The sequence below is a fragment of the Ylistrum balloti genome, unplaced genomic scaffold, assembly GCF_031769215.1.
Source record: "Ylistrum balloti isolate Yb309-2 unplaced genomic scaffold, AGI_CSIRO_Ybal_v1 Utg370700, whole genome shotgun sequence".
NCBI classification, from domain to species: domain Eukaryota; kingdom Metazoa; phylum Mollusca; class Bivalvia; order Pectinida; family Pectinidae; genus Ylistrum; species Ylistrum balloti.
In genome coordinates, this window is record NW_026782420.1 from 1,280,924 (window position 1) to 1,393,497 (window position 112,574).

A 112,574-nucleotide genomic window follows, 5' to 3' on the forward strand; every position below is an offset into this window, starting at 1 on the left:
GATGCTGGGCCGTTATTGGGGCTAATGGAGGACACACACTATTGATAGTGTTGCTGAACCCAATGGAGAGAAAAACGCAATGTTAAGGGGGAAGGGTCAAAGGGAGAGAAAAACGCAGTAATACGGGGGAAGGGTCAAAGGGAGAGAAAAACGCAGTGAAAAGGGGGAAGGGTCAAAGGGAGAGAAAAACGCAGTGAAAAGGGGGAAGGGTCAAAGGGAGAGAAAAACGCAGTGTTACGGGGAAGGGTCAAATGCAGAGAAAACGCAGTGAAAAGGGGGAAGGGTCAAAGGGAGAGAAAAACGCAGTGAAAAGGGGGAAGGGTCAAAGGGAGAGAAAAACGCAGTGAAAAGGGGGAAGGGTCAAAGGGAGAGAAAAACGCAGTGTTACGGGGGAAGGGTCAAAAGGAGAGAAAAACGCAGTGAAAAGGGAGAAGAGTCAAAGGGAGAGAAAAACGCAGTGAAAAGGGGGAAGGGTCAAAGGGAGAGAAAAACGCAGTGAAAAGGGGGAAGGGTCAAAGGGAGAAAAAAAAAAACGCAGTGAAAAGGGGGGGAAGGGTCAAAGGGAGAGAAAAACGCAGTGAAAAGGAGGAAGAGTGAAAGGGAGAGAAAAACGCAGTGAAAAGGGGGAAGGGTCAAAGGGAGAGAAAAACGCAGTGAAAAGGGGGAAGGGTCAAAGGGAGAGAAAAACGCAAGGGGGGGGAGAGAAAAACGCAGTGTGAAAAGGGGGAAGGGTCAAAGGGAGAGAAAAACGCAGTGAAAAGGGGGAAGGGTCAAAGGGAGAGAAAAACGCAGTGAAAAGGGGGAAGGGTCAAAGGGAGAGAAAAACGCAGTGTTACGGGGGAAGGGTCAAATGCAGAGAAAACGCAGTGAAAAGGGGGAAGGGTCAAAGGGAGAGAAAAACGCAGTGAAAAGGGGGAAGGGTCAAAGGGAGAGAAAAACGCAGTGAAAGGGGGAAGGGTCAAATGCAGAGAAAACGCAGTGAAAAGGGGGAAGGGTCAAAGGGAGAGAAAAACGCAGTGAAAAGGGGGAAGGGTCAAAGGGAGAGAAAAACGCAGTGAAAAGGAGGAAGGGTGAAAGGGAGAGAAAAACGCAGTGAAAGGGGGAAGGGTCAAAGGGAGAGAAAAACGCAGTGAAAATGGGGAAGGGTCAAAGGGAGAGAAAAACGCAGTGTTACGGGGGAAGGGTCAAAGGGAGAGAAAAACGGAGTGAAAAGGGGGAAGGGTCAAAGGGAGAGAAAAACGCAGTGTTAAGGGGGAAGGGTCAAAGGGAGAGAAAAACGCAGTGAAAAGGGGGAAGGGTCAAAGGGAGAGAAAAACGCAGTGAAAAGGGGGAAGGGTCAAAGGGAGAGAAAAAAGCAGTGAAATGGGCACGGTCAAAGGGAGAGAAAAACGCAGTGAAAAGGGGGAAGGGTCAAAGGGAGAGAAAAACGCAGTGAAAAGGGGGAAGGGTCAAAGGGAGAGAAAAACGCAGTGAAAAGGGGGAAGGGTCAAAGGGAGAGAAAAACGCAGTGTGAAAAAGGGAGAGAAAAACGCAGTGAAAAGGGGGAAGGGTCAAAGGGAGAGAAAAACGCAGTGTTAAGGGGGAAGGGTCAAAGGGAGAGAAAAACGCAGTGAAAAGGGGGAAGGGTCAAAGGGAGAGAAAAACGCAGTGAAAAGGGGGAAGGGTCAAAGGGAGAGAAAAACGCAGTGAAAAGGGGGAAGGGTCAAAGGGAGAGAAAAACGCAGTGAAAAGGGGGAAGGGTCAAAGGGAGAGAAAAACGCAGTGAAAAGGGGGAAGGGTCAAAGGGAGAGAAAAACGCAGTAAACGGGCGAAGGGTCAAAGGAGAAAGCAAAACGCAGTGAAAAGGGGGAAGGGTCAAAGGGAAAGAAAAACGCAGTAAAAGGGGGAAGGGTCAAAGGGAGAGAAAAACGCAGTGAAAAGGGGGAAGGGTCAAAGGGAGAGAAAAACGCAGTGTTAAGGGGGAAGGGTCAAAGGGAGAGAAAAACGCAGTGTTAAGAGGGAAGGGTCAAAGGGAGAGAAAAACGCAGTGAAAAGGGGGAAGGGTCAAAGGGAGAGAAAAACGCAGTGAAAAGGGGGAAGGGTCAAAGAGAGAGAAAAACGCAGTGAAAAGGGGGAAGGGTCAAAGGGAGAGAAAAAGCAGTGAAAAGGGGGAAGGGTCAAAGGGAGAGAAAAACGCAGTGAAAAGGGGGAAGGGTCAAAGGGAGAGAAAAACGCAGTGAAAAGGGGGAAGGGTCAAAGGGAGAGAAAAACGCAGAAAGGGGGAAGGGTCAAAGGGAGAGAAAAACGCAGTGAAAAGGGGGAAGTGTCAAAGGGAGAGAAAAACGCAGTGAAAAGGGGGAAGGGTCAAAGGGAGAGAAAAACGCAGTGAAAAGGGGGAAGGGTCAAAGGGAGAGAAAAACGCAGTGAAAGGGGAAGGGTCAAAGGGAGAGAAAAACGCAGTGTTAAGAGGGAAGGGTCAAAGGGAGAGAAAAACGCAGTGAAAAGGGGGAAGGGTCAAAGGGAGAGAAAAACGCAGGGAGAGAAAAAAGGGGGAAGGGTCAAAGGGAGAGAAAAACGCAGTGAAAAGGGGGAAGGGTCAAAGGGAGAGAAAAACGCAGTGTTAAGGGGGAAGGGTCAAAGGGAGAGAAAAACGCAGTGTTAACGGGGGAGAGTCAAAGGGAGAGAAAAACGCAGTGAAAAGGAGGAAGAGTGAAAGGGAGAGAAAAACGCAGTGTTACGGGGGAAGGGTCAAAGGGAGAGAAAAACGCAGTGAAAAGGGGGAAGGGTCAAAGGGAGAGAAAAACGCAGTGAAAAGGGGGAAGGGTCAAAGGGAGAGAAAAACGCAGTGAAAAGGGGGAAGGGTCAAAGGGAGAGAAAAACGCAGTGAAAAGGGGGAAGGGTCAAAGGGAGAGAAAAACGCAGTGAAAAGGGGGAAGGGTCAAAGGGAGAGAAAAACGCAGTGTTATGGGGGAAGGGTCAAAGGGAGAGAAAAACGCAGTGAAAAGGGGTAGGGTCAAATGGAGAGAAAAACGCAGTGTTACGGGGGAAGGGTCAAATGCAGAGAAAACACAGTGAAAAGGGGGAAGGGTCAAAGGGAGAGAAAAACGCAGTGAAAAGGGGGAAGGGTCAAAGGGAGAGAAAAACGCAGTGTTAAGGGGGAAGGGTCAAAGGGAGAGAAAAACGCAGTGAAAAGGAAGAAGGGTCAAAGGGAGAGAAAAACGCAGTGAAAAGGGGGAAGGGTCAAAGGGAGAGAAAAACGCAGTGAAACGGGGGAAGGGTCAAATGGAGAGAAAAACGCAGTGTTAAAGGAGAAAGGGTGAAAGGGAGAGAAAAACGCAGTGAAAAGGGGGAAGGGTCAAAGGGAGAGAAAAACGCAGTGAAAAGGGGGAAGGGTCAAAGGGAGAGAAAAACGCAGTGAAAAGGGGGAAGGGTCAAAGGGAGAGAAAAACGCAGTGAAAAGGGGGAAGGGTGAAAGGGAGAGAAAAACGCAGTGAAAAGGGGGAAGGGTCAAAAAAAAGAAAGAGTGAAAACGCAGTGAAAAGGGGGAAGGGTCAAAGGGAGAGAAAAACGCAGTGAAAAGGGGGAAGGGTCAAAGGGAGAGAAAAACGCAGTGAAAAGGGGGAAGGGTCAAAGGGAGAGAAAAACGCAGTGAAAAGGGGGAAGGGTCAAAGGGAGAGAAAAACGCAGTGAAAAGGGGGAAGGGTCAAAGGGAGAGAAAAACGCAGTGTTACAGGGGGAAGGGTCCAAGGGAGAGAAAAACGCAGTGAAAAGGGGGAAGGGTCAAAGGGAGAGAAAAACGCAGTGAAAAGGGGGAAGGGTCAAAGGGAGAGAAAAACGCAGTGTTAAGGGGGAAGGGTCAAAGGGAGAGAAAAACGCAGTGAAAAGGGGGAAGGGTCAAAGGGAGAGAAAAACGCAGTGAAAAGGAGGAAGGGTGAAAGGGTAGGAAACCCAGTGATGATGGGGAAGGGTCAAATGCAGAGAAAACGCAGTGAAAAGGGGGAAGGGTGAAAAGGGGGAAGGGTCAAAGGGAGAGAAAAACGCAGTGAAAGGGGAAGGGTCAAAGGGAGAGAAAAACGCAGTGAAAAGGGGGAAGGGTCAAAGGGAGAGAAAAACGCAGTGTTATGGGGGAAGGGTCAAAGGGAGAGAAAAACGCAGTGAAAAGGGGGAAGGGTCAAAGGGAGAAAAAAACGCAGTGTTGAAGAGAAAAACGCAGTGAAAAGGGGGAAGGGTCAAAGGGAGAGAAAAACGCAGTGAAAAGGGGGAAGGGTGAAAGGGAGAGAAAAACGCAGTGAAAAGGGGGAAGGGTCAAAGGGAGAGAAAAACGCAGTAAAAAGGAGGAAGGGTCAAAGGGAGAGAAAAACGCAGTGAAAGGGGGAAGGGTCAAAAGTAGAGAAAAACGCAGTGAAAGGGGGAAGGGTCAAAGGGAGAGAAAAACGCAGTGAAAAGGGGAAGGGTCAAAGGGAGAGAAAAACGCAGTGTTACGGGGGAAGGGTCAAAGGGAGAGAAAAACGCAGTGAAAAGGGGGAAGGGTCAAAGGGAGAGAAAAACGCAGTGAAAAGGGGGAAGGGTCAAAGGGAGAGAAAAACGCAGTGAAAAGGGGGAAGGGTCAAAGGGAGAGAAAAACGCAGTGTTACGGGGGAAGGGTCAAAGGGAGAGAAAAACGCAGTGAAAAGGGGGAAGGGTCAAAGGGAGAGAAAACGCAGTGAAAAGGGGGAAAGGTCAAAGGGAGAGAAAAACGCAGTGTTACGGGGGAAGGGTCAAAGGGAGAGAAAAACGCAGTGAAAAGGGGGAAGGGTCAAAGGGAGAGAAAAACGCAGTGAAAAGGGGAAGGGTCAAAGGGAGAGAAAAACGCAGTGAAAAGGGGGAAGGGTCAAAGGGAGAGAAAAACGCAGTGAAAAGGGGGAAGGGTCAAAGGGAGAGAAAAACGCAGTGAAAAGGGGGAAGGGTCAAAGGGAGAGAAAAACGCAGTGAAAAGAGGGAAGGGTCAAAGGGAGAGAAAAACGCAGTGAAAAGGGGGAAGGGTCAAAGGGAGAGAAAAACGCAAAAACGCAGGGTGAAAAGGGGGAAGGGGAAAAGGGAGAGAAAAACGCAGTGTTAAGGGGGAAGGGTCAAAGGGAGAGAAAAACGCAGTGAAAAGGGGGAAGGGTCAAAGGGAGAGAAAAACGCAGTGAAAAGGGGGAAGGGTCAAAGGGAGAGAAAAACGCAGTGAAAAGGGGGAAGGGTCAAAGGGAGAGAAAAACGCAATGTTACGGGGGAAGGGTCAAAGGGAGAGAAAAACGCAGTGAAAAGGGGGAAGGGTCAAAGGGAGAGAAAAACGCAATGTTACAGGGGAAGGGTCAAAGGGAGAGAAAAACGCAGTGAAAAGGGGGAAGGGTCAAAGGGAGAGAAAAACGCAGTGTTAAGGGGGAAGGGTCAAAGGGAGAGAAAAACGCAGTGAAAAGGGGGAAGGGTCAAAGGGAGAGAAAAACGCAGTGAAAAGGAGGAAGGGTGAAAGGGAGAGAAAAACGCAGTGAAAGGGGGAAGGGTCAAAGGGAGAGAAAAACGCAGTGTTAAGAGGGAAGGGTCAAAGGGAGAGAAAAACGCAGTGAAAAGGGGGAAGGGTCAAAGGGAGAGAAAAACGCAGTGTTACGGGGGAAGGGTCAAAGGGAGAGAAAAACGCAGTGAAAAGGGGGAAGGGTCAAAGGGAGAGAAAAACGCAGTGAAAAGGGGGAAGGGTCAAAGGGAGAGAAAAACGCAGTGTTACGGGGGAAGGGTCAAAGGGAGAGAAAAACGCAGTGAAAAGGGGGAAGGGTCAAAGGGAGAGAAAAACGCAGTGAAAAGGGGGAAGGGTCAAAGAGAGAGAAAAACGCAGTGAAAAGGGGGAAGGGTCAAAGGGAGAGAAAAACGCAGTGTTAAGGGGGAAGGGTCAAAGGGAGAGAAAAACGCAGTGAAAAGGGGGAAGGGTCAAAGGGAGAGAAAAACGCAGTGTCAAAGGGAGAGAAAAAAGTGTTACGGGGGAAGGGTCAAAGGGAGAGAAAAACGCAGTGAAAAGGGGGAAGGGTCAAAGGGAGAGAAAAACGCAGTGAAAAGGGGGAAGGGTCAAAGGGAGAGAAAAACGCAGTGTTAAGGGGGAAGGGTCAAAGGGAGAGAAAAACGCAGTGTTAAGGGGGGAGAGTCAAAGGGAGAGAAAAACGCAGTGAAAAGGAGGAAGGGTCAAAGGGAGAGAAAACGCAGTGAAAAGGGGGAAGGGTCAAAGGGAGAGAAAAACGCAGTGTTAAGGGGGAAGGGTCAAAGGGAGAGAAAAACGCAGTGTTAAGAGGGAAGGGTCAAAGGGAGAGAAAAACGCAGTGAAAACGGGGGAAGGGTCAAAGGGAGAGAAAAACGCAGTGAAAAGGGGGAAGGGTCAAAGGGAGAGAAAAACGCAGTGAAAAGGGGGAAGGGTCAAAGGGAGAGAAAAACGCAGTGTTAAAGGGGAAGGGTCAAAGGGAGAGAAAAACGCAGTGAAAAGGGGGAAGGGTCAAAGGGAGAGAAAAACGCAGTGAAAAGGGGAAGGGTCAAAGGGAGAGAAAAACGCAGTGAAACGGGGGAAGGGTCAAAGGAGAAAAACGCAAAAAGGGGGAAGGGTCAAAGGGAGAGAAAAACGCAGTGAAAAGGGGGAAGGGTCAAAGAGAGAGAAAAACGCAGTGAAAAGGGGGAAGGGTCAAAGGGAGAGAAAAACGCAGTGAAAAGGGGGAAGGGTCAAAGGGAGAGAAAAACGCAGTGAAAAGGGGGAAGGGTCAAATGCAGAGAAAACGCAGTGAAAAGGGGGAAGGGTCAAAGGGAGAGAAAAACGCAGTGAAAGGGGGAAGGGTCAAAGGGAGAGAAAAACGCAGTGAAAAGGGGGAAGGGTCAAAGGGAGAGAAAAACGCAGTGTTAAGGGGGAAGGGTCAAAGGGAGAGAAAAACGCAGTGAAAAGGGGGAAGGGTCAAAGGGAGAGAAAAACGCAGTGTTACGGGGGAAGGGTCAAAGGGAGAGAAAAACGCAGTGTTACGGGGGAAGGGTCAAAGGGAGAGAAAAACGCAGTGTTACGGGGGAAGGGTCAAAGGGAGAGAAAAACGCAGTGTTACGGGGGAAGGGTCAAAGGGAGAGCAAAACGCAGTGTTACGGGGGAAGGGTGAAAGGGAGAGCAAAACGCAGTGTTAAGGGGGAAGGGTCAAAGGGAGAGCAAAACGCAGTGTTAAGGGGGAAGGGTCAAAGGGAGAGAAAAATGCAGTGTTAAGGTGGAAGGGTCAAAGGGAAAATAAAGTGGGAATGGTAGAGAAGCGAACTCGCTTTTATACGGGAAAGGTGAATTGTGATGTTTGAAGAATAATTGAGAAAATTAAATGAAGTCACTTATATTCCTTTAAAATCAGGAAATTTACACACAGAAAATCCTCGTCCTGTCCGAAACACCTTCTTCGAAGGTGATATTAGATTCCTCCACGTTTTCGCAATGACGCGAAAGGCGAAAAACGCTGACATTTCAAACGATAACGTTAAATTACAATAGATTAAAGACTTATCCTTATCGACTGAACAAGACAGTGATCGTCTCCTCATTATGACGACATGGTAGATTGTCAGAATTCACAGGATATACAACTTGTAATGAAGTCTTCTTGTACTTCCTTTTAAAAAAAGGATGCAACGTGTTGGATTGTTAACCTCGTTATATTCATGGGTACTTATCAACAGCCGTGTTAATTGTTCCGTGAACTGATTAGCCTTATCAAAGGAAACCAAGTCAGTAATGAGTTTACTCCAGTCCCCGTGTAATCGGGGAGATGGCACCGTTATCGTGTGTAAGCTGAAACACAGAATTGATTAGTGATGTGATGTTTTTAGTATTAACGTCAAGGAGACACCGACTAATTGCCATTCGAGTGGGTAAAAGTGAGACAAACAGGAAACCATTACAAGATTTCTCAACGTGGGCGTCATATCGAAAATTTTATTAATTAGCCAATTTTTTTACGTCTTTGGAATATCTGTTTGGATCAAAGGATAACACACGTTTAACCTATACGCTTCCTTATTTTTGTTAAGAACAGCCTTCACCGTACTCATCATCAATATATATCTGCTTGTATCTGTACAAACAATACAGACGATTGTCACGTGGTATCAGTCTATCGAAGATGACTTCAGGATTGGAAAATAAATATATATCCAGTTAAAAAAAACAACTTTTTGTCGTCTTTTTTTTTTTTTGGACATGTTTGTTATATGAATAAAGAATACTTGGTCAGTGTCTTAAAGTTGAAAGCTGTATTTTGGCGAAGGTGAAGAAAGACAAAAGTGATGAGCCTCTAACGGGCCATTTTTTTTGTCTTTTATTGATTGATTGGCATTCAGACCATCAAAACTGCAACAGTTTGGAGTTTGATATTTGTTTACAAGACGTTGACGTTACGCTGAATGTTGCCTAATGATGTACGCCAACATATTTGCTCCTAGCTTAAACGGATATGGCAGCGATTTTATTAATTTTCATAGATAAACTTGTTCATTACAACAAATAGAATCGCTTATTTCAACAGTTATTTAAATTGTTAAATATAATGTTTAAGTAAATTCATAAATAAATTCTGTCGTGTTCAAAAGCACGTTTATGTCCAACTTACACAGTGGAAATGTTATAATGTTTAAGTAAATTCAGAAATAAATTCTGTCGTGTTCAAAAGCACGTTTATGTCCAACTTACACAGTGGAAATGTTATAATGTTTAAGTAAATTCAGAAATAAATTCTGTCGTGTTCAAAAGCACGTTTATGTCCAACTTACACAGTGGAAATGTTATAATGTTTAAGTAAATTCAGAAATAAATTCTGTCGTGTTCAAAAGCACGTTTATGTCCAACTAACACAGTGGAAATGTTACAGATATATCTATGAGAAACATTCGCCATCAATACTATGTATTAGGAGAAGAAACGAATTTCTTTGGACATGCTTCATGGCATTGTGAAACTGTTTTTTTCTAGTACACACTCATTAAGGGGTGTCTACATTGTCGTATCATTAATGTCTCTAATCATCCTTTATGTCGTCACAGCCCTTCACAATCAAAGACAATAGACATTTAAAAGGTCATCAGATAATTTCAAAAATTCTTGTAATCAGTTATATTGTATTGTTTGAACAATGATTCAACAATCAAATATCTTGTCCCAGTTTCAGAAATCTTCCTTCACTTCAGGCATTTTCCTTAACTTAAGATTGACCATAGGAAAACATTATAAAAGTCTCATTAAAGTTTTCTCATAACCTACGTAATACTTTTCTATAGTAATTAAAATTCCCTAAGGGTAAGGAGGATTCATTAAAAACTGGGGCCAGGTGAAAGGAGGCCAAAATATAAACAGGAAAAATTCTTCATACAAGAAGGAAAATAAGACCATGTACTCCGGAAAATTAAGCGTCCTAGTCTTTGTCAATCCGAGTGTCTTCAAAGGAGAAACGTGTTTATGTTTGGTTAAATATACGTGTTTACTGATGTTCCCTCACTTTAAGGTTTGTGTTCATCACTAGCCTAGAACCATGACCACATTGACAGGATATTAACATTTTGTTATCGTTATCATTTTCGTTTATTTATTTACATTTTGTTATGATATCATTTGTATGAATATCCATCGTTACATTATTACGAATCAAAATAAACTCCACGATAACTGCTAATGCTAAGCACACTTTGATTAAAATGACACCAAAATGATGTGTGACCACCGCGGTACATTTAAATCACTAATGTCGTCTCAGCTTATTAAGATGGCTGTCTTTTTGCATAGATTTTATCATTTTTTGGCTATGTATAAATGTCCAACACTGATAACGTTATTCATTAAAACCTCTTCTCGTCGACAGAAAAACAAAAATCTGTTTACGTCATCAAAATCAAAACGAGGAAACTAAAATAAGGAGATCACGTGTTTCCTTTTACGGACATATCGGAGAGTTGGTCATGAATTTTGAGTAAGAAAAGACTTGTAATTATCGTGATATCAACGAAATTAAACAAAAACTACGACCTGCACTATTTGTTCGAAACGGTCCCTCATAATGTCTTAGCCAATCAAAACGTTACCATTGATGACGTAGAAGCTTTACTGCTTTCCAGTTATTCGGATTTGGGCTAGCGTCAGAATTCAAGTGTGTATCGGGGATAACATCAAGGAAATTATCCAATAAAAAGTGACATAACCGTTATTCTAGAATGTCGCAGAGTGTATCGATAGAGTTGGAGAAACGTATTACATACGCAGACATTTAATGTCTTGAATTAAGTAATTAAATCTTCAAAATCTTCAAAGTGAAAAATATTTCAGGTCAGTTACGTATAGATTGCTATTCAAGACATCGTGAGCAAGAGATATCTAGGATCAGATTGATGCCGTGTGCAGACAAGCGAAGTCGGCCTAGGTAGGGCTGTGGAGGAATAAGACAGAATCGTGGGCATCAAGGTAGTGTTATATGACTGCAATATAAACTTTGTGATTTGAAGTGAGGTATGTGATATTTGTATAGTGATCATCACTCACAAGACAACATCAGCAATGGTACAGGATAGAACAGGCTAGACGTTTCAGGCTAGGATTTGATCACCTTAGTCGGCGCACCTCTGGAGGTTGTAGTGGACAGCGCCGAAGTAACCAAGGATAGAGATCCACCTGAAGATGGAACCGCCGGACATCAGTAACATCAAGATGCACGAAGGAAATCGAAAAAAATCAAGCCAGGCCCGTGATTGCCATACGTACTGTTAAGGGTCAATTTTTGTGTGCGAAAGGGTCAGAAGTGCAGATGCCATGCAAGGAAGAGAGAACTAGAAACAAAGTGCTTAATATGTCAACAAATATACATGAAAAAACGTAAAGGACTGAAGGGTAATGCTTCCTACCACAAAAAGTAATACTGTTAAGGCGTTTTGGAAACAAAAGAAAAAGGGCAGATTGACCTCCCATTCAAATGACCAGACCCAGAACTCTAACTTTCACTTGTTTCCTTTGGCGAAAAAATGATTCAGTGACATAAATCATACGTTTTATTTATGACATAAATGACATGCTTTATTGAATAGTCCTCGTGTCTCAACACCGAGCCACGTGGTTTTAAGAAGGAGTTCATCATAATCTATTTGTCCAACAGTCTTTTGAACAACATAAATTGGTGATTGTAATACAGTGTCCAACCGGACCAACCCCATATTTCAACAATCTTTGCGCTATCTAAGTTGAGTCCCGACTTGAAATAATTTCAAAATGGACTGTAATATTATGAAATTGGATAGGATGCAAGAATGACTACACATGGTCCTGACTTCTAATTTAACATGTACTATGTAGTACCAGCTCAGGACCAACAGTGGCAGTAAACAGGGTCAATAAGTACGATATATTCTCGTTAAGGAAAGAATTCAGACATTACATTTGGAATCGTTCAAATGAAGTTAAACATTTTCATTTTGTTACGTTGGGAAACGTATGTACATGCATGTAGAACTTCAAACAGTCAAAATTTTGCCTGATTTTTTAGTTATAATGTGATTTAGTGCAACATTTGTACAGCTTTCGTTGGGCAATTTCTGGGAGTTAGTGTTGTAGTTGAGAACGTAACTGTTGCCGATATCTTCACAAACTTAGCTTATAAAAAGACACCTATTATATTAGATATTATTTTTATACTGACTGCGTGTCAGTCGATAATTGAAGGAGGAGACGACTCATATCGTGATAAAGCTCTCATGTGATGAAAAAAAAACTCATATCGTGATAAACGACTCAATTCGTGATAAACGACTAATATCGTGATAAACAACTCATATCGAGATAAACAACTCATATCGTGATAAACGACTCATATCGTGATAAACAACTCATATCGAGATGAACAACTCATATCGTGATAAACGGTTCATATTGTGAGGAACGACTTGCATCGTGATAAATGACTCAAATAGCGATAAACAACTCATATCGTGATAAAGCTCTCATGTGATGATAAAAAAAACTCATATCCTGATAAACGACTCAAATAGTGATAAACAACTCATATCGTGATAAACGACTCAATTCGTGATAAACGACTAATATCGTGATAAACAACTCATATCGTGATAAACGACTCAAATAGTGATAAACAACTCATATCGTGATAAACGACTCAATTCGTGATAAACGACTCATATCGAGATGAACAACTCATATCGTGATAAACGGTTCATATTGTGAGGAACGACTTGCATCGTGATAAATGACTCAAATAGCGATAAACAACTCATATCGTGATAAACGACTAAAATTGTGATAAACAACTCATATCGGGATAAACGACTCAAATCGAGATAAACGACTAATATCGTGATAAACAACTCATATCGTGATAAACAACTCATATCGTGATAAACGACTCAAATAGTGATAAACAACTCATATCGTGATAAACGACTCAAATAGTGATAAACAACTCATATCGTGATAAACGACTCAAATCGTGATAAACAACTCATATCGTGATAAACGACTCAAATCGTGATAAACAACTCATATCGTGATAAACGACTCATATCGAGATGAACAACTCATATCGTGATATACGGTCCATATTGTGAGGAACGACTCATATCGTGATAAACAACTCATATAGTGATAAACGACTCATATAGTGATAAACGACTCATATCGTGATAAACGACTCATATCGTGATAAACGACTCGTATCGTGATAAACGACTCATATCGAGATAAACGACTCGTATCGAGATAAACGACTCGTATCGTAATAAACATTTAAAAAATACTACAACCAAATTTACCAAAATGAAATGAAAACATATTGTTGGTCTCCCTTCCCCAAAGGAAATATCACTTAATCTCCTTAAACATGAAACCCCTAGGATAGGTGATCTATTAAACAAAGGATCCTCCACACTGTGGTCTACTGCAGTCTTAAAAGAGAAAGCAAATAGAACAATAAAAATGGGATCAATATTAAATGGTTTCCTTGTCCTTTGATTAATTGTGACTAAAGGTTTTAGGTATGATGCCGTTTGCGTCATTTGTTTGGCTTTATTGCATCTGACTCTAAATCTGTATTAAAATGTGATATTCGCTTGTGTGTCTTTTGTACAAGCTTATAGGTAATCATTATCAGGCGTGTGGATCACCACAGGGTCTCATTTCACGAGGAATAGGGTGTACTGACATGAAACAAGCAATATTGAATTACAATTTAATCATAACAACACTAATTCCTATGTTTAGGGACTTTTTTAGTCGCTACAAACAGGACAAAATGTTTGACGACAATGTTTATTTAAACTGAAGTGTAAGGAAATCTTCCTCCTTGAATATTGTATCTATTGTGTACCCTACTAATTCATTATGTTTTGTGTTTCCTAGTTCATCCTTTCGAAGATACCGAACGCTTAGTCTAGCTCAACCAGACCCTTGATGTTTGCATACGTGATATGTGTCTTGGTGATCGAGACTACTAGGTCCGTCATGTTGCTAATCGCCAATGGCTCAAAGCTTTACTGGGAATTTCACTTCCGTGTTACAACTTCAGGACTTTTATTTTTTCGCTTGTGTTAAGTATAGCTTAGTATTAGCACCAATGTATTTCAATGCGGATAAACAAACGCGACAAAATATTTGGCGACAATAATCATTTAACCCAAAGTTTAAGGAAATCTTCCTTCCTTGAATATTGTATTTATCGTATTCTTAACTAAATGTTGTTTATTGTTTCCCGTTTTTTTACTAGTATATTCTTTCGGACAATCTAGGCAGATTTGCTGGGTAAGATACGTATCACTTTGTCTCGTTCACTCGCTCAGCCAGACTCGTTTTGTCTCCACTGGTGATGAAGCGTCTAGGTGATGGAGACTATTTGTTTCTACATGTATATCCGTATGTTACTACATGCCATTGGCGAAAAACATCACTGAGAATTTCATTTCCGTGTCATAACTTCATGACTGATAGTATGTGTGAAATGTTTCACTTATTTTTTCTTCGCACCTGTTACATTGTAAGTTGAGGGCTTGCTTCGCAACGCTCGCTATAAATACGTATTACATGTTGACTTGTAATGATAATTATATAAAAAAAAATACTGTTTAAAAGCGACCACAATCTGATCAACAACAGCCTGGTTCATTGCTTCACTCATTTAAGATTTTATCAAGACACACACACACAGACATGTATCCATATGTTATGTTATACAGAATGTTTTTGAACCTGTAGTTTTTACAATATAGCAATGTTGACTGGCCTTGGTAGAACAGAGCGTGTCTCCGATGTTATAATTTCGGAAACATCGCTGACACTACTTTGCTATATATCAGAAAATCGAGTAAGTGTTATATCTTACAATAATTTTGTGTGTGAGATATATCACAATATAACCAATATTACATAAACCATGAACTTAGATATAGAAGTAGGTATATGTAAGCTTGTGCATTAACTACCTTTTTCTACCAAAAGAAAAATAAACACCCTTCCTTACCACCAAAAGTTATCTTATCATTGTACCATATACCAGTACTGAGATGTTTACTTGAATTCCTAAACATTCAAATACTTAACTCTGACAAATATCGTAAGTACATCCAAATATTGCAGTAAAATAGTAAGGAGAAGGGACATGTTTCACGCCAAAACGCGACCTTAATTGACGATGTATTTCTCGTCCACGGAATGAGAATGGTTAAAATCGTATTTTTTCTACTAGTTTTTGTTAACATGCGTAATATCAAAACCGTATAAGTGTTGAATTTATTTGAGTAAGTAACTTAAGACTTTCAGTGTGATTTCCTATCAACATGAAAGCTTGAAAAGGTATTTTGTAGGACAAAATATTTTTTAATCCTTTCAACGGGTTGACTGCTCTCATTGCGTGCTGTGGTAAGTGTATTGTGGGTAATGAAGTTCTAGCCAGACTTCCGTTTAAAGTTGATCGTAAGAACAGTTAGGCTTATTGAATTACCACAAACCATTCCATAACGCGCTCGCTATAATGACAAGTTAGAGATAAAAATAATCACCCCACCTTAGTTAAGTATAGGGAATTTGCCAATCAACGAACAGGAAAAAACCATCTACAAAGAAACCCTTCGCAGGAGAGTTGTCACATTCGGAGAACCCTGCTCCATTACTGAGTATATACAATGTACTGTACCAAACAGTAGGATACACAAAAACACTTAATTGTTCCCTTTTTGATAAAAGACTTCCCCCCAAAACGATTATTCGTAGTCATAGATGTTAGAAGAACATGTAGAGGTTATATATGTTATTTTTATTGATAAGTGTGTGTTGTTTCATCAGTGACAAAATTTAATGTTTTTATAATTCCAAGAATAATTCCCAAGATGATTGAAAAATTTACTAAAATGTCAACGGAATCTTCTTTCTAACTCAAAATTGCAAAAATGGGATAAAATATATGACAAAAACATCTATGTTTTGGTCAATGATCCAAAACCGCCTCATTTGCTTCAAAATTTACGCACTGGGCCGACAAAGTATAAAATGACGAAACAGCTGTATGATGCAGTGTAATTCTTTATCTTCCTGTATTTTATCTGAAGGAGGAAGTGCTAATTAGTCAGTATTAACATACATCCGGTGAAGATCTGAGGTATAACATGAGGTGGATATCTGAGGTATAACATGAGGTGAAGATCTGAGGTATAACATGAGGTGAAGATCTGAGGTATAACATGAGGTGAAGATATGAGGTATAACATGAGGTGGATATCTGAGGTATAACATGAGGTAAAGATCTGAGGTATAACATGAGGTGAAGATCTGAGGTATAACATGAGGTGAAGATATGAGGTAGAACATGAGGTGAAGATCTGAGGTATAACATGAGGTGAAGATATGAGGTAGAACATGAGGTGAAGATCTGAGGTAAAACATGAGGTGAAGATCTGAGGTAAAACATGAGGTGAAGATCTGAGGTATAACATGAGGTGAAGATCTGAGGTATAACATGAGGTGAAGATCTGAGGTATAACATGAGGTGAAGATCTGAGGTATAACATGAGGTGAAGATATGAGGTATAACATGAGGTGAAGATATGAGGTATAACATGAGGTGAAGATCTGAGGTATAACATGAGGTGAAGATATGAGGTATAACATGAGGTGAAGATCTGAGGTATAACATGAGGTGAAGATCTGAGGTATAACATGAGGTGAAGATCTGAGGTATAACATGAGGTGAAGATCTGAGGTATAACATGAGGTGAAGATCTGAGGTATAACATGAGGTGAAGATCTGAGGTATAACATGAGGTGAAGATATGAGGTATAACATGAGGTGAAGATCTGAGGTATAACATGAGGTGAAGATATGAGGTATAACATGAGGTGAAGATCTGAGGTATAACATGAGGTGAAGATCTGAGGTATAACATGAGGTGAAGATCTGAGGTATAACATGAGGTGAAGATCTGAGGTATAACATGAGGTGAAGATATGAGGTATAACATGAGGTGAAGATCTGAGGTATAACATGAGGTGAAGATCTGAGGTATAACATGAGGTGAAGATATGAGGTATAACATGAGGTGAAGATCTGAGGTATAACATGAGGTGAAGATATGAGGTATAACATGAGGTGAAGATCTGAGGTATAACATGAGGTGAAGATATGAGGTATAACATGAGGTGAAGATCTGAGGTATAACATGAGGTGAAGATCTGAGGTATAACATGAGGTGAAGATTTGAGGTATAACATGAGGTGAAGATCTGAGCTATAACATGAGGTGAAGATTTGAGGTATAACATGAGGTGAAGATCTGAGGTATAACATGAGGTGAAGATCTGAGGTATAACATGAGGTGATCTGAGGTAGAACACGAGGTGAAGATCTGAGGTATAACATGAGGTGATCTGAGGACATGAGGTGAAGATCTGAGGACATGAGGTGAAGATCTGAGGTATAACATGAGGTGAAGATATGAGGTATAACATGAGGTGAAGATCTGAGGTATAACATGAGGTGAAGATCTGAGGTATAACATGAGGTGAAGATCTGAGGTATAACATGAGGTGAAGATCTGAGGTATAACATGAGGTGGATATCTGAGGTATAACATGAGGTGAAGATCTGAGGTAAAACATCAGGTGAAGATTTGAGGTATAACATGAGGTGAAGATCTGAGGTATAACATGAGGTGGATATCTGAGGTATAACATGAGGTGAAGATCTGAGGTATAACATGAGGTGAAGATCTGAGGTATAACATGAGGTGAAGATCTGAGGTATAACATGAGGTGAAGATCTGAGGTATAACATGAGGTGAAGATCTGAGGTATAACATGAGGTGAAGATCTGAGGTTTATCATGAGGTTAAGATCTGAGGTATAACATGAGGTTAAGATCTGAGGTATAACATGAGGTGAAGATCTGAGGTATAACATGAGGTGAAGATCTGAGGTATAACATGAGGTGAAGATCTGAGGTATAACATGAGGTGAAGATCTGAGGTATAACATGAGGTGAAGATCTGAGGTATAACATGAGGTGAAGATCTGAGGTATAACATGAGGTGAAGATCTGAGGTATAACATGAGGTGAAGATCTGAGGTATAACATCAGGTGATCTGAGGACATGAGGTGAAGATCTGAGGTATAACATGAGGTGAAGATCTGAGGTAAAACATGAGGTGAAGATCTGAGGTATAACATGAGGTGAAGATCTGAGGTATAACATGAGGTGAAGATCTGAGGTATAACATGAGGTGAAGATCTGAGGTATAACATGAGGTGAAGATCTGAGGTATAACATGAGGTGAAGATCTGAGGTATAACATGAGGTGAGGTAGAACACGAGGTGAAGATCTGAGGTATAACATGAGGTGATCTGAGGACATGAGGTGAAGATCTGAGGTATAACATGAGGTGAAGATCTGAGGTATAACATCAGGTGAAGATCTGAGGTATAACATGAGGTGAAGATCTGAGGTATAACATGAGGTGAAGATCTGAGGTATAACATGAGGTGAAGATCTGAGGTATAACATGAGGTGAAGATCAGAGGTAAAGATCTGAGGTATAACATGAGGTCTGAGGTATAACATGAGGTGAAGATCTGAGGTATAACATGAGGTGAAGATCTGAGGTATAACATGAGGTGGATATCTGAGGTATAACATGAGGTGAAGATCTGAGGTATAACATGAGGTGAAGATCTGAGGTATAACATGAGGTGAAGATCTGAGGTATAACATGAGGTGAAGATCTGAGGTATAACATGAGGTGAAGATCTGAGGTATAACATGAGGTGAAGATCTGAGGTATAACATGAGGTGAAGATCTGAGGTATAACATGAGGTGAAGATCTGAGGTATAACATGAGGTGAAGATCTGAGGTATAACATGAGGTGAAGATCTGAGGTATAACATGAGGTGAAGATCTGAGGTATAACATGAGGTGAAGATCTGAGGTATAACATGAGGTGAAGATCTGAGGTATAACATGAGGTGAAGATCTGAGGTATAACATGAGGTGAAGATCTGAGGTAAAACATGAGGTGAAGATCTGAGGTATAACATGAGGTGAAGATCTGAGGTATAACATGAGGTGAAGATCTGAGGTATAACATGAGGTGAAGATCTGAGGTAAAACATGAGGTGAAGATCTGAGGTATAACATGAGGTGAGGATATGAGGTATAACATGAGGTGAAGATCTGAGGTATAACATCCGGTGAAGATCTGAGGTATAACATGAGGTGAAGATATGAGGTATAACATGAGGTGAAGATCTGAGGCATAACATAAGGTGAAGATCTGTTTGTGTGCTGTTCAGTGAGATATTCACAAAACTGCATACTAACGAATATCTTAGAGAAATCTTAAACACATCATACAACAAAACTACCCGCCATACTAACGAAATCTTAGACATCATACAACAAAACTACCCGGCATACTAACGAATATCTTAGACATCATACAACAAAACTACCCTGCATACTGACGAATATCTTAGACATCATATAACAAAACTACCCGGCATACTGACGAATATCTTAGAATATCTTAGACATTATATCATACAACAAAACTACCCGGCATACTAACGAATATCTTAGACATCATACAGCATAACTACCCGTCATACGAACGAAAATCAACACATACACTACCCGGCATACTAACGAATATCTTAGACATCATACAACAAAACTACCCGGCATACTGACGAATATCTTAGACATCATATCATACAACATAACTACCCGGCATACTGACGAATATCTTAGACATCATATCATACAACAAAACTACCCGGCATACTGACGAATATCTTAGACATCATACAACAAAACTACCCGGCATACTGACGAATATCTTAGACATCATACAACAAAACTACCCGGCATACTGACGAATATCTTAGACATCATACAACAAAACTACCCGGCATACTGACGAATATCTTAGACATCATACAACAAAACTACCCGGCATACTGACGAATATCTTAGACATCATACAACAAAACTACCCGGCATACTGACGAATATCTTAGACATCATATCATACAACATAACTACCCGGCATACTAACGAATATCTTAGACATCATACAACAAAACTACCCGGCATACTAACGAATATCTTAGACATCATATCATACAACAAAACTACCCGGCATACTGACGAATATCTTAGACATCATACAACAAAACTACCCGGCATACTAACGAATATCTTAGACATCATACAACAAAACTACCCGGCATACTGACGAATATCTTAGACATCATATCATACAACAAAACTACCCGGCATACTGACGAATATCTTAGACATCATACAACAAAACTACCCGGCATACTAACGAATATCTTAGACATCATACAACAAAACTACCCGGCATACTAACGAATATCTTAGACATCATACCACAAAACTACCCTGCATACTAACGAATATCTTAGACATCATACAACAAAACTACCCGGCATACTAACGAATATCTTAGACATCATACAAAAAAACTATCCGGCATACTGACGAATATCTTAGACATCATACAACAAAACTACCCGGCATACTAACGAATATCTTAGACATCATACAACAAAACTACCCGGCATACTAACGAATATCTTAGACATCATATCATACAACAAAACTACCCGGCATACTGACGAATATCTTAGACATCATACAACAAAACTACCCGGCATACTAACGAATATCTTAGACATCATACAACAAAACTACCCGGCATACTGACGAATATCTTAGACATCATACAACAAAACTACCCGGCATACTAACGAATATCTTAGACATCATACAACAAAACTACCCGGCATACTGACGAATATCTTAGACATCATACAACAAAACTACCCGGCATACTACAACAAAACATACAACAAAACCGGCATACTAACGAATATCTTAGACATCATACAACAAAACTACCCGGCATACTAACGAATATCTTAGACATCATACAACAAAACTACCCGGCATACTAACGAATATCTTAGACATCATACAACAAAACTACCCGGCATACTAACGAATATCTTAGACATCATACAACAAAACTACCCGGCATACTAACGAATATCTTAGACATCATACAACAAAACTACCCGGCATACTAACGAATACGAATATCTTACGACATATATCATACAAAACTACCCGGCATACTATACGAATATCTTAGACATCATATCATACAACAAAACTACCCGGCATACTAACGAATATCTTAGACATCATACAACAAAACTACCCGGCATACTAACGAATATCTTAGACATCATATCATACAACAAAACTACCCGGCATACTAACGAATATCTTAGACATCATACAACAAAACTACCCGGCATACTAACGAATATCTTAGACATCATACAACAAAACTACCCGGCATACTAACGAATATCTTAGACATCATATCATACAACAAAACTACCCGGCATACTAACGAATATCTTAGACATCATACAACAAAACTACCCGACATACTAACGAAGGTCTTAGACATCATATCATACAACAAAACTACCCGGCATACTGACGAATATCTTAGACATCATACAACAAAACTACCCGGCATACTAACGAATATCTTAGACATCATATCATACAACAAAACTACCCGGCATACTGACGAATATCTTAGACATTATATCATACAACAAAACTACCCGGCATACTAACGAATATCTTAGACATCATACAACAAAACTACCCGGCATACTAACGAATATCTTAGACACATTATCATACAACAAAACTACCCGGCATACTGACGAATATCTTAGACATCATACAACAAAACTACCCGGCATACTAACGAATATCTTAGACATCATACAACAAAACTACCCGGCATACTAACGAATATCTTAGACATCATACAACAAAACTACCCGGCATACTAACGAATATCTTAGACATCATACAACAAAACTACCCGGCATACTAACGAATATCTTAGACATCATACAACAAAACTACCCGGCATACTAACGAATATCTTAGACATTATACAACAAAACTACCCTGCATACTAACGAATATCTTAGACATCATACAACAAAACTACCCGGCATACTAACGAATATCTTAGACATCATACAAAAAAACTATCCGGCATACTGACTAATATCTTAGACATCATACAACAAAACTACCCGGCATACTGACGAATATCTTAGACATCATACAACAAAACTACCCGGCATACTAACGAATATCTTAGACATCATACAACAAAACTACCCGGCATACTAACGAATATCTTAGACATCATACAACAAAACTACCCGACATACTAACGAATATCTTAGACATCATACAACAAAACTACCCGGCATACTAACGAATATCTTAGACATCATACAACAAAACTACCCGGCATACTAACGAATATCTTAGACATTATATCATACAACAAAACTACCCGGCATACTAACGAATATCTTAGACATCATACAACAAAACTACCCGGCATACTAACGAATATCTTAGACATCATATATCATACAACAAAACTACCCGGCATACTAACGAATATCTTAGACATTATACAACAAAACTACCCGGCATACTAACGAATATCTTAGGCATTATATCATACAACAAAACTACCCGGCATACTGACGAATATCTTAGACATCATACAACAAAACTACCCGGCATACTAACGAATATCTTAGACATACTAACGTATATCATACAACAAAACTACCCGGCATACTAACGAATATCTTAGACATCATACAACAAAACTACCCGGCATACTAACGAATATCTTAGACATCATATCATACAACAAAACTACCCGGCATACTAACGAATATCTTAGACATCATACAACAAAACTACCCGGCATACTAACGAATATCTTAGACATCATACAACAAAACTACCCTGCATACTGACGAATATCTTAGACATCATACAACAACACCACCCGGTATACTAAGGAATATCTTAGACATATCATACAACAAAACTACCCGGCATACTAACGAATATCTTAGACATCATACAACAAAACTACCCGGCATACCAACGAATATCTTAGACATTATATAACAAAACTACCCGGCATACTAACGAATATCTTAGACATCATACAACAAAACTACCCGACATACTAACGAATATCTTAGACATTATATAACAAAACTACCCTGCATACTGACGAATATCTTGGACATTATACAACAAAACTACCCGGCATACTAACGAATATCTTAGACATCATACAACAAAACTACCCGGCATACTAACGAATATCTTAGACATCATACAACAAACCTACCCGACATACTAACGAGTATCTTAGATATCATACAACAAAACTACCCGGCATACTAACGAATATCTTAGACATCATACAACAAAACTACCCGGCATACTAACGAATATCTTAGACATCACATCATACAACAAAACTACCCGGCATACTAACGAATATCTTAGACATCATACAACAAAACTACCCGGCATACTAACGAATATCTTAGACATCATACAACAAAACTACCCGGCATACTGACGAATATCTTAGACATTATACAACAAAACTACCCGGCATACTAACGAATATCTTAGACATCATACAACAAAACTACCCGGCATACTAACGAATATCTTAGACATTATACAACAAAACTACCCGGCATACTGACGAATATCTTAGACATCATATCATACAACATCACTACCCGGCATACTGACGAATATCTTAGACATCATACAACAAAACTACCCGGCATACTAACGAATATATTAGACATCATACAACAAAACTACCCGGCATACTGACGAATATCTTAGACATCACATCATACAACAAACCTACCCGACATACTAACGAATATATTAGACATCATACAACAAAACTACCCGGCATACTGACGAATATCTTAGACATCACATCATACAACAAACCTACCCGACATACTAACGAATATCTTAGACATCAAACAACAAAACTACCCGGCATACGAACGAATATCTTAGACATCATACAACAAAACTACCTGGCATACTAACGAATATCTTAGACATCATACAACAAAACTACCCGGCATACTAACGAATATCTTAGACATCATATCATGGGACAGGATTCACTGGCTCCTCAATAAAACTGACTTTATCTCCGGGTCTCCGTTTTTCATTTGTAATAAACGAGTAAAGACATGTTTGGAAGAAGTTGTAGAATTTTATTTGCGAGAAAATCACGATTACATTGAACAACCTTGAATCGTTTTTTATTCGAAAGCAATGAATTACTTTGGCTGAAAATACGTGATAGAACGTTTACCACCTGTGAAATATCACCGCCATTCTTACAGGTCTTTTCTGTTAGTAGTAAGCTTTAGAAATGTACCCGGAGTTTGTGGTGAACACTTTCACAATGCTAGAGAAAGAAACCTTAATCAACATCTATATCCTTTAACATATCTGCAGTCCTTTAAGTGACCGATTATACACAACAGTCAGATGTGTACTACGTCATAACAACCAAAGCATAGGAAAAGTAGTTAATTACAGGTGAGAGGTTTCTATACCGATAATTGACAGGGAAATGTGGATGATTTCCTGTGAGATGTTTTCACACCGATTACAGGTATGGGAAATAAGCTAAAAAAATGAGGAATAAAGATAAGTTTTTAGCTATTACAGGTAAAAAACGATGATTACAGATGTTTTAATGATTACAGGTAAGATAAAGTTGATATTATAGGTTAAAAGTATATAAGAATAACAGTTTGTTAAAGGTGGGTGATTACAGACAAAACTGGGTATATGTATAAAATATGTAACGATTTAATTCATTTCTCAGTAACTGATCCAGGATTGTGTATTACTTTACACCCGTACTATTTAGAACAGTCCGTGATACGTTATAACTCCTAGTTTATATCCGATATACTGAGTAAACTGGTCAACTATGACACTCCCTTGTTTAACATCAGTCTTATACACACATGAATCCCTCCTTTGAACCACATTCCTGAGATGTACCGTAAATATGACGGGGAACGATCCGGCAACACATGTCGTCACATTCGCCACTCGTGTTACACTCCGCTCCTGCAGTTAAACGGAAGTTCATAAATCAGAACTATACTCACACTAACACTTCTATATCATTTTATTTTTTGATATCTGTGAAAATAGATAAGATATTCTGCTAAATCAAAACCATTCCGTATTCATTCTCTTCAAAATAATACAACTCAGAATTTTACCTATCTTTAAGAAACAAAGTTATCCATTTGACAAGGAATTTTATTGTGACAATAATATTCATCTTGATATATACCTTTATATTTAATGGGTTGATCTGTCAATTTGAACATATTAATATCTCTGCAATAACCCACTCTTCTTCCTGGAAATATAAAACATTAGTTATTAATGCACGTGTATGTGTCATATTGAAAATGGGTTATTAGTATAGCAATGGACGTGTGTTGTTAGTATGACCAGTCAATGGAAGTGTGTTGTTAGTATGACCAGTCAATGGAATAGTGTTGTTAGTATGACCAGTCAATGGAAGTGTGTTGTAAGTATGACCAGTCAATGGAAGTGTGTTGTAAGTATGACCAGTCAATTTAAGTGTGTTGTAAGTATGACCAGTCAATGGAAGTGTGTTGTTAGTATGACCAGTCAATGGAAGTGTGTTGTAAGTATGACCAGTCAATGGAAGTGTGTTGCTAGTATGACCAGTCAATGAAAGTGTGTTGTAAGTATGACCAGTCAATAGAAGTGTGTTGTAAGTATGACCAGTCAATGGAAGTGTGTTGTAAGTATGACTAGTCAATGTAATTGTGTTAGTATGACCAGTCAATAGAAGTGTGTTGTTAGTATGACCAGTCAATGGAAGTGTGTTGTTAGTATGACCAGTCAATGGAAGTGTGTTGTAAGTATGACCAGTCAATAGAAGTGTGTTGCTAGTATGACCAGTCAATGAAAGTGTGTTGTAAGTATGACCAGTCAATAGAAGTGTGTTGTTAGTATGACTAGTCAATAGAAGTGTGTTGTAAGTATGACCAGTCAATGGAAGTGTGTTGTAAGTATGACTAGTCAATGTAATTGTGTTAGTATGACCAGTCAATAGAAGTGTGTTGTTAGTATGACCAGTCAATGGAAGTGTGTTGTAAGTATGACCATTCAATGGAAGTGTATTGTTAGCATGACCATTCAATGGAAGTGTGTTGTAAGTAAGACCAGTCAATGTAAGTGTGTTGTAAGTATGACCAGTCAATGGAAGTGTGTTGTAAGTATGACCAGTCAATTGAAGTGTGTTGTAAGTATGACCAGTCAATTTAAGTGTGTTGTAAGTATGACCAGTCAATGGAAGTGTGTTGTTAGTATGACCAGTCAATGGAAGTGTGTTGTAAGTATGACCAGTCAATGGAAGTGTGTTGTAAGTAAGACCAGTCAATTGAAGTGTGTTGTAAGTATGACCAGTCAATGGAAGTGTGTTAGTATGACCAGTCAATGGAAGTGTGTTGTTAGTATGACTAGTCCATGTTAGTTATTTTTTTCCAATACGTTACGGAAAATGTTTTTCTTTAGTATAATAGCTTTCAAAATAACATACACCTATTGTAATTAAATCACAAGCTATATATAAGTATAGTATAACCGTTATTGAGATAAAGATATCAAAGCTGACATGAACTTAGAATAGTATTATTAAAATACTTGGATGTTTCGAGTCTTCCATTGTTTCAGTCAGAATAACACAGTAACTCGGTCAAACTAAATGACGATTCTTACCGGACAAAAAGGAAGTTTTCTTGTCGAGCAAACACACATCGGACTCGGAACAGCAGTTATTTGACTGTAAACAATCTTCTCCCGTCTTACTGCACTGTAAGTAAACATAATTTTTCTGTTATATGTGAGGGAGAAGAAAACAGTGTGCATGTCGTTTTCTGTAATTATACAGTAACATGTACATATACAGTAACAAGTACATGTATAGTAACATGTACAGTAACATATATAGTAACATGTACATGTATAGTAACATGTACAGTAACATGTACATATACAATAACATGTACATATACAGTAGCATGTACATATGTACATATACAGTAACATGTACATATACAGTAACATGTACATATACGGTAACATGTACATATATAGTAACATGTACATATACAGTAACATGTAGTAACAGTAACATGTACATATACGGTAACATGTACATATATAGTAACATGTACATATACAGTAACATGTAGTAACAGTAACATGTACATATACGGTAACATGTACATATATAGTAACATGTACATATACGGTAACATAAACAGTAACATGTACATATATAGTAACATGGTACATATACAGTAACATGTACATATATAGTAACATGGTACATAAACAGTAACATGTACATATATAGTAACATGGTACATAAACAGTAACATGTACATATATAGTAACATGGTACATATACAGTAACATGTACATGAAAATTATTAAATAATGTTTAGGATATCAAACCAAAGATTTTCTAGTTTGCAAGAATTGGCAACCAACCAATTGTTAAGGACATGGCGAGACTCGTCAAAACGGACACAGAGTCCAGGCAAGACAACCGTGTGAATAGGGGACACGGGCCAGATCTAATGATAAACATCATCAAAATACCACGTGATTTATATTAAAAAAAATGAAATTAAAACCAGCATCTTTTGCGTACATTGAAATCAACATGGAACCGCAGAAAATCTGTCTGTATCAAACATTCGCGTTAGATGTTTTAGATGTAACTATATCAATGTTACACGTGGTATTCATTAGAGTAGAATCTAACATAATTGTAATTCATTTCTTTAAAATTCTGACATAGTTACTATATCTCATTAAAATAAATTCTGATCGATATATTGTCCACTGTACCTTTCTGTGTATAAGACAGGTGCTTTGTAGATATATTCACGGTAAACATTGTACATTGCAGTACATTGTGTACAGATATATTGGTAGAAGATGTAAATTGTAAAATGTTGTTTGTTATAGGTCAATATTACCCAATAACATGGTTTTATTGTATAATAATATAAATCATTATAAGATAAAATTATATTCTCCAGAAATAATTCTTCTCGTCCAATATCATTGTTCACACTGCCTATTAACAGGAATAACCTCATCGATTACTCTATTAATGTACTGTCAACATGTGATTTAATTTCTATTTTCATTTACTTTACCACGAGTACACACAACAATCACGTGTTCTTTCATTTTCACTTTTGAATAAAATAATTGATCACCGCGGCATATATTTACAAATACACCTGCAACTAGAAGGTGAAAATTCATGTCTTAGAAAATCAGCCTGGCCTTAACAGTCAAACGATCAATTACCTGCTGTATAAAAATTGTTTAATGTGGGATTGCTGAAATCATTTAATTGATTCTCACTCTGACGTTTCTCCGTAAACATGTATTGATTTCAGGATTTGCATGCTATTTTAGGGATGATTTTCCAGTAATGATTTCCTTCTTCAACGACGCTTCATTGTACGTTATACATCATACTAGGGTAGACTCAAAGTTTGCCCTCCACGTTATACATCATACTAGGGTAGACTCAAAGTTTGCCCTCCACGTTATACATCGCATTTGGGTAGAATCAAAGTTTGCCCTCCATGTTATACATCATACAAGGGTAGACTCAAAGTTTGCCTACCACGTTATACATCATACAAGGGTAGACTCAAAGTTTGCCCTCCATGTTATACATCGCATTAGGGTAGAATCAAAGTTTGTCCTCCACGCTATACATCATACTAGGGTGGAATCAAAGTTTACCCTCAACGTTATACATCGCATTAGGGTAGAATCAAAGTTTGTCCTCCACGTTATACATCATACTAGGGTAGACTCAAAGTTTGCCCTCCACGTTATACATCATACTAGGGTAGACTCAAAGTTTGCCCTCAACGTTATACATCATACTAGGGTAGACTCAAAGTTTGCCCTCCACGTTATACATCGCATTTGGGTAGAATCAAAGTTTGCCCTCCACGTTATACATCATACAAGGGTAGACTCAAAGTTTGTCCTCCACGCTATACATCATACTAGGGTGGAATCAAAGTTTGCCCTCAACATTATACATCGCATTAGGGTAGAATTAAAGTTTTCCCTCCACGTTATACATCATACAAGGGTAGACTCAAAGTTTGCCCTCCACGTAATACATCATACTAGGGTAGACTCAAAGTTTGCCCTCCATGTTATACATCGCATTAGGGTAGAATCAAATTTGTCCTCCACGCTATACATCATACTAGGGTTGGATCAAAGTTTGCCCTCAACGTTATACATCATACAAGGGTAGACTCAAAGTTTGCCCTCAACGTTATACATCATACTAGGTTAGAATCAAAGTTTGCCCTCCACGTTATACATCGCATTAGGGTAGAATCAAAGTTTGCCCTCAACGTTATACATCATACAAGGGTAGACTCAAAGTTTGGCCTCCACGTTATACATCATACAAGGGTAGACTCAAAGTTTGCCCTCCACGTAATACATCATACTAGGGTAGACTCAAAGTTTGCCCTCCATGTTATACATCGCATTAGGGTAGAATCAAATTTGTCCTCCACGCTATACATCATACTAGGGTGGGATCAAAGTTTGCCCTCAATGTTATACATCATACAAGGGTAGACTCAAAGTTTGCCCTCAACGTTATACATCATACTAGGGTAGAATCAAAGTTTGCCCTCCACGTTATACATCGCATTAGGGTAGAATCAAAGTTTGCCCTCCACGTTATACATCATACAAGGGTAGACTCAAGATTTGCCCTCCACGTTATACATCATACTAGGGTAGACTCAAAGTTTGCCCTCCATGTTATACATCGCATTAGGGTAGAATCAAAGTTTGCCCTCAACGTTATACATCATACAAGGGTAGACTCAAAGTTTGGCCTCCACGTTATACATCATACAAGGGTAGACTCAAAGTTTGCCCTCCACGTTATACATCATACTAGGGTAGACTCGAAGTTTGCCCTCCACGTTATACATCCACGTTATACATTACAAGGGTAGACTCAAAATTTGCCCTCCACGTTATACATCATACAAGGGTAGACTCAAAATTTGCCCTCCACGTTATACATCATCAAAGTTTGCCCTCCACGTTATACATCATACTAGGGTAGACTCAAAGTTTGCCCTCCATGTTATACATCGCATACTAGGGTAGACTCAAAGTTTGGTAGAATCAAAGTTTGCCCTCCACGCTATACATCATTAGGGTGGAATCAAAGTTTGCCCTCAACGTTATACATCGCATTAGGGTAGAATCAAAGTTTGTCCTCCACGTTATACATCATACTAGGGTGGAATCAAAGTTTGGCCTCCACGTTATACATCATACAAGGGTAGACTCAAAGTTTGCCCTCCACGTTATACATCATACTAGGGTAGACTCGAAGTTTGCCCTCCACGTTATACATCGCATTAGGGTAGAATCAAAGTTTGCCATCCACGTTATACATCATACAAGGGTAGACTCAAAATTTGCCCTCCACGTTATACATCATACTAGGGTAGACTCAAAGTTTGCCCTCCACGTTATACATCATACTAGGGTAGACTCAAAGTTTGCCCTCAACGTTATACATCATACTAGGGTAGACTCAAAGTTTGCCCTCCATGTTATACATCGCATTAGGGTAGACTCAAAGTTTGTCCTCCACGCTATACATCATACTAGGGTGGAATCAAAGTTTGCCCTCAACGTTATACATCGCATTAGGGTAGAATCAAAGTTTGTCCTCCACGTTATACATCATACTAGGGTGGAATCAAAGTTTGCCCTCCACGTTATACATCATACTAGGGTAGACTCAAAGTTTGCCCTCCACGTTATACATCATACAAGGGTAGACTCAAAGTTTGTCCTCCACGCTATACATCATACTAGGGTAGACTCGAAGTTTGCCCTCCACGTTATACATCGCATTAGGGTAGAATCAAAGTTTGCCCTCCACGTTATACATCATACTAGGGTAGACTCAAAGTTTGCCCTCAACGTTATACATCATACTAGGGTAGACTCAAAGTTTGCCCTCCATGTTATACATCGCATTAGGGTAGACTCAAAGTTTGTCCTCCACGCTATACATCATACTAGGGTGGAATCAAAGTTTGCCCTCAACGTTATACATCGCATTAGGGTAGAATCAAAGTTTGTCCTCCACGTTATACATCATACTAGGGTGGAATCAAAGTTTGCCCTCAACGTTATACATCGCATTAGGGTAGACTCAAAGTTTGCCCTCCACGTTATACATCATACTAGGGTAGACTCAAAGTTTGCCCTCCACGTTATACATCGCATTAGGGTAGAATCAAATTTGCCCTCCACGCTATACATCATACTAGGGTGGAATCAAAGTTTGCCCTCCACGTTATACATCATACTAGGGTAGACTCAAAGTTTGCCCTCCACGTTATTCACCGTATAAGGGTAGAATAAAAGTTTGCCCTCCATGTTATACATCATACTAGGGTAGAATCAAAGGTTACTCCTCATCCATTAATCCCCACCCTCCAGTTCCTAACGGGGTGTCTTGTTGGTGTGAAGCGAAGTGAAACCATAAGAGAGTTTGAAAAGGTCGTAATTTCTTAAAACTAATCAAATTTAACAACAACAAAGAAAGATTGACAACCTCCCTGAAGAAATGCGAAATGTATCCTTAAACTACACTATCCTATTCTAATGAATTGGTATGAGCTCTTCAATAATTGCTATTCGCCAAATACTTTTATATTTCTTGAAATTCTTTAGAGAAACTTACATGTTATATTGCAACGCCGGCATCAAAAGAAATAAGACATTTTTGTTGGTGCATTATGAACAAAATATAACACATACTAACGTACATTTTTATATTTGTTCAAGGATGTAATAACCAACGCGGATAAAACAACTGAAATTCTATATTTCATTGGTGTGTCGTCTTGCTGTCTTGGGGAGCTGTGGTTTTGAACTAGTGTGAACTACAGTAATATGAATCAGAACTCGTGATTTCTCGCTGAATCATTAAGATATCATTCAGAAAGACATGTGTTGATACTGTCTTGTTCTAGAAACATGTACAGGAAATCAGGCATGTCTTATGAATAGGTAGTCTGACCGTTAACGCAAGTAGCAAATTATTAACATGATAATTTAGTGTTCTTATCAAAAGTGTGAAAATGTAGACTGTCGAGAGAATAACCTGATCATTATATGTACGACAGAAGTGTTCACGCAGAAAATACCAAACTAGAATGCAGAATGGAACAGAGTTGTATATTAGGTTCGTAAACGACACATTGTTGCTGTCTTCTTAAGCGTACTGCTTAACGACCATTTATAGGAGGGACAAATTGGCTAATAAACCCTCAGCCGTGGGCCAATCACTGTCGGACCTGCTACCTAACCCGCTCACCAATTCAATATTGAGTTTAGACAATGTTTGTACAATCTTGATATCACTTGGTGTCCTCGCATTTCATTTTCTGTTTCTGAACACTGAGTTGTCAGCCTATTAGATCAACAAATCAATAGATTGATATTTGGAGGCGAACATCCGTTAAATCATAATTAAGCATCGGGTTTAGGCGATTGATCCTGTTACTCAGGGTAATAAGTAACTACGGTCTACCAAATATTGGACTATCACCACAGAGGGCTGGTCTACCAAATATTGGACTATCACCACAGAGGGCTGGTCTACCAAATATTGGACTATCACCACAGAGGGCTGGTCTACCAAATATTGGACTATCACCACAGAGGGCTGGTCTACCAAATATTGGACTATCACCACAGAGGGCTGGTCTACCAAATATTGTACTATTACCACAGAGGGCTGGTCTACCAAATATTGGACTATCACCACAGAGGGCTGGTCTACCAAATATTGGACTATCACCACAGAGGGCTGGTCTACCAAATATTGGACTATCACCACAGGGCTGGTCTACCAAATATTGGACTATCACCACAGAGGGCTGGTCTACCAAATATTGGACTATCACCACAGAGGGCTGGTCTACCAAATATTGGACTATCACCACAGACGGCTGGTCTACCAAATATTGGACTATCACCACAGAGGGCTGGTCTACCAAATATTGGACTATTACCACAGTGGGCTGGTCTACCAAATATTGGACTATCACCACAGAGGGCTGGTCTACCAAATATTGGACTATCACCACAGAGGGCTGGTCTACCAAATATTGGACTATTACCACAGAGGGCTGGTCTACCAAATATTGGACTATTACCACAGAGGGCTGGTCTACCAAATATTGGACTATTACCACAGAGGGCTGGTCTACCAAATATTGTACTATTACCACAGAGGGCTGGTCTACCAAATATTGGACTATCACCACAGAGGGCTGGTCTACCAAATATTGGACTATCACCACAGAGGGCTGGTCTACCAAATATTGGACTATCACCACTTGTACTATCACCACAGAGGGCTGGTCTACCAAATATTGGACTATTACCACAGAGGGCTGGTCTACCAGGTATTGACTATCACCACAGAGGGCTGGTCTACCAAATATTGGACTATCACCACAGAGGGCTGGTCTACCAAATATTGGACTATCACCACAGAGGGCTGGTCTACCAAATATTGGACTATTACCACTGAGGGCTGGTCTACCAGGTATTGACTATCACCACAGAGGGCTGGTCTACCAAATATTGGACTATCACCACAGAGGAATTGTCTACCAAATATTGGACTATCACCACAGAGGTCTGGTCTACCAAATATTGGACTATCACCACAGAGGGCTGGTCTACCAAATATTGGACTATCACCACAGAGGGCTGGTCTACCAAATATTGGACTATTACCACTGAGGGCTGGTCTACCACTGAGGGCTGGTCTACCAAATATTGGACTATCACCACAGAGGGCTGGTCTACCAAATATTGGACTATCACCACAGAGGGCTGGTCTACCAAATATTGTACTATTACCACAGAGGGCTGGTCTACCAAATATTGGACTATTACCACAGAGGGCTGGTCTACCAAATATTGGACTATTACCACAGAGGGCTGGTCTACCAAATAGACTATCACTACAGAGGGCTGGTCTACCAAATATTGTACTATTACCACAGAGGGCTGGTCTACCAAATATTGTACTATTACCACAGAGGGCTGGTCTACCAAATATTGTACTATTACCACAGTGGGCTGGTCTACCAAATATTGGACTAGCACCACAGAAGGCTGGTCTACCAAATATTGTACTATTACCACAGAGGGCTGCAGAGGATTTCTATCAAGTGCTGACTAACTATCCTTCAGCTGATGGCTAACTCTCTGGCGCTGACTTACTATCATGTGTTTACTTTCTATCATGTACTGTCTAACTATCATGTACGGACTTACTCTCAGGTGCTGACTTACTATTGAGGCCATGTACCACATGTCTAAATCCTCGCCCAATAGGACTGGATACTCTGCCTTTATTTGGTAATTTCGTAATTGACTCTTTGTATATGGATCTCATCAGTCCAGGCAAAGTAGAAAATGGCGGATGTTCATCTGACCTTCCTCGACACACAACATGTTGTGTTGGTCAATCACAATGTCTGTTGTAGAACACAGTGGTCATTATGTAACAGCTCTGTCTTCTAAGCTACTAACAGGTATTCTAGGAGTCCTGTACATGTCATGGCAAATCTAAAGGCACACGCGAAATAATGTAGTTGGGTCAAGGAGAGAAACGCCTGATCAATTTATGGCTAATACGCTCCTTTTGAGGATTACAAAAGTGCGATCCAATTTCAAAGTCACTGCAATATACCGTTGTGCAACATTGAGATTCGGTTGATGTACAAGTACATCGATGTGGTGACCTGGAGTATCGAGGATGTAGTGGGCGTTACCCCTGGAGGATTGAGGATAAGGTGGTCGTTATGCCTGGAGTATCGAGGATGTGGTGGTCGTTATCCCTAGAGTATCGAGGATGTAGTGGGCGTTACCCCTGGAGTATCGAGGATGTAGTAGGCGTTACCCCTAGAGTATCGAGGATGTAGTGATCGTAATCCCTGGAGTATCGAGGATGTAGTGGGCGTTACACCTGGAGTATCGAGGATGTAGTGATCGTAATCCCCGGAGAATCGCGGATTTAGTGATCGTAACCCTGGAGTATCGAGGATGTAGTGGGCGTTACCCCTGGAGTATCGAGTAGGTAGCGGGTGTTACCCCCGGGGTATCGAGGATGTTGTTGGCGTTACCTCCAGGGTATCGAGGATGTAGTGAGCGTTACCCCTGGAGTATCGAGGATGTAGTGGGCGTTAACCCTGGAGTATCGAGGATGTAGTGGGCGTTACCCCTGGAGTATCGATGATGTAGTGGACGTTACCCCTGGGGTATCGAGGATGTAGTGGGCGTTACCCCTGGAGTATCGAGGATGTAGTGGGCGTTACCCCTGGGGTATCGAGGATGTAGTGGGCGTTACCCCTGGAGCATCGAGTATGTAGCAGTGTAGGCGGCATGATATACCCTATCAGGTTTCTCCTTAGGACATTGTATAGCCATTGCTTCCATGCGATGTAAGGCTATCGTGGATTTTCCATAAATTATTGTATACAGAGACTTTTATTGTCTTATTGTACACCGTTTCTCTGTCCACTGACTAACAAGGTAACGAGATAGTAATTGGAAACCTCTCCGTTCTTCAAAGTCTCTTCTCCAGTAATGTTTTGTAACTGTAGACCCACTTGTTATCACTGTATGTGTTAGATAAACTGTCTCCTCTGTTACTCTACAATTCCTCTCTTAAAAGTGAAGTCAAAACTATAATAAATACTTCTCCTAACATGACCTGACCATCTTTTTAAAAATCAAATTAATGTCATTGATCGCTCAAGCTAACATATAACATAAATGTCCTTTCTGTATGATTTAACCATGGAAATACATCAAGACTGTAGCTGAGATCATTCTGTGATTTGCTATGTGGTGACAGATTTTATCACTGAAGTGTTTTTTTTTTAAGATTTAATTCCCGATTGGCGCACAACCAAATTTAAACAGATTAGAACTCTGATGATTAGGTTATCAACAATAATTGCGGCTAAAAAAAGGCTACAATTAGCGCCATCACAATTTAGCGGAATGTGTTCTGCGCAAAAAAGTGCTACAATAAGATTGCCGCCACTAAAACATTCACAATAACTAACCATACAACAACGTCATCCAAGAATCCAATTGTGGGATAACTCCTGCAGATTGAGAGTGGTTTCTCTGAGATGTCTTCTGATAAGGGGACATCGCGTGGGCAATATTAGGTCTGATATATTCTAAGTATAATCGGCGGAAACGGATGATATTGGTCCACTGCAGAATCGAGGGTTTCCTTCCGTGGGGTGACCAGAATAGATCTGCTATTCCAACTGTAGCACTTCGGACCTTCCTTCCATTCTTTCTTCCTTCCTTTATTTATCTTGCTCTCCCATTCTGTGCTATATTTTCCAATCTTGGTGTCAGATACCTATTCTCAAATGATCATTGCTATTGGGATGAGGTTAAACCCATGAATATAAAACAAAATTTCAATGTGTTATCGGATCATGTCTTCCTCTAACACCTACCATAAGTAATGAATTCGCCCAAGGTTTCATAGAACATCATGTACAGACAGCACTATTGCATTGATTGCTGCATTGTTCAGTAACTACCATGGTCTGTGTGTCCTGAACACCATCACTCCGATGATCCCTTTCAGTGATTAAAAGATCGTTGCAGATTTTTTTCCATTCTAAAGAAAATGTATGAAAACTCTTTCTTCGTGTTTACAGACAGCTTTTTAAAGAAGGGTTTGATCTATGACTAACTTTTTATAGACAAAACGGTATTCCCTTTGTTTGTGACTGGTTCAGATTCTTAATTAGTGATAAGCTCGGGATTGTTTGGTAAGTATTTTGATTTAACTACCAGGGAATGCCGGTAATGACAATTTGTAAAATCTAGCAGGAAGGTACTTCGCCTGTATCAGTAGTGTATGAATCAAAAACCCGTGAGACCGAAATATTATGTTAGTCTAAAGACTTTATGAAAAGAAGCAACGGACGAAATATCGTTTTAATGTTAAATGTTATAAAATGGTTTCTGACAAGAGATATGCATATTGACAAAAATAACATTGAGCTTCAAATTGTAACGTCACCGAAATCCTGATATCTTGTTTATGGAACCGTATGTAGTATTGTAAACTTTTGGAGACAGATTCAATGATAAATCGTAAAATTTACTTGTCAAAGGACGATGGATGAAAACACCGTTTTGGAGTCGAAACGAGGGACGAAAAGGTCATTTAAAATGATTTTGGTAATATTATTTTTTTTTCAGTTAAAAAGACGGGACAATAAGTGGCATGATTTGGACTCTTTTGAATATAGATAAACGATGATTAAATTAATTTCTTAAATCTGTTCCAGAGATCAAATTATCTTAACTTAAATAATTTTTCCCGTGACATCTGGATTTTTGTTCTGATTAAGTGACGGGCATATAAATAGTCTGAACTTTGTTTTAGGAATTTCTTTTATGGAGTTGACCACAAACATCAGCTCCTAATATATATATGTTTTTAAATTATAGATAAAATATAAATGTATACTTGGTGATTTTCTTCGGAACTGCGATGTACTTAATGTAATTCATAACGATAAATGGAAATTGTACATTATAAACCAGAAGACAGACACGGTCAAAAGATATAAACACTAATAGTATTCAAGACTTACTAATTAGCAACAGTTTTATTCTGTTTTATCCTGCAACTGGCACTGCCATTGTCGGAATACTCCTGACATATATTTTTGCTGTGACGGAAAAGCACGCGCGGTAATTCGATAGAATTACTTAAATATTACGTTTAACAATATAGCAATGGTCGAAGTTAGCGATTTGATACGTTGTAAAAAACAAGTTTATTTATGAAAATCAATTAAAAGTAATAAATCGGCTCGAGACAGAAAGACAAAAGTGTCGCGCCAGAGGCTCGCTACTTTTGTCTTTCTTCACCCTCACCAAAATACAGCTTATGTTTTTAAGACACTGACCATGTATTCTCGATATCTGTAAAATTCTGCGCTTTGTGTTCAAAGCGAGACAGTCGCGAGCGTAAATCCGGGTCAACAATGATGATTACAACTTTGTGAAATAATACACTTCAGGCCTAAGTAATATTATAAAGTTTACCGAAATAAATTTCTACTCTCTCGTACACCTGTGACACCTCTTCGTTACCTGTATGTTTGTTATATCACAAGGAGAGAAGATTACTGACGCGTTTTTGTTTCTCTTATCTATTTCCAATGTTAATGGCAAATATTTTCGTCCTCGCATAAGGATGCTCATTTTCGCCAAGTTTTAATTCCCTAAAATGTCATTGAAACTCTTATATATCATTAACATCTCTTAAAATTTTGACCTATTTTCTTTCATTTAAAGCCAGTTGGCAAAATAGTAATATTGGTGAAAGTTGAAATATAAATTAGACAGTATTTCATTTATATTTCGCTGAAATATCTTCTGTATGAAATTCGGGAAAATTTTCTCCGACTATTTCAAGTATTTTAGAGTGAAAATACCCTTTTATCAACAGAAATTAATTATTTATATGTTTGAAAAAGAACAAGGAAACAACACACATCTTCCACCTACTATAAAATAGATTGAAAACCTGTTGACACAATCGCGTGCTTACTAACATACGTACTAATATGTATTATAAATGACACTTACCAATTCCTCCAGCTGGATGTCCTTCCAGTTTTTGGTGGCTGCTCTGTTGCTGTACCTCGTCAGCCATGCCTCGGACACACATACGGACAGCATGATTGCCATGGTCAGCCAGAACGCGTTCTCCTTCGTGGTGAGGGATAACATTTTCTTAACAATGTCCGTCCGATACACTAGTACACTTGTATCTAAGTTTGCCTTTGTTTCCGAGCGGTTTTTATTGTTAACCACAAGATCTAGTCTATTGATTACTTCCAATTTCTAAATTAGACGTGCTTTGATCGGGAAAGGTAGTTAGCACTAACTTGGTGACCTCCCATCAGAGTGTATCAGTAAGACTGTCTTTCTCTGGAGCTCTTTACAACTATAATAAAATCAGAGGACCTGTGGCGAGGTAATGAGGGAACATCTACAAAGTCCGACTTTACGTCTTTTGGCCAATAAGATGCTAGCTTTCCAAATAATCAATATGGAAGCAGCCAGCCATGAGCAATGGTGAACTGTCGGCGCAAATCACAATATACCGGCGTATAATGGTGGAACAATATACCGACGTATTACCATAGGACCATTTTAAACTTTCCTTTCCTTATGAATAAGACAAGGAAAAATCATTGATGTACTTGATTAAACATTTGTATTTTAAGTTTAATTGTTTCTGTCTGGGATCGTGGGCGGGACAGTCAATGTAGGGAGAAATTCAATAAGTAAGAACATGTAAATATATATAGACATTGTAGATCTTGGTGTAAAATGTAAAACCATCTTTGAATTTAAAACAAATCTTTAAGCCTCCGCAGTTGTTACAAAAGACACACAGGCGAATTCCACTTTCGAATAAAACATAAACTCAGCGGAGTTACGGTGCAATAATGAATTACAAACAAGTTGAGTAATATTGACAGCTAGCATACCTAACTATTTACAGAGCGTATAATATTGACAGCTAGCACACCTAACTATTTACAAAGCGTGTAATATTGACAGTTAGTATACCTAACTATTTAAAGAGCGTGTAATATTGACAGCTAGCACACCTAACTATTTACAGAACGTGTGGTATTGACAGTTAACATACCTAACTATTTAAAGAGCGTGTAATATCGACAGTTAGCACACCTAACTATTTACAGAACGTGTGGTATTGACAGTTAACATACCTAACTATTTAAAGAGCGTGTAATATCGACAGTTAGCACACCTAACTATTTACAGAACGTGTGGTATTGACAGTTAACATACCTAACTATTTAAAGAGCGTGTAATATCGACAGTTAGCACACCTAACTATTTACAGAACGTGTGGTATTGACAGTTAGCACACCTAACTATTTACAGAACGTGTAATATTGACAGCTAGCATACCTAACTATTTACAGAACGTGTGGTATTGACAGTTAGCACACCTAACTATTTACAAAGCGTGTAATATTGACAGCTAGCATAACTAACTATTTACAAAGCGTGTAATATTGACAGTTAGCACACCTAACTATTTACAGAACGTGTAATATTGACAGCTAGCATACCTAACTATTTACAGAGCGTGTAATATTGACAGCTAGCATAACTAACTATTTACAAAGCGTGTAATATTGACATCTAGCATACCTAACTATTTACAGAGCGTGTAATATTGACAGCTAGCATAACTAACTATTTACAGAACGTGTAATATTGACAGCTAGCATAGCTAACTATTTACAGAGCGTGTAATATTGACAGCTAGCATAACTAATTATTTACAAAGCGTGTAATATTGACAGCTAGCATACCTTACTATTTACAGAACGTGTTATATTGACAGCTAGCATACCTAACTATTTACAGAACGTGTAATATTGACAGCTAGCATACCTTACTATTTACAAAACGTGTAATATTGACAGTTAGCACAACTAACTATTTACAGAACGTATAATATTGACAGTTAGCACACCTAACTATTTACAGAACGTGTAATATTGACAGTTAGCACACCTAACTATTTACAGAACGTGTAATATTGACAGCTAGCATACCTAACTATTTACAGAACGTGTAATATTGACAGTTAGCACACCTAACTATTTACAGAACGTGTAATATTGACAGTTAGCACACCTAACTATTTACAGAGCGTGTAATATTGACAGTTAGCACACCTAACTATTTACAGAACGTGTAATATTGACAGCTAGCATAACTAACTATTTACAGAACGTGTAATATTGACAGTTAACATACCTAACTATTTACAAAGCGTGTAACATTGACAGCTGGCATAACTAACTATTTACAAAGCGTGTAATATTGACAGTTAGCACACCTAACTATTTACAGAACGTGTAATATTGACAGCTAGCATAACTAACTATTTACAAAGCGTGTAATATTGACAGCTAGCATACCTAACTATTTACAGAACGTGTAATATTGACAGCTACCATAACTTACTATTTACAAAGCGTGTAATATTGACAGCTAGCATAACTAACTATTTACAAAGCGTGTAATATTGACAGTTAGCACACCTAACTATTTACAGAACGTGTGGTATTCACCTCTCTCAAGTCGCCGAATCAAAATAGAATTGTATTACAAACACTCCTTAAACAACACAACGATTTTAGAACCCATAGACAAAAGTAAATACACACATGACACTGTAAAGACGATTGTCGTCACATTATTTGGTCTATATTGATGTTTCTGACACGACAGTCATCGACAAACAAACAAAACAAGTAATAACATGAGGAGTTTACAAGTACATATATAGTAAGTATCATAATGACGTCAAGTACTGTAAAGGTTGTTATGACCAAGGGGTCAAGGCTTCTCTATGTTAAAGGATTAAAATCCGTGTACAAAATTATAACACTGGATAAAAGATTGGCAGAGAACCCTCAAAAATTCAAAAATTTGAAAATAAGATTGCCAGACCAATACTTTAAAAATAAGATTGACAGAGAAACCGTAAAAACTGAATATTTTGAAAATAAGAATGCCAGAGAAACCACAAAAAAACGTAATACTTTGAGAATAAGATAGACAGAGAAACCACGAAAAATTAATATATTGAACACAACATTGGCAGAAATAGATTGATTTGAAACCGTCTCCGGAAAATCAGCACTCGCAGACTTATTTCAATTAAGTTTTACTGTTAGGAGTAGGTGTTGCAAATGTCCTCCTGGAGGCGGAGAATGTAAATTACCAAATAAAGCGTGTGTTATTTATAAAATGTACAACATCAGCCAGAGTGATTTGCCAAGACGACTTTACTCGATCGACGCGAGGCAGTTCATTCAGATAATGGACGTGACATGAACATATATTGTAGTGATTTTTAGAACTCATCCCGTTGCTGTCTTTTTAAAGATAGCAGTCTGTTACCACATGCATTCTTAACCACCACTGATTTATCGACGTTTTAAGACAGTAAATAATATTGATTTCTGATTTGACTAAATTCGATTTCTCTCTATCACCTTCTGACATTTTTCACCCTGGAAAAGCTCTAGGACATTGTATACTTCTCTGTATCTGATTCTAAAAGCGCTTTGCTCGTGGGTGTCTGGTGAACATAGGCCTTTATATATCGCACGATAACCACGATGTAACAGAGTATAACGATACAAATACAAAGGCTGCTGCCTTTACACGTGACAGCTGGTCGATCCCTTAATCAGTCGTAGGTGTGTATCAATATCTGTTTCTGGTTTATGTGCTCATATTTTTGAAGTCCCCGGATCGAAAGATCGGGGGCATATATTTTTTGTGTTGTCTGTTTGTTAGTTTGCCTGTCTGTTTGTTGTCAATTTAAACCTTGTCTATAACCATTACACCGCAAGAAGTAGGTCTATCATATTTGGCGTGTGTGTTCCTTGTGACTAGATCTTTCCGGTGGTACCATGTGACCTTGACTTTGAAAGAGAACAAATTACAACAATAATGATGCAATGAACGCATGCCTTACACAGTACAGTTTTAATGTACCATTTCGTTTTAATGCAACAGGTGGCATAGTGTTTCATAAACACACTTTGTTTTATATCAAATATGTATAACAATAAAAGGAATATTACAAATAGCTTTTCATAATAGTTAACAAATTATATCAGATCAGAAAAACTATAAACAACGCAAAGCCTTATCAACTGTATTGACGTAATACGTTTGTTTTACATAGGTTTTTTTTTTACATTGGAACTATTGTAACTTTATCGACAGAGAAAGTCTACGTCTCTAATACGTTTGTTTTACACTGGAACTATTGTATCCCTAATACGTTTGTTTTACACTGGAACTCATATAAGTATATCGACAGAGAAAGTCCACGTCTCTAATACGTTTGTTTTACACTGGAACTATTGTATCCCTAATACGTTTGTTTTACACTGGAACTAATATAAGAATATCGACAGAGAAAGTCCACGTCTCTAATACGTTTGTTTTACACTGGAACTATTGTATCCTTAATACGTTTGTTTTACACTAGAGTGTAGGTTTATCAACAGAGAAAAGTTTTACATCGATGTCACAATATCGATTTTAATTACTAATCCTTAGGTAGATTTACTGCGCGGACATTGATGGCCCAACCTTTCGTGGTACCATTCCCGTTTCTCCTCCATATCCTTCTCAGGTTTAAGTGAAATATTCAAGTTAATTCAAGACAATACAAAACATATTCTCGATGAATATATTGAAGGAATTATAATGGGATATTCTACAGATACTATAATGGTGAGAAAGGAATAGATGTTTAAAACCAAGTTGAGTGATTTCCTGTAAAGCGGCATTTGTTCTAGTGTTAGACGTAGTCTGGATATGACTTAATGCATGAAAGAATATCCCTATCTTTTTATTCTGGGTAACTATGAAGTCTAGGCAGTTAAGTTCAGGCATAGTGTTCAACTGTATGTAGTCTTCTGTCTCTGAATACCACACACTTCAATTTTGCTTCATCACCGGGTGTTTGCCAGGCTATCAACAGTGACCTATCGATATAAGATTAATTTCCTTATTTGTCGTATAAACAGTATACATTACACTGATTTCAAGATACTAAAATAAAACCCCATGAGATCCTAAAAATAAAGTATATACATACATAGAAAAGATTATGAAATAGTTGACATGCAAATATTTTATCTAGAATGACTTGTCTGTTAGATCTTCTATTGATTTTGGAATCTACACTAATATCCATTTTAAAGTCTTCAAAGTCTTCAAAAGAAGCCTTTCAAATTTCCAAAAAAATAAAAACAAGCAGAAACTGCAAAAGGTGCATTTTCGGAATTTCCGCAAAAATTGCACAAAGATAAAATATTCTGATGTACGGGTTTTCGTTTGTGTGTTGAGAAGAGACTTCGCCTGCCATCCAATTCCTTAAAATATTGATTTAATAAAATAGTTATGAAACGAGTGTCGAAGACACATCACATCCCAGGCAGTCATTCTTACGGAAACATTGGGGCACATTAACATCTAAAGACTTGTTACAGTATCTACTAACGGCCATATTGGTAGCTTATTTCTGACCAGTGTTAAGTAACTATGGTTACTTTATTTTATGATTCCTATATTTTGGAATGTTCTCTGAGCCTGATGCCGTAACTTGAACCGGTCGCATCAGACTGTAACTAGAAGTGGATTTGTCCTTATTTAGACATGATTGTACTTGTATTTAGGGGTTTCTCTGCCATGTAGTATAATTAGTCTCCCACAAGAAGTTTTTTTGAGCATGAGATTTATATCTAACGTGTCAAAGTGTCACCAATCTTGTGTACCCAGCCCCACGTAACTGACACGGTAAGTGGCGCGCCCCTAACAGGACCATCATTTGCGTCCTCTCTAATGGCTGTAATGATTGTAGCAAGGCAAGTCAGTTTTATTGATTGTGTACAAACTGTACGTGCCAGACAGATTGAAGACGACTCCTGAAGTCAGTAACAGAAAATCTGCGCTAATATTTAATGCTGACAATCCTAGGTGTGCTATACAGACTACCAAGCTAAGGGGAGATAGGATTGTAGGCCTTTGGTAGAATAAGTTAAACTCTGCCTAACGTTCACGCAATCATCTGTAAGAATGACACATTATGAAAACTTTGCAGACAATTTAGTACTTTAAAATTACATGCAAGGAAGACGTCATCTTGTAATGTCAATGATGCTTTGTAAATGTGTATTTAAGGGCTAAAACGCAAGACTTGTTCAGCAATGTTTGATATAATTCACGATAACCCGGGACTCCAGACTTATTCAAACATGTTTAATATAATTCACAATCCAGACTTATTCAACCATGTTTAATATAATTCACGATAACCCGGGACTCCAGACTTATTCAAACATGTTTTATATAATTCACGATAACCCGGGACTCCAGACTTATAGTCTACTTAAAATACACCACACGATAACCCGGGACTCCAGACTTATTCAACCATGTTTAATATAATTCACGATAACCCGGGACTCCAGACTTATTCAACCATGTTTAATATAATTCACGATAACCCGGGACTCCAGACTTATAGTCTACTTAAAATACACCACACGGTAAGACGGGACACCAGACTTATTTCAGGCATGTTAATAGTAATATGCGATAAGCCAGTATTACATTTATAAGTATCTGTCTGGTAACTCTCCCCAAAAAGTACGCTTTCTTAACGACGTTATCTCTAAGCAAATCTTTCTGCGCGGATTTTCTTTCCACCACGTCATGTGTCTGCAAACGTCTTTTTATGACCGACTGTCATTAAATATCATGCATGTTTTCGCAAATATCGAGTTCGCTGGATTGAAGAATAAATGATTTTTATCTCGTCTTTTTCCTGACTGTTCATCTCTGATTCGATTACAATACACTCCACTTGGAGTTCAGAAACAGAAATCTATACTTAGAATTATGTACAGTTATCAGAAAATTTATCACGTTTCTTTAAGTAATCAACTACAACAACCACACGGTTCTTGGGTGTTCTCGAATGTTCCTACACAGAGATCGAAGTATTACCTTCACAGCCATTAGAACTGCAAACCAATAGTTAACGAATACCCATCTAACATTTGTAATTTTACCGTGTTTCATTGAAATTGGTTCACAAATGTAAGGAGTAGTCTGGGGATAATTCGTTCAATTATAGGTGTACATCTGATTACCATGACAACCAAATAACTACCGATGTTTAACCATTGTTATTACCATCCCTCTGAACACTTATATGCCAATTTTCAGTTTCATGCGACAATATCTTAACTTTTGACCAATCAAAAGCATCCCTTATTTTTCCATGATAATAGGTTGTGGAAATGATTTTTTACCAAGGGCTGATGAATTATTGACCTTCATACAAAAACCTGTGGATAGTGAACAGGTTACTATAGCAAACCAATGTGTCGAAAAATACAAGCACATCTTCGTATAATTCGGATTTTTTTCTCCACAGACCAACAGGCAGACAGACAACTTTTTGCTAAAGTCAGTGAACATTTGATCTGGGCTTTAGATGAGTTTATACTCTCATTATAAGTCACAACCATATTATTATATAGCCGGTCGTCTTTCTTCAGTTTTTTAAATTAAAACTCTCACAATGAAAGAATGCAGACATTATTTTTGCTTAAGAATTGGTAATGGTAATGAGTGTTGTGTAAAAAACAACGAAAAAATAAAATTTTTGTGGCGAAAGTCTGACAGATCAAAAGCTCTTCGGGTTTATAATGTAGTTGTTAGTGTAGTGAAAATCTATATCTGTTTTCTGGACCATCATGCCTCTAAGCTAGATGCTATTATACAGCGCTTCTCAACTAAATACTTGACAATCTTTAACTAGAATCTTTAAAGTGGAATCAAATTCAGAAGCACTTTTATACCAATCTATTTTCAATGACACAAATTAACTGTGCGTATTTAAAGCTCAAAACATTTAAAGAAATTCAAGACATCACATGCATGCCATTAATAACTTTCTAAAAATACACACGTACGTGTAATTACCATGCCTGCGATCCAAGTAAAGTGAACTGGTGTTTGATGAACTGTAGTAAAGCACATGACATGTTAGCCCTGCTCTAACCATTAGCTGTTAATTCTTCACTCCTCTTCCTTCTCTATCTAATGGTGCTATATATCGGGGAAGAAATACTTCTTTCTTATTTTCGAGCGGTTTAATCAAATTCATTTACAGTAAAGAGTATCGCGTGCTGTCCTCGTCACTCAGTTAACAGTTGTTGGTTATAAGTGTAGATACAGAGACTATATCGAGATTCTGGGTAAGTGCCAACATTGTAGGCCAAGGTAACACCTACTTTAGTAAATCGTACATCAAATTTAAAAGATAAACATATACATATGATGTTATCAGATATCTACAAAAAATTATTATCTCTTATAAACGATCAATATTGCTCCTAAATTAAACACAAAAAAGAATGTACCGCAGGTACAACAAACATCATAGATAGAGGATATTTAATGGTTTACAATTATGTATCACTGGTACAATAAACATCATAGATAGAGGATATTTAATGGTTTCCCGTTTAATATCATGTTTCACAGGTACAGTGAACATTATTAAGAGGGAATATTTAATGGTTTACAATTATGTATCACAGGTAACAATAAACATTATAGATAGAGAATATGCAAATATCACAGGCAGAATATACATATTTCACATATTCAGTATTTCAGTATATGTAACATTCATATCAATTCATATCAATTACAGTTTAATGTTTTTTCCTGTCGTTTGTGTGTATTCAGGACTACCAGTACTTCGATGTTTTCTTTGTTCCGTTTTGAAGGATTCTACCTTGTCAATGTGTAGAGAGAGGCAGAAACAGTTATGGATGATTGACTATGAATATAATGATAACCCGTGCCGCACACAATCTATTTAATATACGACTTGTGTTTGGCTTTCACTATTGATGTTGTTCGTCATAATAGCCTAACTATTGGACTATGATGAACGGGAGAAGTGCTGGCTATACGTTAACATAGAAAGTACAACGTCCTGTCGAGGTCAAAAGGAAAATCGAAGTGTTACCGAAAGAAATCGTTCAAAAAGCCAATAAAAGGAGCTCGTATTTGTTTAAGGTTGTCCAGATAATAACGGCAAGTTAAGATAAAAGAGTGTCACATAATGAAAACGTGAAACAAACGATGTCAGATAACGAAAACGTGAAACAAACGATGTCAGATAATGAAAACGTGAAACAAACGATGTCAGATAACGAAAACGTGAAACAAACGATGTCAGATAATGAAAACGTGAAACAAACGATGTCAGATAATGAAAACGTGAAACAAACGATATCAGATAATGAAAACGTGAAACAAACAATGGCAGATAACGAAAACGTGAAACAAACGATGTCAGATAATGAAAACGTGAAACAAACGATGTCAGATAATGAAAACGTGAAACAAACCCTTTCAGATAACGAAAACGTGAAACAAACCCTTTCAGATAATGAAAACGTGAAACAAACGATGTCAGATAATGAAAACGTGAAACAAACCCTTTCAGATAATAAAAACGTGAAACAAACCCTTTCAGATAACAAAAACGTGAAACAAACGATGTCAGATAATAAAAACGTGAAACAAACAATGGCATATAATGAAAACGTCTCAGATAATGAAAACGTGAAACAAACCATTTCAGATAACAAAAACGTGAAACAAACGATGTCAGATAATAAAAACGTGAAACAAACCCTTTCAGATAATGAAAACGTGAAACAAACCCTCTCAGATAATGAAAACGTGAAACAAACGATGTCATATAATGAAAACGTGAAACAAACAATGGCAGATAATGAAAACGTGAAACAAACGATGGCAGATAATGAAAACGTGAAACAAACGATGGCAGATACTGAAAACGTGAAACAAACGATGGCAGATAATGAAAACGTGAAACAAACAATGGAAACGATGGCAGATAATGAAAACGTAAAACAAACAATGGCAGATAATGAAAACGTGAAACAAACAATGGCATATAATGAAAACGTGAAACAAACAATGGCAGATAATGAAAACGTGAAACAAACAATGACAGATAATGAAAACGTGAAACAAACGCTGTCAGAATGTACCCATGTACATGACGTTTTTTTGAAATATAATATTTTGTAGATTTTGAGTTTTTAGATAATTTTGGTGTATCCTCAATCGCCTCCAAGGGTTCAAAATTTTGGCCCTTAACAAAAAAGCTGTATGATGCAGTTAATTTCACTATTTGGCTCTGCTGAATCTCATTCTGAATTTGCAGTAAACAGTGCTGTTCACTTGTGTCATTTATCTATTTATTTTATTTACCTATTTTAATTATTTTTATCTATCTTTATAATCAAGCCGAGGGTGAACACTTAAATTAGTAGGAGTATAACTTGATCTGTTTCCATAACTGAGTTTCTTTATTGCCCGTTTGTCTCCTTGTTTTATCTCCGACTATGTGATTTCACAAGTGTATCTCTTCGTAGTTATTCGTGATGTAGCGTCAACAAACATCGTTAAATCAAGAAAAATAGGAAAGAAAGAAATTACCAACATGTCGACATAATCATAATCCAAACACGAATTCAATAAAACCAGGGCAAAATATAAACAAAAGAAAGATTTATAACGAGACTCCCGAAAAAGTAAAAGGAGAATAAGAGAGGATGTTCCTGATGAGTAAGCGTCTTCTGCTTCATTGACGACACCTGTCACGAACAGCTCAATATTGTTGCATATTTTAATAGATAGCATATATTTAAACTAGAAAAAAAACCATTATGAATCTACAATCCGCCATTTGTTTATTTTTTTCTAATTTTTGTTTGTTATGTAAATGTTCTTTACATCATTCCTACTCCTAGTGGCCGGCCATCTTTGATGGATGTAGAGGACATGTTATGAGGTTTCTGAAGGAATCTTTCCGTGACCGATGGATAACCCACCACAACACAGGAAGTAAAAGAAAACCAATCGTACATCGATTGCCTATCATTAATAGACCAAAGGAGAATCCCTCCATGTATTCGATGTTGGAGATGTTTTATGACTGAGTTTTGATTGCAAGCAACCTTCTAACAATTAAAACGTTATCGGCCTCCACCGTCTATACCAAAGTATCATCCATTATATCTGAGCCTTTTGTTACTCAGTAGTCGTGAGATATGTTTTAAACAAATTTGTTCTCGCTGTACATATATTTAAGTTAACTTCTTTTTGGAAACTTTGACTGACTTCATAAAAGGAACCTATATGTATTGGTGGAATATCAGGGTACTAAACCTTGTGGTTCATCACAAGTCGTTTGAGTATAATTTATCAAATATGTTTCTTGTTACATTAAGAATAGACCATGGTTATGCCTGTTCATAAACAATGTTGGGTTTCACGACCATACACCAAATGGTTAAGAAGTTGTTAAACACAAACATGATGGATGGACGACCCTTCGGGAAGCTTGTTCGATCCTTAAGTCAGTTTGCTTGGCCCCTCAAGCAGTCTGCTTAACCCTTTAGACAGCGCGACAATTCAGTCAGCTTGTTTGGTATTCAGTCAAATTGTTTGACAATTCAGTCAGTTTACTGAGGCCCTTACAGGCAGCTTGTTCGGCCCTTCAATCAGTTTGTTTGGTCCTTCAATCAGCTGGATTGGACCTTCATCCAGCATGTTTAGCCGTTCAAGCAGCTTGCACGACAATCAGTCAGCTTGTTTGGTATTCAGTCAGTTTGTTTGGCCCTTCAGTCAGTTTACTGAGGCCCTCACAGGCAGCTTGCTTGGCCCTTCAATCAGCTTGTCTGGCCCTTTAATCAACCTACTTGGCCCTTCATCCAGCTTGTTTGGCCCTTCAAAAAGCTTGCTTCAGTCAGAATGTTGGCCCCTCCAGCAGTCTGCTTAACCCTTTAGGCAGCTTGACAATTCAGACAGTCTGGTGGCCTCTCCAGCAGCCTGCTTAACCCTTTAGGCAGCTTGACAATTCAGACAGTCTGGTGGCCTCTCCAGCAGCCTGCTTAACCCTTTAGGCAGCTTGACAATTCAGACAGTCTGGTGGCCTCTCCAGCAGCCTGCTTAACCCTTTAGGCAGCTTGACAATTCAGACAGTCTGGTGGCCTCTCCAGCAGCCTGCTTAACCCTTTAGGCAGCTTGACAATTCAGACAGTCTGGTGGCCTCTCCAGCAGCCTGCTTAACCCTTTAGGCAGCTTGACAATTCAGACAGTCTGGTGGCCTCTCCAGCAGCCTGCTTAACCCTTTAGGCAGCTTGACAATTCAGACAGTCTGGTGGCCTCTCCAGCAGCCTGCTTAACCCTTTAGGCAGCTTGACAATTCAGACAGTCTGGTGGCCTCTCCAGCAGCCTGCTTAACCCTTTAGGCAGCTTGACAATTCAGACAGTCTGGTGGCCTCTCCAGCAGCCTGCTTAACCCTTTAGGCAGCTTGACAATTCAGACAGTCTGGTGGCCTCTCCAGCAGCCTGCTTATCCCTTTAGGCAGCTTGACAATTCAGACAGTCTGGTGGCTTCTCCAGCAGCCTGCTTAACACTTTAGGCAGCTTGACAATTCAGACAGTCTGGTGGCCTCTCCAGCAGCCTGCTTAACCCTTTAGGCAGCTTGACAATTCAGTCAGCTTGCTTGGCCCTTTAAGCCAGGTGGGCTAATACTAACTAAAATCTAAAAGTCTAAAGATGCTTGTAGTTCTGGTGAAAGAGTAAACATAAATCTGTAGACATTTTTTACAATTCATTTATTGATGTCTATTGAACTTTTCAACATAGAAATAAATTTAGTACATGTATAAACCGTGATTTTAACATGCCTTTAAAACAATCTCACATTACTTACCAAACATCCAATCATAAAATTTATAAAGCACTCATCAATGTCTCCTCACTCATCAATATTAGTTACTACCAAACTTTATCAAGATTTGCCAGGAGAATTTTAGTGCAATCTTAGAGGCAACATATTTTGAATCATATATAAAAAAATCTGAAAAAAATAGCAAATAATTCAAATATATATCCAAGTAGGCAACAAATACTTAAACAATGAAAACATTTTTGGTTACTTTTACAAGTTGTCCAAATGACCTGTATAACTCACCTGTAATCTATGATGTTAGTTTAATGTAATTTTTTTAATGAAATATTTTATCATCCAAACTGTTACCATTTTTTAGGAGCTACAGATGTTTTAAGTTTTAAACTAGCTTGTTAATCCAAGTTGTATCAATCTTGAGAAGTAGATTTTTGAAAATGCCAGATGGACGACTGACACTGCACCACTACATCATTTCATTGGTACTTTTTGTTAAATGAACTAAATATAAGTTACACCATACAGCCCATACTAGTTTCAATTCATCATAATGATGGACATGAACATGAATGACAAATATAAATGCAATTTTTCTTTTTTTCCAGAATTCTGGTTAATGACCTTATAAATGTATCCTATCTTACAGATGAACCTTGTCAATCCAGTAAGCATTAACCTGGTTAGGCCACTAACTAATTGCTATTAATTTCAGCATTAACCTGGTTAGGCCACTAACTAATTGCTGTTAATTTCAGCATTAACCTGGTTAGGCCACTAACTAATCACTTAATTTCAGCATTAACCTGGTTAGGCCACTAACTAATCACTTAATTTCAGCATTAACCTGGTTAGGCCACTAATTTATTGCTGTTAATTTCAGCATTAACCTAGTTAGGCCACTAACTAATCACTGTTCATTTCAGCATTAACTTGGTTAGGCCACTAACTAATCACTTAATTTCAGCATTAACCTAGTTAGGCCACTAACTAATCACTGTTCATTTCAGCATTAACTTGGTTAGGCCACTAACTAGTCACCAGTTCCTCCTTGCTATTAATGCTAATATTCAGTGTTTTGGAGGACAGAATGACCATCTGTTTGTCTCAATACACACACTCACAGTCTGAATCAACAAGACTTTATTACCTAATGTATATGTGGAGAAGTGAAATTGTTTTGGTCGTGTGTAACTTAAATGAAAGAAACGTACAGAGGATATCCTACAGAGAGGTTTACTGACTAGAAAATAAGGTAAGGTTTGCTGCACTTATTTTTTTTTCATTGCACCAATTTCATACATGCACACAAGTTTTCTCCAACCAAGAAGTTCTTCTAGACAGGATTTCAGAACCTACATATACTATCTACAGAATCTGTGTATTTAGAGTCACATCTGAACTCTGATGTGACTAAATATGTGAGTAGTAAATTTGACCTTTTTTTCTTTTTTTTTTTTTCGAGCTATATTTGCCCACAAAAAACAATCTCCACATTATACACAAGTGTGCACAATTAGCAACATTTAGAGCACTCGAGTGTAGGTAGAGTACCTCTCTTCTACTAGGAAAGGATACTTTTTGGTGGGTTTACTTTATAAAACCATTACACAATGGAGAGTTCAGGTTTGGATGATACATATTAAGGAATGCAAATGGAAAATGAATCCCTAAGTGTTTTTCTATGTCTACAGGACAGGCAGTGGTGTACACTCTAATTGTAGAAATAAAACTTACATACAAATGACCTTTACCATACACACCTATGTTGATGGCAAAAGCTACTTTCCCAAAAACAACAGCAGGAATTACCATTTATATGTTGTACAATTATAGCAGGATAACTGCAGCTTCTCTACAGTCCTGTATGCTAACAACTGCAATCCCAAGTCCTCATGTGTCTGTAATCTTAAACATGATGCTTGTATCAAACGAAATGGATAGCTAGTAGTTGACTGGCAGGTCCTCCAGGTCAGAAATATTTCATTATTACCCATAATTACATTTTATGAGCAATCTGTTACTTAAATCAGCTTTAACAAACAAATAAATAAACTGCCAGGTATTTCATCAAAATATCTATCCTTTTACTTGATTTACTTTCAAATCAATATATTATATGTATGATTGTGCATTAAATACTAGAACATCTGCACTAAGTATAACAACATAAACTAAATTAAATAGCTAAACACCTATTCACCGACATGTTCACATCACACCTCAACAACACAACATCTGTACAATATGGCAGTCTCCTACATTTCAATAGTTCTCAAAAGTTGCTTTTTCTTTCTTATTTGTTTGCTAATCCTAGCCCTCTCATCAGTTACCTCCCTTGCCTGTCCAATTGTCATCATGTGAATTAGGTCCTCCAACACCACATAAATTTCCTGTCACATGACCTCATCTAAATTCGTGTTTTTTTTCTCAAACGACACATGTAAAATGATAATTTGTTGTCAAAGTGACAGAAAACACTTTGACACATGATTTTACCGACAGAAAATATATAATTACGATATGATTTCTCCCACTGATTCAGTGACGATCAACTACAAAGTCAGTGTTTTGTTTTTTATGTACACACACACACACACAACACAGTTTCCTCCTATTTCTTTCCCTTGGATTTGGGTTTCTTGCCCTTTATCACCTTCGGCTTGTTTTTTATAAAACCCGCTCTTCTCTTACTGGTCTGAAAAAACAAAAAAATTTAATGTTATTTTACTTCAACATGTTGTTACAAAATGGTTAAGTGATGTGTACCATTACAGCTGAATGTTCTACAATTGATTATTTATCTGAACAAAAAAATTGATAAAATAATCATTTCAATATGACTAAAATCTGAAGTGAATAGAACAAGAAATAAAAATTTGTTCTCTAAATTTGAAGTTTTTGTCCTTCAAATACCTCAAACAAATACAATACATGCCATCTATCCATTGAGGTGGTTCAGATGTCCATACTAAAATGTAACTAGATTCCAAGTTTGATTGGAACAGCAGTTGTACTGTATCAGAAAATTGAGATAAACACAAAACTTAAATGTCAGCTTCTCAAACAAACATTTTTAGAGCAGATGGACTACAAAATCTGGGAAATATTTTGTAAATGATGGATGTGTTGAGGTGTTCACTTTGTGATCTATCTGTTCACCAAATTTGGTTAAAGTTGGAATCACAACTTCATCTAAACACAAAAATTTTAAGAGAAATATCTATGACAGTGCTGTCACAACAAGAAAGCAACACTGTAGTTTTGCTTCCACGACTTTTCACTGTCGCCAGATAAAGATAAGTCCACATAAAATAAAGTGGTTTACACTACAGGAGAAACAAGGTTTTTATACATTTGTATATATATTATATCGTTTCATTGGTCAGCATGGGTTTAACATAGGTAACCTTCAATCTAAATTAAGCTTACCTTTTTGGAATGTTTTTTCTTATTTGTTTTGATTTTTGGCATTCGTTGGTTGAGTACACGCTCACGATTCTCCAAGTCCTTGACCTTGTAGATTCTAACGAGCCAGTGTTCTGTGGTATAGGCCTCCTCCATGTGTGTCAGATCGAAGTTCTTGTTACCAATCTCAACTCCCCTTGTCCTGTCATACCCTGCCGGACTTCTGAAGTCAAGCTACAAATACAAATGGATTTTGTCAGTTTCAAGTTTGATACCCCTTTCCTGACACACATAGCAGAACACTTAACTGATATTGTGTACTATCAGTTTTCAGAGATAAAACAATTTGCTGGACCTCTTTTCTGTCAGACAGATGTATACTTGAACAATAGGATAGAATAAGCAGTACTTTTCATGCGGTTTCTTTCTTTTTAATTCATCAATGCCCATTACGTTTATGTATCAGTCTTAAGGTAATTACTGTAACATGTGAAGACCACTTTAATGCTGTGTGTCGTTTCATTTAAAACTGATCCACAAAATACATATACCTTGTTACATGAAGGCAGGAATATTAATGTAAGCATGCATTATCGATTTCTCATTGATTTATATGTAAAGTTATGTTGGGTTATTTTATGAAAAAAACTGTTTTAAGATAAAAATGCATCTTTTCATTTAACCTGGTGTTTTGGTATTTCTTGCGTTTGTTCAAGTAGAACTATATATATTGCCATGAAAACATTGATATAACCCACCTTGAATGATTCAGATTCTCGATATATCAAAGTTTTTTTTGGAGTCCCTTGAACTCTTAAACATCACAGTTGGACTGTATATATATACATTTCTTACCTGGAGTTCCCCAAATCGGTAGTATGACAACTTATACATGAGGCAGTTAAGTAAGACTTTGGATCCTGCAGAGTCTACACGAAACTCCCCTTGTGGTGTGAAGTAGTCAGACTCCTGCAAAATGATAATTTAAACAGCTATAAGAATGGAACACTATCTGCACATTTTTTAAAGAGATCCATCAGAATAATCTTCTTTGAAATATTAAGTGCTTGTAACAATATCAAAATTCAATGTAGTCAACAATAAATGTCTAAATTAGCTATACACCTCTGAATGATCAGCTACCAGGTTATGACCGTTGGACAAAGGCCACAGGGCGGGGGGTAATATTAGGGGCAAATTAGAGTAGCAGAACTGTATAATTGGTTCATTCCATCCCTATAAGCCAACTTCTTATGACTTCTACAAATATTTTATACAAATTTATATTGTGATAAGGAAGATAATATTGTATAGTATTTAGGAGGTAAAAACCATTGTCCTTACATAGTGAGGATTAAGAGATGAAGAGGGAGGCTAAAACAGAGTACTTTTGGTTAAACTGCTCTGACTTTGTATTAATGGATGCATATTAAACATACATGACATGGAGCACGTGGCGGACATTCATTGTGTTGATAATGCACCTTCAGACCCTTCAATCAAACATTTGTAGGATGTCTGTTTATGATCTGACCCCCTGTAACCTCATCTGTCCTCTGGGGGCAAGAACGTTGTACAGTATAATGCCAATTATCTGTACTGGGATTAAGTGGTTTCGGATACATCACTTTTCAATTAGTTTCTTGAGAAGAAACAGAGTTTGTAGGGTGCCCTAAACTGCCACAGTGTACAGCTGTACACTTAACTACTCGTAATTGTTGTGTGTTCATAATGAGTTAAACATATTAAAGGTGAGTAAAGTTTATGAAGCACAGATAGCCAATCAGTGAACAGGGACACAACTCTCATTGTAATAACTACTGAGGGAGACAAGAATGGAGTTTGGAGAAATGAAAGCTTGGATATGGGGCATCTACATCATAAGTCTTAAAAAAAAAAGAACAAAAACACAAGAAAATACCAATATATCAACATAATTATAATTCAAACTCAAATTTAATTACATGTGGGCAATTAAGACTTCTATGAAGAAATGTTTATTAGGATATCCTCAAAAGGACCAACAACTATCTATGCACTAAGGGGAATAACTCTAATGATGTACACAAGCCTTTTTTTCAAATGTAGTGACTTTGACCTTTAACCTTGAACAATGACCATCAGAATCTTGCGTGGTGTAGAACCTGATAGTGCTATGCTATTGCATAAATATTTTTCTAAAACTGTTCACAGATTCATGAGATATCTTGTAAGAAACCTTTTTATTTCAAAAGCAATCAAGGTTGAACTTTAACCTTGACCAATGACCACTAAAATCTATTCAGGTGCAGAACTTGATAGTGTGGTGCTATGTCGTGAATGAGAACTAAAACTGTTTAAGGATTCATGAAGTATCTAGCACGTAAGTTTGAATTATATTGACGTAACTGTAACCATATATAAAATTACTTCAGAAATATTTTGACAAAATGCAATGAAATGTAAAAAATTCACCAAATTATAATATATTGTTGTGATGTGCAAGGTTTGAGAGAGAAAATCCCTTCTAAGTTTTCAGAAACAGAAACATCATTTAATCCTATTTTGATGAAATGGTTTGGAAGATATCTTTGACAAAATGGCAGCTAGAGATATGTTCACATTACCTTTATGTCTTTGGGGTGCTCCCCTTCAGCGATCCTCACCATCCACAGAAATTTATTGATATCATCCCCTGAGTACCCAATCACACCACCAAAAATGACAAGCACGTAATCAACATCTAACGCTCTCATTATCTTGTAAGCCTCAGGTTCTGTAGAGGACATAGCTTTCCCTACCTGAAACAGTCAAAAGAAAAGTGATTTACTACAAGCTACAAATCAACAAGTAGGTAGATAAAAGTAAACCAAACAAAAGTAACAGACATGTAATATGAACATGACAATACTCATGTCACTAGGATATTGTCAAATGTTCACAGTTTACCTAGTATTTGTAATAAAGAGAATAAAATTTGATGAAACTCAGAAAACAAATGATGGTTCTCATTAAAAACCAAATTTGTACATTGTGTACCTCAGTTTTGTAGTTTTGTACATTCCATCTATATCATTCCATCAACAAAAATTATCCTTGAAAATAGTGAAGATGAAAACCCTCCAATAAGTTATAAACAAGCGTTACCAATGCTATGTGACTGTTATTCCAGGTGTTATTATCCACCAGTGTTGTCCTGTTGCCCATGCCTGCTATCTGATACCCGTAATCCCACCAGGACATAATTCTGGCTTTATCATGGGTGTTTTGACGTAGCCAATAATAAGCCTCACGGAAATCGTCCAATATTGTTCTGCTTCTGAAAACACATAAAAGGATCAAATATTATGCTGCAAACACTGTCACTGATCAGACCGTAAATTCTTTGCTTTGATTCTTGCTATGAATCGAAAACAATTGTTTTCAAACACTGCAAGGAAGCCAGTCATCCAAAGTGGAATTAAATCTAATGTGTATCTGTCACTCTTGAGGTATACACAAAAGTACCACTAAGTCAGAAGTCCACATCTGATACAATCTGTGCTACAAGTATTAAGCCCAGAACAATGTGAAATCCAACTAAATTTGTATACGTAAACTAGTAGAGAAATAATTGATCATACAACAGAGAAAAATTCTATTGTAATGTGTCAACATCACTAATCTCAGGCCGGTGATAGGCTAGTTAGAGTATGGCGATAGGCTAGTTAGTGTAATGATCAACTGTACAGGTGTACTACTTTCAACACTAACAGTACCTTGATGATTTAGCTGACAAACTTTTATTCATAATCAAACTTGGACAAATCATTGACAGAGAAGAGATGAATTTAAGTGATCTTCCAAATGTTGATATCTAACAACTGAGAAAATTAATATTCCAATATCATTTTCCTATTTCGAATACCATCTTACCAAATGAAAATTCATTGACATCCCTATTTTTTCTACACTTACAAAAATAAATCATGAATTGGGATCCAAAGGTGACTTTAAAACATACCCATCGTGATTGTAGGAGGCAAGAACAATGCTTGGGCTAGAATAGGCACTGCTGGTGACCCATGTACAGTGCACAGCAAACAACATGAGCAGCATGAGCAGAGCAATGACAATAATGGTCTTCACATTCATCCCCAGACCGTCCTGGTCCTTTGGCTTTTCTTCCTTTACCTTCTTGGTTTTACCCACCTGTAGATAGACAAGATGATAGAGGTCACAAAATGACAATTAGATACCCAGTAAATTATAGCGTAACTCCCAGGCAATTTGGGGGGGGCGGGACCTACTTTTGATATGATACACACTATCTCACCAAGGTGAACCCATTTTCTAAGTATGACATTCCCATGATTAGTTGAGTAGGAGACAGAGCCTCAACAAATATTCTTTGATGTAGTTCAAAGGTCAAAGTACTTTACTTTTGACACCCAACACAATGTCTCATCCTAATCCTGTGATAAGTCGTGCGGAAGATAGGGAGCCAAACAGAGGTAACCCAAGGAAAATTAGATACCCAGTCAGTAACAGAGGACAGAGATAACCCCAAGACAGCTAAATACACAGTTAATTACAGAGGACAGAGATAACCCCAGGATAGCTAGATACCCAGTAAGTAACAGAGGACAGAGATAACCCCAGGACAGCTAGATACACAGTTAATTACAGAGGACAGAGGTTACCCCAGGACAGCTAGATACCCAGTAAGTGACAGAGGACAGAGATAACCCCAGGACAGCTAGATACACAGTTAATTACAGAGGACAGAGGTAACCCCAAGGACAATTAGATACACAGTTAATTACAGAGGACAGAGGTTACCCCAGGACAATTAGATACCCAGTAAGTAACAGAGGACAGAGATAACCCCAGGACAGCTAGATACCCAGTAAGTTACGGAGGACAGAGATAACCCCAGGACAGCTAAATACACAGTTAATTACAGAGGACAAAGATAACCCCAGGACAGCTAAATACACAGTTAATTACAGAGGACAGAGATAACCCCAAGGACAATTAGATACCCAGTAAGTTACAGAGGACAGAAATAACCCCAGGACAGCTAGATACACAGTTAATTACAGAGGACAGAGGTAACCCCAAGGACAATTAGATACCCAGTAAGTTACAAAGGACAGAGATAACCCAAGGACAATTAGATACACAGTTAATTACAGAGGACAGAGGTTACCCCAGGACAATTAGATACCCAGTAAGTAACAGAGGACAGAGATAACCCCAGGACAGCTAGATACACAGTTAATTACAGAGGACAGAGATAACCCCAGGACAATTAGATACACAGTTAATTACAGAGGACAGAAATAACCCCAGGACAATTAGATACCCAGTAAGTAACAGAGGACAGATATAACCCCAGGACAGCTAGATACACAGTTAATTACAGAGGACAGAGATAACCCCAGGACAATTAGATACACAGTTAATTACAGAGGACAGAGGTTACCCCAGGACAATTAGATACACAGTTAATTACAGAGGACAGAGGTTACCCCAGGACAATTAGATACACAGTTAATTACAGAGGACAGAGATAACCCCAGGACAGCTAGATACACAGTTAATTACACAGGACAGAGGTTACCCTAGGACAATTAGATACCCAGTAAGTAACAGAGGACAGAGATAACCCCAGGACAGCTAGATACACAGTTAATTACAGAGGACAGAGGTTACCCCAGGACAGCTAGATACCCAGTAAGTAGATAACCCCAGGACAGCTAGATACACAGTTAATTACAGAGGACAGAGGTTACCCCAGGACAATTAGATACACAGTTAATTACAGAGGACAGAGATAACCCCAGGACAGCTAGATACACAGTTAATTACAGAGGACAGAGGTTACCCCAGGACAATTAGATACACAGTTAATTACAGAGGACAGAGATAACCCCAGGACAGCTAGATACACAGTTAATTACAGAGGACAGAGGTTACCCCAGGACAATTAGATACACAGTTAATTACAGAGGACAGAGATAACCCCAGGACAGCTAGATACACAGTTAATTACAGAGGACAGAGGTTACCCCAGGACAATTAGATACACAGTTAATTACAGAGGACAGAGATAACCCCAGGACAGCTAGATACACAGTTAATTACAGAGGACAGAGGTTACCCCAGGACAATTAGATACCCAGTAAGTAACAGAGGACAGAGATAACCCCAGGACAGCTAGATACACAGTTAATTACAGAGGACAGAGATAACCCCAGGACAGCTAGATACACAGTTAATTACAGAGGACAGAGGTTACCCCAGGACAATTAGATACACAGTTAATTACAGAGGACAGAGATAACCCCAGGACAGCTAGATACACAGTTAATTACAGAGGACAGAGGTTACCCCAGGACAATTAGATACACAGTTAATTACAGAGGACAGAGGTTACCCCAGGACAGCTAGATACACAGTTAATTACAGAGGACAGAGATAACCCCAGGACAGCTAGATACACAGTTAATTACAGAGGACAGAGGTTACCCCAGGACAATTAGATACCCAGTAAGTAACAGAGGACAGAGATAACCCCAGGACAGCTAGATACACAGTTAATTACAGAGGACAGAGGTTACCCCAGGACAGCTAGATACACAGTTAATTACAGAGGACAGAGATAACCCCAGGACAGCTAGATACACAGTTAATTACAGAGGACAGAGGTTACCCCAGGACAATTAGATACACAGTTAATTACAGAGGACAGAGGTTACCCCAGGACAGCTAGATACCCAGTAAGTAACAGAGGACAGAGGTTACCCCAGGACAATTAGATACCCAGTAAGTAACAGAGGACAGAGATAACCCCAGGACAGCTAGATACACAGTTAATTACAGAGGACAGAGGTTACCCCAGGACAGCTAGATACACAGTTAATTACAGAGGACAGAGATAACCCCAAGACAGCTAAATACACAGTTAATTACAGAGGACAGAGATAACCCCAGGACAATTAGATACACAGTTAATTACAGAGGACAGAGATAACCCCAGGACAGCTAGATACCCAGTAAGTAACAGAGGACAGAGATAACCCCAGGACAGCTAGATACCCAGTAAGTAACAGAGGACAGAGATAACCCCAGGACAGCTAGATACACAGTTAATTACAGAGGACAGAGGTTACCCCAGGACAGCTAGATACCCAGTAAGTGACAGAGGACAGAGATAACCCCAGGACAGCTAGATACACAGTTAATTACAGAGGACAGAGGTTACCCTAGGACAATTAGATACCCAGTAAGTAACAGAGGACAGAGATAACCCCAGGACAGCTAGATACACAGTTAATTACAGAGGACAGAGGTTACCCCAGGACAGCTAGATACCCAGTTAATTACAGAGGACAGAGGTTACCCCAGGACAGCTAGATACCCAGTAAGTGACAGAGGACAGAGATAACCCCAGGACAATTAGATACACAGTTAATTACAGAGGACAGAGGTTACCCCAGGACAGCTAGATACACAGTTAATTACAGAGGACAGAGGTTACCCCAGGACAATTAGATACACAGTTAATTACAGAGGACAGAGATAACCCCAGGACAGCTAGATACACAGTTAATTACAGAGGACAGAGATAACCCCAGGACAATTAGATACACAGTTAATTACAGAGGACAGAGGTTACCCCAGGACAGCTAGATACACAGTTAATTACAGAGGACAGAGGTTACCCCAGGACAATTAGATACACAGTTAATTACAGAGGACAGAGATAACCCCAGGACAGCTAGATACACAGTTAATTACAGAGGACAGAGATAACCCCAGGACAATTAGATACACAGTTAATTACAGAGGACAGAGGTTACCCCAGGACAATTAGATACCCAGTAAGTAACAGAGGACAGAGATAACCCCAGGACAGCTAGATACACAGTTAATTACAGAGGACAGAGATAACCCCAGGACAGCTAGATACACAGTTAATTACAGAGGACAGAGGTTACCCCAGGACAATTAGATACACAGTTAATTACAGAGGACAGAGGTTACCCCAGGACAATTAGATACCCAGTTAATTACAGAGGACAGAGGTTACCCCAGGACAGCTAGATACACAGTTAATTACAGAGGACAGAGGTTACCCCAGGACAGCTAGATACACAGTTAATTACAGAGGACAGAGGTTACCCCAGGACAATTAGATACACAGTTAATTACAGAGGACAGAGGTTACCCCAGGACAATTAGATACCCAGTTAATTACAGAGGACAGAGGTTACCCCAGGACAATTAGATACACAGTTAATTACAGAGGACAGAAATTACCCCAGGACAATTAGATACACAGTTAATTACAGAGGACAGAGGTTACCCCAGGACAGCTAGATACACAGTTAATTACAGAGGACAGAGGTTACCCCAGGACAGCTAGATACACAGTTAATTACAGAGGACAGAGGTTACCCCAGGACAATCAGATACACAGTTAATTACAGAGGACAGAAATTACCCCAGGACAATTAGATACACAGTTAATTACAGAGGACAGAGGTTACCCCAGGACAGCTAGATACACAGTTAATTACAGAGGACAGAGGTTACCCCAGGACAGCTAGATACACAGTTAATTACAGAGGACAGAGGTTACCCCAGGACAATTAGATACACAGTTAATTACAGAGGACAGAGGTTACCCCAGGACAATTAGATACACAGTTAATTACAGAGGACAGAGGTTACCCCAGGACAATTAGATACACAGTTAATTACAGAGGACAGAGGTTACCCCAGGACAATTAGATACACAGTTAATTACAGAGGACAGAAATTACCCCAGGACAATTAGATACACAGTTAATTACAGAGGACAGAGGTTACCCCAGGACAATTAGATACACAGTTAATTACAGAGGACAGAGGTTACCCCAGGACAATTAGATACACAGTTAATTACAGAGGACAGAGATTACCCCAGGACAGCTAGATACACAGTTAATTACAGAGGACAGAGATAACCCCAGGACAATTAGATACACAGTTAATTACAGAGGACAGAAATTACCCCAGGACAATTAGATACACAGTTAATTACAGAGGACAGAGGTTACCCCAGGACAGCTAGATACACAGTTAATTACAGAGGACAGAGGTTACCCCAGGACAATTAGATACACAGTTAATTACAGAGGACAGAGGTTACCCCAGGACAATTAGATACCCAGTTAATTACAGAGGACAGAGGTTACCCCAGGACAGCTAAATACACAGTTAATTACAGAGGACAGAAATTACCCCAGGACAATTAGATACACAGTTAATTACAGAGGACAGAGGTTACCCCAGGACAGCTAGATACACAGTTAATTACAGAGGACAGAGATAACCCCAGGACAATTAGATACACAGTTAATTACAGAGGACAGAGGTTACCCCAGGACAATTAGATACACAGTTAATTACAGAGGACAGAGGTTACCCCAGGACAATTAGATACCCAGTTAATTACAGAGGACAGAGGTTACCCCAGGACAATTAGATACACAGTTAATTACAGAGGACTGAGGTTACCCCAGGACAATTAGATACCCAGTAAGTGACAGAGGACAGAGATAACCCCAGGACAGCTAGATACACAGTTAATTACAGAGGACAGAGGTTACCCCAGGACAATTAGATACCCAGTAAGTAACAGAGGACAGAGATAACCCCAGGACAGCTAGATACACAGTTAATTACAGAGGACAGAGGTTACCCCAGGACAGCTAGATACACAGTTAATTACAGAGGACAGAGGTTACCCCAGGACAATTAGATACACAGTTAATTACAGAGGACAGAGGTTACCCCAGGACAGCTAGATACACAGTTAATTACAGAGGACAGAGGTTACCCCAGGACAGCTAGATACACAGTTAATTACAGAGGACAGAGGTTACCCCAGGACAGCTAAATACACAGTTAATTACAGAGGACAGAGGTTACCCCAGGACAATTAGATACACAGTTAATTACAGAGGACAGAGGTTACCCAGGACAGCTAGATACACAGTTAATTACAGAGGACAGAAATTACCCCAGGACAGCTAGATACACAGTTAATTACAGAGGACAGAGGTTACCCCAGGACAGCTAAATACACAGTTAATTACAGAGGACAGAGGTTACCCCAGGACAGCTAGATACCCAATAAACAGATATTTTTACGAGCTTAAGATTTTTTTGTAAGAATCATATAAGTATCTATGATTATTTAGTACAGGACGATATTGCAGCAAGACTGATAGTGATTTCCAAAAGATATTGTCTCAACATAAATTTTGTAATTAACCTAGATTTGTTATCGTAAGGATAGTCCTACACAACATACCTGATACCATTATCTACTTTTGACATTGATATCTACCTTATCATATAACATGTCATTTTCTCATCCAGAATTTTTTTCTCTCTCTATCTTATCATGTAATGTGTCATTCTTATTATCCAGCTCTTTTTTCTCTCTCTCTACCTTGTCATATAATGTATCATTCTTATTATCGAGTGTTTTCTTCTCTGTCTCTTTGACGCTTGATTTAGGCACATCATCCTTCAGGTAGATTTCAAACGTTTTGGAGAAGGCAATGGCAGCAAGGACACACACAATGGGGGTGAGAGTGAGCATGAGTCTCACCATCACACCAGCAAAGTAGCTGGCAAAAATGGCATACAGCACCACTGCAACACGAAAAATTCTTCAAATTTGAAAATTTTTGCTTGTTTGTTTGTTTTTTTTTCAATTTCACAGCTGAGTCAAGAACATAGAATCAGGTTTAGAGATTTTTATTTCTTGAATATCTTATATTGTTATACTAGCATTTTCAGATCAATTGCAATTAATTATGTACTCGATTGATTGTAATGAAAAAATATTTGTTAGTATTAAAAATCTACAACAGAAATGTCTTAACAAAACTACAAAGTGCCATGTTTGACACGAGACCAAACACTCTGTCAGCATTGGCATCGTACCAAACACACTGGTAAGTCAAGTACCTACCAAATACTCTCTCATCGTTGACATGTTTAACACAGTACCAAACACCCACAGGGAAGGCACATGCTAGGATATGGAGATCGAAGAAGAATGACACCCAAGTAGTGGGTTGGTGCTCAGACACGGAAGCAATGATGGGGATGTGGATCTTGGCATAACCAGTGTCCCACAAGGAGTAGAATCGGCCACTCCAGGGGTGGATGTAACCTACAAACATCAAAACAACATTGGTTATTATCAATAACAAAACCAGCCCTGGTATAGACTTCAACCTTCATGACACTAGAAAGTATTTTTTTCTGACAACGGTCAAGTTTTATACATACTTCTGAGGAACAAATTTCAGGAATTTGGGAAAAAAACTAAAAAATGTCTATAGAACATAAATGTCCCTACTCTCAAGTAATCAAGAACCTGATCAGGTGTAGAACTTAATGTTATGATACTATAGGCAAAGTGTGAACCAGAATCTGATCAGGTGTAGAACTTAATGTTATGATACTAAAGGGTAAGTGTGAACCAGAATCTGATCAGGTGTAGAACATGATGTTATGATACTATAGGGTAAGTGTGAACCAGAATCTGATCAGGTGTAGAACTTAATGTTATGATACTAAAGGGTAAGTGTGAACCAGAATCTGATCAGGTGTAGAACTTAATGTTATGATACTAAAGGGTAAATGTGAACCAGAATCTGATCAGGTGTAGAACTTAATGTTATGATACTATAGGGTAAGTGTGAACCAGAATCTGATCAGGTGTAGAACTTAATGTTATGATACTAAAGGGTAAGTGTGAACCAGAATCTGATCAGGTGTACAACATGATGTTATGATACTAAAGGGTAAGTGTGAACCAGAATCTGATCAGGTGTAGAACTTAATGTTATGATATTATAGGGTAAGTATGAACCAGAATCTGATCAGGTGTAGAACTTAATGTTATGATACTAAAGGGTAAGTGTGAACCAGAATCTGATCAGGTGTAGAACATGATGTTATGATACTATAGGGTAAGTGTGAACCAGAATCTGATCAGGTGTAGAACTTAATGTTATGATACTAAAGGGTAAGTGTGAACCAGAATCTGGTCAGGTGTACAACATGATGTTATGATACTAAAGGGTAAGTGTGAACCAGAATCTGATCAGGTGTAGAACTTAATGTTATGATACTATAGGGTAAGTATGAACCAGAATCTGATCAGGTGTAGAACTTAATGTTATGATACTAAAGGGTAAATGTGAACCAGAATCTGGTCAGGTGTACAACATGATGTTATGATACTAAAGGGTAAGTGTGAACCAGAATCTGATCAGGTGTAGAACTTAATGTTATGATACTATAGGGTAAGTATGAACCAGAATCTGATCAGGTGTAGAACTTAATGTTATGATACTAAAGGGTAAATGTGAACCAGAATCTGGTCAGGTGTACAACATGATGTTATGATACTAAAGGGTAAGTGTGAACAAGAATCTGATCAGGTGTAGAACTTAATGTTATGATACTATAGGCAAAGTGTGAACCAGAATCTGATCTGGTATAGACCTCAATGTTCATGATACTATGGGGTAAGTGTGAACCAGAATCTGATCAGATGTAGAACTTATGTTGTTATAATAATTTGGTAAATATGAACCAAAAATGTGTGAGGTTGTGAATATTCAACACTGATTTGTACAGTATACCATGGGACACAACACAATAAGACAGACCTATAAAGATAACACTTTATATAAGAACCCCTTCCCCCTCCACCTCCAGCCAAACACTGTAAAATGGCAAGGGCATTATAAGATGAAAACAGCTGATTGGCTTACCTGCCCAGGTGAGTCCAACAACAGCAAGGAAGATTACACCAGCTGCTGCCGTCGCAGAAAGGAAGAAGAACAGCTTAAACTCTGCCTTGGTAAGGAAAGACTGGACGTACTTCAAAATGGCATAAGCATAGAGCAGTGCAAACACACCTGAAAGAAAATAGACAAATCACTCATTAAGGCTGTCATTGGTATGTAAGCAGATAGCAGATACTGAAACAAGTACTAATTATGATGGGGACCATTACATATATCGACAAAACATCCTCTAATTATTGTGTATACCTGGTGGTGTTAAGTTAAGATTGATATAAAATCGCACAGCACAATTCATCACAGTAAGGCAGTAATTTTGTTCAATAAGAAAAAGAATATATTGTGTTTGTTGTGTCAGGCAACACCTATGTACCATTTTTCATCAAAGTTGGACACTGTAATTTGCAACCAAACAGAAGCTGTCTTTGGCAATCATGTTGTTAAATCAGAAAATGCGCTTCTTCCTTATGTTCTAAATTTCAACCAATCAGAAGTTGCTATTTTGCACCCACCTTGTTCCATCAGAAAACAGATGTCACCAAGGTGTTTCTGAGGTTAAACAATACCTACATACCAATTTTCATGGAAATTGGACGTTATCTCAATATGGTCATATTTTGTGATTAAATTCATTGTCTAATAAATTAACACAATGCATCATATGCAGTAATGTTGATTTGAAGGTTCCAGATTTGAATTATGTATTACAAAACAATTTTATACCTTTGAAACTGACCAACTAAAATAATGAACAATACAATAATCTGTATGATTTTATTCTGTTTTATAACAGAACAGAATTATTTCATAACAGTAAAAATTATTCTAACCAGGAACATGTATCCAGAGATGTATGTAGATGTATAATTGAAAATTGCCAAATCAGTCACCATCGATGTGGTTTTTATCTAAGTTTGCTCGCTAAATTTATCATGCCTCCCTCCCCTCTCAGTCTCAAGTTAGACTGCTCCTTCTCAAACTCAATTAGACACTCCACACTTCCTATCATCAATAGAAATTTCCTTTAAATGCTCTTAAGAACCTTGTGACTGTCACCCTTCTCTTCACTTAAGCTCTTATAAAAACTTACCAGCTGATGCCATGTGTTCACTAGTTTTGATTGGCTGAAACCCTACAAAGGGAATCTGCATGGACAGGAGCAGACCAACAATGTAAAACGTTGTGTATGCTGAAAAATGAAAACAAGATTACAACATATATTTGTATGTTAGACTTCATTCTCAATCTTCATGCAATAATTTGTTTTCAGTTTGTCATTTCTATTAATTAAGTTCTGCTTTTAAATAACAAAAAAAAAACAAAGATTTAAGTATATGTCATAATCACATTTAACTTATACATTTATTTCTCACAAACTACATTTATTTCTTATTAATGTTCCATGTAGACCTACAGAGGTAGCAAAACTACTTGTAAAGCATCTGAAGATTTGAATGAAAGCTCTACTGCTTTATTAATCAGAAATGTTTCCAATCCTATCATTTCTGAAAAGATGAAGTGGAATGAATACAAACCAATGAAGATACGCCGCGAGAATCGGCCCATCAGCAGGAGCACAAACACATGAAGTGGAATAAGGTTGATGATGAAGACGTAGCCTCCCCAGGCTGACACCTACAAGTAACAAAATACACGTCAACCATATTTCATCAGACAGTAAAGGAAGAAACTTATAGGTCCAGACTTATTAATGGCTATGCCTGTAACTATTACCTCCATTCTGGTGAAGAATGGGATTGTGAAGCCCATGGCAATGATGCCAACTTATATCTTATCCATGTATTTCAATTTTTTTCACTAAATTTTCACTTTTGTTCATTCTATTTCTCCATACATGTAATCATGTTGTCTAGGAAAGAGAAATCTCAAGGGTTGGTTAAGGAGTCTAACTTTAAATGACAATGATAAAATGAAGGTTTTAAATGATTTCTTTTTAATTGTTAATGCCTTTAATGGATTTACCTCCCTTTATTCCAAATATGGACAAACATTATCAAGCTTGGTCTGGGAAAATTTCCAATTGAATTTAGAAATATCTAAAGCAGAATGTAAGCTATGCTCGTTGTTTTACAAACACAGTCATCTCCTGGCCAAATGCCCTGTCATTTAGAGGTGATGTAGTTCAGAATAATGTAGATATATAGTTAGTTACAAGTGACCAACTGATTCACTCACCATGTAAAAGTAGGACAGGGCAGTCAATATTGACCACATCACAGATCCAGTCTTCACAGACTTTATCTACAAAAAAAGCAAAAATTGTGTTACTACATAACAGATCTCTTCAAGTACACTTTCTACGAAAAAATGAAAACATGCTGAAAAATTTACCAATATTGGTGATGTATCGGAGATAACAACAACTTAACTTCAGCACACTTATAAGCTAAGCATGAATTTTGATTCATCCAAATAAACGATAACATAGAGGCCAATTCTCAAATTAATTTCATAATATTTCAGTATCTCAGAGAAAAAAATGTGTCGACAAATACTTCTCATTTGTCCAAATTTTGGTGGTCAGGAAAATATTAATACCAGGTCTAAATAAAAACTTTGTTATACTTACCCATAGGTAATATGTGAACATTAATGCAAAAATGGCAATCCCCTCATTGTCATAGCTGCCTGCTACTGATCTACTAATATATCCCGGTACTGAAACAGAGACGACCAGTAGGTAATATGTGTCATTATAAATAAGTAAAAAGTCATGGAGTGTGACACATAGCTGCCTGCTACTGATCTACTAATATATCCCGGTACTGAAACAGAGACGACCAGTAGGCAATATGTGTCATTATAAATAAGTAAAAAGTCATGGAGTGTGACACATAGCTGCCTGCTACTGATCTACTAATATATCCCGGTACTGAAACAAAGACGACCAGTAGGTAATATGTGTCATTATAAATAAGCAAAAAGTCATGGAGTGTGACACATAGCTGCCTGCTACTGATCTACTAATATATCCCGGTACTGAAACAGAGACGACCAGTAGGTAATATGTGTCATTATAAATAAGTAAAAAGTCATGGAGTGTGACACATAGCTGCCTGCTACAGATCTACTAATATATCCCAGTACTGAAACAGAGACAATCATACGGTAAAGATAGAGTAGACAATCATATTATTTACTGTATACATAATGTGTATCATTATAAATAAGTAAAAAGTCATGGAGTGTGACACACTTGACTTGCACAAATCATCACAATTACATACCAGTTTCTGCTACACATACTCACCTATAGCTATGAAACATGCAGCAAAGAGGCCAGCACCAGTGTTCCAGATTTCTTTGGTGAAAAAGTAAACAGCTAATGATGTCAAACCACTGAAACACAAAGAAGATGTACAATTACAACTGTAAGCAGTCATTTCAAGCATAGGTAGTGTTTGTCTGGTACATAAATTCTAATGGTATGATCCAAATCTGATGGTGGGTTGGTGAAATATGTTACATACAGGCATTACAAGCAGTAGACTATGAGAATATCTAAAGCAAGTAAGTATTTTTACAATAGTATTCAAGTCTAACAGTAGTCTAGTCACTGTAGTGTGGATAACAGTTTATTAAAATTCTTCCATACAAGAGTTTAGATAAAAATGTAATTGAACAGAAAATATTCATGAGCCATTAATTAGCTGCATATTAATTGATCAATGATAAAAATCACATCTGAATTACACAAGTTCATCAAGTAATAAATACTCACCTAAAAATAGGTGCTAAAAACACACATATATCTCGGATATGGACTGGGATGTTGAGGGCTCTTAGGAACCAGTGTATTGTTCCTGAGGTAACCATTAATCCTGGGTAGACCTGTAAACAATCAATATTTTACAACCTGGGGTAACCATTAATCCTGGGTATACCTGTAAACAACCAATATTTTACAACCTGAGGTAACCATTAATCCTGGGTAAACCTGTTAAATGTTTTTTTTTTTTTTTTTTTTAACAAATCTCATCCTACACCAGTAGTGATATCTCCGGGTTCTCATGCAGGAGAACATACCATATACTGAGAGGAATTTAACATGATACCATAGTCACAGGCTATGTTAGGTGTTGTTTTTTTTTTCATTTTCCAACTTCAATTTCAATTACTAGTAAGTTATTGTTTTATTTTGTGTGGTGGCTCAAAAGAAGGAATTTAAAGGATTTCAAATGGTTGGAGAAACTAAAACTTCAATACTCTGCATTCATTTCCTTGAATTATAAATCAACAGACAAGGCACAGAATTAGAGAGACTTGGATGCATATTGTCTATTTACATCAGATTCCCTCGGAAAAACACAATTTTAACAACAAAATACCATAATATAGAAAATAAAATTTTGAAACAATTTTTTATTCATTAGTATCACAGATAAAATGTAACATAACTGAAAAAACTAACTAAGATAACTCTAGATACTTTAATCTCTCTTTTACTTTTATGCTGTAAGGAGAAAATAATTGATATAGATAATAAATAAGAAAAAGCAGAAAAAGTAAGCTTACTTTGTCTTGTACCTTCCACAATTTTTATCAGCATGAAATTGGAAACACATTTGTTTGTTTTCTTTGGCTTAATGCTTAATTTTTGTTTTCCTTTCATATCGATGTGACTAGAAACGTAACAACTTTACATCAAACTACATTTTTATTGTATAAATTTGTTTAATGATATGAACTCTATTGTTGACACCTCTACTTCTTATGAGAAATGGATTATTTATTCATTGTGGATCTTTATAGCAACAGAAATATTACATGTATATGTCCAATGTATATTGTATCTATTATTGTAAGGAATCTCCCATACATCTCTGTAATTTAATACAGTCTCATCCTTGGACAGTCTGTGTAAGTGAAATTATGTAATAGTTTTACCGTGCCCCCAACAATTCTGCCAAGTGGATACCATGCTCGGTCGTCAAACCAGTTCAGGAAGTTGTAGAAGCCATTTTCAACCATATAATGTGTGGAACGATAATTAAACCTAGAAAAAACACAAAAGAAAAAAATCCCTAATCAAGATCATAGAACATGTCAATTGTTACAATCAGGTTTTAAACCAACTTTCGGTAAATATCAGGTGGCAAGGAATCATTTAAACAATAGAGCTCTACATTATATGAGATTGTTATGGTATTCTTGCTATCTATAGGATGTTTATTTGTTCTTTCACATCCTTGAAACAGTTAGTCACATGAAGAAAATGTTGACAGATGATAGTCACACACTTTTATTGTAACATCACAATGGATTGTTATAATCTGGACAGATTGACAATAGATAATTAGTACTTAGTGTTTTTTTTCGCAGAGAGTAGTAATTAGTAGTCGCCAATTACCAATGTTATAGAATTTGACTTGTTAAGGTCAGAGCAACCATAACCCTTCTCCCTTGGACAGACTTCAATGTTAAGACCAAAGAAAGCAAAAAGTATTTCCTGGATAAAATGGGAAGATATGAGAAGATATCAAACTCCATATCTGATTGCCTAAAACTGCTTATCTTTCGGACATTTCATCTTGGAGTCACTAAACATATATGCGATAATAGATTTATGTTCAATTAAAATATCATAATACTACTCTACAATGTACTCAAAGAGACATTTTGGTGGTTTGATCAATCAATTCAACTAGAAGTAAGTAGAAATATTTTTTTACAATCAATTAATTGTAAAATCCAGTCCCAATGGTTAAAACTAGAACATGTGTGTGCTGACCAATACTAGATACCTGGCCAAAATACCCCTATAGCTAACCAAACATGGTGGTCATTAATGCCTCAGGGCATTGGCAATGCTACCATCAAGGACACATCTTAAGATGTTCATTCTTATGTTAGTAGTATACACCCTGGAGCAAATGTCAATCAATGATCACACTAAGGAAATTGCAATAAGGGTGTATTTCACTTCCTTTTAAATGTATCATATACACATTACAGTCTGTTTCATTAATGCTGGTGTTTGCAAGTATCAATGAAATGTCAATATTCAAATTTGATAAATGTATCAAACATTGTTATCTGGTTTTAATCCTAAAGTATAATGATTTGCTGATATGTTATAGCGACTAACCTTTAAGCTTCCTGATGTGCAATTTGAAGTCAGGGAAAACTATAAATCTGTGTACAATACACAAATTGGACTATAATGCATAAATCGGGGCAGGAATTTGTTACTAGAAATAATTGAAATCTCTTTCAACTTAGCTTTTCCCTATTTTTGCACAAGTTGCATTTGTATGGTCATACCACATCATAGAATTACAAAACTAGAATTGATTTGCATGTGGGAAAGTATTGAAAATAGATGCAGTACTTCCAGTATTTATGTTACAATAGTAGTCATTACACCAGCAACCAAGTTCCTAATAAGCCAGTCCTTTCATTAAACTTTTTTTTTCATGTTTTCTATTTTTCCTGATATATGATATAAAGTTTGTTCTATTGACTACTTTGCATCCGTAGATGGCCTTGGTCAACAGGTCGGTATGTTGTACAGACAGCACCCGCAAGTACAAAGCGGATCAGTCCCTGAACAACCTGACATTTTTAAAAATTATTTCACGCAAACAATGGATAGATCTTACTAACAATGAGTAGATGAAAATGCGACATAAAAATAGAACACCAGTGAACAACGCGTGGTCGCCTAATGTGTTGGTGGAGACACGACTTTTTCACTAGATTTGGTAAAAATGCAGGCCCCTTACCATGGATCAAATTCGTGGATGATGCTCTCAAAACGAATGACAGCAAAAAGTCTTGAGCTGAACCCAACGAGCCATGCCAGCGATAAAATCACGATGGTTAAAAGGCTTTGCCAGCCGCCTGGGTTCCACATTATTGAGCGGATGTCAGGTTTAACACCGGTGTCCGCCATCTTGATCAGTTCGCCACGTCCTGTAAGCCAGCCAATCAAATTACTGCAAGTGCGTCCTGTTCATTCGGCTACCCTTTTGACTTTACCTCTTAGTCCACATAAATTAACCTGAATTATTCACTGAAAAAGAGAACATGAAAGGTACACACCATTAATACGCAGGTAGCCTCAATAATTTCCTTATCATTAAACCAGAGGGCTATTCAAATCGTCCTTCTTCACCGATTCGTTATATTCGCATTTCGTTAACATTTTTGTTATCACTTCTATTTCTCGAGAAGTCCACTGATAGGATCATGTTCATTTTTTAACTAGTTATAAAATCGAGTAAAAAAAAAATTGTCAACAGCCGGCCATCTTGGATGTTGGCAATTAAAGATGTTAGGGTTAATAATCTCAAATTCGTCTTTGGTGTCCAGGATATGTACATTTATGGTCCATTTAAAGATTGTTCGCACTAAAAAGTGAGCATAAGACGATGATCATGGATTTTACAGTTTCTTCTGAAAAATATCAAAACAACATCTTTATTATTTTTTTCTTAATTGTTCATAAGTTGTACATGCTCACTTCTAAGTTCATCACGTTATCACATTCTATTTTCTCAGAAGTATTAGAAATCTTTCTTAACTGAACCAAAAGAGTAGATATAGAAATATAATGATGTCGGACGAACAACCAAAGGACAATGCATCAAGTTGTACTGCAGAGCAGAAGCACTGTTTTTGGAACTGATAGTACTTCTAACAAAAATGTTTCTTCACATCTGTGACATGAAGGCTAATTTTCATTTTTATTATAACAAAGAAAATGGTCGATTCCTTACTGTTACCTTACTCACTAGGACGAAGAAAAGGGAACTACAAAGTATAAAGGCGAGGTGGGAAATGGGCAGTTGCTACATACTTATGACAAGTCGGTTGCCTAGCTCTAACCTTGACTCTTTTTTGATGAAAAATTAATTGACTAATTAAATAAGAATATATGAAGCATTCTCGATTTTTATAAAACACTTAGATTGACTTAGGGTTCAAATTAAGCACAGTTTTTGTGACTTCTTTACATCTTCAGTTATTTGGTATTTTGTATTGTTTGTGGAGCGAATCTGTAAATCGTTTTATCGGTCCCTCTCAGAGACGTATATAACACACATTAGATAGCATCTCGATGTATGTCTCTGGTACAAAGGCAGACTGAGTACAATGAAAAATCAATTGAAAATATTCATTATTCACAACCACGGACTCGGATATGTCGAAGTCCTTGTCTGGCAACGTATGTACATCATGATATTGTAATAGTGATCTGATTGAGAAATATTCTATGATATTGTACGATATGATGCTTAGCGTGTTTGATACTCATTTGTTTGACGGATAGTTCCGTTGTTCTCATTTGAGAGCGTGACATTGCTTACTTGAATTGACCGTCGAGATGTCGGCAATGAAGGATAAGACGCTTACTCTTCCGAAACATATCTTTTTTATTCTGCACGTTTTCATGAGTCTCCGTGTAAATATTTCTTTTGCACAATTTTAATGTTCACGTTATGGTATTTACTTATTGTAAACAAATTTTCAAATTCATATTCGTTTATTTCATTATAAAAAATTTCCCTCAAATATTCACAAAACATTACTATGGACGTATGAAACAGAGGGATAAGAAACTAGGCCCAGTAGTGACTTATGCACTGAGCCGTGAAATCTCCTCTTCTCCATGTTGTTATTTAACCCTATTTACCTATGCTCTATTCACTTATATGCTGACCGTTCTGACCACGACCCCCCTTATTCCAGTAAAAGTGAATCTCATTTTCGTAACACAATATCCACAAATACCACTGATAAATTCAAATGACTGATCACAAAATCGACATGAGTCGAATGGACTATTACTCGGCTTTTAAATGCTATCTATTTAAAGATGACTTTCTTCGTAATTTTGCAAATATTAAGGACGTATAATATACTCCCGGTCTCATTGGTTGTCGTGCTTATAGCCATATTGAAATGAAGGATAGCAACCCTGGAAGATCAGAATGGTCAGGGACGTATATGTCAGATCTGTCATATACGTCCCTGGAATGGTGTAATACAAAGCGATAAGAAACTGTCCATATCTCTTTGTATTGCTGTAGCGTTAAGAAATTCAAGTTAACTAGCCTTGCTGTTTTAATAAACATTTGTCTCCAATTACACATGTAATCTTTTCAAAATAATCAGTATTAGAAAGCCTAGTTATATGATTGTGCTAACTTTTGTGACGAATTATTTCTGTTAACTTTTTATATTTGTGAAACAATATGTATGTTTAAACTATTTACAGCTGAAATACCACCCTATATTGTATACCACTTTCTGCCTGAAACGTGGAGAAAATCATTATTAAATTGGTGGCATTAAAAAGATGAGTGATTTTCGGTTGGACTCATTTAACGACTTTTATTTATTGTAATTATTAATGATAAATAAATTAGCTTCACTTCTCACTGGCGGCCAAAATTGCTCTGATCAGGCCGGTCATTGCGGCACAGGTAGATAACAGTGATTACATAAGAAGAGGGTCTTCACGGCAAGCACAAAAGCTAACGCTAGAGAAGTCACCATTGAGCCTAGTTTCTTATCTCTCATTATTATACATCCCTGACATTACCCACAATGGCCAAATAAAAAAAATGTACGTAAACGTTATTTCCCCTTAAGCGCCCCAGCTGATTACCCCTGTGAAGCCTCTTTACTTCCTTTCCGACGACAGATGGCAGCACTTGACAAACATGGAAGATGAAAGTAACTGTTGGCGGGTTTTAAATTAAAAAATATTGAATTTAACAATATTGTGGGAAGAACAGCTTTCGAAGATAGAGATTTACAGTTTCACGGAATCAACATGGGTATATTAATCGCCAAGTTTCGCGTAAGTTGTGTCTGTGTTTGACAATTATCTATCAAACATATTTGATTTCCGTCCTGTCAGCTGTTTGAGTAACCCTGAAATCGTCCACGAAGTGAAAATAGACTTTGTTTTCCTATATACCACTCTTAAATTTCTTAGACGTGCGCGTTAATGTCATTTTAAATAGTGTTACTATAGATGATGTATTGAACCATTGCATTGAGTTACATTGTTATTGTAATATGTTCTCGAAAACACTGGAGTCTGACGTGTTGTATGTAACATTACCATCAGGAACTTGATCTGTATTATACGTCCCAGATAATGTATACGAACTATCTTCATAGCGGTTATATTCTTATTGACAGAACTTCACACCAGACTCCTGTGTCGAAAGCCTTCCATCACATTAACTGTATGATCGATGAATCATTGAGAGTCAAATCCCAAGGTGTTAATGCTTAGTAGATCAATGTCTCAATAGTATAAATATGTGAATGCGACAAATGAAATATTTTCTTCAAGAAGGTATCGTCTAGACACCTGTCCTGGACTGTTATATATTTTGGGACGGTCATTTTGTTGAGCCAATTCCTGATTGACCTATGTGACCTTGCATTCGGATAATTTTGGTTGCTGTAACATGTTACACTTCCAGAAAGAATGAAAAAAAATGTGTTTTAACAAATCACTACTATGTATTATCAGTATATATTTCATTGGCAATAGGTATATTTTTCTTAATACACATTTTAACATGTCAAACATCCTCTTTGATTTTATGAAATAACCTATCAATTCATCCTCTGGTGCCAATGATTTTTGTTGTCATGAATAATAGGTCATGCCTTGCATTTTTTTGGCTATGGAAGTGCATGATGATTTATAGATTTTCACTTTTGACGGATCATTTCTAATTTTATTTAACTATTGAGTTTTAGACAGAGAGATGAAAAATCAACTTTTTCTAAATAGTTTGTTATAAAAAGAAGTTTATCAAGAAATACTGCTCATTTGAGAAAAAAATGATCTAACCTTTCAGAAAAGGTGCACACATGAAAACAGATATCCACCACTTTCACACCATGAATGCACTTTGATTTTGATTTTCATCAACATGTCATTCCCATTCAAATGATGATTTTATGTAATACATGTATACTTCTGGGTTACTTTAAGCTTACCAAAGCATCTCTGTGATTAAGTGATTCCATCAGAAATGCAGTGCAGTCACATGACCAATATTCATGTCAGTTATTTCAGGAGAGCAAATTTGAGGTTGGATCTGGATATTTTTTTAGAAAAATGCTGGTCTATCATTTTTAATTAATCTTATAGTATGAACGCATTTCAAGTCATTTATGTATTGGTTTGGAGGCAATTCATTGAGATAGCATAGCTAGTAAAAAATTATTCTGAAGGGATCCAAAACTAATGTGCCAAGGAGAAATATATATATCATAATGTTTTGGTGACAACACAAAAACACTCTGTCAGTGCATATCATCAAACAAATAACCAGTGAAGTGCACTTTTGTGAAGTTTACATGCATATACTAAATTGTTGTAATAAAATTACTACGATGGTGAAACACACAAGCATACTAATTCTTTGTAAGACTTTTTTTAATGCATTTCTTCTAATTGTTTATATAGTGATCTGTATGTATAAATTTTAATATTAACAAAACTGAATGTGGTTGAAAAATGTCATCAAACAAAAGTCACTTATATTTTTCTTGTTGGTTTCATGGGAAATCTTTGACAAAGTAACCAGTTATATGTATATTATTCTGTTGCTCAGTGTGGTAATCAAACAAGAGTTTATTAGCAGATGTTAACATAGGACAAGCATGAGATTAAGGTATTTGGGAATGATCACAATAACACTAGAAGATATACAAGAAATATCAACAATTTATTATATACAAATAAAGTGACCTAAGGAAGACACTCAACTCTTGCACAGAATGATAACTTTTCAGGTTCCCCACAATGACAATGATTGATTTAAAGCTGCTGCGCTATGTATTCTTGTACATATCTTGTGCACTTATTACCAAGGACGACAAACACTACAAGTGAATGTCCAAGTGACTTGCTAGTGTTACATAAATTCCAGCTATATATCAGAGGAAGGGTTTCAGCAAAAGTTTGATGCTCAAAGAGTAAATACCATGGTAGTTGAACACTGTATTCCTACAGCACTTTGACATTTCCCGTAATTACCAACAAACTCCTTTGTTCTATAACTGGTCATGCTGCTGAAGCTGTGTCTATACATAGATATATAGATTTATTCTGACAATGTACAGAAAATATGTACAGGATTAACAATGCTTTGATTGTCAGCTCTTTAAAGCAATACTTCTGTAGCTGGTTTTTCCAATGTTCATCTAGATTATATTCAAATTGTTTAACTGTCTTTGCATTTACAACATTAACGGTCCTCTACATGATATATGTTGCAATTGGCTGACTTCAATTTGTCATGAAAAGCACAGTCTGTGTTCTGTGTCTGTGTCCATATGAAGTTATAATCCGGCTATAGGTAGTAGCAAACACTTGGCCAGTGATCATAGTGTATCTTACCTGTAGTGACACTTCTATCTTTCCTGCATGTGCACTTTCCTCTCAGCTGTATTTACCATATGTACAATATGTGAGGTATTTATGAAAGAGAGGCTCATTTCTAGTCCATTTAGAATTTTTCTTGTTCTCAGCATTTAAAAGTTTTAGCTATGATATATACAACTTATGTGTGATTGTCATTAGAAAGACCAAATGAGCTGGGTCTCTTGTTGTAAATATATACTATATGTGATATGATGATTGAACACTTGTAGATTCTTGGCGAGGTAATTGGGTGCAGTAGGTCATAAATTTGAGGTCAGGGCGAGGGCACAAGTATAAAAAATTTGTTTCTTCATCAGTCTCTACATGTATGTCAAAATTTGAAACAATATTACATATTTGTTCATGTTTCATTTTGTTTCATAGTCCAAACCATCAACGATTGATGTCTTGGAACAGATTGAAAAGGTAAGTTGTAAAAGTGACATCAGAAAATAAATGAACTTTAAGTTAATTTTTAATAAATAAAAGTGATCAGTCTAGATTTTCTAAATCAGTTTTATAAAGCACTGTAACTTAAGTGTAAATTTGCTGAAGTGCTATTTATCCAAAAACACCACATAGATCTTTACACACGATCAACAGCATCAGTTTGGATTCTAGGTATATATATATACTTAACAAATAAAAAATGTTATCCAGATTTGTATCAATGGTGGCTTTGTGGAATTTCAGTTAAATATGGTTAATTCTATGAGGGGTTAAATGATTCAGGAGAGAACTTTAATCGGTTGAGCTCCAGACTAGTAAACCAAGGGTTCATAGTTCAAATCCTAGTTGAGGCATTGAAATAAATAATGACCTCTGTTACATATCATCAAATGGTGTTATCTGGGATGGCATTCCATTCTTTGTTCATTACCTGTGTCAGTTTCTGTAAGTTGGAGGGTGGATGCCAAGAACATCACAGATGTGCTTTATTGGGTTCAGATCAAAGGACTTTGCCGACCAATCCAAAACCTAGACATTCTTCTGCTGTAAGAATGTTTTAGTCACATAACTGGTGTAGAATGTTGTATTATCATACTGCAAATTTCAGTACTCATCTCCTTGATGGAGTAAAACAATTGCGATGGGTGATTACTTATTTATGGATGTTTTCATTTTTTGCTCACCTGGTCCAGAGGACCATTGAGCTTGTCATCCATCGACTTTTCCTACAAATCCTAGTATAAATGATGGGTCTTGGTCCCACACAGCCAGAGAGGCAGGGCCAAAGAGAAAATTAGACAAATTGTTTGAAGTCCTTCTGTAGAATGAGAGGATTCTGTCTCAAATTGATCTGAAGAATCCCTAGGTGAAGGTACATGGCGGTAGGGTCAGACCCATTCAGAGAAACAGGGAGTATTCTTTAAAATTCTACTCCTCTTGTATGAATGATTGGATTTTGCCTGAATTTGATCTAAAGAATCCTTAGGTGAAGGAAAATCAATTTTGTATAAACAGAGGGTCTTGAACCTCTGTGGTGGAAGGGGCCCAATAGGAAATATAGAACATATTATCTGAAATCCTACTCCACTTGTAGGAAGGATTAAATTTTGCCCAAATTTGACTTTAGGTGAAGGGGAATTAATTTTGTACTAACAGTGGGTCTCTGCCCCCTGGGTCTGTAGGGATTGGGCCCAATAGGGAGAATATTCTTTAAGATCATACTTCTTCTATAGGAATGCCTCAATTGTGTCCCAGTTCGGTATGAAGCATCCATGGGTATGAGGTAATCAATCTTATATAAACAATTGATTTCAACCCCTTGGGCATCCTTTGGTGATTTTTGATCCTTTGTATAATTGTTGGGTCTCGCCCCCTGGGGAAAGGAGGGATGGAGGTTAATATGGGAAATTGAGCAAAGTCTTTTAAATCCTTTTTCTGCAGGAATGCCATGATTGTGTCTCAATTTGGTCTGAAGTTTTTTTTTTCTGTTTTAGGACATTACTCGCCTACAGAAGTTTCGACTACATAATCAGCAACAGCAGAAGAAGTTCATTGGATGCCTTATTTTGTATTCCATTGTTTTATATATAATTGCTGCCTTAGTGATCTACTTTGTCTACTTCCCGCCAGACTGGAAGAACCGTCTACTCTACTCCTCTCCTCTACTTATATTCCCTGTATTGTGAGTAGTATTAATACAGACAAAATATCTACTGCAATATTTCAGAGCTTTCTGTACATGAACTCATCTGGACAGATATACACCTAATACTGGTAAATTCAATGAAATAATTATTGTATTTCTTACAGTGTTTTCTGATCTTGTCGATCTTGTCCTTGCAGACAGGCCTGGCATTGTTAGTTGGAAATTATTTGGGATATATATATATCAAACAAATAGCTTTGAAACATATTGCTAGACCAGAGTTAGATATACAGGCCTACAGAAATCGTGAAACATTCGCATTATTGCTTTATTTGATTATTTTTTGTTTACTCTTTTACTTTATCAAAATTATTTGTTACTGACAGCGTTATCCATTAGGTGGAACGACCATCTCAATGCAGACAATAATAGTTACTGTGTTGTCACTGCTACTTCTATTTTGTAGGCTTAGAGCTGCAATATAAAAGAGACACATTTACGTATAAGATCACTGGTGATTAAGCCTGCGTCCTGTCACCATATTTATTCATCATTATGTATATACTGGTCTTTTTTTCATTGACAGAATTTGGCTGATTAAAAAATTTCTTCATTGGTATTTTGTTAAGAGGATAACTAAAAATGGTAAGTGATGTTCAGTGTGATCCAGCTACAATTTGTTTTAATTAAGTCCTTTGTAACTTCATAGAAAAAAGAATCAGTTCCACAATGTAAAATCTAAGTATTTCCGGAAATTCTTTGAGTCCCATCAAAATTTTATCAATTCAGGACTCAGGATTCACAGGTAGATTCATTACTAACATTTTTCACTCACAGGCCCTCATGATGGAATGCCTGTATAGGTGATTTTACTTTACACCTGGTGACAGCGCTATACCATCTTGTACAATCTTATTAAGTTTATAGAAATGAATCTGTAAACTACCATTTTAAGATTCCTCAAACACTCCTAATTCCTTTAGTATTATTGTTGGTACTTGCAGTTCCACTGTATTATTAGTTTTATAAAGACATTATCTTTAAGACAGTTTATAAAATTGCTGTCTGGTTACATACTGCTAAATGTATTTTCATGCTCCCAGAAGGGAGAGCATATAGTTGCTGCTTTGTTGGGACGTCTGTCCAGATTTTGTCAAGAGCACTACACAAAAACTATACGAGGTAACAACATAAGAACTTTATAGGTAGAGAGATCACAACAAGGAGAAGTGTAGTGCACCAGAACCATCACTCTCTTTTGCATAATTTAGGAGTTATTGCCATTTGTTATTTTTCATACTTAAATTTTTTCATGATCATTACACTAAAACTATCAACAAGGAGAAGTATCCAGAACAATAACTCTTTTTTGCACAATTTAGGAGAAACTTCTAAAACTAAGAGGTATTAACATGAAACTTCCTAGGTAGACAGATCTCAACTAGTAGGTAGGGCAGTGCACATGAATCCTAAATCTCTTATAGCCCTTTGTTATTTCTATACTTAAATTTTGTCCCGTCTCTGACAGCCCTTGTTTAAACAAGCTGGTTTACTCAGCGGACCATGATTAGTTTTATTAAGACTTTGATGAATTTGCTGTCTTACTGTGTTTGTTGTAGATCTGGCATTGAATGAACTACGGGAGAACAGAAAACAAATTGTAAGTGCTATATATAGTGGTATATTGTTATAGAACTTTGTTAGTTCCCTACCAGGAACCAGAGGGTACTTTAGTTTTTTGTTTTATTCATCGGTCCCCTGCTATCTTGTGCAGGCTTTATCTTCTACATAACTTACCACAGGAACTTACCACTGGGGATGTGAAGGTTGTTGTTCATCATTTTAGTTTAACAATGGGGATGATTCATTGAATGTCTGCTCGTTATCAACAATGTTTTACTCAAAAAAATTTGAAAACCCTTGCTTTCTGAATATTTATGTATGTTTTGACATAATTCTGATGCTAATTACCGGTTTCATGGTATGTTGTCATCTGGAACAATTCTATTTTAAGAATTTAGTCAGTTAAATTGGCTGTGTGATGAGCATCATTTGATTAAAATCCATTAAGGTACTGAAATTTGAAAATTGGAAATCTGTGGATTGTATTTCTACTCAAAATATGCAGAAGTATTGAGGGACAATGACCCCATCATTATCAGTTTAATAAAATTAGTATTGGTATGATTTATATCTATGGTTAATTGCATTTTTATTCTATTTTATCTTAATATGATTTAGTTTAAACAATCAAATCATACGAAATACTTAGGAACGTTTCCCTGTGTATAGAACTTATAAATATGACTATATTGAATAATAAAGGAGTAATTGTCAAACAATTGAAAACCAGACCAGACCAATAGTTTGATGATTTCTTTATGATTAATTAACCTTTTCCTGCATAGATGTACTGCTAACTCTGACAGGAGTTCTACAGGTGAACACTACAGGCATTGTCTGGCAGTGGTCGCAATGACTACACACATTGTCACTTAGGTCTAGCAGTATGCTGTATACCTCTAGCTTGGTCGACTGAATACAACAAATTTCCTCATATGGTAACAAAAAATATCTGAAGTATTGCAGGAATGTTATTATGAATATTCTATTTCATTCCCAAAAGGCGTTTCCAGAACCGAAATTGCCAGATTTTGAGTTTTTCAGACTATCGGCATCTGGATTGTCGTGGGTTCACTGTATCTCTCCAATTCCTATACAATTTTTCTGTGACTACTCAGGACATGTCAGTTTATGTACAATTCATTTTCCGTCAGTCAGTATCTGAAGTGTTGTCATGCTGCACTGGTAAACAATACTACTTCCACAGGATAAGCCTCATCCCCAATTATCCATGCAGTATCTCTAAAGTTTCACAATTGTTAGAATGTGGGCACCCAGTAGAAATTCATTGTCTGTCTGTCCATCAGCACTTTCATTTCCAGAGATGTAGGATTCATCTCTGAAACTTACCTGAAGGTGATTTGACTTGCGCAATAAATTTTTATCCAAATAACAACAACTGAGAAAAACATCTACGACTATATCTAGCCTCTACATACATGACCATAAGCTACCTGTTTAACCTATAAAAGGCTGATTAGTTCTGAGGTCTGGAAAGTCTGCACGGTTCACAACATCTAAAGAGATCTCGATATTTCATCAAGCAATATAATAATTTTAATTTAGTTTCCATATTTGAACCTTAGCTAATTAGGAATGGAATGTCTCTGTATGCCATCTTTGTCATCAATTTTTTATATCAGATCATAAGATGATTGGTTATTCAAATCGCCCTATGAACAAGGTTCATTGTCAATCCGTCATCAGTCTGTCTGTATGTAAACAATTATTATTATCGCTATTTTTTGAGAAGTTGGATGGATCTTTCTCAAATTTCATATGTAAGTTTCCCTTGGTACCTTGTTGTGCCGGTTTGACTGTGGGTCAGATTAGGAAAACAAAATGGCCAACAGATGGTCATCTTGACTTTTGACTTTGAAAGTTTGTTATCACTATTTGTTGAGACCTACTGCATAGACCTTTCTCAAATTTAATGTGTAGGTCCCCTTGGTCCTTGGTTGTTCCTGTTTGATTTTAGGTATGATTGAAAAAATGGAAATGGTCGATGGATCTCAACATTGAATGTTTGTTATTGCTAGTTTTTAAGAATTACTGCATCTTTTTCAAATTTCATTTGTAGGTTCCCCTTAATGCCTAGTTGTGCCCGTTTGATTTAAAGACTAACCAGGAAAACAAAATGGCTGACCAGCCGCCATCTTGGATTTTTTCCATGAAGTTTGTTATTGCTATTTCTTGAGAAGTTTTAGATTGATCGTTCTCAAATTTCATTTGAAGGTTCCTCCTTTGTCCCTGGTTGTTCCCGTTTTATTTAAGCTGTGATCAGAATAACAAGATGGTTGACAAGAACGGAAAAGATCCAACTTTCAAAGCATAAATTAAGATAAAACAATGGCGGACACCAAGATCCCGCTGGTATCTCTTGTTGTTGTTACCATGTTATCTAAAGGCTTGAAATATAAGAGGTTGATGCTTTCTTGACCATGATATATTTAACAGATAAACTAACAAAAAAACCTCTGCACTGTTTGTGGTATACATGAATCCGACACATGATGTGTAAGTACTTGGGTTTAGAGTCAGACACATTGCAGGGCCATGGGCCTCTTGTTAAGAATTATGTGTTAGGTTCTTAATGCCTAGTTGTGCCCGTTTGATTTAAAGACTAACCAGGAAAACAAAATGGCTGACCAGCCGCCATCTTGGATTTTTTCCATGAAGTTTGTTATTGCTATTTCAGAAGTTTTAGATTGATCGTTCTCAAATTTCATTTGAAGGTTCCCCCTTTGTCCCTGGTTGTTCCCGTTTTATTTAAGCTGTGATCAGAATAACAAGATGGTTGACAAGAATGGAAAAGATCCAACTTTCAAAGCATAAATTAAGATAAAACAAGGGCAAGACTGTATCTCTTGTTGTTGTTACCATGTTATCTAAAGGCTTGAAATATAAGAGGTTGATGCTTTCTTGACCATGATATATTTAACAGATAAACTAACAAAAAAACCTCTGCACTGTTTGTGGTATACATGAATCCGACACATGATGTGTTAGTACTTGGGTTTAGAGTCAGACACATTGCAGGGCCCCTCTATGATGTGTTGGTTCTCGGATTTTGAGTCGGACACATTGTAGGGCCCTGTATGATGTGTTGGTTTTCGGATTTCGAGTCAGACACATTGTAGGGCACTGTATGATGTGTTAGTACTTGGGTTTAGAGTCAGACACATTGCAGGGCCCTGTATGATGTGTTGGTACTTGGGTTAAGAGTCAGACACATTGTAGGGCCCTGTATGATGTGTTGGTACTTGGGTTTAGAGTCAGACACATTGCAGGGCCCTGTATGATGTGTTAGTACTTGGGTTTAGAGTCAGACACATTGTAGGGCCCTGTATGATGTGTTGGTTCTTGGATTTCGAGTCAGACACATTGCAGGGCCCTGTATGATGTGTTAGTTCTCGGATTTTGAGTCAGACACATTGCAGGGCCCTGTATGATGTGTTCGCACTGTAATACTGAATGTACATGTATTCAACCTCTAACCAAGTGCATTTGTACAGAAATTCATACACGTCATGTTTTTATCATAGGTGAAATTTTCATAAACAATTCATTTTTAATTTCTCCATTGTTTATCTTTGTGCAGTTTACAATGAGAGTCTGATATGATACAGTAAATATGTACAGTATGTGAGATATCAGTGATCTTGTCTTTGGTAGTTAGAAGATGTCATGGAAAAAGAAACATACAAGAAAGCACGAGAAATCCTTCAGAAGTTTGATCCTGCAAGATTTAAAGAGTTGGAGGTGAGTTAATAGTGTTAACTGTTTTGCTCCTCTAATATATATACAGAGGATCTTACATGAGTTTATATTGGAAATTAATGAAACCTCTGGCTAGATAAAATGGAAAAACAAGTGTCATAATCGGAAATGAAATTGAAACAGATTTACGATTCTTTTTGGCAGGAATCACAGAAAATATTACGATACGTATGATAAATAAATCACAGACATATATGTTAAGGCTACTGTGTATTGCATTCAATACAAGTATTGTCATCTGATGATCAATTAAAGTAATAGTTATTAAAACTCAAACCTCAATACTTTTACCTGCCATGGGTGCAGTACATCATGGATGTAAGCATCAGTACAGTAAAAACATACAAATCTTCAATGATAGATTAAAATATATATAATTTTCATACATTATATATTCATTAAGAATAATGGTAAATTAATTAAAAAAGACCTTATAGGGTAAGATATTAAGAAAACTCCTTAAATGGACATCTAGACTTAAGTCAACCAGCAGATGGACAAATGGTTGATACTATGACACCCTCCATATAAGATAGCTTCTAATGCAGGTAATGTTAGAGGGCTAAATATTACATGTAGTGTATTGTAATCTGGTACTACTGTAAAGTTGTTTAATTTCTCACAGAAAATATTTCACATGTGTCCTATTCAGGACCTGATGTTATAGGGAGGAATGAAGTAGTATTCATCACCATCCTCTGTAAACTTTTGTAGTACACTGATTGGGAATCTAATCTAAATATTTTGTAATTTGTGTAGAGAAATGTTTTATACTAGTACAGACATTGAAAATTACCATGCCATAATAAATATTTGCCAGTTAATTGATTTCAGGTTTTAATGACTGAAAATATAACAAAAGTTCTTGTTCGAATGTCTATACAGTTAAACACTATCTCTTGATATATAAGGCACACATGGACTTCAATAAAACACCAATGGACCTTGGTAAGACACCAATGGACCTTGACCTTGGTAAGACACTCATTAACCTTTATAAGACACTAACTGATCTCAATAAAACACCTGTTGACCTGGATAAGATGCCTGTTGGTTGACGTAATAAGACATTTGATTACTTTGATAAGATACTGTTTGATAAAACATTTTTTTGTTGACCTTAATAAAATTATCCTTCACCTTGATCAGACACTGTCAGTCTTAGTAAAATGTCTGTTTGTTGACTTAAGATACCAACTGACTTTGTTACAACACCCACTGAGCTTGATAAGATGGAGAAGTGATTAAGCTTGATAGGACACTCATTGACCCTAGTAAGACTGTTGCCCTTCATTAGACACCGATTGACCTTCGTAAGTCACCTAATGACCTACATTATATCTGTTTGTTTGCAGCCTTCTGTCACAGCATCCCCCACAGTATCCTCACCAGGGACAACATTACGACAGAGAGGCAATGCCTCAGGGACCAGGGTTTCTCCCCAGGCACCACAGAGACACCCCACTATGCAGTTGTCCACTCCAGGTATGAGGACACAGCGGAGCATGACGCCACAGATGCGGCCAGGTGTAACCACTGGTCAACGACCAGGCATGAGTGTGAGCACACCTCGTGGCACGGATACACCACAGATGTCCCGACAAGGTGGCCTACGTCCTCGCATGCTTATGACACCTATTCACAATGGTGTGTACACCTGCATTCTCTAAATATATTGCTCACTTTCACGCTGAAAATTAAATATTTAAATCCTTATCAAAATTTTACCTGAATATGGATTATAAGCATAATAAACTGATTTTCTCTGAGGTTTTGTCAATGTTACTGAAAATGTTGAAGATAATAACTTCAGAAGATTATAAAATATAATTCGTTTTTAGTTAATTCAATTGCTTGCATGTTGGTAAGTTTGATGCAAATCTGTACACATTTGTTTACCTTGCATGTGGTTTTGTGGCTGTGTTTGTTTTGTTCCTTGATTTCATTGTTTTCAGCTCAACTGGCCCAAAGGGCAGGGCTTGAGGGACGAGGGAAATAAATTATCAAAAATCTTCCTCCTTCTGTAGGAATGATTTGGTTTTGCCCATATTTGATCTGAATATTCTTAGGTGAATGGGAATCAGTTCTGTATAAACAGTGGGTTTCAGCCCCCTGGGGAGGAAAGGGTGGGGTGAGATAGGGTAAATAGAGAAAATTCTTTAAACTCCTCCTGTAGGAATGTTGGGAATTTGCCCAAATTTGGTCTGAAGCATCCTTTGGTGAAAATTGTATAAAATATAATCTTTGTTTATTTTACAACAATCTTGAAACAAGTTGTTTTGACTTATACCAATTACTCTTGATGGCCCATATGTAAGTGTGCAAAGAGTTTTATTGTGGAAGGAAACCAGAGTACCCAGATGCCACCTGACCACCTTTTGGTGAAGAGAAATCAATTTGTATAAACAGTGAATCTTCTTCTCAAAATCTAGATATGATAAAATCAAATACTCTTCATGAATGGAAGCATCTGAAGGTACTTTCAGGAAATTGTGAATTTCATGGCCCCAGGGTCACACATTTCCCTGTGGCCATGCTGTGTAAAAGCCTAATGCTGTGGTGACTATCTGCCCTCACACCTACATCTACATATACAGTATTTAAATGAAAACAGTACTTTACTATAAATGGAAATGGACAAAATGCTGATCAATATTTTCCTGATTATAGAGTCAAAATGTCATATACTGAAATTACTGGTCAAAGTTGATGCCATATTTGAAAGCACATTGGATTTTTTACGGTTCTAGATATGATCAAGGTACCTTTAAAATTACCTGTATTTCTATCAGAATTCACATGAACAGGTTGACTCAACTGTTTTCCATCATCTCTTGCTCAAATGTACAAATTGTGGGTGCTAGTGGTCTGATGATTCTGGCCCCGTGAGGTTATGTTGTTTATAAACAAAGCTTGTTTGAACTGCTTTGGTTTGGTGTGTGCTGAGTCATCAAATGTTAACAAGTGAACCTTGAAAACTGTTTTAACGAAATTCAAAATTTAAATCCACATACTAGAGAGTGCTGCATGTTCCGAAGCTGCCATATCCAGCCTCAGTAATGATAGATGGGGCATAGATATGTTTGCCTATTTTCATGACCTGTTTGTTCAGACATATTGAATATTACTTTACAAATACATTGACCGATACCACTGTAATATATCTAATGTTTAACTCCTGGCTTTTCTTCAAACTTGTGACTGGAAGCAAATTGAGTGTTAAATCTGTGAAAGGTCGTATTTTTGTTAATTCTGTGAAAGGTCGTGTTTCTGTTAATTCTGTGAAAGGTCGTGTTTTACAGGCACTTTTAGGTCACCTGTGGCAAAGTCTCTTGGTGCATCTGTTTTTCTTTTTTTACTTCTTTGGAAATTTCCTGAACTGATTTCAATAAAATTTTGAAGAAAACCATCCATGGACTCAAAATTGTAAATTATATGGTCCACCCATACCCAGGGGCCTTAGGGACAGGCCAAAAAAAGCAGTTGAATTGTAAATTTTAAAATCTTCAACTCATTAACCAAATATCGTAAAATCAAATACTCATCATGAATGGAAGGGTCTTAAGATGCTTTACCAAAATTGTAAATTTTATGACCCAGGGCCTCACACTTCCCCCCGAGGATTGGATGAAGTTTATTATAGTTTATGTAGGAAAATCACATTCTTGGGCATAATTTGTTTATTTTCTTTTGGAAATAGTTTGGTGAGAATTGTGTATGATGATTTTGTATGTATTTTTCCAACAATGGGGTTTATTTCACTATTGAAAAAGTTGTGAGATTGAAAGGGGTTGTGCACATGTGCACAAGCCATGGTTCTACCTATGTAGACTACTTAATTAAGAATAAATGTCTATTGTTGATAGTAGATATGTTATTTTAAAGAGAAATAAGCACTAAATAAGCAAAGAGATATTTGATTACTTTTTGTATTACCTACTTACCTTGATGACTGCAGGTAGGACCCCAGGTCCTCCTCTGCCCCGCCCTATTTTACCTCGGGAGAGGAGTACCACAGACCGACTACTTGAGTACCTTGTAGGAGATGGTCCTCAGAATAGGTTTGCTCTAATCTGTCGATACTGCCACAGTCACAATGGCATGGCACTCAAGGAGGAGTTTGAGTATCTAAGTGAGTATATAAACATTTACCATTCCAGGCCATCCTAAATTGATTATAAATGTGAGACCATAAGAGTTTTAGTATCTTAGTAAGTATATCAATATTTACTGTTCTCGACTCAAGGTCACTAGAATTTTAGAATTTGAAGTGAGTAAATCAACGCTTTCTATTATAGACCATCAGAGTTTAAATATTTAAGTGAGTATCACTATACCAGCATTAGTTATTTTGGCCATTATTGGGTTGGATTCTGATTAAGTTGGTTTACTCAAAGACAAAACTGTTTTTAAGGTCATTTGTTTAATGGTCACATCCAGTTTTGAATCAGAGGAATGACAGTTGTATAGTTAAAATTTGTCTCCCTTATATTTCACAGGTTTTCGATGTTGTTATTGCTATCAGATGAATCTAGCTAAGAAGCAGAAGCCGTATGCTCCAAAACTGGACACTGTATCACCAACAACTGGAGTGCGACCATTACAAAAACCCTCTGGTGCAGGTACCAATAAGTAGCATGTGTAATAATACTGAGCTATTCAAAGACAATGAAAAAAATGATCAGTCAATTTAGCTTGCCATGGCAGAAAATACTTAATGAAATAACATGTACACTGCCAACACTTTGTGCTGGTAGGTATGGAATCAAGGCATCTCGGTCAGTACTTAATAGGTCCTTCAAGCTCTGTGAAAAAAAACAGCTATATTCAGGTGTTGTTTCACCTACTATGGGGAAGTTGGATGGGGACTACATTGGAATCAAGGTTTCTGTCCTTCTGGTCAGGGAAGGTAGGTGGGGACTATATTGGAATTGGCTGTCCATCCATATGTACAGAGGATTTAGGTGTGAAGTACACAAGAATTAGGGTGTCTGTCTATCTGTACAGGGAAGTTAGGTGGGGGTACACTGGAATCAAGGTGTCTGTCCATCTATACAGGGCGGTTTGGTGAAGGTACACTGGAATCAAGGTATCTGTCCATCTGTACAGGGAAGTTAGGTGGGGGTACACTGGAATCAGGGTGTCTGTCCATCTATACAGGGCGGTTTGGTGAAGGTACACTGGAATCAAGGTGACTGTCCATCTGTACAGGGAAGTTAGGTGGGGACTATATTGGAATTGGCTGTCCATCCATCATGTACAGAGGATTTAGGTGTGAAGTACACAAGAATTAGGGTGTCTGTCTATCTGTACAGGGAAGTTAGGTGGGGGTACACTGGAATCAGGGTGACTGTCCATATGTACAGGGAAGTTAGTTGGAGGCACACTGGAATCAGGGTGACTGTCCATATGTACAGGAAAGTTTGTTGGAGGCACACTGGAATCAGGGTGTCTGTCCATATGTACAGGGAAGTTAGGTGGGGGTACACTGGAATCAGTGTGACTGTCCATATGTACAGGGAAGTTAGTTGGAGGCACACTGGAATCAGGGTGTCTGTCCATATGTACAGGGAAGTTAGGTGGGGGTACACTGGAATCAAGGTATCTGTCCATCTGTACAGGGAAGTTAGGTTGGGGTACACTGGAATCAAGGTGACTGTCCATCTGTACAGGGAAGTTAGGTGGAGGTACACTGGAATCAGGGTGTCTGTCCATCTGTACAGGGAAGTTAGCTGAGGGTACACTGGAACTGGAATCAGGGTGTCTGTCCATCTGTACAGGGAAGTTTAATGGAGGTACACTGGAAGCAGGGTGTCTGTTCATCTGTACAGAGAAGTTAGCTGAGGGTACACTGGAATCAAGGTGACTGTCCATCTGTACAGGGAAGTTAGGTGGAGGTACACTGGAATCAAGGTGTCTGTCCTCTATACAGGGCGGTTTGGTGAAGGTACACTGGAATCAAGGTATCTGTCCATCTGTACAGGGAAGTTAGGTGGGGGTACACTGGAACCAGGGTGTCTGTCTATCTGTACAGGGAAGTTAGGTGGAGGTACACTGGAATCAAGGTGTCTGTCCATCTGTACAGGGAGTTAGGTGGGGGTACACTGGAATCAGGGTGTCTGTCCATCTGTACAGGGAAGTTAGGTGGAGGTACACTGGAATCAAGGTGTCTGTCCATCTGTACAGGGAGTTAGGTGAGGGTACACTGGAATCAGGGTGTCTGTCCATATGTACAGGGAAGTTAGTTGGAGGTACACTGGAATCAGGGTGTCTGTCCATCTGTTCAGGGAAGTTAGGTGGGGGTACACTGGAATCAGGGTGTTTGTCTATCTGTACAGGGCAGTCAGGTGGGGGTACACTGGTATAAGTATGTTTGTCTATCTGTACAGGGAAGTTAGATGGAGGTACACTGGAATCTGTGTGTCTGTCCATCTATACATGGAAGTTAGGTGGGGGTACACTGGAATCAAGGTTTCCATCCTTCTGTCTAGGGCAGTTAGGTGGAGGTACACTGGAATAATCGTGTCCATCCATCTTTACAGGGAAGTTAGGTGGGGGTACACTGGAATCAAGGTGACTGTCCATCTTTACAGGGAAGTTAAACTAAGGGTACACTGGAAGCAGGGTGTCTGTCCATCTGTACAGGGAAGTTAGCTGAGGGTACACTGGAATCAGAGTGTTTGTCTATCTGTACAGGGCAGTCAGGTGGGGGTACACTGGTATAAGTATGTTTGTCTATCTGTACAGGGAAGTTAGATGGAGGTACACTGGAATCTGTGTGTCTGTCCATCTATACATGGAAGTTAGGTGGGGGTACACTGGAATCAAGGTTTCCATCCTTCTGTCTAGGGCAGTTAGGTGGAGGTACACTGGAATAATCGTGTCCATCCATCTTTACAGGGAAGTTAGGTGGAGGTACACTGGAATCAAGGTATCTGTCCATCTGTACAGGGAAGTTAAACTAAGGGTACACTGGAAGCAGGGTGTCTGTCCATCTGTACAGGGAAGTTAGCTGAGGGTACACTGGAATCAGAGTGTCTGTCCATCTGTATAGGGAAGTTTGATGGAGGGTCACAAAGATCAGTTACAGTTGGTTATTATCCCCTTGTATTCTCTTACTTTGGAGATTGTGATGAAACATCACACACTAAAAAATGGTCATTAAATCTATGACAAGTTTAAATTTCAAGGTTCTAGGGTCAAGGTCAATGTAACCATATTTTGAAAATCCTTGTCAGCACTCAAGTGGGTTTCATTCTTTGAGGGAATTTTATCAAGCTCACAGCCATAACCATCTTACTTGAGATGAAACTGCGATAGGATTTGTATCATTTGTGATAACATGTTTGTTCTGAGATTGTGAAAAAAAATTGAATTATTCATTTCATGTTCCAAAACAACTGAAAAATCTGAAAAATACATTATTTGAAATAATGGTGATATAAATATCCACTCCAACGAATGGTGTCTTGATCACCTAAGTACTTATTAGTATTCATTTCATGTGAATTGTTACATAAGATATTAAGATAATTAGATATATTGCCTAGAGTTTGTTTTTGACAGCAGGTGTTTCAAAGCCTGATGATGAGGAAAGTGAAAGTGAAAGTGATGAAGAAGAAAGCAGCGATGAAACCTCTAAGGAAATAAATGGTGATGATTTTGTCACAACTAGCCAGCATAATACAGAAACTGAAGAAGAGATAGGTCAAACAAAGGTCAAGGGTGAGGTCACAGGTCAGACAGGAGTTGGAGGTCAAGAAATAGAAACTATTACTAGTTCAGTAGACAGTACAGCAGAGGATGTAGATGGAGTGTATCCTTTAGAGGAAGAAAATGGATCAGATTTAGAAAACAAAGGTGTTCCTGATGGAACTAAGAGTGATGAAATTCAAGAGGAAGGAGCTGTGGCTCAGTAAAATGATAATACTATGTTGATATTTATTCAGCTTCAACAGCTTCACAATACTATGTTGATATTTATTCAGCTTCAACACCTTCACAAGCATTAATGGTGAAGAAGTAGGAGGCACCAGTACTGATATTTCGTATAGAGGCAGGGTTTAAACCTTTTCTCTATTCTTTGTACCAATCTGTGTTTGATGGGTAGTGGGGTTTCCAAATTGTGCCTTCCATCTTCCTCATACAGATAATTCTTAAAAGCCTTGACTGAGTATACACTATCAACATGTTTGTCTAATGACAAGAAAATGTTTAAAATAAGATTGATTTCTAGTTGGATGGCTGTACTCTTTCATATGATATATATCATTTCTACAAGGCTATAATAGGGGAAGGGGGCATATGGTGTTGCCTATATCCATCCCATTGCTTCCCATCCCATCTCAATTCAATGTAAGAACCAACCATCTTCATTCTTTGAGAAATTTTGATCAATCTTTATACAACTGTCAATTATGAGTATACTTTGGACATGTTGTGTTTCAGGAGCCCAAGGTCAAGGCCAAGGCCAAGGCACCCATGTTATATAATAGAAAATCATTAACTAATTCAATTTAAATACATAGCAACTTCATTCTGTCACAGAATTTGGTCAAACTTTATGCAATGATCAAGTATGAGTATGCTTTGGACAATCTTGTGTTTCAGAGGTCCAAGTTCAAGGCCAAGGTCAGTGGCACCTAATATAATGCAAATATTAAATATTTCAATATAAACACTCTACAATTTCCTTTTCCATGGATTTAGGCCAAACCTTATACTAAGATCCATTATTCTAGACATCGTTTCAATGTTCAATGTTTAAGCAAATGTCATTCTTGCCATTATTAGAAAATCATTAAGTGATTCAACACTGAATCTAATTTCACTTGGCACGCAGACATTTAATGTCTTAGACATTTTCTAGTTTTATTTGATTCAATTTTTTTGTGTAGGTAGCAGTAATAACATATGGTATATATTATCCATCTTAAGTTTTCCTTGTAGGTTTCCCTTCAGTCCAAATCCATATCAGTCAAAATTTGTCTTCTTGCTTTCACTTCAGTCTTAGTTTGTGACTTTGATGCTTGTGTCAAGGTCAGAGGTCAAAGTCATGGTAAGGAAACCACCTTATTGCAACAGGAATCATTACATAATAAATTTTTTTATCCATGTTGTTTATGCTGTGATGTAAACATCACAAAGATCAAGCTAAATGTCTTTTTAACCGTAAAACAAGTACCCTGTACCTAAAGGATGTTGTGAAAACAGTGCAGTCTGGTGACTTAGTGAATATATTCAAGACTAGACATAACAATAATAAACATGTCCGACTTTGTGGTGCAGATGAGATATATAATTCTTGGTCTTTTTGTCAGCATGAAATTCAGAATAGCTTTATCAACAGCAATTTTTCAAATACAGTTTAATCTTTCTTTTCTCTCAATTCTCTATGTTCGATCTTTTTGTGAATGATATTGATAAATAGCAAAAATTTCATTTTATTTAATTTGAAATCCTACTTGGCAGCTATTTTGAAGCATGTGCAATTATAGGTTATAATAACTCACTTTTTAAACATCTCATGCACCTCAGAGAGGTACCAGGAATGTTATGAAGGCTATTGTGTGCATGTAGTATTTACTGGATTTAGTCCACTATCCAAGATGGGCCAATTTGGGGTCTACCGATTGTCTGGACTTCCAACATGTTGATATTGATATTACTGTGTAGGATAATCTTAAAGCTTTCTAAAAATGTTGTGAAGTTTTGTCAAGTTGAGTTTGATTTCTTCTCTTGTTGTCATTTGTAGTGTTTAGACTAGGTGTAGATTTGCCAGGAATAATAAAGTGTCATTCTTTCGGTAAAACCATCTTGGTATATATCCATACACAATTTTTAGCCCACCATCGTCAGATCTTTCTGGGATCTCTTGTTTGTTTATGCTCTGCTGTTTGTTAACATGTAACAAATGAAACTTCCCCAGTTTGATTGCTGGCATTTATCTATACCTATGGGAGCCAAGAATCTGTTTTATAAAGATTTGATTGTAGCCTGGGTCAGTGGTGTAGTGGATCAGGATACAAGGAGTTAGCTTTATTGTTTATGTTAATTAGGTAGGTCTAAGCTGACAGTTATTTTCTTAAAGTACAAAGAATAATGTGCCTTTGTTTCTTTACCGCTGAAACATGTTATGAAAAAAGAAAATCATGATTAATTATTAAAGGATTAGATCACAATATCAAGTAATGTAGAAGATGAACAAGATAGAAATGTTTATCAATAATGTCACAATATAAAAGCAAGCCCCATTTTATGTATAAAGCTGTAAAACTTCTATCCCTAGTACTGATGAGACTGTTGGTATGTGAAGTGACCCTAAATCCTAGAGAGTACTGATGAGGCTGTTGGTGTGTGAAGTGACCCTAAACTTTAGAGAGTACTGATGAGACTGTTGGTATGTGAAGTGACTCTGAACCCTAGAGAGTACGGATGAGACTGTTGGTATGTGAAGTAACTTCTAACCCTAGAGAGTACTGATGAGACTGTTGGTATGTGAAGTGTCTAAACCTTTGAGATTACTGTTGTTTGTATGTAAAGTGACTTCTAACCATGTCAATTTTTTTACATACACATATATACACTGTTCATGTTTATGTAAAAAGTTTGTCTTTTTATTTTTCTCAAAAGATTATATTTCTAATATAAGCAGAGGACCATTCCATGACAGTAAGTAACCTGTAGCTGTACAGTTTCTTCATCACTCTGTTTCAGTCAGTATTGATAGTTCTAACATCAACACCTGGCCTCCTCCTGTCACAATACAACAAAAGCTGTTAGATCAACTACATTTAATGATGCATGGAATCTTGTTTTGAAAGAGATTCCATGTAATAAAATGTTAGTCACAATAAAGTGCTTATTTTACATGCCTTAATCTTACCACTAGCATTACAAAAAAAGAAATTCTTATTGAGATGTGTCAGAATTTATGCATTCAAATATTGTAAGCATTCCTAAGAGCATCAGACTATTACATTTGATGTTAAACTTTATTTATACAAAATATGATACAATATGATAGGTTTATACATTGTATGGTACACCTTGGTCTATACATTGTATTGTATACCTTGTTCTATACATTGTATGGTATACCTTGGTCTATACATTGTATCATACAACCTTGGTTTATACATTGTATGGTACACCTTGGTCTATACATTGTATCATACAACCTTGGTTTATACATTGTATGGTACACCTTGGTCTATACATTGTATTGTATACCTTGGTCTATACATTGTATTGTATACCTTGTTCTATACATTGTATGGTACACCTTGGTCTATACATTGTATCATACAACCTTGGTTTACACATTGTATGGTACACCTTGGTCTATACATTGTATTGTATACCTTGTTCTATACATTGTATGGTATACCTTGGTCTATACATTGTATCATACAACCTTGGTTTATACATTGTATGGTACACCTTGGTCTATACATTGTATCATACAACCTTGGTTTATACATTGTATGGTACACCTTGGTCTATACATTGTATTGTATACCTTGTTCTATACATTGTATGGTACACCTTGGTCTATACATTGTATCATACAACCTTGGTTTATACATTGTATGGTATACCTTGGTCTATACATTGTATCATACAACCTTGGTTTATACATTGTATGGTACACCTTGGTCTATACATTGTATTGTATACCTTGGTCTATACATTGTATTGTATACCTTGTTCTATACATTGTATGGTACACCTTGGTCTATACATTGTATCATACAACCTTGGTTTATACATAGTATGGTACACCTTGGTCTATACATTGTATCATACAACCTATACATTGTATCATACAACCTTGGTTTATACATTGTATGGTACACCTTGGTCTATACATTGTATTGTATACCTTGGTCTATACATTGTATGGTACACCTTGGTTTATACATTGTATGGTACACCTTGGTTTATACATTGTATCATACAACCTTGGTTTATACATTGTATGGTACACCTTGGTCTATACATTGTATGATACATTTTGGTCTAGACATGGTACGATACACCTTGGTTTATACATTGTATGGTACACCTTGGTCTATACATTTTATCATACAACCTTGGTTTATACATTTTATTATACACATTAATCAATACATTTTATGATACATTTTGGTCTAGACATGGTACGATACACCTTGGTTTATACATTGTATCATACAACCTTGGTTTACACATTGTATGGTACATCTTGGTCTATACATTGTATCATACAACCTTGGTTTACACATTGTATGGTACACCTTGGTTTATACATTTTATGGTACACCTTGGTCTATACATTGTATGGTACACCTTGGTTTACACATTGTATGGTACACCTTGGTCTATACATTGTATCATACAACCTTGGTTTACACATTGTATGGTACACCTTGGTCTATACATTGTATGGTACACCTTGGTTTATACATTGTATGGTACACCTTGGTCTATACATTGTACGATACACCTTAGTTTATAAATTGTACGATACACCTTGGTTTACACATTGTATGGTACACCTTGGTCTATACATTGTATGGTACACCTTAGTTTATACATTTTATTATACACATTAATCTATACATTGTATGGTACACCTTGGTCTATACATTGTATTATACACATTAATCTATACATTGTATGGTACACCTTGGTCTATACATTGTATTATACACATTAATCTATACATTGTATGGTACACCTTGGTCTATACATTGTATGGTACACCTTAGTTTATACATTTTATTATACACATTAATCTATACATTGTATAATACACCTTGGTCTATACATTGTGTTATACACATTGGTCTATACATTGTATGATACACCTTGGTCTATACATTGTATGGTACACCTTGGTTTATACATTGTATGATACACCTTTGTCTATACATTGTATTATACACCTTGGACATCACATGGTATGATACACCTAAATATTCAATATATTTATTTTTCAAAGTTATACAATGTAATATTCTGAGCTTCTTTGATTTAAACAATGTCCTTTATTTAATGTTTTGTAGGATTAGTTTTCTGGTGTTCAAATCGCCCTTTGTCTGTAATTTGTCAAACTGTTCTTAAACAGCCATTTTTTTTTACTTTACTGTGATCACTATTTCTTAGTGGAAATGGATTTTTAAATTTCATTTATAGGTTTTACTAAGTCTTCAGCTCAGCATAGTCCATTTTGAAACTGATCAGAAGAGCAGCTGTCTTTGTTTTTGACAGTCATAACTTGTTATTGTAATTTTGGAGAAAAATGACTGACAGGCTGTCATCTTGGATTCCAGCATCCTTGACAATGTAAACACCTGTAGACTGTTTTGTATGCCATTGATTAGTGTTACCGTTTCACATTAGTGCTTTAGGGAAGGAAACCTGCCAATAATACAGCCTAATTATCATAAGTTATTACTGATGTCACAGTATATGAACATGTTTCTCCATAACATGTCGGTAGTAGAAATGTGAAAGTATATTATGTTTATAGCCATATAAATCTAATGATATAATATTCCAGATGAACAAACAGATATTTTCACATAACAAAAAAATCATGCAATACTTTATTTGACACAAAAACATTTTTCAGGAATCTTGAATTGATGCGAGTCATTTAAAGAGATGCTATGTAAGGTACAACAATGCACTCTGGGCAAGACTGTTAATGATTGTTCATGCTGTTTCTTCAGGTGCATTTTCAAATTTCATTTAATAAACAACAAAAACAAAGAAAAGAGGAAAAAAGATCCAACTTTTTAAGACTGAATAAAGGTCAGATATTGGTAGGCGCCAAGATCCCTGTGGGATCTCTTATCAAGATTTGTTATAAAGTGTTTGTAGATTTTTTTTTTTTTTTATAAAAATTGAGTTTGATGGTAAATGTATCCAATAGATATAGAGTAAACCTTTAAAGGCTTTTGATTGTGTTAGGACTTAAAACATTGGACAAATATCACTGGGTTATCACTAAATAACAAAACCATTTAGCATCATAAATAATATCATTGTCATTCTAAAGTGCTTAAGCTATTGTTGGTATGATTTCCCTGACTGGAAACAGCGGAAGTTTTTTCCTAATTTGACATTCAGATCCACACAGTTCCTGTGTCCTGGATCTATTGTTAAAGGAACATGGGGATTGTCCTGAAGTTGATCAAGTGTGTTACGCCTGTGTTTGTCAGTTAAAATTCATTATTGAGAATTTATTAGAATGGAGGAGTGCAATACTTCTTAGTTTTATTGTAATGACATAATTGGTGCTTGTTCACTTTACCCATCTACATTTGTGTATATACCTAATGTAGCATGTTTCCTCCACATATCAGTACCACCCACCGCAAAGGAATGTATCCAGTAATAACAATTGATCAACTTAACCTTGACCCTTTAAAGTCAAAGTCATTGTCACTTTTCATGTCATTAAAATATTATATTATCATCTCAGATTTAGAAATCTTAGAAGTTTTTTTTTTATATTTCTTAATCAAAACAGAAATTCAAAGTAAATAATCCATGGAAAAGGGTAGGAGACTGTTGTGACATTTCCGTTCAGGTGATGTTGCTAAAAATAGAAACACCAAGGTAATATCATAATTTCTATCTAAGTATTCAACTAATGAAAAGTTAACTGGTCTTCAGGATTGTAATGAATATTGGTAATAATCACATGTATATGGTTTAATAGCAAAACTGAATTTGATTTTCTACATATAATGTTGGTTCTTTATACAAATAGGACATTACTATCTAGTTAAAATGTAGCTTAAACATAGACTTAAAATTTCATATTAAAATTGAATTACAGATTCATTAAACAAAATAAAAAGGAAAAATGGATCCAGAAACAAGTAAGGATAGCTTCTATTAATCTGTCTCCATGAAAATGTGCAAATCAGCATTATATCTGGTAAACTTTGTAACTTGGTAGGTTACCTTATTTGTGGTTTATGATATTTGTCAATGTGTTCCAGTGTTATTTAAGACTAAGTGATTTTCTATAACCCACCTTTAGATGTTGGTGTGTAACTGGGGCTGTATTTATTGTGTTAGTGTTTGAGCGGAGTATGTGTATTCATGTTGTGTGAAAAAAAGTTTACAGTATTACAGAAACTTTTATGACAAACATTCTGGCTTGGAGTATGCACGATTCCAATGTTTTTATCAGGCAATAAGCCCAGGTCTGTTAATAAGTCCACTCGTTAATTTTTTTCTGTTCGCTAAAACCAAACATGATTTGTCCTGCAATAAGCTCAGCATTGTCTGGTTATGCACATTTGCTTTCAGGGGTTTTTTTTTGTATTGCAGGATGAAAAGGAGGGGTATTAAATTATATATATGATTTTGTGCTAGAAAAGTGCCATGTGACATTTCAAATCTGAAGAAAGTATTAAAATTCATCAGTGTCACTTTTATATCATAATAATACCATATTGGAAACTTCTGTTGTGAAATGTCACATTGGACTCATTGTTGATTCATATCAATTGTCTACACTTTTATACTGTGATTTAAATAAGATTCAGAATTTTGAAATATTCCATTTCAGCATTTCCTTGCATTACCTTTGTTGTCAGCAGCATATTGGTGAGGTATTTAAGCACACCAAATTGTGTGAGGAGTGTAACAGGGGATTGTCTGGTGTTTATGTATTTTTGATTGTGTAAAACCATGCACACACACACACACATATATATATATATATATATTGTTTTGACTGATAATAAAGGTGCAATGTGAAGAAAGTATATTTAGCTTTCCGGTTGTTATTGAAGAAAACTTGGAACACATTTATTGGTATTCAGAATCAAGTGACTTTGAACTGGTAGCATTTCACAATATAGAATCAATATATAGAATCACAGGCACATTTAACAATATAAAAAGAAATTGGATCCACAAATAAGTTAGAATAGCTTCTGTTAATATGTCTCCATAAAAAATTTATACATTGGTACTCATAGTCAGGGAAAATATATAGTTATACATTGTTACAATCATACATATAAAGTCATACCAAATATAGTTATACACTGGTACTCAACATCATACAAATACAGCTATACACTGGTACTCAACATCATACATATATAGCTATACACTGGTACTCGCTACCATACAGATATAGCTATACACTGGTACTCGCCACCATACATATATAGCTATACATTGGTACTCAACATCATACATATATAGCTATACACTGGTACTCAACATCATACATATATAGCTATACATTGGTACTCGCTACCATACAGATATAGCTATACACTGGTACTCAACATCATACATATATAGCTATACACTGGTACTCAAAATCATACATATATAGCTATACATTGGTACTCGCTACCATACAGATATAGCTATACACTGGTACTCACCACCATACATATATAGCTATACACTGGTCCTCGCCACCATACAGATATAGCTATACACTGGTACTCAACATCATACATATATAGCTATACACTGGTACTCACCACCATACAGATATAGCTATACACTGGTACTCAACATCCTACAAATATACACTACCACTACCATACACACATTCAGACAAATATATTCATACAACAGTACTCACAATCCTATAAATATATGGAGCTCACTAGTACTCTTATACCGTGTCCCAAATCCCTCCATTAATTGCGAAGGGATATAACTCTTGCATAAATTTATTTAGAACTCTCCTCTACGGAAGTAGATATTCTACCTTCCGCAGACGAATGAACGTTAATTATCAGAAATGGATACCAACAATAAATACATTCCACCGGCATAACGATGGTAGGTACGTGGTATTTTTGGTCATATGTGTGAACAGTCATCTTCACGCCTTTGAAATTTGGAAGTAACCCACGAATTTGCTGAAATATAGTTATTGTGCGTGATATTTCAGACATGTTTGCTTACGAGTTCTGAATTTTTTAATAAACAGGTCTGATAAAAGTCCTGATATCAGCTGAAGGATTGTTCTTGTATATTCCTCATTAAAAGCTGTATTAAAATTACGTAATTATGCAATAACTTCAGGTGATTAAGGTACAACTAAGCGAGAGTCGAGGTCTTACAAAATCCCAATGCCATCTCCCCGACCTGTGATAAATGTTGAAATAGCTGATCTTTTAGTAGTACGTAATGCATGGTCGAAATACATCTTTGAGGTTCGTGGAAGAAAAAACACATATATACTAGTCTATTAAATGTTCGAAAATATTCTAAGTAGAGCAGGTTGGATATGTTTACAGCTTTGAGTAATAAATTTGTTATCCTCTACCCGTACGTTACTCTTCATGAGATTGTCAAATATTTTCATAAGACGTATGGTGCTGTACATTCGTCCATTGTAAACGTTGAATTGTCCAGATATTGAATTCTCCCAAAGTTTCCAGTCTATCTACATCAAACATGTTAGGCTTTATCACCATGATATGAGGTTGTGTTATCCTGATCAACGGCAGTTTGATTTGGCCGTTTTTGGAAGAGTTACTTCCCCTTGTTGTTTTCATAATGTTTATCTTGTTTGAAGATATCCCCTTTCAGTTTTTAGCAAATTATCTGATCAAATGACCCTTCATTCATCTTAGTCCCTAGTTGTGCACTGTATCATTTTGGGGCTGATTCATTAAAGCAAAATGGCCAACAAAAGGCTTTCTTGCATATTAACATGACTATTTCTGGTGAAGTACCTGATGGATAATTTTCCAATCAATATGTGGGGTTCTTGAGTCCTAGTTGTACATTGTGTCCTTTCTGAATGGATTAAAAAACAAGATGGCTGACGTGTGGCCATATTGGATTTTGACAGTAATGAATTTCAGGAAAGTATAGGATGGATAGTTCTGAAATTTCATATGAATATTTCCCTTGGCCTCTAGTTGTACACTGTCCCATTTCTTGTTTCTTAAGTGATTCAAGAAACAAAATGGCAGACAGAAGGCCATCAAGGATTTTGACATTGAAAGCAATTTCAGAAGAAGTACTAGATGGCTGAAAATCAAATTTCATATGAACATTTTCCTTGGCACCTAGTTGTGCCCTTATAAGTAAGGGAGTGATAAAAAAAAGGATAGTTGACAAGCACAGATCTTTCATTTTGACAGTGAAAGTTTGTTATCATTCTTTCTTAAATGTAGATTCCCTTTTAGTTATGCCCTGTTGGGCCAAGTGAGCTTTAGGGATAAAATTGCATGTCCTCCATTGGTCTGGCATATGTCAATTTTCCTATAAATTGCTACTAGTCATGAATGACTGAGTGGATTTTAACCAAATTTGGTCTGAAGGTATTCTTTTGGGAAGGGGAAATAATTTTGTGTAAATGGTGGGTTGGGAACTCCAGGGCCTGAGAAGTGGGGTCCATTAGGGGGAAATCTATTAATTTCTTTAAAATCTATCATGCTTGTTTAGATTTAGTCTGAAGCACGCTTGAGTGAAGGAAAACCAGTTTTGTATGAGTGATGGGTCTCGGCCTCCCGGTCAGGAGGAGTAAAACCCAATAGAATAGAGCAAATTCTCTAAAATTCTACTCCTCCTGTAGGAATGAATTTAGTCTGCAGCCTCCTACAGATGAGGGAAAGTGTAGGTCTAGGCTTCCTAGGGCAGGAAGGGTGGAGCCCATATGGTTGAATTTAAATCCTACTACTCCTGTAGGAATGAATAGAGTTTGCCAAAATTTATTGTGAAAGACCCCTTGGAGAAGTGAAATCAATTTCCTATAAATGGTGAGTCTTGGATCTAAGGCCTCTGGGACAAGAGAGGCAGGACAAAATGGTGGAAATAGAGCAAGTTTCTCTAAAACCCATCTTTTGTGGGAGTCCCTTGATTCTGTTTCAATTTGGTCTGAAGTAAACCAAATTGAAAGGAATCTGAATTTGTATCAACCAGGATTCTTGACATCAGAGATGTGGGGCCCAATAAGGGAAATGTAAGTTTTTAAAGATCCTCCTTTCATGCAAAGATATTGTCCTAGATCGGTCTGAGGCAATTTTTATGAATGGGGAATACGACTTCTGTTTGACCAGAAGGCCTGGACCCAATAGGGAAATCATTTAAAAAATTATTATGTCATATATGAATATTCTTTGTTCAATGACTGAATTGATGAATTATCCAGGTGAGTGATGCAGGGCCCTTGGGCCTCTTCTTTGTGTTCTAGATGGATCATTCTCAAATTTCAAATGTAACTTTGCCTTTGTCCTTAGTTATATATATAGTCCATTTTGAGAATGACTAGAAAAGCAAGATGATTGATAGGCATTAATCCTATTTTTGGAGAAGTATTGAATGAATCATTCCGAAATTTCATATGAAGGTTCTCTTTGGTCCCTTGTTGTTCCTTTTGATTATCCCCCAGCCAGCGAAGTTGTGGGGGGATATTCAAATGGGTTCCATCTGTTCATCTGTCCATCCGTATGCTGCTTTCCACATGAAGTGCTGGTTGAATTTAGATGAAACTTGGTTGGTACACTTACCTTAATCCCTTGCCCAAGTATGATTTATGGCAAATTCTGTGCATATTTGATGAGGCTGCTGTGACCTAATTGGCCGATTCCTTTCAACACTGTAACTGTATGCTTTCCACACATTATCTTCTGAAGGAACAAATTGATTATGATGAAACTTGCTTGGTAGATTTGTAACCTAAACCCCTTGTTCAAGTTTGATTATTCGCAAATTCTTCACATATTTAATGAGGCTGCTGTGACCTAATTGATATCTTTTCCAGTCTTCCATGTCGCTCACTGGAAATGTATATATTTTACAAATGATCATAGGGTGGGGGGGAACTTGATGACTTTGTCCCTGTTGATTTTGGAAATGATCAGATAAACAAAATAGCTGACATGCGACTGTTATCTTGGATTTAGAGTTGGAATGATTGTTATTCCTATTTCTTAGGAAGTACTGGATACATCTTTTTAACATTTAGTATGGAGGTTCTTCTTTGTCTGCAATTGTGCTATTTGTATTTTGGGACAGATCAGCAAAATAGAGTGGCTGACAGGAGACCATCTTGGATTTTGACTATGAAAATTTGTATTGCTCTTTCTTTGAGGAAGTGCTAGATAGATCTTTCTCAAATTTCATATATAGGTTCCCCTTGGTTGTGCCATTTTGATATCAGGATTGTCAGAAAAACATCATGACTGACAGATGGCCATCTTCGATTTTGACTATGAAAGTGTGTTATTACAATTTCTTGTGAGGAATTTAATGGCTCTTTATCCAATTTCATACATACTTTCTCCATGATCCCTACTTGTGACCTTTTGTTTTGAAACTAATTAGAAAAACAAAATGGCTGATGGGAGACCATCTGGGATTTGACATTTAAAGTTCTTTCGATGAACTTTCAAATTCAATGTAATAAAGAGCAAAAACAAACAAGAGAAGAGAAAAAGATCTAAATACAAAAGTTTTTACCCAATTTCATTGAAATACCACACATGAAGGTCAAGGTCACTTGTATTAAAAATGATATAACCAGTACATGTAAATTTAAGATTAATCTCCATTTTGACTGTCCATTAAGATATAACTTCAAAAGGTACCCATGTACACACTAAAATATCGTAGACACTGCTGGATACTTTCAGTATCTGTACACGTTGTGCATAGGCCTACAGGCATATCATGCTTCCACTCAAAAATCACTTGTTTTCATTTCTTATCAATGTGATGATTTTTGCTAATGAATAGTTTACTTCATCAATCCACCAAGACATACATGTAATATTATTATACCTCCTGAGCTATAAGGATTTACATCCTAGATATGTAACATTTTTCAGTGTTGTTCATCCACTGACATGCAATGACTAAAGTATCATTAGAAGCTAGTCTAGAATATTATAAAGCATGGAAAACCATGGCCATGTACAGTTGATTAAAATTCACCAAAGTAACAGGTAAACATACTGAGAGCAGGCACAAGATTACAGCATATGGTGTTTGCACATGGCCAGTATTATGCTGGGATAAATCTTCACATATATGTCAGCAGATCTATTATGAGAGATTTTGTCAAAAAAGTAATTCTCAACATCTATTTTACTATGTACAAGTTTACTATTCCCCCCCCCCCCCCCCACCTCCAACCACCTCCCCCTCAATTGTTCAAACAAATGTAATTTGACATAAATTTGTAATGTGTATTACTATTTCCCCTTTTAGTTGCTGCTGTAAGGTGAGTGTTACAGGCCTGTTAGACCCCTTGTTTCAATGCAGAAAAGTAAATTTTATTTTTTCTTATTTCAGACAAAGAACAAGAAAACATCGCTGTTTTTTTTTCTCTGTAACTAACACCACAAGACGATGGAAGGCTCTACATATCAAAACTCTGGTTATTCACCAACTTTACAACATTCACAGCATCATGGAAATTCCTCAACAACAACAGTTTCCAAGTCATCAAGTCCAGTATCATCCAATTTAAATATCAATACTTCACCAAATGGAGGCCAAACATCATCACCAAACACACAGAACTGTCACTACACTCACAATGGAAATAACTCACCTGCAACAAATACACCTGGATTCTTGAATCAACACCTGGTAGCTACCACCCTAGGGATTCCAAGTGTGACCATGTCTGGGATCAAACCCCATGGGAGTGGTGACCCAGGGACTGCATCAAGTACAAGACCCCAAACTACCTCTGTGATGAGCCATAGTCAGAATTTGAACCATGATGGACAGAACATTCAAGAAAATGTTATGTTTGGTGTGCACAACAAGGTCCCAGAACCGCTACCATTAGTTGACCCCACCCTTGCCTTTCAGAAGACTTTAAGAGCAGATCCTCAGTTTACATCATATTTTGAGCAATTACAGTCAAGTAACAATGATGGTCAGTCTGCATCAAGTAGAAGTACTGTCATTGAAGAAAAGATGTTTCAGATTTTTAAACAGCAAATGGGTTATGATGTGTCAAATGAAACACAAAGCAAAGATTTGCCTTCTACAAGCCAAGTTAATCCAGAGAGGAATGAGAATGTAAGTCAAGTGAACATGCTTTCTCAGAACTTACAGACAAACCCACAAGTTGGTTCTGTGTGTATTGATTCAGATGCTTATAATGGGGAAAAGGAAGATATTTCTAATAGTTGCATAAAAACACAGGGGATGTCCAATTCCTGGACATCCACATTGCCATCAATGACCATGATGGCAGGAATAAGACCTAAAAACAAAAAAGATATCTATCACAGTGATGACAATGATGAAGAATGTCAGGGGAAGAAAAAGAAGAAGAAAGTAGACAAATCACAGCACACAAGACCAGAGATATCTGAATATTCTAGTATAAATGTGAATGGGTTAGGACTTGTGGCAGCAGCTGCAGCTGTAGCACAAAGAACTACTGAAAATAATGTTCCTTTACTCCAGTCTGGCCCTGATATGTTAGCCATCACTAACACGCAACCTATCTTTCCTACCACATATCAAGGTTTTCATGAGACCATGCTTGCTGCTAACAACATCAGTGGTCAGGGTGGAAAGTTAAGACAGAATATTGATGGACCAGTCTCCTGTGACATTTGTGGTATCATGTGTGCAAATAACTTTGGTCTGTCTCTCCACAAAAAATCTCATGTGAATCAAACATTTAAATGCAGAGAATGCAGTTTTGCTGCTGGTACTGTAACACAATTACGACTGCATGAAAAGTATGTGCACAGCTCGGTAAACTCAAGCTCCACAGAAGTTGACTTCCAACAGAATAGTCTTGGACTTGGCACTAGTAGCAATAATAATGCCAACTTTAGTTCACAACCTCAACAAAAATCAAGCATAATGGATGCAAACACAGAGAACAATGAAAGAGTTAATTACCCATTCCAGTGTTCAGTATGTGATGGAGCATTTCGCCGAAAGCAGGATCTGACGCGGCATATGCAGGTCCACAAGAACATACACAAGTGTAATGTTTGTCAGGAGGGATTCCCTTCCAAGCAGAAACTGGCATCACACACTGCAGAAAGTCACCAGAGTGGAATGTTTTCCTGTTACCAGTGTTTGGCTCAGTTTGCTCATCCAGTGCACCTGCAGCTACACCTGAATATCTGTAACCAGAGCACAACAACAGCCATCCAGAAGAGGTGGAAGAATGTAGAGCAAACAGCAGATGAAGTCATGGTAGGGGACAGGGACAAACATAATGTGTGTAATGTATGTGGGAAGGGCTTTAAAATGGTACACTACCTGAAGTCACACATGAGGACACACACCGGAGAACGGCCCTTCTCCTGTCACATTTGTTTCAAATCATTCTCCCAACGATCTACGCTTAAAGTTCATAACCGCATTCATACAGGAGAGAAGCCTTATCAGTGCAGCATGTGTAACAAGGCATTCTCTGTCAGACTGTACCTACAGGCACACATACGCACGCACACAGGCGAGCGACCTTACAAATGTAATATCTGTAATCGATCCTTCAGTCAGAGGTCCTCATTGGTCACACACACCAAGCGACATGACGGATTCTGACTGTTCATCAGAGTGAATCTGTAGTTCATTGCACTCACCTAACAACTCCATATGTTCTAGAAATAATCTTTCATTTATATAGTATAGAGATGGTAAACTGTGTAGCATTATTAGGTATTATTATTGTAGTATTAGGTCATTGTAACCTTAGCTGACGGACTGAGGTCAGCCATACTGCATCATACATTACCCTTCCAAATGGTCCTATGTCTGGTGTCAACTGAATAAGATAGCTCATTTTGAATAATTAAATCATTTCATTTAAGTTATATATGATCAAATGTTGTGAGATTTAATTCCTTAAGAGTCATAGTCAAATTCCTAGAGATTCAAACCCTAGTTACCCTATGAAATAAGTGTTAATGCTACAATTAAGAATTAGTAAAGGGGTCTCAGCCCTGGGACACTGCAGTAGGTCATAATGTAAAATCGTGAGGTCCTCACCCTAGATATTTATTTATTAAGATTTATAATTACCTTGTTAATAAAAAGTCTGTTATCGGTGTTATAACACCTGTTTCATTATTTAATGATGGTGTGTGATATATTTGTGAATGGCTGAAGGTTCTCTTTGCTTCATTTGTGACACATGAATTTCATGATATCATATAGATGCAAATAGTGAGAATATCCCCAGTAGAGACTGTTATGTTTAATAAAACACTTGTTTGATAAATGCCTAGATACTTTTGTTATGTGATAAACAGAGCATTTCTTGAGTTTCTGTTTTATAGGAGATTTCTAAAACTTATCACATTTAAGGTCGTATATTGAACATAAAACTTTCTCTGAATAATTATAATATAATGATACTTGGCCATGGTTAGTGAAGAACTGTATGGTCTTATGATTATGGATCAGAAAAGAATTAAGATATTTTGAATCACAAGGCTTTAAAAGACCATACCACACTACACTAACAAGTAGCAGATACTATAAATACTGAATGGACATAAACAATACTACTAAGATGATGAAAATGATTGAAATCCTCAGACCTATAAACTTAACAAATTTGCCCTGAAGTATGCTTTGAACCAGCAAGATGTTTGCTAAACAAAGAGTGTATGTTGTCGTAATAGTAGAAAAGACACTTGTGAGTTATGAAGGCTTTATAAACATTTATCTGGCAATAAGCCCATGTCTGACATAAGCCTTCACATCTTTACTAGTACTTCTGTTCATTAGAGTTATAAAACTAATGCTACAGAAGCCCAGTTGTGTCCCCTTGTTTTTGTGTGATGTCTACTGTCGGGTCTAATTCCAGAATTAAGGTATGACTGAGATATCATTTATGTGCTGAATATGTATCTAAATAGCATCTTTTTAATCATACATTTAGGAAATAGTTACTTCTAGACATTGATAGTTCCCATGTGATCCCTTGTTAATTGTTATCATACATTGTTGTTATATGTGTAACTTGCCGTTTTAGTGCTTTGTATATCTATTGTTTTATGTGTCCAAGCATTGTTATCTGATTTGTGTTGTGAACTTTGCACCACAATAGAAGACAATTTTGTCAACAACTTATCTAGAGATGTTGATAAAGGTATTTTTCTTTTAAACAAATCATTTTTGTTTTAGCTCATCCAGCAAAGTCATGGTACTGTTATGTAACTGTTGTTAAACTACAAATTTTAGCTCACCTGAGACAAAGTGTATTGGTGACCCATAGCAATCGCCTTTTGTCTGGCATTGTGGGTC

At 37.3% G+C, this 112,574-nt stretch overlaps 4 protein-coding genes across 5 annotated transcripts; 2 read left to right on the plus strand and 2 right to left on the minus strand.

The window, feature by feature from the left end:
• Nucleotides 1-24,480: 24,480 nt before the first annotated feature.
• LOC132557607 (uncharacterized) lies at nt 24,481-38,489 on the minus strand. The gene is made up of 4 exons (XM_060222116.1): nt 38,346-38,489; nt 26,292-26,385; nt 24,829-24,897; nt 24,481-24,596 (listed from the first exon to the last, which is right to left on the minus strand). Exons 1-4 carry the CDS (start codon nt 38,487-38,489, stop codon nt 24,481-24,483), a joined length of 423 nt encoding a protein of 140 aa, XP_060078099.1.
• Nucleotides 38,490-51,070: 12,581 nt separating this feature from the next.
• Nucleotides 51,071-74,332, minus strand: LOC132557618 (dolichyl-diphosphooligosaccharide--protein glycosyltransferase subunit STT3B-like). Its single transcript, XM_060222126.1, has 17 exons — nt 74,163-74,332; nt 72,325-72,433; nt 71,159-71,268; nt 70,688-70,776; nt 70,007-70,095; nt 69,613-69,678; nt 68,952-69,051; nt 68,507-68,605; nt 67,384-67,530; nt 65,565-65,768; nt 65,037-65,242; nt 58,551-58,738; nt 57,695-57,866; nt 57,175-57,348; nt 55,424-55,537; nt 54,593-54,802; nt 51,071-53,858 (listed from the first exon to the last, which is right to left on the minus strand). The coding sequence occupies exons 1-17, from the start codon at nt 74,330-74,332 to the stop codon at nt 53,775-53,777; spliced, it is 2,331 nt and encodes a 776-aa protein (XP_060078109.1). The 3' UTR covers nt 51,071-53,774.
• Nucleotides 74,333-77,145: 2,813 nt separating this feature from the next.
• LOC132557583 (endoplasmic reticulum junction formation protein lunapark-B-like) lies at nt 77,146-95,806 on the plus strand. Of its 2 annotated transcripts, none has more exons than XM_060222087.1 (10): nt 77,146-77,248; nt 80,228-80,269; nt 81,787-81,974; nt 82,525-82,583; nt 83,558-83,598; nt 87,237-87,323; nt 88,697-88,988; nt 91,300-91,473; nt 91,841-91,963; nt 94,911-95,806. In XM_060222087.1, the coding sequence occupies exons 1-10, from the start codon at nt 77,222-77,224 to the stop codon at nt 95,258-95,260; spliced, it is 1,383 nt and encodes a 460-aa protein (XP_060078070.1). In that variant the 5' UTR covers nt 77,146-77,221; the 3' UTR covers nt 95,261-95,806. The 2 variants fall into 2 exon arrangements, with proteins under 2 accessions (XP_060078070.1, XP_060078071.1); XM_060222088.1 differs by having other exon boundaries at nt 88,697-88,826; nt 94,908-95,806.
• Nucleotides 95,807-104,107: 8,301 nt separating this feature from the next.
• LOC132557615 (zinc finger protein 354C-like) lies at nt 104,108-110,867 on the plus strand. Its single transcript, XM_060222123.1, has 2 exons — nt 104,108-104,159; nt 108,630-110,867. Exon 2 carries the CDS (start codon nt 108,687-108,689, stop codon nt 110,865-110,867), a length of 2,181 nt encoding a protein of 726 aa, XP_060078106.1. The 5' UTR covers nt 104,108-104,159; nt 108,630-108,686.
• The last annotated feature ends 1,707 nt before the right edge of the window (nt 110,868-112,574 follow it).

Bases quoted from the DNA above. Each gene is read 5' to 3' on its own strand.
- LOC132557618 (XM_060222126.1), bottom strand. From the start codon at position 74,332: ATGGCGGACACCGGTGTTAAACCTGACATCCGCTCAATAATGTGGAAC. The intron at 72,434-74,162 runs GTAAGGGGCCTG...TGTTTTTTCTAG, and splicing joins ATCCACGAATTTGATCCATG to GTTTAATTATCGTTCCACAC. The intron at 70,777-71,158 runs GTGAGTATTTAT...TTTGTGTTTCAG, and splicing joins TTTTTAGCACCTATTTTTAG to TGGTTTGACATCATTAGCTG.
- LOC132557615 (XM_060222123.1), top strand. From the start codon at position 108,687: ATGGAAGGCTCTACATATCAAAACTCTGGTTATTCACCAACTTTACAA.
- LOC132557607 (XM_060222116.1), bottom strand. From the start codon at position 38,489: ATGTTATCCCTCACCACGAAGGAGAACGCGTTCTGGCTGACCATGGCA. The intron at 26,386-38,345 runs GTAAGTGTCATT...GTTTACTTACAG, and splicing joins ACATCCAGCTGGAGGAATTG to TGCAGTAAGACGGGAGAAGA. The intron at 24,597-24,828 runs GTATATATCAAG...GTTTAACTGCAG, and splicing joins TCAACCCATTAAATATAAAG to GAGCGGAGTGTAACACGAGT.
- LOC132557583 (XM_060222087.1), top strand. From the start codon at position 77,222: ATGGGTATATTAATCGCCAAGTTTCGC. The intron at 81,975-82,524 runs GTGAGTAGTATT...TTTCATTGACAG, and splicing joins CTACTTATATTCCCTGTATT to AATTTGGCTGATTAAAAAAT. The intron at 91,474-91,840 runs GTGAGTATATAA...TATATTTCACAG, and splicing joins GGAGGAGTTTGAGTATCTAA to GTTTTCGATGTTGTTATTGC.